This window comes from Haemaphysalis longicornis, unplaced genomic scaffold (assembly GCF_048455015.1).
Source record: "Haemaphysalis longicornis isolate Haplotype H1 unplaced genomic scaffold, Haemaphysalis longicornis Haplotype H1 scaffold_3, whole genome shotgun sequence".
Classification (NCBI taxonomy): Eukaryota; Metazoa; Arthropoda; class Arachnida; order Ixodida; family Ixodidae; genus Haemaphysalis; species Haemaphysalis longicornis.
Window position 1 is genome coordinate 71,919,552 of NW_027526335.1, and position 138,374 is coordinate 72,057,925.

The 138,374-nt window shown below is 48.1% G+C and overlaps 3 protein-coding genes across 6 annotated transcripts; 1 reads left to right on the forward strand and 2 right to left on the reverse strand.

Annotated features, from left to right (window-relative positions):
• Positions 1–36,933: 36,933 nt before the first annotated feature.
• LOC144175265 (choline/ethanolamine transporter flvcr2a-like) lies at positions 36,934–38,712 on the forward strand. Its single transcript, XM_077704359.1, has one exon. It carries the CDS (start codon positions 36,934–36,936, stop codon positions 38,710–38,712), a length of 1,779 nt encoding a protein of 592 aa, XP_077560485.1.
• A 2,795-nt stretch (positions 38,713–41,507) lies between these two features.
• LOC144174608 (prostasin-like) lies at positions 41,508–75,383 on the reverse strand. 3 transcript variants are annotated; one of them, XM_077703383.1, is made up of 10 exons: positions 75,150–75,383; positions 70,666–70,878; positions 58,188–58,400; positions 57,371–57,436; positions 53,390–53,668; positions 51,137–51,240; positions 47,936–48,042; positions 46,801–47,069; positions 45,495–45,667; positions 41,508–43,589 (listed from the first exon to the last, which is right to left on the reverse strand). In XM_077703383.1, the coding sequence occupies exons 1-10, from the start codon at positions 75,247–75,249 to the stop codon at positions 43,377–43,379; spliced, it is 1,737 nt and encodes a 578-aa protein (XP_077559509.1). In that variant the 5' UTR covers positions 75,250–75,383; the 3' UTR covers positions 41,508–43,376. The 3 variants fall into 3 exon arrangements, with proteins under 3 accessions (XP_077559509.1, XP_077559508.1, XP_077559510.1); XM_077703382.1 differs by having other exon boundaries at positions 53,390–53,671; positions 75,150–75,382; XM_077703384.1 differs by lacking the exons at positions 70,666–70,878; positions 75,150–75,383 and adding an exon at positions 65,981–66,114 and having other exon boundaries at positions 53,390–53,671.
• A 2,908-nt stretch (positions 75,384–78,291) lies between these two features.
• LOC144174609 (venom peptide isomerase heavy chain-like) lies at positions 78,292–113,676 on the reverse strand. Of its 2 annotated transcripts, none has more exons than XM_077703385.1 (9): positions 113,433–113,676; positions 109,405–109,638; positions 106,906–106,968; positions 93,918–94,172; positions 90,641–90,735; positions 86,612–86,718; positions 85,161–85,426; positions 83,888–84,060; positions 78,292–78,843 (listed from the first exon to the last, which is right to left on the reverse strand). In XM_077703385.1, the coding sequence occupies exons 1-9, from the start codon at positions 113,497–113,499 to the stop codon at positions 78,646–78,648; spliced, it is 1,458 nt and encodes a 485-aa protein (XP_077559511.1). In that variant the 5' UTR covers positions 113,500–113,676; the 3' UTR covers positions 78,292–78,645. The 2 variants fall into 2 exon arrangements, with proteins under 2 accessions (XP_077559511.1, XP_077559512.1); XM_077703386.1 differs by having other exon boundaries at positions 109,405–109,602; positions 113,433–113,672.
• Between the last annotated feature and the right edge of the window lie 24,698 nt (positions 113,677–138,374).

The window sequence follows — 138,374 nt, forward strand, 5'->3', positions numbered from 1 at the left end:
ATGACATTAAATATTCCCCAACCTCACCGGGAGACTCATCACAATATTAACAGCCCACTTAAACATCTGAAAGACTGCTATGAGCGGAGCATGCAGGATCCCGGGTCGGCCCACCTTTTGATGCCTACAACTTGGGACAGACGCGCATCGCTGCCATAATATTTCCATCCAGATCTCGTGCGCCTCAAATGTCAAAAAAGGAAAATAATGCTGAAACGTTGGGTGGTATACGGTGCCCTCAGTGCCTGCTCTAGCCATTTGTTTAAACAGTGACCCTCGCTTGAGCTGTGGGTGCTTGCGTCGACCTTCGATAATGTCAAATGTGTGGGGCTTCGCGAAACCGAACCATTCTGCATGCATTGACACTTTCGCTGATGGTAGGTACGATGTCCATGCGGACACCCTAATGTGGCGGCACGTTCATTCCTCCATAAGAACAAGCATAATACACTCTCTTCTTCTCTAACCGAGCTTACATTACGTGCCAGTGCCTGCAGCCTGTATGGAGAAGCTAGCAGCACTTGGAAAAATTGGCCTGCCATTACACGGATCTGAGGGAATTACCGAGCATTATGTTCTGCTGCAACTTGTGTTCTCACTAGAGCAAATTGGCGTACATCATGATTGGAATAACTGGAAGTAATTTTTATAATTATCAAGTAAGGCTGTAACAGCTTCCTCAGGTGGTAAGGTAAGCCTAATTTTGGTTCCTCCAGCGCAGCGCAGGTTCGCTAGCTATGGAGCTGCTTCTAAAGGCAGGCGGGTACTGCAATGGCGACGACCATGGTGATAATTATAGTTACTACCAATGCGAAAAAATTCCCCGCATTTCCCCGAGGGGAAGAATGTGAAAGTGCGAATGCACGAGTTGAATTTGCGCGGTTCGGTAATGTTCGCGAAAGAGAGATCACACACACACACACAACTACAAAGAAAGAAAGATGCATTTATTCACAGACACCTATTTGTGTTGTCGTTGTACTTGATTGCTAGAGCGGATCTCAGCTTTGAAATTTCGTGTCAGTACTCCTTTAAGCGGGTGCATTAGCCCTTCTCACGCCCGATTCCTGGCCAATCCCCCACGTGGGTATGTGCCATGCCAGCGGCCAGGCAGCGCGCGCCCATCTCCCCCCGTTGCCAAGGAAGACGAGGAGATTCCTGGCCAATCCCCCACGTGGGTATGTGACATGTCAGCGGCCAGGTAGCGCGCGCCCATCTCCCCCCGTTGCCAAGGAAGACGAGGAGCGCGCGCACCCGCAGCTGTTGCTATGCGGACGGCGGCGGACGCCTCAGGCTCGCTTAAGAAGTGCATTCGCACTTAAAACATCAATCATTGAGCCAAAATTCGGAGTCGGCGGCGTCGGCGTCTATAACGGCAAAAAAGCGTTCTACTGCACGAGGAGTTCCATAGGGTGAGCTGATACTCAGACGTAGCAGTAGGTCCCCGTCCGCACCAGCCCACCGAAGATGAAGGGAGTGGAAGAACGCAGCCGAACCAGCGAACAGACAGGCAGCGATATTTTACATCGCCGTCAACTCTTCCATTACACGGCAGCAAAAAACGAGCAGCGGCATAACGCGTAGGCGACAGATCGAAGCCATTCTGCAACGTTAGGGCGGATCGCAAAGCAAAGCGTCTCAAGCGGCTAGATTACAAGCCTTCGGATAACGCGAGGCAGAAAGGCATTCGACTGTGCATCCACGCTGTCACATTCACAATGCATAAGAAATGCTCAAGTGTCCTCGGAAATTTTATGATGATTATGAAAGTAATTTTCAGCGGAAACTGCGGGGCTTTTCTCGCTGGTAACACGGTTTTGTTACCCTCGACCAAGCCATGTTGTGGCGCGCTGTGATTAATCGCAAGTTTCAGCGTCGACGATGACGATGACGACGATGACGTTGATGATATTGTGAGGCCGTAGGTAGAAGGCGACCAGACCGTGGCTTCGTAGCTCCTTTATTCGAGTCGAGTCGAAGAGAACCCAAGATGGCGATCAAGCCCAAGCGCTGATGATGATCTCCGAAGAAGCGGGATCGTCGATGATGATGAGTATGTACAAGGAATGAAGAAGTGATCACCTCAAGCCGGTGGTGATGATAGTGAGCAATGGCTGCCTACGGTGGCTTTTTTATTTCTTTCTCTAATCTCCTTACTTTTACTTCTCTAGTCATCTACTTCTAATCCATCCTAATATTTAAATATTTTTCTTTCCCTACAAAAATTACCTAATTTCTTTCGGTAAGGCGCCCATTTCCTGGCCAATCCCCCTGAGTTGGTACGCGCCATTTTATTGGAACCCCCACCATACATTAAAAACCGCCGACATCTTCCCTATAACGCGTCAACACTGCAATAAAGCAATGCGCAAACGAAAAAACTGCAGATGCGTAGTGTAGTCAGTCCGAAGATACGGGAAGAAAAACCACTCCTTCGCTTCATCACTCACTCGGTAGGTGCGGCGAACCATTAAAGACTGCGCACAAAGTATGCGATTGAACAACTTTCAAGAAAGGGAGCAACGGATTGGATGGGGTGAAAACCAAAAACAGAAAATGAAGTTCTCGCGGTAATGCAGGTTCGAACGAAAACTCGTAAGTGCAGTAAAACAATAGTGCAAGTTCGATTAAATCCGCCACAATTCAATATCCTCCCATCTGCAATGTTATAGGTTCTCAATTTACTCAGTTTCAACATCCATTAGCCCTGACAACCATTTTTTTCAGCCAACAGTATTAGGAAAAGAAACCGTCTTCCTCAAGTTGCGCACTGGGTTTCATCGTTCCTTAAGCTATCAATCTTCCTTCGGACGTATTTGTAAAAAACTAAAGAGAAGTAGGCACTTGTGAGTTTCAGTTTCCTAGTATTTAAGTGCGGTGATTGCAGAACGCCATTACATTCGTTTCTACAGTGAGCTAGAGCCTGGATAAGAAAAAGTGAGCCTGGATAAGAAAAAAAATCTGTTTGACTAAGATTAATGGCAGAGGTTAATGCCCATCGCTAAAATGGGTGCCCTTTGAGAACAACTATAGAACTTAATAGGCTTATGTGTCCGTTTAAGCTTTCGGTTATTAGTATCCTGCTTTTACCTTACCTACGTCATGGTAAAGGAGGCCATAACAAGGAAACCCCGACAGTTAATAACTGCAGCTACACATGTTTTTTTTTAATTATCGCTGTTTTCGCTCCCAGAAATGGGTCTAAAAACAGGCCTCTGCAAAGTGGTATGATGGCGGATCGTCACCCCCTTTCTTGATATTCTCCTGAACAGCTTATTTTGTGGCTTCCGAACGGCCTCTTATGCATTGCGCCATTGGTGGCTCGCGGATTACTCATTTTAATTTTAAAGTGCTTTCGCCTATTCTGCCAGTGCGTATGTGCTACACCCATGCGTACGCACTCTAGTGAGAAAGAGAAACAGATGAAACTTTATTCTGCAGCTCAAGTCCGAGCCGCGGAGTGAGCGCTCTAAGTGCCGTGAACAAGCTTCATTTTCAACCATCTTTCCCTACCCGTTCTCCCATAAGCGACAACAGGGTCCGTGGGAATCCTTGCTGGGATAAGGTAATTCATTCCATTCTGGGAATACCATGCAAAACCGGGCCGAATCAACGCCAACCTTTTGTGCTGCCGGCCTTCGTAGATGCTGTTATGGGGCGTTTTTCGCTGGGAAAGAAAAAAGAAAGAAAAGAAGCAACTAAGTTTAAGGTGTGCTGTGTGCAAACAGTCAAATTTCAGCCGGCAGATCTGTCACAATTCCTTGAATGCAGGGGGGAAGAAAATTCGATCTTGGAGACACTGCAGCCGTATTCCCTGGCTTTGTTCCGCACTCCCGCTGCCTCCGCGAAAGGCATAGATTCATGTCCTTCCTGCCTTTCTTTGTCTGGAAAACTGGCCAGAAAAGAGTTAACAGAATGGCGCACAGATGCACGGGGAAGATCAATGCGGCTTGCGTGGCGTTGTTTGACGAAGAAACACCGCGCTCCTCTAGTACGTCGGGAATTATTCGTGCAGCTGGGTAAAGCAGTCTTACCTCACCTATTTGTCTTCCGAATAAGGTATACGCGCGAAAATTCGACATTTTCTAGAGTTTCTAGAATTTCAACGCTGACCTTCCTAGAGTTTTGTTGAAAGGTGCCATGATATCTAATAAAGGTAAGGCAAAATTGGGGTGATTTTGCAATTGTTGTGGAAATCAACACGTTCAACGTCCGGAAAAGGGACAGGCTCATTTTTACAAATCCTAGCATTAAATTCATAAGCCCAATTCTAAACCAAGATATAAATATGCGAGTCATGCTCGGGAAGATCGCATTATCCAGCATAAAAGGCGTAGAATATATCATAACGTGAAATTGACATTTTTTCCTCTAAGAATACCGATGATTAATGGTGCGTTTTGGTTACTCAGTTGCTAATTAGGTTATGTAATTGCGCTACTAGTATATTTGCGGATTATTTCTTTCTTTTTTTCTTTTTCTAACAGCGGTCCAGTAAATGTCATCTTTGCTCGACAGTCCGTTTCGGAAAACAAGAAGCACCAAAGCGTAACACTTTTTTTTCGTTGCTCTGGTTATGCAACTTAGCAAATGCGTTAGACTGCTTCAGTAAACGTTTATTCCTCCTCCTCCTCCTCCTCCTCCTCCTCCTCCTCCTCTGATAACGCACTGATAGTGGGTATATGTAACCATATTATGTAAACATTTACAGGACTTCTAGGTTTAAAAATTCCACATTTGAATCTGTGTTATGATTTTTCTGTGTGCGTGTTAAGAGAGACGAGCTTGAGAAACACGCTGTCTCTCTTGAGGCTCCTCCGCCGTCTTCACAAATCGAATAATAAGAGCTTATGCTCAAAATTATTTTGGTTTAATTCTCGTCTGTCTTCGCAGACTATAAACTACCTTCGCGTATAAGATGCGGCAACAATACCGGGCCGGCCGTGGTGCAGCAGTCATGTACAATCATCTTCCATGCACGGGAATATAGGCATGAGACGTCATATAGGTTCAACCAAGAAGCATTAGGTGTCGCTTATCCCAAGCCCCTCTCACTCATCCCGAATGTCACCATAATGCAGGCGCCGTACTCAGAGCAGCCGCCCATCTGATGCGTCACGTTATTTTCGGCATCCATACGCCGCCCGTTGTTTCACGATGCGCATCGTGCTCTTCGTCAATATACCGGATGGGCGGGGCTGTGGATCCTGGCAATGAACAGCGGCTTCGGGAAGGTACCAGTTGAGAGGTAAAACTATCTGGTTTAGAACAAAAAGGGAGTCAGATGAAGAGATAATAGCCGAAAATAGAAGGTGGTGAAAAGCGCGAAGTCTTGCTAAAGTCACAAGAAAAGAAAGTTAAAGTTCTATTTAGGCTGCAGCCACTACAGTACAAAACCAAGTCCCACCCTGATATTGTCATATGAGACACAAAACGCGGGCAGAATTTGCAACACTAATGCTGCCCTGCACTTGTCTTCTGGTCTGTGCAACATAATCAGTTTAATACGCAAATTCTGTCATTGGTAAGCAAATTAGTTCAAAGCTGTCTAAGCAGAAACTAGTCCCTGATTTAGAACCTGAAAATTTACCGTAGCGCAAACGGGAAAGCTTCTGAATCGTGCACAATACCGTAAGCAGCTGAGCGTATTAAAATGTGGAATAACGACATTCCCTTGGGCTCGTCTGACCAACTCCAGTAAACTAAACGACGCAGAAAACACTTTTCACATCGCACACAGAGTTTGCTGGCGGTGTCGTGGGCTCGTTTTATTTTTTTTACGGGGAGCTTGTCGAAAAAATGTTCACGAAGGCAACCAGTTAACAGCTGTACCCTTCTATCTTCTGGTTCTCCCGCAGTTCACGCAACTTACACTAGTGACATCGGAAATCAATGCCCAAATCTGTACAACAACAATTTCGTGTGGGCGCATGCGTTTTATGTTTTCTCTGTAGGCACACAAACTCTTTTTTGCTGTTCTCTAGTTATGAATAACAGGGAGCAAAATTGATTCGATCCACAGGAGCTGTGTTGATAGACGCGCCACGCGAGAAAATGCTTGTTGTTTTGGCGCTGTCAAGCTTTTTTCACCTCTGAAGGCAGGTGACCAGTCAATGCGGGAAGCTGTAGCAGTAGTTACAGCACGTAGTAGCAGTAACAGTAGTAGTTTCAGCCGTAACGATAAAGTTCGCGATCGCTTCGCGGATTGTCGGCGCTTTTAGCTGAGTAATTGATAGGCGCTCATGCTGTGTTTTGGTTTCTCGACGCGCATTTTGTCTCTGCCCGCAGTGGAAAGCACCTCACAGCCACATGTGCAGACAAATAATACCCTCAGAAAATGTTAAAAAAAAATTGAGGTTTGAGATGGTGCTTAATAAGATACCGTCGCTGCGGATCTTGTGCGAAGGCATAAGATTAATAACCGCCGCAGCAACAAACCTCCGAGAACTAAAAGTCACTGCACAGCTTCGAATTAGCTCGTACTGGTTGCTACATTTGTTAGAGATGCCAAAAAAAACTTGCCATGTTGCACGAAAGAATAAAATTTGACATACGAGGAACTGAGTACAATATTTATTGTTGTACACTAAAAAACCCAGTCCGCCTTTTGTTCCCACGTATGCCAATCTTTTATTGTTACTTATTTTAATTAGTGCTTATTTTTCATATATTAAACGACAGGCATATGCCGTTCCGATGTTGTGAGACTCAACTTGTATGGCATTCTTAGCTTAAGTTTCGGAATTTTGAGGAAAATTCCTAATAAGCATTTTTTAAGCGTTAATTTCGTGCGGTGTGGCGAGTGAACTTGTTTCTTGCAGAGTTCAGCCAACTTTCCGAAACGGGTAAGACGGGGGCTCTGCGCAGTGTGTCCGCCGCGATGAGCGGAAATTGGTACGGGCGTGGCCACGCACGTTCATTATACGTTCCTTTTGTAAGTTAATCAGATAAAAACAATAAAGCAGCACCTTCCGGGGAACATACCATTGCGACTAAACTCGATAGGGCCCTCTTTTTTTTAATTCTAGATCACTATTCCGATAGCTAAGGGCCCAAATGTCTGCCTATTTTTTTTTATAACCATGACTTTTGATGACCACCCTGTCATTATAAGAAAACATCTTAGTCCTCTGGGCAGTAAATTGGCATCACTCAATCTGTGACTTGAAAAATTACTGGACCCAATTTCCTGTTCATGGTGTTTCGAAATTGGCTCGTTTGTAAGTACGGCGGTCGAACGCAGCACCGCCCAGAAAGAGAACACTCGTGATTAATGGACAAGCGAAGACGGGCGCTCCCTTCGAAGTTGTTCCGCCCCCTGGTGGCGATGGGTCTCGTGCACCAATACAACGCAAGAAAGAGGACAATTGAAGTGAATACCTCGTTTTCCCAACAGAAGAGAGGCAAGCAAGTTACTCGGGAATCCCCATTGGATGAAAAATGACGCGTTGGGAACTTCCAATTTATCAGCGTAGCAGTCAAGATTAGGAAGTTGTGGGTTCAAGAACCGGGCGAAGAATAAACTTATCTTTCTTCCCAATTCGTTAACACTTTAAACTAGCAGAAGTTGACCTGCATCCACGGCATAAATAACGCAAAGCATCTAGTACGGAACACATATCCCCTTTTGAACACGCGCTTTGGAGCATAAGGCTTTATATCATACCGTCTAAAATGGCATAAAAAAACGTCAGCACAAAAAAACAGCGCTCAGTTTGTTGTGAAAAAATTAAGGTAACTCTTATGAAGAATTCCTTGAGAGTGCGCAAGTATTCAGAATACGTCGTCGCACTTACGCGAAGTCCTCACAGGATTTCTTACAGGACTCAATTACTGTAATAAGACTTCACTGTATTACACGAAAGCAATGTGAGGAACAACTTTACAAAGGACAAGTCACTGTGTAGTGAGCCTGACTGTGAAACACTATTAACATTTAAAATTGGCTCTACTATTACACGTTCATGTATTGATGGGAAGACAATTTTGGAAGGAAAGATAAGCATTCGTAATAAAATGTCAAGGCCTTGGAGAGACAGAGAACAACTTTATTTAGCCACACAAAATTGCGGCGACTACTTGCCGGATGGGGTGGTTCCCTCTTCACGGGACCCATATGCTACCGCGCCTGCCTGGCCCCTGGAGATCAGGACGAGCTGGTCTTCCAAGGCGGGGCTGGTTAGCAAGGTCTCCCATCGCTCGTTAAAGGGTGTGGGAAGGGTGATTAAGGGTTGGGTAAGGGGTGGGGGGATTGCCTCGGTGAAATCGCACTCTCCGATGACGTGCCGGAGCGTGCCCAATTGCCCGCAGAATCTACACTCTTTCTCGTTTATCTCGGGGTACATTCTGCTTTGGAGATAGGGGTGCGGGAAGGATCCTGCTTGTATTTGGCGATAGATCGTTTTCTGTGTTCTGCTGAGCGACTTGTGCGGGTCAGGGTACCGCCGTCTGCCTTCCCTGTAGTGGCTGGTGATCTCCTTGTAAGTCGTTATGGCCTGCGGCTCGTGCTCGTCTAGTTCAGGCTTTCATCATCAGTCGGATCATGTACTCTCTCCCCTACCTTAAGCTTACCACCTCCGACATAGACAAAATTGACTGCCTCATCCGAAAGGCATACAAGGCAGCATTACAAATCCCCCTCTACTCGTCCACTGCCAGACTCGCCTCGTTGGGAGTATACAATACTGCCCACGAGCTACTAGAGGCCCATCGTATTAATCAGTTACGCCGCCTCTCTACCACTTACACAGGGCGGCACATTCTTCACCGCTTACGAATTGGCATCCCGGCAGCGGTGGAGAACGAAGCTTCGTTGCCTCGAGACATCCGAGACTGCCTCTGCATACGTCCACTGCCGCGCAACATGCACCCAGTGCATCACGCGGAGCGCAGGTGCCAGCGCGCCCGTGCCCTTTCAGATAAATACCCCATCTCCCCCACCACCATGTATGTAGACGCCGCGGAGTACCGACACGCGGAAGGATTTGCTCTCGCAGTGGTCACTCACCCCAACTCTCCCCCAGTCACCTCCCTTACCGTACGGACACCTTACCCCGCAACGGCGGAAGAGGCGGCAATAGCCCTGGCCCTTATCACTAGGCCGCAACCACACATTATAATCACTGATTCGAAGACGGCCGTTCAAAACTTCATTCGCGGTAGCATTTCGGCTACGGCACTCAAAATTATCCTCCAAAATCCCCCTCATCAACCAGTCGACATCGTCTGGACTCCGGCCCACACTGGAGTGGGAGGCAACGAGGCGGCCCACAAAGCAGCACGAGAACTCACCAGCCGTGCTGGGCTCGCTCCTGCTCCCTACCATGGTGCTCGGTCGGCCCGCGATCGACTGCTCTCGTACCAAGAGGTCACGGAGCATTACCGCCTCTCCCGCCGCCGCTATCCCCCTGCCCACACATCCCTCACCAACGATCAGGAGCGCCTATGGCGACTCCTTCAGACAAACTCCCTCGCCAGTCGGTCCCTCCTCCACAAGATCTATCCCTCTGAGTTCCCTTCACCCAACTGTCCCCTATGTGACTCCCTGGACACTCTAACCCACGCCATGTGGGCCTGCCCTCTTAACCCACTCCCCCCCATCTCCAGCGTCGAGCAGTGGGAGGACGCGCTGGGCAGCTCGCAACCGGGGGTGCAGCTACTTCTGGTTGACCGAGCTGCCACCGTCGCCGCCAGCCTTCGGCCGGCAGCCACCACGCGTTCCTAGCCAACTTGCTTGGAAATAAAGTGATTTCTCTCTCTCTCTCTCTCGTGCTCGTCTGCCCGGTGTTCAAGTTCTCGGGCAAGCTGGTGGGCGAGTTCGTTGCCCTTTAGCCCTGAGTCAGCCGGTGTCCATATAAGTTCGACTTTATGCTCGGGTATGCGGCGTATTCCTCCCTCTAGTATTCTGAGTGCCGTCAGAGACACCTGCCCTTTTCTATAGCTGGCATACGCTTTTTGCGAGTCTGTGATTATTTTGCTCGCGTTAGGCAACGTGAGCGCCAAGGCTATTGCCGCCTCTTCCGCTTCTGTCAAGGCCTTGGACGTTTTCACTCAAAACATACTCATCAAGGGGCTCAACGCATTGCGCTACAGACGATCGCATGATTTTTCCAGAGACGTAACCCTAGATGCTCACAAATTAAAAATGTCAGGTTTCAACCTTGGAAACATTACGACTGCGCAGCGCTGCAAGCAGTACACAAGCATCGACAGTGGCCGTTCATTTCTCCACTCGCTAAGGTCAAAGCGGGACCGGGAACGGGACTGCACATTCCTCATGCGGGACAGAGACGCAGACACAAGAATACTAAAAGTATCTCCAACGAACAGCCTAGTAAGCCTTTACAGTTAGAAGGAAAAAAATACAATTCTGGTTGTTTCGCCTTTTACCGAAAAGGGCAATGAGATGGGACGCTAGGAGTGCACTCGATGCCGAAATTTCCTCCACTGCTCCGAATGTACGCTGCAAACATTATTATAACTCAGGCAAGCAGTCATCCCACTACACTTGCAGTCAGCGCGCACATTCCTGCTCTGTCCTCCCATCGCCGTACTGAGCTTAAACAAAGGCTCCTTCCTAGTTGCTCCTCCTGTTAGTCGGCCGATGGATGTATGTGAAACAATTTATGTTTATGATTGGCGTAACCATGGTAGATCTAAACTATAGCGAAGAGGCATATCCGGACGTATAGGTAGACATATTTTGAGGAACGTGTAACGCTCACTGTAAAGCAGCCTGTCTTAGGTTAAGTGACTGTGTTCATCAGTGTACGATGGTAGTGCCTGTCGGTTGTATTTCCACTGAGTTTGGAATGAACCAACTTCACAAGATTGACCGCCTACTTTCGTTCGTGCATTAGTGAGCGTACAAGTGAGCTACACTCCAGAGCCGGCATATCAAAGGAACTTCGGCTTTCGCACTAAGAAACCAGGCAACTCACACTTTCACTTCTTCCCGTCATCGAGCAAGTAAGAAAGCTCACCAGCCCCATAGCCCACGGTAAGCAGAATCTACAGCATCCAGCTCCTCAAGCTTCCATTTTTGTGTGCCTGGTGCTTATGAGTAATTTCGTTCAGCGGGAGGGCAATAGGGATTTAAACGTATCATTCCCCGAATACGAGTATTCTTAACCAGAGCAAACACACTTGTGGACACGGAAAACAGCACAACAGCATTTACCGAGTCGGTGTTTCACATAAGCCCTCTAATGTCCTTGGACGAGCATCTAAGTAATACGGGTGATTAAATATTTATACGGACGCACATAATCTTTACATATAAGGTTTAGCAAAAACAGAAAAATATTTACTGCATTGTTCGCGATGTTAAACCAGAGAGAGAGAAACAACATCTTTATTTCCGGCAAGTTGTGACGCGGCCTAAACGTCACGCTGGCGGGCCGCTCGGCTTCAGCTGCCTACTCGCACCGCCCCTTCGCAGGGCTGCGCTTTCGGCCTCTGTCGCTCAAGGGCCACCAACGTCTGCTGGACGGCCTCGCGCTGGGCGTCGTAGTCAACCTTCGCCACCGCCTTTTCCAGGCTCGGTGGCAACGCGTCCGTAGTCCCTTCGCTCACTGTGCAGTTCCACAGTATGTGCGCCATGGTCGCCCGGCCCTTGCCGCACACCGCGGCACACATCACTCGCGCACACCCCAGGGCACACGTGTTTTGCAACCACCGGTGTCCACACCGCTCGGGTCTGTAGTTGACGTAGCGTCGTCGCCTCCTGCATCGTGAGTTTTCGGTGGGGCGGCGGGTACACTCGCCTGCCCTCCCGGTACCACTCCAACACCTCCCGGTAGGAGGGGATCGGCAGCACCCACGGTGTGGCAGCACCTCGTCGCGGTCTTCGTCTTCCGCATGTCGGGGGCTCGGGCACGCGTCGCGACTTGTGAGCGCACGCGCCGCCCGCTCCGCTCCCTCATTGCGGTTCTCTCCGGTGCTCACCGGCCCCATGTGGGCCGGGAACCACTTCACAGTGACCGGCAACGTTCTGTGTCTTAGGGCCCCGCACACCCTGGCCGCGCGCGGGGACACATTGTCCGTTGCAAAGTTCATGATCGCGCTCCTCGAATCACTCAGCACCGTGGTACAGTGTGGGTCCGTCAGGGCCAACGCGATGGCCAGCTCCTCCGCTTGTCCCGGGCTTCGCGCCCGCACGCTGCATGAAGCTCGTAGGGATATTTTCAACCAACTTCTATTCTGTAGTACTGCAATATCCCAGCCCCGAACTATTTTGGAGAGTCCTGCTCTTCCAATAACGACGATTTAAACCATTAAACAGACATCGTGAACTCCCGCTGCTCTCGAATGTCACCCTATTGCCATCCGAAATAGCTTTGGATGTTCCGATAATAGCGTTCGATGTTCAATGCTTATTTTTGCGTCTCCAAATAAAAACAACCGCCAGAAATGAAGCTACCATCCTTACGATACGCTGCGCAAATGCCGTGTTTAGCACTGCTCCAAATGATCGTAATGCATCGGTGAGTTCTGTGAGCGTACGTCAGCGGTGCGACGGGGCATCGGTTCCATGATCGTTAATTTGGGACCACCCTCGGGGTGTGCGAGATATCTTCGCCTCATTGGCGTCCCGCTCTCCTTTTCTGTTGCTCCCGCACTGTGATTGCACAAGTCTGCGCGCAACGTCACGAGTCGTTACGCCTAAAAGAGACTCGCATATCGCAGCACCAGTGACAACGCGAGTTATCAGAGAGCCGATGATACTTCGGCCAAATGTTGAGTGTCTTTTTTTTAATTTAAAATTGGTTGCATGTGGCTCATTGCCCCGCATAACTGTGGCCCATGGTGGCTTTCGGCTGTTTGCGTTGTGTCTCGTTCGCAAAACTGCGATTTTTAGAGAGCATCGTGCCCCTAAAGAAAAGTACTCCAAGAAGCCTGGTTGAATTGAGAAAATGATAAATTAATGCTCTCGTTGAGGTATACACTGATGGTTTCTATATAAAAATGTTTTCAGCAAATTTTGGTGCATGATTTATGTTCCGGTCCAGAGCTTCATTGGTGACGAACCTGCTATCATATAGCTTTCAAGAATGTGTGCGTGCACTACACCTTCTACTCCGCATCGCTCAAACTAAGCCTTAGGTGACAAGGGTTTGGGTTTTTTGCTGGCAGGAATCCTTTCTTGAGAGATGCATGCACTTCACAAGTCATTTAAATACAAGTCCCATGTGTAATAGTTACTCTGGTGTCCTAAAAGATAAAATAACAGCAAGCCACGGATAACTAATGCGTGTGGAAGTAGGTCAGATCTGCCGGAGTCTACGTAAGATTACCATTGCAACGTTTATTTGGTGGTGCACTAAATCAACGAAAACGTTTCTTCCATCACGTATAGCGGTGAATATCAGCAAATTTAGTATAATTAAAGCTTTTTTACTAATAATTCGTTTTTGTATGAATGAGCTGCGGCCCTTCAACACAATCTATTAACGTTAATGACAAAAGACTGTCGATTTTTCGGGTGTTTTCTTGCTTTCTCCCTGAAAACTAATATGGAAGGAACCCTACGCCTTCTTGAACCGCAATCTTTTTATGTTGGGAGAGAGAGAGAGAGAGAGAGAGAGAGAGAGAGAGAGAGAGAGAGAGAGAGAGAGAGAGAGAGAGAGAGAGAGAGAGAGAATGGATTTAATGGTAAAAGCGAGGTTAGCCGAGCCATATCGCTTAGCGTGCTACGCCATATGAAGGAACAAAAACATGAGGGTCTGTGAACATAAATAAATAAATAAATAAATAAATAAATAAATAAATAAATAAATAAATAATGACAAAAACAAGGTGATGCGCCCGAGTGTTCAAGCTCATTTACAGAGTTTGGAAAGCACATACACAGCCCATGAAAGCATATAGAGTCTGGAAGTTAGGTTAGTCCCAACACTTGTTCCAAGCCAGCACTACGCAAGAACACCAACAAAGAGCTTTGGCAGCCCGTACGGCCTGGCGTATGTCCGACCAAGGGTCCAAAACTGCCCTTAGTTCAAGGTCTTCCCTGTGTGGCATACACAAGGATGTCAGGAGAGTCTGCCTTGGCACTGTGAAGTTTGGACGGGTACAGATGACGTGTTTGATGTCTTCTGTTACATGGCATGTTGGACAGAGTGGTGAAGAGTCCTGCGGAATTTTTCGGAGGAAATGCCGTGTGTATGCCACGTTAAGATGAAGGTGGTGCAATACCGCTTCGTCACGCTTGCTGAGCCCAGGAGGCATCTTGAAGCTGCATTTAGGGTCAATGGTATGCAGGGGCGTGTACTGACGATTCTTGTCGGTCCAAATGCACCGCTGTGCTATGCCTGTATCAATTTATTTCGAAATAGGTGAATCACGACCCATTGTGAACTATACAGTGAAGCCGAATAGAGGGAAATCTTGAACCATGGTACTGGCACAAAAACAGTAAACGAAAACAAAAACATAATGCGATGCAAAAGTGTGGTTTGTGTGCCACAAAGAAGAGGAAAAAAGAGAAAAAACGTAGTTACGGGACGGCGGAACTGCTGTGACTTTGATATTTTCAATGTTCCTTATTTCTTCCGCCGTAAGAAAGCATAGTTGCGTAAGAAAGCATACCTTGCAGGAACCAATGTCCCTTACGGGGGACATTGGTTCCCGCAAGGTATGCTTTTATTTCCATTGTATTTCCATTTTTATGGGGAACGCGGGAATCCTCACCCTACACAATCGTTCAAAACTAGCGCGTTTAAAATTATTGTACGAACTCCTTCATAAAAATCTAAACCCTGATACTTCAAAGTATCTTATGACCACAGAAACAAGGCCCACGCGGCATAATCAGACTTTAACTTTTAAAGAATACAATTATCGCACCGATTACCTTAAATACACCTTCTTCCCACTAGGTATAAGAGGGTGGAATGGTATGCACTTGACGATTACTGGTAGCAAATCCATGGAACAGTTTCAAACACTAATTGATTACCACATTCATGAAACAAGTAAACCAAAACAGCTCCAAGCAGATTAAACCTAGTGAAGATAAGTATTTAATTAAGTGCGTCTACGAGGTTTTCCTCCTCTCTCGCTAACTCACTTATGATGTTCACTATCACTGAGTAGTTACTGAGTCTTATGATAAGAATGTTCCGCTAAAAATGCTTGTTTTGGTTTGTTCTTCAAGCGCTGCTGTAAAATATAACCTCCAATTTCTGTCTGTTTTTCATGCTGCATTGAATGTGCTTGTGTTTTGTACCTTTGTTTCCCTGAATTTGGTGACGCGAGACGCCTGCGATTTCAGATTTAATTTTTGATATGTAACCTTCGCTCAAATCCCAAGTTTTTATTTTGCGAATTTCAAGCTACTGTATCGTCCTACTTGCAAGAATCCCAAATGGGACTGGCAGTATCTTAAAATAAATAAATAATAAATAAATAATAAATGTACCGTGACTGGTTGGGCAGAGAACTCTCGCGCTCTTCCAGAAGAGGTTGATACAGCCCCTATACGGTACGGACGTCCCTGCGGATCAGAAACGTTCGCTTCGCTTTCTTTTATTAAAGATGATAGTCTTTCTTGGGCTACTTAAACCCAAAAATTTTGGTCTGTCTGTATGTTTGTATGTCTGTCCGTCTGTCTGTCTGTGACTCGATTCAGCCACCCGGCCAAAGCAAAAAAATGCCTGCGCAATAGTCTTATATAGTTACAGCTAAATCTACCCGTCTTGGTCTGGTGTAATGTTCATACTTGTCAACATTGTTGAAAAAGAACAAGACATTACGCAAATATGAGACAACAAATCAATACAGAAGTGATATTCGCAGTGTTCCTTTATAAAAATTCAAACATGCTTCACTTTTGCGAAATTAAATACTTCATCAACTTCAGAAAAAGAATTCACTCCGCCGTCGCCTGCTGTCGCCCGCGCCACTATAGCTTCTGGCGCCATTTTAAGAAACCAACCGGCAACAGTTACGCAAGGTTCCACTAGATAGTTTCCACGTTCTGCTTGCAACGCACGTGGAGTAGGGAAACGTGGTTCTATAAACGTTGAAGTAGGGTGCCTCGATTAACGCGAGTCTTCGTCGTACGGCAGCGTTCGCATCGAGACACCCGGTTTGGAGCAGTAGAACGCGGGAAATTTAAAATGATTTAAGCAAACATTTGGCGTCTTTACCTTGGGAGGAGCGCGACGCCAGAGGAACAACATGAGAGGTGAGCGGTTATAGCGAAGGGAGGCACTTACTTCGCAAAAGCCGATAAAGACTATCGTCTTTTGACGTCATTTGCAACGAAAGGAGCAGATACGCGGCCAATTTTTTTTTTTTTTTCAGAACCTCAGAGGTGGAAAATAAAGGAAGAAAGAATGAATCGATGGTGTCACTGAATTACCGTTTGTCTTGTTTTTTTTGTTTTGTAAATAAAGAGTACCCGCGTGCTCACTCCGTGATCAGAAAAGTGAAATGCATTTCTCGTACCACGCTGACTTCCAATGGTGTAATACATTTCATATAAGGTTTCATGAAGAACATTATGCGTTATTTCAATATTCTGGCCTGTCCGTATTGCATTGAACAAGTTACATATGGTGGTGTAGTATACCTGGTGTAGAAGACGTCCTTACCCATGTATTTTTTTTTTTTTATTTTTATAAAACTCTCGACACACGGTATATAATTCTTTTTGTTCGTACCATAGGAGTAGCACCCTCCTTTTCCGCGAGGGTCATACGCAGAAATTTGCTTGGGGTAACTGTGATCGGAGGTTATTCACGAAACATGGCCTAAGGCTTAGTTTACAACACATCAAGTTGAAGTTTTTCGCCACCATCGCAGTAAAAGGTGGACTTCATGGAAACAATACTCCTGAGAGAGAGATAGAGAGAGAGAGAGAGAGAGAGAGAGAGAGAGAACTTTAATGATGCAGCGAAATTTTCTTGAGCGAAGCTTTGTCGTAAACTGGTTTATCATCTTAAATAAAATAGTTTCACATCTCCTTTGTACTACTAATAATTAGATTGACTTTGAAATAGATTCTTTGTTCACTTAAAAACTCTTTTTGCAATTCGTACTAGGTGGTAGCGAATACCTCTTCTTCCTTTTTGTTTTGTCTTGTGCAAAGTTACAAAAAAAATTTAGTTCAGCTGTCACAACTTTTTCCATTGTTGAACACAATAAAGAAGTTCTTTTAAAAGTTACAAATGAAGAAAATACAAAAACCCAGTACCCCTGTTATCTCACTGCGAAGTTTTACTCCGTCGGTGTCGCTAAATTGGATGTCTTTCAGACGTTCCTTCCTAGCGGCGAACATAAACAGAACACAAAATTTTGAATCTTTTTTGGCACTTTGCCATGACGGCTCAACAAAAAAGGGGAATAAACATTTCCTTCGACGTCGCCAGCCCTGACTGTTTGAACAGCCTTTGTGGCGGTAAAAAAATACAAGAGGCGTTGTCTCGGCGTTAGCAAAAGAGAGAAAGAGGTTTATCTGAATTCCCACCCTGTACCACCTTTTACGGGTGCGGCTGAAAGGCTGATGATAACGATGTTTCTGAGTAGGGAAAGTATACTCATTTTCGAGAGAGTAACAGCCTCACTACAGCCCGACGCGAATTAGAAAGGTGCAACGAAAGCGGTGTTTTACTTGTATTGCATTCTTAGAGCTTACCAAAAGCAACTTTTTGTGTTCGTTTTCGAGTTGGGTGTTGCTCAGTACAGGGGCCAGTTGATTGCGCCTTAATAAATCTCAACATTGTAACTTCTTTTTTTTTTTATTCAGTGTAGTTCGATGGAAAAACACTGAGCCACTGCAATGAATACTTTGTGTGAATAATGCTAAGTTGACGGTTGCCTTTGTTTCACAAATGATAAACACTTATTTTATGCTGATCTTCAACACAACAGCCCGAGCACTCGCCTCCCGGGCGTGCCCCTCCTCTGTAGCCTCTCACGGAGCCAGATCAGCCCGATATAGCCTATTGAACTACAACGGAATAACTACTCATTACCGCCTCTCTCGCCTCAAGTGCCCACCGGCCTACCACTCACTGACCTTAAACGGAAGAATGACTATGGAGGCTCGCACAGACCGAATCCCTTCCCAATAGGGCCCTCCTCCATCACATTCATCCCTCAGTTTACCCCTCTCCCTTTTGCCCACTAGACAAGGCCACGGTGCAACATCCCATATGGGCCTGTCCATATAATCCCCTACCTCAAATCGATTCCTCGGAGCTCTGGGAGGCAGCGCTGAGCCTCTCTGACCCGGAGAGACAGATCATCTTAGCCAGGGCTACGAAGGTCGCCGCACAGCTCCGGCTGCCGGCCACCTGCCTCACTCAGAGGTCTTCTTTAATCAAGTCTCTCTCTCTCTCTCTCTCTCTCTCTCTCTCTCTCTCTCTCTCTCTCTCTCTCTCTCTCTCTCTCTCTCTCTCTCTCTCTCTCTCTCTCTCTCTCTCTCTCTCTCTCTCTCTCTCTCTCTCTCTCGACACTACGTTCCAGCACGTTCAATGTGTATAGTCATCAGAACGTCTGTGAGCGGTACTTCTGATGTACCATAATCGAATAGACAATGTTATGTCACTGTCATGAGAAACCCCCCGTAAGAGTATGTGCCAAACCCCCGCAAGGAGTATGTGCCAGCAAGAAGGTACGAATTGATCCAGCAGTGAAATTAACAGGAAGAGGAGAAGAGAAAGAGGAAGGAGGCAAGCGTTGGGAGAAGGAGGAGGAGAACACCAGGCTACGCTCCTGGAACCGACCCCAGCGTGATCGGGGCCTGACTACGCCTCAGGCCTACTGACAGGAGTTCCAGGCGACCATCCTGGAGGGAGACCACGAGGCAATGCTTTATCGGTGGCTCCAGGTTACCACCCAAGCTACCAGGCTGGGACGCTAGAACTACGCTGCGACGCATCGTACCTGGGGCTACGCCCCCTTAGCTGTTGGCCGCGACGGCGGGGTCCACGCCGTGCAAGCACTACGAGACACGACGGTCGCCTCGACCCACACATCAAATAGAAAGCCATCGCCGGTAATGTGAGGCGACACGATACTTACTCAAACCGCGAGAACACTTCTTTGACTGTTTACCGTTACTTGACGTGTGCTCCGAAATATCGTCCTCGTCAATTAAGCGTTTATTTCTGTGTGTCCTGCCCACTTGATGAGTTGACCGGACAGTCACTAAGATTTTTTTTTCTTCTTTAGCGTTCATGCATTGGTAGAGGGTGCAAAAGCAGTACCCTCTCTTCCGCACAGATCGCTTCAGCCACGTCATGGCCGACATTTTTGGGCAGTCCACTGTTTTTCCACGACGTGGTGCTCGTAACAATATCGTCTTGCTCGTTTGAATAAGTATTTATTCAATCAATTGTAGGCGGCCAATCACTCAAGTTCTTGAGCATGGGAAGCACTGGAGGTAAATCCTCGCTCGAGCTCATTATCACGCTCAGGGTAACGTTCTACCAGGCTCACCAAAGCTGAATACCATTAGGCGTAGCCGTACTGGCGGAAACCTTCAGCGAGTAGTAAACAAAAGTGGAGATCTCTTCTGGAAAAGTGGATATCCGAAGCAATACTTTATGCGAAGTGTTGACTTCCGAAAACAGTTGTGCTGGGCCTCTGAGAAAAGCGCATTTGGTGTGAATTTCGGAATAATGTTTGATCTGCTTCAGTGCAGTGGGCGTGCGTATTTACCTATAAACGTGCGCGCGCAGGCACGCGCGCAAGCGCGCAAAATCATTCGCGCACAACCTAATACCGAATCCTGCGCAGGCCATGCACACAATGCGTAATTACATTGTCGGCTCCGAATTTAGGCGTCGAGATTATTATTTTGAAATGCGCCAAATAGATGCAAACTACCCAACGCACAAATGAATGAATGTTAGCAGCACACATGGCTGTTAGTAGCAACCTGGCTGGAAACTTGGTTGACCACTCAAAGCGCTGTGGTTGCACGCCATTCCCGGACCGAAGGTCCTTTTGAAAAAAACGGGAAACAAAACGGAAAGGGAGATTATCTAGGTGTGTTCTATCAAAAAAGCAGCTGATGAGTGCGTTAGCACGCCGTCTCTATTACTAAGTGAGAAATTGTGCTTCATTAAAGGTACTGTCTATTCACCCGGTTTAGAACATGAGCTATGCTTCCACGCACATGTATTTCTTTTTGGTGCAATAAACTTGAACCTTGAAACCTACTAGTGCTCATCGTTTCACGCCGGTACCGCCAGTAGTGCGCGTGTATGCATTCTTTGTTAGTTCGATGCACTTGTTTATCTAAGAGCTCTTAGGAAATATTAGCCTTGTCAAAAATCACTGAAATGATCTGTATAAGGGCTCTCTGTATAAATAAGAGTGTTGTTTTATGACTAAACAGTTTGACATTGGCGCCTTTTAATGTCTTTCGTGTCTTCCTTCGTCTTCATCTGTTTAGCGCCCTATTCGCCTATCTACTACAATGAATGAATGAATGAATGAATGAATGAATGAATGAATGAATGAATGAATGAATGAATGAATGAATGAATGAATGAATGAATTTAGACAGAGAGAGTACCAAGGATCGTGCTGCAGATCGGGGATTGGGTTGAGGGGCCCAAAAGCTTGGGACATACTGGCGCTTCGGAGGATACACCTGCTGGGCCCTGGAGGCACAGACCACACTCGTCTCCAGGGCCCAGCAGGTCACGAAACCCCTCTGGGCCCCCGCCATCCCCTCCCCCGGACCCAGCCGTAAATTAGGTGGTTCTCTCTCTCTCTCTCTCGCTCACTCGCTCTCGCTCTCGCTCTCTCTTCCTGCAGCACGCGTATTCCACATACTCTGTAGTTTTTACTCTCGTCCTTTCTGTCCCTCACGCAGATCCCACCGGTCTTGCTATTCAAAGACCCGATGAACTTAGGCCCCACTTCTTTATCTTCGCACTATTGTAGCCGCTCTCAATACTTCCCAGAGTTATGAAAGGACTTGACACGTCATATAAAAGCATCCGTGTTTTCTTCGACAGGGTACTATATTCACTTTTTTTTTTCAGGCGGAAATTCCCCTTACTGCAGTATGCTTGGCCGAGGCTAAAAAGCACAATACATTTTATTTACTCCCGTTTATAAAACAAAGCCGGCACTCCGTGCACGTTTCCATAATAACGTTGCTCTGAAGGTCGAATCTCCCCTCACAAAATAATGCTTTCCCTTGGGGAACACGCCTGAATTTGTTTCGGTCATGGTTCACAAATGTAATAACGGATCAAAAGGCAGAGAGATAGCGGCAGCCGCAGAAGGAGGCGCTTCTCGTATCGACAATAAAGAAGGGAGCTAACCTTGTTGCAGGCGACATGCTGCGTAAAGGCAGGGAACGTGACAGCTTCCGTACGACCTGCTGCCGCCGCATCGAATGGAGACGAGCGACCATGCGTGCGCCGGCGTGATTGCGTACGAAGAGCACGCGTGCGCGGTGTTATCGGGCGCGGTTTGTGAGGGCCTCGTCCCTGGACGCAGCAGAGGAGGAACCGAGGTGGCGCGAACCAGCCGTGGCGCCGATAAAGGACGTACACCGTCGTTGTTATTCCGCGCATACTATGAATGGGGAGCCAGCGTGTTGTAGGTAGGGCTCATTCACTCCAGCCGGATTTTTTATCTTCACTCGGAAAAACTTCTTGGTTCGCTACTGGGCCCCTTTTGTTCCCTGGGATCTGGTTCCCTGCTGCATCAAGTTTATGCGCCAATGAATGAGCAAGATAACTTGGCACTATGGGATCTTAATACTCTCGGCGTTACTTACGTCAGCGAAGAGTGGGGTGTTTACCCCAAGGCTCACTCGTTTTTTTAGCCTGCACTGTCTACATTAACCGTAAGATGCGAACAGATGGGCTAATGCGTATTACAATACACTGGCTACAAAATGGAGGGACGTATTAGGCTCATGGTCGTTCTCTAAATCTTCCTCTCGCACGACAAAAGCGACTATGGCAAAGCTGTGAAACACAAGTCCTGAAAAAACCCTGTGAATAACTAAAACCACTTGGGTCCATCAGCATCATCTTCATCATCCTTGTCGACATCCTCCCCATCATCATCGCCGTCACTATCATCACTGCCCCGGCATTGATCTGGCGCAGCAATCTCATTATCTTCCCTCGGCTAACATGGACAGCCGCATCAAAGATTGTTCTCCTTCTCACTGGATACGATCGTCATTAGGAGACAAAGAGTTCGTCCCTTTTTACGAGCGTAAGCACACGTATCACAAGTTACCGTCATCAACGACGTCAGCATATTCTGTCCACGCTGACGACGATAACCACAATAATGATGGGTGTAAAGACGAAACTTATGTGTGTACGGGGAAAAAAATAATTGCTTCGGAAAGCTGTCGGAAGTGCTGAGCAGTGATTCGCTGTAATGGGCTGTAGCGCCGTTATCCGTTCACTGCTACCACCCAACGCATTTCAAATTTCCCGCCTTCGCAGTGCTCACGCGCCCCCAGCCTGAAATTGCGCCAGAGGGAGTTCTGTTCTTTTTGTGCTTGCTTTTACTCCCGCACATGCCGACGTTGCACTGCCACTTTTTTCGCTTACTATCGTAAAAACCAACCCAACGAGCTTTCGTAACTAAATGAACCCGGGCGCTGCCGGTTAATTACGTATATTTTGCCTCAACTGTGCGTACAGTTTTCTTTTTTTTTTTTTTTGCGCTAACCAACGAGGAGATGTATGACAAGCGCCAGCGGTTCACGAGTTTCGAACACTTTTGAGTATATAAACGGCTTGGCTTTCGAAGCCTCTGGGTTACGCCAGGACTGCGGAACGCCGTGTGGCTCCACTTGGGTCCAGCGAGCGAACTACGATGACAAGGCGAGCTCCTAAAGCGCTCTGCACTTAAAAGAAAAAGAGGAGGCGGGGGAGACATCACCAAACTTTATACACGGCTGCTACCTTTGGTGCGTTTTGTCGCATTGCATTGGAACACTTCGGGAAGCGAAATTCCGGTGAAGCAATAACAACGCCGATTTCAACCCACTACACAAAAATACCCCAAGTTGAAGAAACAAAAAAAAATCTTCTTCATTGCTCTGATCTAACACATCAGACAGCGAAAAAAGAAATCATAGTAATGCATTTTTGCACGGCTGTTGTGCCCTTTCTGCTTATTGCGCCAACTTTTTTAAAAATTCGTAAAAATTCAGAGGTGTTTAATCATAGAACAACAACGACTGGTTATTTACACAGGTGCTTCTTTCCGGAATCAAGGGAATGTGTAAGCGTAATGAATCATCCACCGCAACACAAAACAACACTGAAGTTGTACGCGCAACGAGCAAGTCAGTTTTATTCTTCAACATTAAAACGCCGAAAGAACCGCGCTAGACATAGCTCTAGATTATTTATTGCAAGCGCTATTTTGAGGAGTATAGTCCCATTCTAAGTACATCGTCATAGTGTCAGCGGCAATCAACGAAGATAACAAAATAAAAAGTCTTGCACCCCTCCGTCTAACGACGACGCTAGCTGAACGCGAACCTTTCTCGCAATGGATTCATTGGTTGGCCAATCCCACACTGCGAGTACGCGCTACTCTGGAGGTACGCACCACTTTTCTAGAATACGCACAGCAGCTCTCGGGTGTGCACTCTGTAGGCCTAACGTTTCGGTGTCGGGTGTACGGTGCGACTCGGTGCCGGCTGCTCGGCGTTCGCTTCGGCAGTGTGCATCATCTTGGGTGACTGGTAGCTTAGGCTGTACATAAGTGCAGGTTTCCATGCAGTAAAAAAAAATAGCAGTGGCTTAGCTCGGCTATGCCAGGCTATACGTTGCGTGAGCTAAGATAGCACCACTGGTCGGCGACTTTGGCTAGTTTCGGTTTCCGATTGTGGCGATCCTAGCGGCACGGTGCTGCGGCGTGGCCCTTCCCTTTCCCTCAGTGTTTCTTTCTTTCCACACCGTCAACGCTTCCGCGCCTCCTCACGCATGCGCAACAGCTCACCGGCGCCAATATTTTTTTTTTCTTTCTCTCGGCGCGCACGGCGGGCCAGTTCGGTACGTGTGTGAGCGAGCCGGCGTGCGAAGGGTTGCGCGGGTTGCCTAAACGCTTCCACGGGCGGAAAGTTTCGCTGCATTATAAAATACATTCGAATGTATTCTAAATATTTGGCAGCGGAGGAAGGAGTGTTACCACTCCTGCGCAGCTCTGTGGTGCAGCAACACAGGGCGGTACAGTTCGACCAAGTTTCTCGCCTTCTCCAAAGACGACAGGTAAGCAAATTAGCTCTGTACAAGTTATAGTGAATTCCTTAAAAGCCGGCTGATTGCACTCTTCTGTTTTCAAAATAATTCGCGCATGTAACGTGAAGTTAATGAGACATGTCACTCGTCTCGGAGTGGAAACTAATGTGCAAATATATCCCAGCTGTGCAGGTACGCAAAGTTTTAGTAGAAGTAAACGCGTCTTTGGCACGCACACACTTGCTCGCAAGATCAATTTGTGGTGGCATTGCCGTTTTTTGATGATTGTCTTAGTAACTGCTGGAACGTCGATTCAGTATACTTATCAAGGTATTTTTTGTTGTTTCATGCAGCAGGTATGAGTCTAGGTTTGGGCCCCAAGTCGAGGACGGTTTGCGACTTCATTGGACGTTTCCTCCGGTGACTCTCCTCAATCCATCCAATGTCATCACGACGCACCTGCTCACAAAGAAGGCAAGCTCAACTGTACGCGCTTCTTCCCTTTCATGGCGTACATACTACCACATCGATTGATGGCGTGGAGGTGCTGCGCCCTAAGCATTTTTTCCTCCCCCGTCTTGCTCCAAAACGTATATTTGCGGCGAAACTACTGCCAAGCGTTGCTTCAGAGCTCCGAAAAATCTGACGTAACTCCGCGGTGTTCAATGCAAGTCGATTTTCACATGAAGCAGTGGAAGGCCAAACCGAAATACATGCGTTGTCTGCAGCCGCCATTGCAAGCGTTTCGCTCATTAAAAAAATAAATAAAACCTAGTAGCATTGCCGGCTTTTCTGTTCAATCTAAACTGGGCGCCCGCGCCTTGTCATCTTATCGCGAATGGGTTTGGTGTTCCATAGTTCTGAAGTTAGAATGGTCATGCCGTATCGGACAGGATGAGATAAGAGGCGCTGCCCAGACACGAGTTAGAGGGTAGCTTGTAACAACCTGGCCGATATCTGCGGCTTAAAATACAGGAAAGCTTCTTTTTTTTTTAGTGTCTTCTCCCCCCCGCCTTCCCTCCCACCCCCGGTAAGCAGACTGTTAATTCACGCGCCATTAAAAGAAGAGACGGGTGCGTTCGATTTGTGTTCTGTGTTCTACGACGTGCACATGGTCGGGCATTGTTTTTGTACGTAGATATAATCCAGCAAAGAGTGTCTACAGTGCGGTCATTGCGTTGCAACAGCTTTTTATGGCTGCATTTTGTTGGTGTGAACATGATTTCTCGGAAGTGTATGCAGGTTAATGGGCGGGTCAACGCTTTCTTTCAGAGTTTGCGTTAACTCGCCCGAAAGGCAGGGCTTGAAGCATACGTGTGCGTGCTTTCTTTTAACATATAGATTCCCAATTATTGTGTCTCTGAACTGAAACGAATTTTTTTAATGTATCAGGAACATTCCTGTCTCGAGGTGAGCCCAAGAAATAAGTATACTGAGTGGAACTTTCAAGTTCTTTTCTTCTCCCGCCGAGGTGTGCGCGAAAAAAAAAAATCTGTGTAGGCACTAGAACTTTCGAAGTTCTTCTTTCGTAATCAAGTATTGTGTACCTAAATGTGTATTCATGGCTGTAACTTTTGCGCAACTTTAGACGGAGACCGATACAAAAAGGGACTCAAAGACCTGTACCTGTCACCGTGTAAAGTTGCGCAAAAATTACAGCCATGAATTCAGAATACCAACTAGCCCGCCTAACCGTGTTATTGTAAATGTGTATGTAGCACGTTTTTTCCCTGTTGTACAATATTGTATGCTTAAATTTGCATATGTCATATTTTTGCTTAGTCCAATACTGTGTACATAAAATGTATGTGCAATATATGGGTGTAGTACATGTGTTTTCATGACTTCGAATCAAAGACGTCCTCATATGAATTTTGAATAAATGCAAAGCAAAAATAATGTTTGTGTAACACTCCAATTATTATCGCCACAAAGACAACAATTCGACACCAGAAAACGTACTATTACCTACATGTTTTCTTCGTTCAATCATTAAACACGTTACTGCACACATAACAAACGACGGGCGGCGGCCATTTCGAGTCATCGGCGCCGCTCGTCCAACTTTCGCGCCTGGTTCCATTGCCGAGCGGCCCATGAGGCAGCGACCGGTTTCAGGGGCCGGCGTCGGTTTCAGGGGCCGGCGCGCGGCGGCACGGCCTGGCTGCCGCCGGATAAATGACGTCAGCAGCGTCCGCGACGTCAGCAAACGCCCTTTCCCCCCTCGCCACTCGTTGCCACGGCGATTAATGCAACGTTTCTCAGAGGCCACGTACTACTAGGGGAGGATTTGGCGCTGCTGGCGCGAATTACGTGGGACCACGGTGGATGCGAGAGAGGCCGCCCCGTGATAGCACCCGTACTCCAATTGGATTGGATTTCAATCCAACACAATCCAATTTATTCCAATCCAATCCAAATCAAATGCAATGCCAAGCCAATCAGATCCAATTTAAGCCAATCTGATCCGATCCAAACCAATCCAATGCTTTTCGCGCCTGCGCAGAACGGCCCTTCACGGCACACGCGAAAGCACTCAACCTCGGCCAGTGTAGCTTACGCTACAAAAATGTCGAAATAAAGCAGTTGGATACATGCCGGCCCCATAACGCGAGAGACCCAGGTTCGATTCCGGCCGTTGAAGGCGTTTTCTTTTTTTTTTTTTTTTTTTTTACCCTCGATCATTTATCATCATCGTCAGAGAAAGCTGGCTTTCCTGGGGTGCGTATTGCCGGACAACGGCCTCAGTGAGGATACTGAAGCTTCGCTTTAAAAAGGGTCAGGCAGGATTTTTTTTCCTCTATGGCGCGCGAAAAACCGCATGTCTTAGCAGCCTTCCGTGGCCAATAGCCAATAGCTTTCGCATTATTGCAAAAGAATGCACAGGAGCATTGTGGCGTACGTGATCGCGTGTAGAAATAGTCCTCGTTTGCATTGAATGTCTTCTCAAAGCCTACGTGTTTTCAGAACCATTCAATGTGCGCCGAATACATCTTTACATAACCCACATAATAGCGCTGAAAAAAGAGAGACGGAACAATAAATTTGGGAATGATGAAAAAAAAACGTTTCCGCAAAAGGAGCATTCAAGGAATATACGAGGTTACTTTTCCATCCCAGTCAGATTCATTGACGAAACAGCGCCGAATGAAGCAGTGTGCAAACTTCGTTCACTTTGTCGGTTGAACAACTAACTTCTCGACAGAGCTGTGAGAACTTGGAAGTTTTAGACGAGTGAAGCAAGGATTTTATGTACTTCCTTTCGCTCCATCGCAGACTCGGCTTCGTAGGTTCTTACAGACAATCTACTCTACGGAGGGAACAGGAAGGTACGGACTGGGGACCGACAAGTCCGCGCCCGCAACTTGTTTGCTTGCTCGGCACGTTCGTCCGTAAACGTCAGTGGGCGGCTAAAATGGCTTTGTTTGGCGTAGCGTACGGCAAGAGAAGGCCAGGACTGTATATATATCCGCGTGCGAGAGGAAGCCAGGGTGCAGTGCACTTACACGTTTAACGCCCAGGTATTAGCCCAGCGGCAATAAATAACGCACCATCCGACCGGCGGCCTCACAAACGTGTCAGTCCTGAAGTTGAATTCAATTAGGCGGCTTAATAGAGGAACGTGGCGAAGTTGTAATATATTGTAGGTGAGTGCAGAAGTAGACCGAACATTTTATACATTCTCGAGTTTGGCGGCCGCGCGGCCGCTTTTCTGATGGAGGCGAAAAGCAAAAACGCTCGTGTGTACGAGATTTCGGCGCACGTTAAAGATCCCCAGGTGGTAAAAGTTAATCCGGAGCCCTCCACTACGGCGCGCCTCATCGCCTGCGTTGCGTCGGCGCGTTAAACCCTACAATCAATCAATCAAGTTTGGCGGCTCAATGGGTAATTCACTACACCTACTAAGCACGTTAATTAAAAAGGGAGAATAAAGGGCAACTAAAATGAATGACGATTTCAAATGTGCTTGATTTAGTGCGCAAAGAGTGTTTCTCGCAGTGTCTTAGGGACTGCCGCTTTTCGTGGAAATTCAGCTAAAGGCATGTTTTAGGACCGTGGGCATGTCCCAAACGTGCTTTACGGGCCACAAAAGCTCTGATAGAGTACCTGCAACACACAGGTCTAGACGAGTCTCTGTAAATAACTCACTCAATGTTTCTGTGCGCATCAAGTTCTTGAGCATCTTCATTGCGTCATCAACTGGCGTAGCAAGTTAGGCATTTTAGCTCGGCTAACACCGCCAGACTTCGTTAAAGATCGTTCTCTTTCTCATGACGATTTCATTGAGTCAGACGCCTAATGAGCATGTTATGCGAACCACGTGGATTGCTTGTCCGCTGTCGCTGAAGAAATCCAAATGGCAGCAAGTTTCAATCTCCGAAGGCGGTTCTAAGATACTGGCGCAGTACGGGCAAAGCCCAATGTCCGTGAGTTACATATAGCGTTTGGCTAAAATTTGTCATGCAAATGCTTGAAACCTTACGCGAGAGTTATATGCATGCATGTTGTCACGACGTTCTGGATTACGTAAAAGTGGCAATGAGTGTATATTACGAGGGAATGGTTAGAAGCTAAAGCTCGGCTGGGAATTGGGTCGACTTTTTTTTTTTTTCATCCATCATCAGCAAAGAATTTTAGATTTAAGCATGCGATATGTGGTATTTACTTTATCCCCTATCACATATTAAAGCGAAGGTTTTTTTGGTCATGCTGATGGCGGTATCGTAACGGAAACGCACTGCAGGAATAGCGCTCAGCATTTCCTTTGGTTTGTGGTGCAGGCGTTGGCTTTCGACTTTGGCTGATTTGAAGATAACCTTTGCTTTGCGCTTTGAGAGTTTGAATTTTCGACGACGACGATGGTCTAACGAGTGCGAGGGGGGGAGGGAGAGGGAGTTTAGCTTTTTTGTGTGGGATTCGTTTGCGGGCGTCTGAGTTAGGACTTTGACTCGCAGGCAGTTTCTACTTTGATCGTGGACGCTTGGACTTTGACTCTCAGCTGTTTGCATTTTCATCGTTCACGCTTTGACTCTGATTACAGCGACTTTGGCTTTGGCACTTCGGCGTTTGATCTTATCGCGCCAGAAACCATCGCATTTCAATTATCGTCGTCGTTAGACGAAGGGGCATCTGATTCTTATTATAAGCTTAATCTCAGCGCGTCTACTTTTGTACGGTGCACCTTGTTTCCTGTGGAAGCACACACGTAAAGATTCAGGAAGATAAACAACGTTTCCTCATCTACAAATTTGCTATTAGTTTCAGTTTTTAACCGTTTTTACGCGCTTTCGTTCGAACACAATGATAAATTAAAAAGACGAAAGCTACAAGCATACTAACTTGAATGAAGATATCATGTCTATACAAGAAACCAACGGTATGGATAAATATGAATAGGCAACCACCACAGGGGGCTAAGAATCTCCGTTACGGATAATGGAGACAAAATAAAAACCCACAAGAAATAAAAGCGAAACCCGCTGAAACCTAAACGTAGCTCACAGCTCAACTCAATGCACTGCTCCCCACCCTCGCGTATTTCGCAACGCTTAATACCTGCGTGAATGGCCCGAAGTGAGTCATTAGTGTGCCCGTGATGTTCTAATCTCAATTTCCGTGGATCGACCTCGCCATAAACAAGGATTTCTGTTCTGGAGATTGGGTGAGAAAGCACACCGAAAAAACTACGCCTGGGAAACTACCGGTCAACTAGTTGTGGCTTATGTCCGAATTCCCGCTTTACCCAGTAAGCACGCAGCCGAACACCATTTACATTTGTATAAAGCTACTTTAAAAAGTGTTCAGCCTTACGCAGGCTTGTGCCTGTTGCGTACAAGTAAAAAAAAATCAGCATAAATTCAGAAAATTGTCTACTAATGCGTACCATTCTTATGCCGCTTGTCTTGAGTGTTAGCTATTTAGAGCAAAATATGGCTACGAGTTAAGTTTTGTATTGTTTCGTTTCTCCAATAATGCAAACTTATATATTTATATATTTATATATATTTATATTTATATATTATATATAGTATATATTTTTTTCCCGGAGATACACGGCATACTGCCGAATTGGTCAGTTTACGCCATTTTATTCGTATTTGCAACGTTCTTTTCCGAGTATTTTTTACTTTAGACATCCTTTTTTTAGGAGATGTATACGATGCATATTTTTAATTTTGGCAGTATTTTTTGTAACTTCTTCTTTCAAAGTTTTTTTTTAATATTTTATTTCTATTTACGCTATTTCAACAATTTAATGTGTTACTTCCGGTATGTTTGGATTTTGTGCAATTGCAGGTCGTTAACAGTTTTCCAATTTTCGCTATTTTTTATTCGTATTTGCAACGTTCCTTTCCGGGCTTTTTTGTTCATTATTCGGTTTTTGGAGGAGATGCATAGGATGCATGTTTTGATTTCGTCAGATCATTTTCATAAAATTTTAATTTTTTCTATATTTTTTTATTTTTTGGTTTTTCAAAATTCTGTTCGACCAATATTCTCAATTGTCACTAAACTAAACCCTCTCATTTCGCTGAGCTTTACCCGAACTCAAATGTTTGGTATACGTTATTGTAGATTATTCTTCAGTGTTTATTGGGAGTTACATGGTTTGCCAATTTTCGCTATTTTTATTCGTATTTGCGACGTTCTTTTCCAGGATTTTCGAGTTCATTACTCGTTTTTTAAGAAATGCACGAGATGAATATTTTTGATTTCGTCAGCTCAATCTTGTAAAATTTTTATTCTTTCTTTTTTTTTAGTTTTTCAAAATTCTTATCGACCAATCAACTCCATTTACGCCACTTTAAAGATCAAATCTGTTACTTTCGTCGATACTGCATTTTTGTCCAAATGCAAGGCGTGGCACGGTTTGCCAAATTTCGCTATACTTTTTTTATTTGAGTCGTTCTTTTCCGGGCGTTTTCAGTTTATTCCTCTTTTTTTAGGATATGTACAAGATGCATATTTTTGGTTTGGTCGGTTGATATTTGTAACATTTTTATTTATTTATTTATTTATTTATTTATTTATTTATTTATTTATTTATTTATTTATTTATTTATTTATTTACTTATTTATTTATTTATTTGTTTGTTTATTTATTTATACAGTACTGCCACCCTTGAAACAAGGGCGTAGGCAATTTGTCTATTTGTCTTATTTATACGTTTTTCAGAACTGTGTTCGACCAATGATCTCCATTTACACTATTAAAACGATTAAACGTGTTACTTTCGCCAATCCTGCACTTTTGTGCAAATGCAGGGCGTTACACGGTACTAGCGGGGGAGGGAGAGAGTGCGCCTTAAAAATTATAACGCCTTCTCTACGGTAACAGGGCTTCAGGCAGAGCTTGAACGTTCAATATTGCAACGCCATGACCGCAACACGAAAACCGGAACACTTCTGCCAAAACCAAAACACAATGACCGAAACGAAAACGCTGAACCATCGATCGACCGAAACTAAACCCTTTCATTTCGCTGACCTTTACCAAAGCGAAAATGTTTAGTATACGTTATTGTAGATTCTTCTTCCGTGATTATTGAGGACGTTTACGATCTTCAACGGATCCCGCTATTCCGCGGAGCGAACCACGCGTGGCCTACCCATGCCGCGGTACAAGGTAAACTTTCCGACTAGAGCGCGCGGCTGCGCCCGCGATGTGGCGTAATGCGAGCGACGACACTGACTGTCTTCCATTGTGGCGTGATATAGCGTGACACTTGAGGGGCGCGCCACGCCAGCTGCGGACGATGAGCAAGAGCTGCGCCCACGAAGGGGAATCTCCGGGAGTGTTTCAATCTATAATTCAATCTAAAAGCTTCAACAGGGCACAGTTAAAACTTTTAAGTGCAATGCAGCGACCCTAAACCTGCGTCCACCGGCGATGTCCGCGCACGTGGAGATGGGCGCGCGCAGCCTGGCCGCTGACATGGCACATACCCATGTGGGGGATTGGCCAGGAATCTCGTCTTCCTTGGCAACGGGGGGAGATGGGCGCGCGCTGCCTGGCCGCTGACATGGCACATACCCACGTGGGGGATTGGCCAGGAATCGGGCGTGAGAAGGGCTAATGCACCCGCTTAAAGGAGTACTGACACGAAATTTCAAAGCTGAGATCCGCTCTAGCAATCAAGTACAACGACAACACAAATAGGTGTCTGTGAATAAATGCATCTTTCTTTCTTTGTAGTTGTGTGTGTGTGTGTGTGTGATCTCTCTTTCGCGAACATTACCGAACCGCGCAAATTCAACTCGTGCATTCGCACTTTCACATTCTTCCCCTCGGGGAAAGGCGGGGAATTTTTATTCCCCGCCAATCCCCCCGGATGGGCACTTGCCAAACATTTAAAAGGCATCATCGTCGTGGCCAGCGGAGTCATCGTCGTCGTTAAAGCACGTCGATAAAGTTGGATTTGCCGCAAAGCGTTTTACCGCACGCCACCACCGACGGCGCAAGTCGGCCAATGCAAGCTTCGCTTGAAAAAGTAGTTGAAGTCTACCATTTATCCGGTCAGCACTCGGTCGTTGCTAGTATACGTTTTATCTAGTAATTACGCTTACATGAACGTCTCTGGTGCCCGAGACTTGAGCGCACTTAGTTCGCACGTTCCGATTCCTATCTCCTGCTATTCGCAAGCCATTTTTTTTTATCTCCTGATCACTACTCCCCCATTGCAGGGTAGCAAACCGGTCTCTGCACCTGGTTAACCACGCATCCTTGCCGTTCGCTGTTCTCCTCCTAAAAGTAAATACGTCGAAGCTATAAGCTACTAAAGCCCAACGTTCACCCATTAATGTGCTTCATTCCATATTGCTTCCCCTGGGCCCCTTTTCTCCAACCAGATCCAACTATTTCATTGTTTCTCTCGGACTGCCCCGAGATTACATATTTTGTGTTCCATAGGTTGGCCTGGTGGGAGGCGGTAGAGCCCGTGCAATGGAGAGCCTGATATTCGGGAAGTCTCGCTAAAATATGGATTCAGTTAATCTCAAACTCCAAGACAGGAAGAAGTTAAATGATCCGGATTAATCTAAACCACCTGGTTTGGCGTAGCATGCACCGTAACCCCTAGCACAGACAAATCTGCATGTGGGATACAACAATGTCCCAAGAATGCAACTAATGATTAGAGCTCAGCATTATCGATCCTAAACAAAAGAGGCACCAAAACATGCCTGGTCACCTTGGTGTAGACTTAGAGAATTTTAGCATACGTAATACAGCAATTTACTGCTGCCGAAAAGGTACCTACACCACCTATTATTTATTACTTGTGCCTACTGATGCGCAGGGGGAAAAAAGAGGTACAAACGGGGGCAAATCTGGTTTGGAAACCACTGCCGGAGATTGCAGCCTAATCCATCTACACGCATCAAATCACGACCTCCTTGTGGTGGCGATCGCCGACGCAACTTCCTCCTGGCAGAAGATCATTACCGGTAGAAGCCCCTGTGACGGCCTTCCAGAAGTCTACGTGTTCCGCCGGCATTTACACACACGGCTGCTACCACCCTCCTCGGAGCGCCTCTATTGAGTTAGCGATCACCACACGCATATTGAATATGGTAATTCCCACCGGGAATGCACCACGTCTCAGTGCAGCGCTTCCGGGGAGTCTCATATTATGCGCTTCCCCACTCATTGATGCTTGCTCTGTTCGTCTCTTCTTTTCATTTTACTGACGGGTCTCTCGTCCAAAACTTCCCGAAACTCCTCACATCACGTATTTCTTGCATTCTAGCTTTGTATGAAGGTGGAATACTTTCCACTCAAAAGCCTCTGCCATTTTACGAATTTACTTTAAATCTTTCGGAAAAACATGACATCACGTGCAGCAGCCAATACCTTTACATTATGACGTCGGCGATATTTTCTAATGCCTCTGATTTTCAAAAACGTGGTAGCAGTTGTGCCCCAACAATGCCCACATTAGTAGTTTCTCTGACTAAATAGGTCTATTCTGAACGTTCAAGGTTACGTCTTCGGGCACATGAGCCCAGAATCTTGATTAATGCGCAATATTTCGGGTGGCAGCACTTGACAACTACATTACTACGACTAATTTATCACCGGACGTACTTCTACGTGCGTTTGTGTAAGCTTGATCTATTTGGAAAACAGCGTTAAGTAATTTTGTTATACTTGGTCCAAGGTATTCTCTTTTTAAGCTCTGGTAATGCGTATAAGAAATATCGGTTAGTTCTACAACTGACTTTTGTGTATCAAGCATAGCTTGTACTACATAGCTTGAGCTCGAAGGCTCCCGCTGGGCTTTGTTATGGTCACAGAGCAAATAATCTAGCACTTTACAGCGTCAGCTGCCATTGTCATAGTGTCATTTAGCCTGGAGCTAAAGCAATCGCGATATTTTTCTTTTTCCGCAGACAGGCACCCTATACCACATCGTTTGGGAGTGCTCCCACACGCCGCAACTCACACCAAACCCCAATCCCTCCTTTCAGCAGTGGGTGGAGATGCTGACCAGTTCTGACCTCTCCGACCAACAAACGTTGGTCGAGAGAGCGAAGAAGGCCGGTAGACTCCAAGGGGTCCTGGACTGAGGACTCCTCTCACCGGGCAGGTGCCCCTGACACCAGCACCTTGCTGTTTAATAAAAATTTATTCCTCCTCCTCCTATCTTGTCTCCTCTTGATTTACCCAGGGCTAAATGTATCCTATCTTGACAAACATCGACTCAATTTGTTCGCAACACCGGCTCCCTCTTTAGCGTCATGTTTAAAAGGTAATTTCATTCAAGAAACCTTGTGTTTTTTACGAAGAACTTACTAGATAATAGTGATGAAGTACGCTGTAGGAAAAAAAATTATTTCGTAGATTGCTCGAAGTAAGAATGTTTATAAGTTATCAGGCCATGATAGTGATGAGCTTTCATTTTAATGCAAATTGTTGGAACCTAATGGCTCGTTCACAAGGTGCCGTCGTACCATTTATGAAAGATACAATACTATCCTTGGTCACACTTCGTAAGACTATCGTCTTTCTTGGACGTTCTGGCCATTATGACAAGCCCCTGTTTATTTCATCGCCTCTTATTAATTATAACAAATAGATTTCATTTTGTCTAGTTAACGCCGAGGTTGTCAGTTTGCTTGGGCTTTTAATTGTTGATTTTTTGTGGTTTTCAAGCCGAATATGTGGCTTTTGATATCGACGCCTGTGTTAGTAATAAAAAAACATGAGTATTCTAGAATACTTGCCGAAACTTATGTATTAAGACCGCGCCGGTACGGTCGAGGGCCCCTTAAATTAAACTTGTTTTGATTCACACCTTCTATACAGAAAAGGTACTAAAACAATTAGCACTGTCCGCGAGGCCGTATTGAATGAACCATTTTATTTAGGAAGGTGGCACGTTGGCCTTAAAGACAATACATTCACCGTACCTAGCTAAGCCGCCTTAATGTGGGCAGTATTTTTTCGGTGGCAGTTTGAATGTTTTCATTATTTATTTCACATCTTTCTGTGTTTAACGCCGCATCATTTCTTCTCAATTTTGCCTAGTTTCAATGCATCCGTTCTGGGTTTAGAGCCGCAAACGTTCAAGTCCTAGCCAATCTCACCCGACGTGGCTTGTGTAATTCCTTCTGCAAAGTCATCATCATCATCATCGTCAATTGCACGTTTGACGCCTAATGAGGAAGAAGACGCCCTGCAATCCCTAGAAGTCTGCTCCAGTCGACGAATTACCAGTACATTCGTTCCAATTCACACTTCCTGCATCCTGTAGATCACTGCATCGTCTATTGCTACGCCTTTCGATCTCAAGACGACTTCGGAATGGAACCAACTAATTCTGTGAGCACGCCAAACGCTGAGGACAACTGGTTTCCCCTGCCGGATCTGAATGACAGGAGCAGGGACCTCTCTGGGGGCGCAGTGAGTAGGGCGCCTTGTGAAGACGCTCTGCCCGGTCACTCCGCCAGTAAACAGACTCATCCAGTAGCGGTACCTAAAAGCCGCTCATCGAACCAGGAATTGTCTGATTCTCAGCACCCGGAGGATCGGCATTACAATCTCACTAATTCCTTCCCTGGAGACGATATTCCATCACCAAACAAGGCTCAGTCACCAGCATGCCCTTTCCCCAGATTCCCGGATACTGTGACTGGCAACCCGACGAGCACTGTCTCCTTCCCCACTGGGGAAGCATCCACGCGGAAGCAAGCTTCAGGCCCTGTCTATCCACCGTTAATACTCAAGAAGCCTGCAAACGATTTTAAGAGCTCACCAAACTCGTCTAGTCCACCCAACTCCCCGGCAAGCTTTCCGACCTCACCTATCTCACCAAGGATGGAAGAAAGCTCTCTTACACCACAAACCACAGATGGCGCCGAACACACTGCTCCTCCAATACCCGAAAATAGTGACACGGACGTGTCCACAGAATCCGATGAAGTCACGGCCATTGCCGAAAGAAAAAGAAGTGCAGTCAACGCGGGTGATACAGCCTCTTTTCCTCCCTTACAAGCTCGGCAGTCTTACAGAGAACAACGGACTATCGCAGAGCAACGCTCATTCCCTGATGCTTTGCAGGCGACACTCAAGCCACATCAAGCAGTAGACAAAAAAAGCCAAGTTGCGTCGCTTCTTTCGAATCCATCGAAGCCCTCAATGTTGAAGAAACTGCTTTTGGGAGAGAGCGCTGGGAGCCCTTATTGGCGGACACTGAATACAGACGACACTACTTCTGCCCTTGAGGACCAGCCAGAAAACATGCCTGCAAGAGTCGTTTCCAACGCCAACGCCGGAGAGCAGGCCGCGGAAAACATTGCTAGAGCCGCCAGTACTGACGAAGGGGCCGAAGTCGAGGTTGGAACCGTGAAAAAGGTTTTACTCGTGCCAACTCCGACCACTTCCGTCCTCGACGAAACAGCTGAAGCTCCCCGTGAACTCCGCTCCGGTGTCTTGAGCATTGTGGGAATCGACGATGAGGAGAGCGGTGACCCGGCCCCGGAGACCGATATCTCTCTGCAATCGTCCACGGGGGTTCAGTTTCGACAGATCAAGCCGGAACGCAGATCTAACCTATGGGCGTCTTCTAGAATACATGATGGCGTAACACTTTCGGAAGACAGTTGGGGCAGCACCACGCTGCGGAAGACGTCCATCTTTGCCCGCTTCGTCGCGCCCATGTCGACAGCCTTTCGCTCCGTCATCTTGGTAGCGACCACACGCAGGTTTTTCATGTTGATAATCTTTGGCCTAGCCACCATGATGCCGTCCTTTCAGTGGATCGAGTATTCGATTGTCTCCAGCCTGATGCAGCGACATTACCACGTCAGCGGTAGCACCATCTGCTGGACGTCCATGATTTTTCATGTCGGCTATATCACTTCAGTTTTTCCGTGTGCCTGGATTTTGGACAACTACGGTCTACGCGTAACCGTTGTCTGCAGTTGCTGCCTCACGGTGATCGGCTCTTGCATCAAGTTGCTAAGCGTAGCTACCGATCGCTTCAGTTTGGTGCTCATTGGCCAGGCGTTCCCGGCGTATGCCACGGCTTTCACAGCAACTGTACCCACTCGGCTGGCATCTGCGTGGTTCAAGTACGATGAACTATCCGCTGCAAGCGCAGCGGCAATGCTAGGCCCTCACTTTGGCACAGCTCTGGGATTTTTTGTTCCGCCACATGTCGTCAATACGGACAACGTGGAAAGATCTCTGAGAATGCTTTGCATTTTCGTTGCCGTTATGAGTTGCCTCGCCCTCCTAGTCACCATCGTGGCCTTCGATGAAAAGCCCGAGCACCCACTCAGCTTTTCCGAGATTCTCAACCTTTCCGCCCGTACGAAGCCTTCTTTAAAAGAGGAAATGCATTCGATGCTTGGTGACCGCTACTTTATTCTCCTCCTCGTGTCTTACGGCCTCAACGTCGGCTGTTTATACTCAATTTTGACTCTTCTGAACCCAATAATCCTGACCTATTTTCCAGATGAAGCAAGCTTCGCAGGCCTACTCGGACTTTCGATTGTGTCTTCCGGTGTCCTGGGCTCTTGGGTTGGCGGCATTGTCGTCGACAAAACTTCCATGTTCAAGGAAGTTACGCTCACCGTGTACGTATGCTCAGGCGTAGCGTTGCTCCTGTTCGCCGCTCTCGTGCCGATTAGATCTCACACTGCTACCATGATTGTTTGCCTATTCCTCGGCTTCTTTATGATTGGCTACATACCCCTTGGAATGCAACTAGTGGCCGAAATGACGTATCCGCACTCCGAATGGCTGCCCGCGTGCTTTCTGGGAATATCCGCACAAGGCGTGGGACTTGTACTTATTCCAGTCTGCGCTTTCGTCCAGGATGAGTTTGGAGTCGTTGCAGCAAATGGCTTCATGACCGCAGTGCTTGTCATCGGCTGCTTGATGACAGCTATGCTTCGCGCAGAGCTTAAGAGGCAGCATGCTTTTAACCGTGCGCAGCGGAATCGCCCGAGGATGTTTCCGCCGCCGGCATCTGACCGGATATCTAGCATCGACGATGAACAGCCAGAACTTTGACCTGATGATAATGGCTCACAACAGCTCTTCCTGAGTTATTCTGTGCTCCGCTACCCAGAGCTACTATGTGTTTACATTGTTATAAGAGTATTATTTCGCTTTTACAGGGTACATAGAAAACTTATTTTTCGTTCTGTAAACTTTTGTTGAAGCAACGATATCATAGCAGCTAGTATCCTATCCAGTTTACCTTTTTTTTTAAATTAAACGCAGACAATAAATTTACAACCAAGACAACCCACCGTCTCTTTGTAAGTTCTGCGTGCGTGCCAGTTTTCAATGTACAACCCTTGGGTCAAACGGCATAAAGGGAGGCAAGTTTGAGTGGTTGAAGCCCCTGCTGAACACTTCTGGCTGCTTCCTCTACACCAGGGGTCGACAACCTGCATCCCGCCGGCCTGCATGTGGCCCACGGGGCAGTGTTATGCGGTCCCGGGAAAATGACAGAACCCCCCTTCCCCTCCTTGTCACTTCAAGGACAGCATGTCAGGTTTAATCTCAAACGGGGCTAAACAGGAATACAGAAACATCGCCTGCAGGAGACAATTTTTTCTCTCCCGCCCCCGTCCCCCCTCCCCCCCCCCCCCCCCCCCCCGATTTGCCGTCCGGCCCCCGTCGTCTCCGCTTCATGCGACTGGGCCCTCCACCTCAAAAGGTTCCCCACCCCTGCTCTACACAAATCTCACCACTACCTCCGTCGACGCCGGTGCAGTCAGCAGCATCGAATAAAGGCATGTGGCGTGAAAACTCTTCTCGCCTAAGGAGTGATAAATCCTTGGTTATGAAGCCAACCTTAGAAGAAATATTGCGGCGAAGCCAATGTGACAGTGAAGGCTAACGAGGGGCAACTTGAGGTACGTAATGCAAACCATTCAACTACGCTCTTTGAACGGAAACAAAAAAAAATGGGAGCCCTGCTTCGTTCGAGGGAGGGGAACAGCACACTTTGACGAGACGAGAGACGAAGAAGGCGACAAACGCATGATTTGTTATTGGCTGTTTGATGACAGCTACACTCCAAAGCAGGGCTAAAGGCCGGTTCACACCTGCCACGAAAGCGAGCGAAAGCGACGGGAATTCCATCGTTTCGTCGCGCGGCGACAAAAATTGCTCCCGACCATTCGACAAAAACGATCATCGCGTGACAAAGCGACGGAATTTCTGTCGCTTTCGTCGCAAGTGTGAACGGGCCTTAAGAGGCAGAAGACTGAAAACTCTTTAAATTGCGTTGTTTCCCTCCTTCGCACCAAGAACAAACATGCCCAAGCATCAACCCTCGCCAACTTGGTCCTGCTGACAAAGACCGGGAAGCACAGGATGTGTTAAGGGTTTTATACTGCCGACAGTGTAGAGCTTAGTTGCGTGGTTGGTCGCAGCGGTACTGTAGGTTACTGCACCAGCATGCAGCTGCTTGGCTACTTGGCGGCGCTGGAGAACCGCTTTGTTTTGTTTGGGTGGGTAGGTCAGTTGGACCGCGGTAGCCGTGAGCCGTGTAGTGAGTCGCCTCTCATTGCAGTCTTGGGTTTCCTGTCCAATACGTGTGGGCGACAAGTTAGCGAAAGAAGAACATAAGGCTGGTTACGCTTTAACCCTAATACCTTGTTTACTGACACTACGCTGGACTTTTCTGGTGGCAAATGCTGGGTCCTGCCTAGACTGACGCATGCGCTCGGCGTCTTGGGCAAGAACTGCTCTATTTAGTGACACTACTTCTGCCTAGACTTCAAAGATAATCTGCAAACATAATCTTTATCAGAAACACATGGTGGGGGTCCCATTGTTCACAGGCACCTTATTGTAGCGCAAGCTACACTACGCTACCTCGGGCAGTATTCGCGGGGGAACCAATTTTGTCCTTTACCGCTAGAGGTCAAACCACACCCCCATCCCAGTCGAAAACCACAACAGAAATTTCTGTCGCAGAATAGAAATTTCTGTTGTACAACAGGAATATCTGTCGCAGAATAGAAATTTCTGTTGTACAACAGGAATATCTGTCGTAGGATAGGGATCTCTGTTGTGACTACAGGATGGTCTGTTGTGCGACAGGAATCTCTGTTGTAGAACTGCAGAATGTCTGTCGCACGACAGAGATTTCTGTTGTACGAGCTTCAGAATGTCCCATTCCCTTACAGAATAATCCTGTCGTGTATTCTGTTGTGATTTTTGACTGGGATCCGCAAGCGCCCGGCACGGAGCAGCGGCCCAATAACGCGTAGAGATAGGCGGCAGGGGAGAGATAGTCGAGGAGGGAAAGGGGACGTGCGCAGAACCCGTGCGCGGGACGTGGCGGAGGAAGGCGAGGAGGCCGCCGCCGCAGCGACAAGGGCGCGCCACGAAGGAAGGTCTCGAGGCCACGTGCGGCGCAGAACCGTGTGCGGCAGAGGAAAACAAACATCCAGCTGTGGTCCCTCGTACGGCGGCGAGGCTTAAACAACGTTGTGAGGCGAAAAAGAGAAAAATTCTACTGTTGCGTACAGCTTCTCTACCTTCAAGTCTTACGCATTAGTGTGAGCTTCTTTCCTTTTTATCCATAATGAGGTTTCGATGCTTGTTTTTGGGTTTCCTTAAACGAATTTTCAGCTCTATGCTGTATGCCTGATTAGCCTGAAGCATGCGCTCGCCGTCTTAGGCCTTGGCGCCTTGGTGTTTTTGCCAACGGCGATCATTTTGCCCACGGTGGTAAAACCGTTGGGGGGTAGAGGTATACAGCTTTGCTCTAAAGTCTACAGAGGAATGAGTGAACACTGTCATATTTGAACTATGATGTTATACATAAATAAAGTCAACTCAAGTCAAGTCATGCTTTTATTATTCCGAAAATATATTGGAATGGCATCGTGGAAGCCGGGATTTCTTTTCTTACAGCTTCGCGGTGCCCCAGGAAGCCAATATGAGGCAGGCAGGCAGCCCCAGACAATAGTGAGTCCGGAATATCCTTAAGTGAATGACACCGTAATCGTAGCTGTTGAAACTTTAATTAATCAAAATTTATTTCTAGCTTGTGTATGGCTGGTTTTAGGTGGATGTAAATTGAAGAAACCGTTACGTAAAGCTAGCACCCGTTTTCATATCGGGAAACCATTTTTATGGTCCGAGATAGTGTCACGAACCATGCATTTTGTTGGTATACTTCTGTTTTGTTTTTACCACCCGGCGGCGCCCTGTTGTTTTATCAGAGTTTCAAGAAAAGTGCCTGTATTCTTTCCTTTCTTTTGAATCGCCCGGGCTAACTTATTTTGATAGCGAGAGTGTTTAGCCCTGTCGCCACTAGCCTAGAATAATCTTCTTTGATCTCCAGCGTCCTCGTTGTAATTCGGCGTTTCGAAAAACAACCCCGCCGAAAGATAAGTGCTCCCAGGGCAGCAGCCGCGGTATTTGATTCGCCGACACTCGCCTGCGCACGTCACTTTGCTGACTGCTGTTTCGTCGCCTGTGTATTCTTTGAGTTGTTAGGGGAGCACGAGTTCGCTCCGATAAACATTTTTCCTCCGAGACATCTGCGTCATCTTTGGCTACCTGACAATAGTTTACGTAACTATTTCACCGCTAATGCGCGTACGTTGGTGCTCATATCATAACGTATGCGTTCAGAGCTACTAAAAAACTTGAGCAATCGGATTCCTTAACTCATGAAAGAGCATGGGATGTGAATACCTGAAATTATACAATTCACATGGAAATTCTTATTTCTAAATAACCTGGAAAATGAAGGCTATGATCCTGCCGTCGGTGTTCAATTTACCATGGCGCGAAGTAGATTTTGTTTCTTGCCATATTTTTTTATGACTAGCAATATTGAATTTCGAAGACCATACTTATATAAAAAGAGCCTAAATCATGTTTAAGATGTGACTCGCAATACTGAATTTCGAACACCCTGCATATAGTATATAAAAAGTCTAAAGTTTTATTTTAATTCGAAAGTTTGCCCTGCGGCGTAACAATACAAGAGTTCACAGGTACATGAACAAGTAGATCCCCAGGTGGTTAAAATTAATCCGCAGCCCTCCACTACGACGCGCCTCATCGCCTGAGTAGCGTCCGCGCGTTAAAACCCACAATCAATCAATTAAATAAATTCCCTACATTAAGTCCGAGAGTTGTCCATGAAATGTTCCATGAACCCAGCGCTGTAGATCTGGGGGTTAAGTTATGCTTAAGATTTTCAAGATTTTTCAAATCAACCTCATTACGGAAATTCACATTTTCAGAAGAACCCATTTTTCCTTCCACACTACAGAAATCCCTAAAACCATTCTTCTTTAAACTCGAATAATCTTTTTTACAATAACATTGATACTCATATTATCTTTAGGTTCCAATATCGGCTGCACTTCATCAGATAAGGTATATGCCCACTGCCTTTATTACCAGTGTATCAGTGGACTGTTGTTCCCAACATTTGCCTCTGCGTAGTGAAGTGGCCTTCCACCCATTTTTGCCGAGTGACTGAATAAACAAACACGCTGTTTCTAAGCCATCGCTAGGGAAGGTCGCCTAGCACCACATCGGTTTTGCAACGTTTTCAAACCGCAATGTTTGTCAGCTGCCGTTGGGTCTTCTTTGAACGAGGTAGGTGGTCGCCCGTTCACATCGGCGGCATTCGAGCACGCGCATGCGCAAGCCGTGCAGCTGTCGATGCCACGTGCCGTCCGCAGGAATCAGACAAAGTTTGTCGAGTCGTAGGCGGCGTCGACGGGCGTTACGTGGATGGTGGTGTTGAGTATCCAGGGCAGGAAGTGGGAGACGCTGGTGTACACCCCGGGGTAGGCGGCCGAGCCGCAGCCGACTCCGAAGGACACGATGCCGATCACTTCGTGGTAGGTCTCGCCGTCGCGCTGGACGTCCACAATGAGGGGACCGCCGGAGTCTTGCTGCGAGAGAATGAATGAATGAATTAATGTATGAGTAAAAGAAAGACAGAAAGAAAGGAAGAAAAATGAAAGAGAGAGAGATAACGGAAGAATAGAAAGAGAGAGAGAGAAATGGAGAGAAAGGAAAAAAGAAGGAAATAAAAAATAGAGTAAAAGAAAGAAAGAAAGAAAGAAAGAAAGAAAGAAAGAAAGAAGGAAAGAAAGAAAGAAAGAAAGGATGCAAAAAAGTATGAAGAAAGAGAGAGATAAAAACCAGAATGAAGAAAAAAATAGAGAAATAGAGAGAAAGATAACAGAATGAAGAAAAAAAAAAGAAATAGAGAGAGAGACAACAGAATGAAGAAAGAGAGAGAGAGAGAGAAAGAGAAAGGAAGGAAGAATAAATGACAGAAGGAAAGAAAGAAAAAATAGAGAAAGAAAGACAGAAAAACATGCTAGAGATAAAGAAAAAGGCAGAAAGGGGGCAGGGATAGCGAGAGAAAGAAAGAAAGAAAGAAAGGAATAAAGAAAGAAAGAAAGAAAGAAAGAAAGAAAGAAAGAAAGAAAGAAAGAAAGAAACGGTTTTTTCCACTATCAGTTGCCAGTCGGCACCCGTCCTGTACGCTTCTTTCTCATTCCCTCGCCGCCTGTCTAAGCTCTTCCACACCCAGATGAACAGGAACGAACTCACCGAATTTTATTTATTCTTAAACAACTGGACAAGTTAATCATTGAAACATTACAAAAATCGTCAAAAATGGAATATGCGTTTTCAAGGGAGATTCGCACTCTCGTGCTCTGAACTTCTCTGAACATAAAAGCTATATCGAACCGCTGGGATGAAAACGTGCGTACCCGCACCACTGACATTCTGGAAGTAGATTAATAATGCTTCCACGATCAGGGAACGAAAGAATTCTGGCCTGACTCGAGCCCCATCAGTCATTCCTTCAGACGCCTTCACTCGCAATGAAGCAGCCCTTTTGGGGCGCCTTTGTGCAGAAGCATTCACCCGGCTAATCGAGACTATATCGAATAATAGAAAGTGAATCAAACGCAGTCGACAATTTGTACAAGGCATCGACAGGTATTCAGTACGCTGAGGTTACACCTTGCTCCAATTTTGCTGTCTCTTCAGGTAGTCCGAACCCCCAAATACCGTCGAGAGCGCGCCCTTTAGACAATCGGAAGCCTCCACACAGTGGCTTCGTAGCGCGAATTCATGTTTTTACGAGACGAACATCTGCACAAAATGCGATGATATGTGCCTCGACCAGTGCGGAGCAGTTGGTTTCCCAACCCGCCCATTGACGTTTGATATGCGTGTGTACGTACAGCACGCGAAGTAACAGATAAGCGATGTTTGAGTCTACAGGTTTGGGCATGATTAAGCATAAGCAAGTGCAGCGATCGCGGTATGCGAACGGTGACAGTGTAATACTGCGCGCTAGCGCACACACGCACACGTACACAAACACAGACAGGCATACACGGACACTTTTGCAGGATTTGCTCATTTCGGCGACGAGGCAGTGCGACGTTTGGTTGCAGCTAATGAACAGACGATAATACACTCTGACAGATGCGTATTCATGCGCGTAAAGTGATAAGCAAAGGTCTGCGAACCACGACAGTGTCAATTTCACGACAAAGCTTTTTTTCTGTGGCAGCACGTACAAGTGTTGAATGAGGGCGAGGGGTTCTTAAACCCACCTATCACACCGAATACAATCCCGTTAGCTGCTGCACGAAGAATAAATTTTCTTTAACTGCCACTCTGTTGCTCCGTAACATTTTCTCATAGCTGTGTGTGCACATTGATGGTATTGTTTTATAGCTAAGCAGTTAAACTATACACGCACATGAGCGCAAATTTATATTCAGCTCTGTGTACCTACATAATGGCTAAGAAGATTGCTGCCCTACCTGGCATGCGTCGACACCGCCGGCCGTCGTGTTACCAGCGCAGATGAAGTGTTCGTTGATTCCGTTGGGGAACTCGCGTTCGTAGCTCCCCAGCGAATGGTAGGCTCGGTCGCATGCCGCGTTGTCCACCAACGGCACCTGCGCCTCCTGCAGGATCGCCTGTAGAATGCCACCTGCAAACATTTTGCGTAGCCGCGTTCAGGTACTCCTCCCTTCGGCGGTGTACAAGGCATATTCCCCTGACTTTGAATCATACAATAGGCATTGAGTTGGTGGTGGTTGTTTTCGTTTTTTTATGCACGTATGTACTGTTACGATTCTGCGCACCGCTTCCATGTTCACGCGTGTTGCAGGTTTTGCGGAGTGTTCGGTGTAAGAAAGCCTGCCTCGGACAGGTCACAACGTGCCGGAGAACGGCCGGCATGGCCGCCTCCCTGTCGGTGATTCAAACTTCGGCGGCTGCAACGAATCTACGTGTAGCAACTTGCTTCGAGGGACGCGAACGCCGAAGCCGAGATCTTATCTCCCCGCTCGCTAAAACTCAGCGTGCGCCACTACTGCCGGCCCCTCACGAACTCTGGTAAGAGCGTTGTGTGTGTCTGTGCTATGTTTGCGACGTGTGCAAAAGCACTAGGAGAACTGTTTGACCGTTAGAGCTTCATTCCTTTCGGAACAGAGAATCAATGCTGTCGCTCTGCTCGAGTCCTGTACTGTAACCTCGCCCGGAAGGGTATTGTCTCTCTATCGCTTCGGCTTATCGCTCGCCATGCAGTAAACCAGTTAAGTTTGCCTTCGGCTTCTTGTTGTCGTAACCAAGGCAGCAACCTTTGCTGGCCGCCATTCACCACGCTACCTTACGGTACGGAGTCCGGATGGGGGACGCCTTCCCGTCGATAACAGTATTCGCACCAGATTACTTACTATCATTTCCTTGCATTACGCATACTGTAACTATATCTTGTTTCTCACGCAGAACCACAGGGACCGCATTTAACACAAGGCAAAAGAGGGAACTGCGCATATTTCTTCGGTCACTTATATGTTATCGACATTCGCCGAATCAATTCCGTCTGTCTTTTTCGTAAATCATTCGATGCAACCGAAAACGTTAAACGCATATTTACTATACTAGGAAAGCCAAAAAGCTGCGTTAGCTCAAAGTTTAGTCAGTGAAGCCTACCGAGGCGACCACTATCGCGGGGATTCTCTCCTGGAATCGCAACGGCTAGTTCGCCCAACCCTTCGCTTATTCTACATTTAGCTCGTTTCCTGATTCAGTGCCCGACAGAGGCAATTCCCTACGTACCGAAGGAGTTGTGCCCCCATCCCAGAACGGTGCCGTGTGTTGCGGTGGGAAAGGCCGCGTTGGCATCCGGCAGGCACGCCAGAAGGCGCTCGATGGTCCTATGCCGTGCGGGCAGGTTCAGCACGAGCAGCGCCACGTCGTTGTAGTGGCGCCGGTCGTCATAGTCCGGGTGCAAGTGCACGGACGCCACGGTCCTCTGCAAGTACCTGCCGGAGCTCGTGTCCGAGATGTTGACGCCACCGATGCGAGCATGGTACACCGTGTTGTTCCTGCATGACAACGAGGAGCAGGAGCAAAAATGTTTTTGATATCCGAAATTACAGATCTTCGTCTAAAAAAGTTACAGGAGCCTCCATTCCAGTGCCCTTGTAGCTTTGGCCGCCTCCGGGACCAGTATGCGCTGATCTTCCAAAGCCGAGTTGGACAACAAGGTTTCGCAGTTCGATCGTTGGATTGGAGTTCACGAGTACTGCCTTAGTTTAGAGACAGGCCCTTGTGACATTGTAAAGGTTAGCTTTTTCTCAGCCGCATAGTGGTCATTTATGTGAATGGTGGATAGCAGGGTGTATCGCGTGCAGGAGGCAGAGATGTGTGAGTGTGTGTGTTTGTCTGCCGTAAGCGCCACTGTACTGTGTCTACTTTGGTTAGGTTTTTGTGCGGCGGACAAAAGAGAGGCGCCGTAAGCACTGAGGTTGAATAATGCCATGGTAGATCAGACTGACTGCAGATCATCGATCCTTAGCCCCATTGCCGTCTATAGTTTGGAGTAGAATGTAGCGATATGCCCCGAGGAGCTGCCCTTTGTCACACGCATTGAAGAACTGCACCCGCACCCACAAATATACCCAATGCGGAAACATCATTGGTCATGGTGGCGTGTTCCCAGTAGTGGAGGTCGAGGAGGATGAGAAGGTATATATTTGGTTAGCAGCTACGAGAAATGACGTCAGCGTAGCGAACGTGGGAGGGAGATATGAGGTGGCCATTCTTCGCTACATTGTCTACCAAGCACCTCCACACCATACATTAATTTATATAAAAGGATGGAGCATCAAGAAATCGCGGAGGCCGACGCATAATGTCAGACAATATGTGCGAAGTCCGAAGTACGAACTTTTTTTCCGCAATAACTTACAGCGAGTAGTAGAAGCAATGCGCTGCACTGAGGACGACCCTCGACGTGATGAGTGTTCCCCCACACCAGTAGTTCAGGAGGCTCACTTGGTCTCGAAATATGGCCACCTAAAAATGAACGAATTATATGTTGTGTTCCTACAACTGGTGAAACCCAAATTTATTTATTTAATATATCTTACAGGCCCATTGAAGGGCATTGAGTAAGGGGATTACATTTGTGTAAGAGCATTAAAACATTTGTGTGGAAAAAGAAGAAAAAACAAGTACACAATATAAAGTTTGAGTAACCATCTTACAAAAGTAAATAAAACACGTCATACACGTTTCTATTAAACAACTATTACAAACGCACAGGGATTTGCGGAGTCTAAAGCAACAGAAAACCCTCAAATACAAGGGGACAACATCCATAAACAGTAACAATATTATTCTGGCTATTCATCATTACACAATTACTACGAAAAATGTCGGTGGAGATTTTCGGTTAAGCCTATTATGACTAAGTATGGATGCAATTAGGTCAGGAAGATCATTCCAGATAGAGAGTACACGTTTATTGATTGCAAGAGAGAGGCTTTTACTGAAGCTTCAGGGAGACGTCCTCAGTCGAATATGCCTTCAATGGCAAGAAGGACGCGTACTAAACTGATCAACGCACCAACACTCTGTGTTTGTACTCAATGATCAGCAAGGAGACGCTGGGAAAATTATGAGATGGTATCGATAGTATTGAGGATACTATTCACCATCGATGAACGGTCAAACATGCGTGTAAATCACGAACGGGCAATGCACTTACAACTCTTAACGCTCAGATTAGCGGAACTTGCTGCTGCTATGGGGACTCGTGTTCAAATCTTACACGTACCCAATTTATTGTCGCTTTAGTGTAGCGGCCATTTTGGTGCCATTAGTGTTGACGCCGAAGACGACTACGACTGCAGTACACTTTTCGCGTTCGATGAGGCACCTAAGGTTTTCGTCTTAATCCAGCAGCGTGTATGCGTTTTCTATTCAGCACAGCCAGCCGTCACCTGAGCTTGCAATGTGAGTTGTATCACAGCGGAAATCTACCTAAAACACACAAAACCAGACGAAATGAAATGTGCAACAGCCAAAGCCAACCTAAAATGGATGAAAAACTGCAACTGTAAAAAATAACTTACGTAAATCCTCACCCCAGCTAGCTCAACCAGCCCTTCGCTGATATAAATGCAGATGCAAAAGCAACCAAAAGCGTACATAGTCACCATAATCGAAGAAAAAAAACAGTGAACCGACCCTGCAGAAAACATCTACAGTGCTTAAAAATATTCAACAGGAATAGCCTAAACTGACCTAAAAGAGACGAAACCACAAAAACACACAAAAACAGCAGTTGAAACTGTCCTAAAGGTAATGAAACAACCTTATATCCCATTCATATTGCATGAAGATGGCAAAAATATGCATGATAAAAAAATTAAGATATTCAAGTAGGACAAACCATCAAAAAATTATAAACGAAAAACAGAAACCAGCGGTTACGACATTCGAACCCGGGTTTCGATGTTTGCCATGCCGGAACGTAACCACTGCACTACGAGACCAAACGGTTCTGACGGATTAAACCGAGTGCCACAAGCCCGTGGATATAGCCTCAAACATGCCTCTAGATGGTGCCATGCGTCACTTGGCTGTGCCGACTAGGAAACGCCTATACATGGTATTCACTGAAAAGTTGAGTTGTCAGTTTCTTAGCTTGACAACACTGAAAGCGGCCATGGACATGCCCGAAACGCCGCAGGCATGGCGCGGCTTGTGCCACTTCGCCCGTACGCCGCTGAAAAAAAATACCGGCGTGAGTCGCCTTCTCCATTTCATGCCGATTCTCAACGATTGTGTCAACAGAGGCGTTATTAATCGAGCTCTCGTTGGAGTCGAGGCGTTACTTTGCGTTCGGTGGGGTACAGTTTGGAACGTCCAACAAACACCATGTGCTTAGCACAGGCAAGTACCGCCATCCCGCGGAGCCCCGACGTAACCAGTGACGGCGTACTCACGTGGTTGCCTGTATGCGTGCTTCGCCAGTGAATACAACCTATACACAACCGGGCACCCCGCCATAATGGAACAAGAATTGGCCTAGCGCATGTGCCTTGACAGGTGCACGTGGCGCAGGTGCGTAAACCGGGTACACGTGGAGGAGAGCGCTGACAGTGGCGAACCTGAGGCGTGAATTGCCGCCAGTCTACCTGCTAAAGTAGTTTGCGTCAGGACAAAGAAAAATAAGAAAAGGAAGCAAATACCCGAAAGAATATCATTATTCTTCGGAAATGCGGAGTGTATCTGTGCATATTGCCTCCCTCATACTGGATAGCGAACTTCCGAAATAAAAAAAAAACATGATCTAGCTGCAAAAAAGTACCGATAATCGCTAGTCATTCAGCTTCAAACTACGTAAGCAGGCTTAAGTGCCCGAGTAATTTTTCTTTTGCGCCTAAGTTCTTGGTCGCTGCGTTTGAGAGAGAGATAGATAGATGACTTCATTTAATGCCTGATATGGGATCTTAAAGGCAGATGTCTTGGACGGTTTCCCCCCTCAGCCGTCCGCCAGAATTCCTTGGATCCTAACGGCGGCTTCGGCCATCCGAACTGCTGTGAGTTGTGGCTCAAGAAAGGGGCTCAGCTCAACAGTCTCCCATTGTCCTGTAGTTTTGATATTGCATCTTCTAACAGCATTGATATCTGAATTGCTATAATTTTTGGTTGTATTTTTTGTAGCTCATAGCAGGATAGCTCATATCATGTGTTGTCCGTCTGCTCTTCTGTTGCACAGAGTGCTGCGGTTTGAATAAAGGTTTCTGTAGCAACGGTTGAGCCAAACATGGTTTTGCAAAATCAAAAAAGAAATTCCTATTCTTTTACTTTTGGGTTGATATAAGCTATGATATTTTTGCCCAGGCGTATACGTCCCTCTACCGCATTCTGGCCGAGCTATACGACACGTTGGTATCACCGGCACCGTATATGATCTTGCTTGGCTTGCTTGGTGTATTGCCTAAATTCATTTACAATGACTTTAGACAATACGATGCTAGTGAATCGTCTGTAAGTGTGTGTGCGTGTGTGTAGGTGAGGGCGCTTCATGAGTGCGCGTGGGCGCGTGGAGAGAGAGGAAGGCTGTTGTGCTAAGAGTGTATTCGTGCTTGCCACTTACTGCAAAGGGATACGCTCCGAGGTTCACAGACCGGCCCCCAGTCACGGTGGGGAAGACCCTGGCTCTAGCTCGTCGTGAGTGGGCGCCGGATGTCTTGCCGCAGTCTGCACAGGAAATGAAGCGGTTTTTAAACCATGAATCCGCAACATGCTTTTCAACAGCGTAGCTCTTCGAGCTTGAGCTTGGTCCGGTGACGTCAGCAGAAAAAAAATATCCAGAAAGAAACTGCACGGCCTGTGAAGGGTGCAGCACTGCATATAGGGTATTTTAACAGTGAAGACAGCTATCGCGCCTGCTCTAGTGTGATCATGAGGGGCATCTACGTATGCGTACTCCTTACTATACCATTTCAAATCAAAGCAAATCAAACCGTTTATTTTTCTTTTCTTTGCAAAAGGAGGGCACAACCGCAAAAGCCAAAGGCGATAGTCTCCAAATGGGCTAGTCCTTCTTAGGATACTAATGGTCTCCTCGATTTGGCTACACTTTCTGCACCAGTTCAGGCGGTGCAGCACTCGCGCACTCGATTTACCAGTGCAGCTTGCGCCACCTGCACTTCGGCCCTCGATTTGACGCCGTGCTGCACCAGTTCTTCTACATTTCTGCACTAGCCCCTCTGCGAGTTCTCGTCTCGTGCAAGGTGTAGCGTGCGAAAGAACTGGCGCTGCACTTGCACGGCACTTTTGTGAACTAGTGCAGAAAGTGTAGCCGAATCGAGGAGACCATAAAACGCGAAAAAATTGGCGAAGCTTGCACTAGTGGTGCAACGCTGGAGAAACAGCAGAGCTGGGGGTTGACCTAGCTTCTTCCCCCCTGTGATCCGCTGTCAGTGTGGGGGACCGACAAAAATCAGGCTAAACTTGGCACAACCCCTCAACACTTAACCTAACATAGTAAGAACATCGCAAAACCTACCAAAACATTAGATCAACCGGAAGAAGCTAGGTCGACCACCAGCTCCGCTGTTTCTTCTCCCTTACATCACTAGTGCAAGCTCTGTAAATTCTTTATTTGCGATACGAAATTCAAACTTGAGACAGCAACACTTAATGTGGTGACTCGATAGGCACATGGCTATAGGGGTAATGGCGGTAGTGCAGTAGTGGTAGAGTGATAACAGTAGTAGTAGTAATGGTTGATGAAACAGCAGCAGCAAAAGTAATAGGCGTGGGAAGATATTCCTACTATTCCATTACCACCGTCATTGATACTACTTAGCAGTTGTAATAGCAGTATTACTAGGAGTAGTTATAATAAAGAGATGTGTCGTATTAGAAGGACTTAATGATTGGTAAGTGCAGATACTGGAGGATTCTTATTTGCGCCACACAATGACTTGCGCGATAAATTAGGTTCCCTTCAAGCATTCGCGGTTACACGTGTTCCCCGTCCCACCGAGGAACGTGAGAAAGAAGTAGAGGGGGGTACCAATAACCAGGCAAGAGAGTTCAAACCGGCCGTACGTCGATTTTGTATAGGGGAGGACATGGGACGACCGCTGTAGAGGGGTATAATATTAAAGGGACCCGGCAACACCTTTTTCAACTATTTTGAAATATTAGATGCTTGCAGAACGTAGTCACCCAACGCACCCAGTGCTTAGATTAGGGGGTCGCAAAGTGTCTCAGCCAAAAATTACTGCTCTACGCCCATCAGATAATTTGTAAACTCGCTCAAAATATTTTTGTCCCTTTCCCGGTCTTGTCGTTCTTCGACGGCTCTAATTACGTCACTAAGGCCCATATAGCGGCTGTTGGCCGGTTTTCCTTCAGTTGCAGCAATGAACGCTTTTCGATAGCAACTGCAAAAAAAAAGCCACAAAAACAAATCAGAAATGGAAGGCGTATCTAGTGCGACGAGAAAATCATGCAGTGCTGCTCCGCGCTGGCGAAAACTATAGCTTTCGCAGTGGTTCCAGACGCGAAGGAAAGAATAAAAGCGCTTATCGAGAGTGTTGCAGGGTCCCTTTAATTATACGAATAATAGGCACAAGCATATCGATTCACCATTCATAGTCAGAGCCATTATTACTTATATACGATGAAATAGTCACAGCGCAAAAAAAGATAAGATATATTCTGACCAGTCACACAAGTTCGGTAAAATATTTTTACAGGGTTCACATCCAAGTTGACTCCTTCAATTATGGGGAATATTACATTTCATTTATGCGGAATATTACGGTCGGCATTTTGAGAATGTAAGCCGATTATGTAAGTGAGCGGGTAAGGGATCAGCGCCGACATGACGTACACCTGCTGTTCTCGAACATGAGCTGCGCCATGCGTATGGCTCGGTTGAGCGGAGGGCTCGGCGTGCCGGAAGGCTGCGGGGTCGCCTCCATGGCTGCCCGGGTGCCGGATGCCGGGAACAGGGGCGGCGACGGGCAGCACGCGTACGGCGTGCTCCCGCGCAGGTCGCACAGCGGAGGGAAGTCCTTGCGGCGCACCCGTTCACTGTGTGCCTCGCAGCTGACCAAGGGCACGCAGCTGCCGCGCTGGCCGGAGGGCATCTCGCAGTCGGCCGCAGGCCCTGCTGCACGCATGCGCAACACCGCAGTTTTAAGTGCAGAGCACTTTAGGGGCGCGCCTTGTCGTCGTAGCTCGCTGTAACGGTCGATGTCAAACGACTGCCGGAATCAGGCGGTGCCGTGAGATAACGGACCCAAATAGATCCCACCGGCGTTCCGTCGTAGGGCGTCCCGCAGAGGCTTCGAAAGTCAAGCGGCTTAAATAGCCATAACCATTCTAAACTTGTGAAACGCTGGTGCTTGTCATAAATCTCCCCGTTGTTTAGCGCAAAGAAAACTGTAGGTACATTTGAGCCAAAATATACGTAATTAGCAGGCAGCGCCCCCCCTTCATTTACTTCGAAACGCTCGATGGGTTGGTTTTTGGAATAGTAAACGAAAACAAGTGGCAGTGCAACGCCGGCACGTGCGGGAGGAAAAACAAGCACAAAAAAAAATTGGCCGCGTATCTGCTCCTTTCTTTCGTTGCAAATGCCGTCAAAAGACGATAGTCTTTATCGGCTTTTGCGAAGTAAATGCCTCTTTTCGCTTTCCCGCTCGCCTCTCATGTTGTTCCTCTTGCGTCGCGCTCCTCCCAAGGTAAAGACGGCAAAGGTTTGCTAAATCATTTTAAATTTCCCGCGTTGCACTGCTCCAAACCGGGTGTCTCGATGCGAACGCTGCCGTACGGCGAAGACGCGCGTTAATCGAGGCGCCCTACTTTAGCGTTTATAGAACCACGTTTCCCTACTCCACGTGCGTTGCAAACCAACTCTATGTTGTAAGCAGAACGTGGAACCTATCTAGTGGAACCTTGCGTAAGTGTTTCCGGATGATTTCTTAAAATGGCGCTAGAAGCTATAGTGGCGCGGGCGACAGCAGGCGACGGAGGAGTGAATTCTTTTTCTGCAGTTGATGAAGTATTCAATTTCGCAAATTCAAGCATGTTTGATTTTTTTATAAAGGAACACTGCAAATATCACTTCTGTATTGATTTGTTGTCTCATATTTGCGTGATGTCTGGTTCTTCTTCAATAATGTTGACAAGTATGAACATTACACCGGACATAGACGGGTAGATTTAGCTGTGACTATATAAGACTATTGCGCAGGCATTGTTTTGCTTTGGCCGGGTGGCTGAATCGGGTCACAGACAGAGAGACGGACAGACAGACAGACATACAGACCAAAATTTCTGGTTTTAAGTAGCCCAAGAAAGACTGTCGTCTTTAAAAGAACAGAACCCCCGCTGGCGCTGTTTCAAGCAGGGTGCGCGCGAGCACTAGGGAGGCGGGAAATTTGAATTGCTTTGGGTACGTGGTAGCAGTGAGCGGATAACAGCCCATTATGGCGAATAACTTTCTCTGCACTTCCGTCAGCTTTCACGTTGAGTGGAACGGCTTTAATTCTTTGCCCCCTTGTGTAACAGCACCTCTTATCGGGGCACCAGTGCCGAAGCGGCCGGACACACACAACACTGCGCGGCGCCATTCCGTTCTCTCAGGTAGTCGGGATCAAATTTGAAGGTGATCGCTCGGGTGGCAAAGAAACAAGTAGCAGCGCAATTTTACGGGTTATATCAGGGTCATATCATAAAAGGGACAACGAGGGGAACAAGGCACCCCTCCCTTTGTCTCCAAAGTTCTGAAAACGGCCGCAGTGTAGGTTGAATGACCCGCTGATCGGTGCTCCCGCGATCACCTTCAAATTGATGCCGCCAGCCTTTCCTGTACGCAGTAAACGCCATCTACTGGTTCGCTTGGGACACTTGAATTCCGAGTAAATGCTAGAACTCTGCTATTCGGTCCTAATAGTCTAGGGGTACGTATAACCGCGGTTTCGGGGTCAAAAGACCGGGGTTCAACCCGCATGACCAAATAAAAGCTCTCTCTCTCTCTCTCTCTCTCTCTCTCTCTCTCTCTCTCTCTCTCTCTCTCTCTCTCTCTCTCTCTCTCTCTCTCTCTCTCTCTCTCTCTCTCTCTCTCTAGAATTTTTTTTTGAACCCGGGATTTCTTTTTTTAAAGCGAAGCTTGCTTTACCTCACTGGTGCCGACTGTGCGAGAAAGCGCACTGCAGGAAAGCCAACTTTGCGCAATGGGAGGGCACTTGGTGATGATGGGTTTCCGCAAAAGCACGTCAAGCCCACCAAAAAAAAAAAACTCTTCTTGTGCTCGAAATCGAACCAACGTCCCTCGCATTATGAAGCCGATGTCTATCCAATTGCGCATCTCCGACACGGTCGACGAAGATTAGATTTTGGACTTTGGCTCAGGTTGCATTGGAGAAATGTTCGCGTTTAAACCATCGTTCTCTTAAGAAATGGGCTTTCATTTTGTACTCTAAAATGGTCTGTTAGCTCAATTATGCGCATTCTTTTCGAAAACAGGAGTGAGTTTAGTATCTTTTAGGTGTGTTTCGGGGCGAGGCACGACACGTCAACGCCTTTAATTCACCTTTTTTCATATGCCACCGGGAGTGCCGGGCTTGTACACCTCGAAACAAAATATCATCACTACGTGAATTGGTTATGGCTAAACTTATGGCTAGGCGCTATGGGCCGTGAAAAAGTTCGCATCAGGTGAGCCAGCGGCCTTTAAGTGCCATGAAAAGAGACTCCCGGTTTGACAAGTTTTTACAATCTTTTACAAGTTATACGCAAAGAAAATCTCAATGGCAAACATAACGTCACTAGCAGGAAATACTCTTTGTGGTGCGCCAAAATACATACACCGAAATTGCCAGCAAACTACGGCAGGCAGTCGTTTCTGTTTCAACGCACCGGCATACTCAACAAAGTTGAAGACCACATTGATTTTAAATGCAGTAGAAACATATTCAAAACAGAGGCGAAAGAATGCCTCTTAAATCAGAATATCTGCTTCAGTTGCTAGAACAGTGGATGTTGTTTAGACTTTTTTAATGCGCAGGTTTTGTTGTTGTGTCTATCTTTGAAACGCAATCATATTTCTACCCTGATTGTCCACTTGTACTTTTTTTTACTTTACTCTTTGTACTCTAATGTACTTTACTGTACGTTTCCCATATTTTTCTTTAATGTCTTGTGATCTGCATGTTGCTTGTATTTTATTAACTCAAACATTAGAATTTCCAGCTTGTTTGATTTTGCTTCATCATTGAACTGTACCAAATGGGGCTCTGTCAAGCTTCGTAGCCTTTAGTCCCAGCCTGCCTCCTCGTACTTCTCGGGAAATAAAATCTTTGAAATCTTTGAAATCTCTGAATGTAGCACGAGTCGAATGGTTGGTTGCTAGAGATTGACGAGATGCGCTAGCGCCAAGACACCCCAGAGTAGAAAAAGAAAAAACACGGCACCCTTTAGAAGGTAGAAATTCAAGCTGCCCTAAATTACAACTGAAAACAAATACTAGTTAACTATTCCCCGCCAGTTTTCTCACGACAATGACTGCACACCGGCGCTCTCGATGGCGTTTCGCTCTCGCCATACACCTTGCGCGGACGACGTCTTTGCTCGACAAATGTGAAGGTTTGCAGTTTCTTTTTCTGTTGTTCCTCTCTAACGACAATAATTAGTGCGAAGGCGAGGCGTTTTTAGCGCATTATTAGCACAACGAAAAGAAGTGCACCAAAGTAATGTTTGTGTTTATGGACAAGGGAAAGATGGCTTCGGGAATTTACATGTCTACAGAAATGTAGGTGACCTCTGAAACTCTAGTTCCAGAGGCTGTGTTACACGGCGACCTTACCTTCTGGTGGTCCTTCGTTAGAAACTGGTCTCGGCGGCTGGCTTTGAGGAGTCCGCCCAGGTATTCCTGCAGTTATATCCACAAAATTAAGACGTGTGCATTTTCCGCGTAATGAAGCACGCATATACATATTCCAGGAGACAAAAAAGAGTCGCCTTCACTCCAAGATATATTCAAGTGAAGCTGGCAACAACCTCTCTAGCACACACGTTTACACATAGTTCACATAATTGCCCACAAAGTATAAGGGAGCACAGACCCCGGTAGCCCAAGTCGTACGGAGTCGGAGACGTCATTCGATGGTCGTGGAATCAACCCCCACCAGGGTCACATGGCTTTCTTTCCTAACATTACATCAAAGAAATGGCTATCTTCACTTGAAAAGCAATCAAAACTGTTGCCCGTATGCTTTCCTTAGCGTTCTGCACTGCTAGCTTTCCTTTCAGCATTCATTCAACCAACCCCTCGTTCCAAATTATATTTCCTGCAGGGTCCTTAAGATAGCGTGTTTATTCATGGCACCCCACCCCGAGCGAACTGTTGGCGATTATGATGACGATGATGATGCATCGTGACGTACGTAAGCAAAAAGTTTATCTTGGTGCCAGGCACGCATAACTTTGCTAAACCTAGCGTGTTTCCGAGCACCCTTGGCCCTAACGGATCACTGCTGTCAGTCTCAGAGCAGCCGGATTTCCGTATTTGATCGATGCGTACCTTAATATCATTCACGCTGAATGAGACGACACTCGTGTTTTCAAGCACTTTAACATGTGCTGAGGTTCCCCAGTCGGTGCTGTGACTCCCATGTACTCACCGGGCGAGCGTGCCGGTTCAGGTGACGAGGGGGGCGGCTCCCTCAGAGGGCAGCACACAATGGGCAGCAGGATATCAACGCCACAGAAGGTGGGGAACTTGAGCCGGCCGATGTCCTTGAGCGAGTCGAGGCACTCATGGACGGGCCTGCAGCGGCCGTCGGTGAGAACGTCGTCGCGAGTCGGGTGCCTCGCGCGACACGGCCGCACCTGCTCTGGTGGCGGGGCGTTAATAAGAACGTGGTGGAAATGGGGGACGGGCCAGAGACAACGTCAGATAAACGGTGGTGAACTGTAGTCGACTCTGCCATTAAACAAAGCATCCAAGTCTAAACAAATAATGCATCAATAGGCCACCTTTTGGGCACAAGGACAGATAGGAACAAGACAAGCTATTTGCAAGACTAGTTGCCCTGAATGGGTCTTTAGAGATGGTTGAGTATTGTTATATCCATATCTCAGTATACGTAATATTTTGTCAGTAAAACATATATACAGTACCAATAAATAAAGGACTACGGACGCAAGAAGCACCAACGCTCATGATTTCCTCATTTCTAGTGTTTATGCCTGGCTATTTTTGCTCTATTTTCTCTTAAATATGAGCTATATCTCTATGAACCCCAAGAATTATTAAGCTATTAATTTTCTTCTCTCTCTCTCTTTCTCTTGAATTCTATCTTCATATTTCCCGCCACGGTTTTTTGGCGAAGGAAAACCACAATTACCCATATTTCACTTCAAACAGCCTGCATAGTTCAATCCCTCATATAGGTTTGAGCACAAAGGCGGCAATCAATCGGCTTTGTTGCTCGGCTTGTTGCTCGTGCCCAAAGTTCTCAAAGATGGCCGGGCTGCGCCAATCACCGCGTAGCACACAGAGCCCGGGGCGGCCTCGCTTACAGAAAATCCGTTCCTAGAATATCTGTGACCCAAATGTTGATAAAACCATGGCTACCAGTACATTTGAAGCATATATTTGAGGCTGCGTTTAATCTCACGGCAGCCGTGAGAATTACCTTCGGGAAATTCTCACGAAAATTTCCATAAAAGCTGGCTGGCCTAAAATTTGCTGAGTAATATTACATCCCAACGTAACCTAACGTAACATAACCTCACCGAACCTAGCGTAACTTAACCGAACGCGTCATAGCCTACCCAAATCGAGCCCAACTGCGACAAACCTAATCTAACCCAGCCCAACGACACTGAACACAACCTATATTAAACGCAATTCAACCCACTCTAGAAGTCCTGTGCGTCCATCTCTTGATATGGTAAAAACAGGGTAAAGAAAAGTATTAACAAAATCACTATGACCGAAAAATTCTGAAAGCTAAAAAAAACGCAATGTCTCGAACCTACCCGCCGCGGTGGCTCAGTGGCTAAGGCGTCGCGCTGCTGAGCATGAGGTCACGGGTTCAATTCCCGGCCACGGTGGCCGCTTTTCTGATGGAGGCGAAAAGCAAAAGCGCCCGTGTGTACGAGATTTCGGCGCACGTTAAAGATCCCCCGGTGGTCAAAATTAATCCGGAGCCCTCCACTACGGCGCGCCTCATCGCCTGCGTTGCGTCGGCGCGTTAAACACTGCAATAAAAAAAAAATATGTCTCGAACCTGAGCCTTCTAGATTAAAACCAAGTACCATGAGCAATATAAAAGGGAACACAGGAACGCGTGGCAAACAGCCTCGAAACAGACCCGGAGTGATACGCGGATGGCGCTGTGAAAAAACCAAGGGGGAAAGGAGGGCGCTCTTCCACTAACTATTGGCACTCCCACCACGCTGGCATTTCTACAAAGCAGCAGCTTACGTCATTTCGCCGATAATATGGTATCGTCCGACAGCCGATAAGACGCATGGCGGGATGGGGAACAGCTGTTAGAACAGCGTCCCCCTTTCCACTTTGTTTCCGACGGCGGCCGCTGCGTATCACGCATAGCTGGGTCTGAGGGGTTTTTTTACGGGTTACTGTGTTCCCTTTCGTATTGCTGATAATAGTACTATACGGCAGCGCTGCAGGGGAGGGGCAGCTGTAAACACGACTTTTTTGGGAACATTTATCCCATGGAATCTCCGCATAGCGCGCTTAGCGAATGAGGCGACTGCCGTGAGAAATTTCTGACGATAATTCTCACGGTTGCCGGGGTGATAGACATAACCTATATTTCACCACCGGGCATAAAATGTTTGCTTCACGGATGTACTCCAGAAGCTAACGATGATGGTGCAATTGTGCCCACACCATCTAGAAGGACGCGTGGTCTACGCGAGACCTATCTCCATGTGATGTATCCTCGTCGGAAGCAAGGCGAGGCAGGGCCACAGTAAGTGGCGAAGGTCAGCTTCTACATCGCTGCCATCACAGACTGGACAACCATGGTTCGTAAAAGCACCTCGAAAATGAGGCCATTGGTGGATCACCGCAGGAGTCAGGGCCGCCGCTACCAAATTCTCCAAAGCGCACCTTCATCGGCATAGGTAAGAGCCAGGGGTGGGCTACAGAACACGGGGAAGCAGAGCACGTGTGCGGCGCCAGAGCTATTCATTTCCTGTTAGTACACGAGTGCCACCATCCAGCTCTAGCAGAAAGTTCGGTAACGGCATGGAGGTTACTAGCCGTGCTGCTAAGTTGCCTTACAATGAGGTGGTGGAAGGTCGCATGGAACCCACCTAACTTGGACTTCATGATCAATTTCCACTGCATGACGGTGAATGTTCTGAGGCAGCACAGGGCTACAAGTGACCATGCGAAGTAGGTTAGTTGCTTCCAAGGGCATCGGTAGGAATCGCTCTTGGTGTTCCGGTCAGAAAAGCAATTCCGGGTACAGTGAAAAGTGCCTCTTCCGCACATGTTCCGCATGTTCCGCACATAACGATGACGGGCGCTCCAAGATTTAAAAGCGTTACGCCATGAGGATGTCTGGGTGGCTGGTAGAGTAAACGGCGGGGACAACCACAATATCTAGAGTGATGCCGTCGGCACACCGTGTGCTGGGGCGGGTGGTGGTGGCGATCCATTTCGATAATGCGTTGTTGAAATGCAGATGCCTAACTACTGTTCTGCGGGCGGCGACGAACAGTTGGCTTGTTGTTAGTAACTTACCGTACAAACTGTAGGGGTAGCAGAACTCGCCGCAGACGTGGTGGTGCTGCTTAGGCTATTACCGCCCGCTCGAAATCGCAGAATACATGCAGCCTTGGTGCACGAATTCATACAACTGTTCAATTGGACATGTTCCTGGTGAGACATTCTAAGTGGGAGGGGTAGGAGGGCAGTGATTTCTCTCATTGGCTCCGTATTGATGGCTTCTGGTCAATTGATATATTGTGGGGTTTGACGTGCCGACGCTTCACAGGCGATGAGGCGTGCCGTAGTTGAGGGCTTCGGATTAGTTTTGGCCACCTGGGTATCTTTAACGTGAGCCTATAATCTCGAACACACGGGCGTTTTTGCTTTTCGCCTCCATCAGTACAGCGGCCGCCACGGCCGGGAATCGAACCCGCGTCCTTGCGCTCAGTAACACAATGCCTTAGACACTGAGACACCGCGACGGCTGGCTTCTGGTCAATCCCATTGGGTTCTTGTCAAAAGCTTACACTGGGCTGAGTAAACAAGGCGTGGTTGTAAGGCTGGCCTCAGTAGCTGTCGTGCTGTGTGTGAGATGGCTCCACCTTTCGGAGCGATACGGCATACCAGTAATAGTGTTTAGGAAGCTTGGTGTTTAGCCTGGTGTATTATCAACCCCAAAAACCTTAATCTTCCAGCTCTAATAGAGTTTCTGTCCAGCCAGTTAAAGCTGTATGAGACAAGCAGCAATTTCCGATGGCACCGGTGGTTTGCCACGGGCGTGAACGTGGTAAAACTTGTGGAAAGCACAAAGCTCAGTGAGGAAGCAGAGGCTGCTATGAGGCCATTTGCGGGGCAGTCGATTGAGTTGCGAGGTCATAATGAGTGCTCCACATGGCGATGCAATTAAATTAAACCAAAATTTAACATCAGCTGCATCGTGAAGGAGCCATGCCAGTGAAATTAAAGCGATATTGAACAATATCGGAGCCAATATCGATCCCTGGAGCACACCACGAACATGAACAAATGACCGAGCCTGCTCTCTATAAACGTTTAGGGCAAAACCTCTATCTTGAAAGAACAACTAGACGAACTGCCGCACCCGCATGTACAAGTGTAGCATGACAATTGAGTCTAGTGTGGCTACATGACTGCTGTCATGCGCTTTATGGACGCCCGTTGTTAGGATGGTTCGTATACCATGACCGTGGCTTGATGACAGGGTTTATTCTGCTAAAACGCTATGACCGTCATCTTTACCCAGTGATGGGAGTAAATTAGTTTGAACGGGGTTGTAATATCCATGCTCCCAAGCTACCATGACGTGCGGGTGGCGAATATTTTCTCTGAAAGCTTGGAAGTATCGGCGCATGCGAGATTAGTCGAACGTTTTCTACCGCGATTGCTAGCTTGCCAGGTCTTGAAATAAAGACCACGTTCGCTGCTTTACATCGGGTAGGAACAACGTCAGTAAGGCATGCGTTGTTGGTGGTATCGAGGAGCTCAACGAGCACATCATTGCTAAATTGCTTGAAAGCTTTGTTGGGAATAATGTCCCGGCCAGGCGTAGTATTTATTTTGGCGAATTCAATAACCTCAGCATGGTAAGCGCCGGGTAAACGCATGGTAAACGCATGGTAAACGCCGCATCGATACCTTCGACGCAAGAAAGCATTGGAGCCGTGTCGACATGTGCTAAGAGGAATCGCGGGAAGCGAGAAGATTATGAACATGGTGTTACGTCATACAACCTAGAAAAACATCCTTGACGCTTCCTTAGCGAAATCTTTGGGACAAAAATAGAAGGGGGAGAAAAAATTAAAGCCGTTCCACTCAATGTGAAAGCTGTCGGATGTACAGAGCAGGGATTCGGCATAATGGGCTGTAGTGCCGTTATCCGCTCACTGCTACCACCCAATGCAAATCAAATTTCCCGCCTTCGCAGTGCTCACGGGCCCCCTCCTTGAAACTTCTCCAGCGGGAGTCCTGTTCTTTTTGTGCTTGCTTTTCCTGTCGCACGTTCCGGCATTGCACTGCCACTTTTTTTCACTTACTATCGTAAAAACCAACCCAATGAGCGTTGCTAACTGAATGAACGCGGACGCTTCCGGTTAATGACGTATATCTTGCCTCAAGTGTACCTACAGTTTTCATTGCGCCAAACAACGGGGAGATGTATGACAAGCGCCAGCGGTTCATAAGTTTCGAACGCTTATGGCTATATAAACCGCTTTGTTTTCGAAGCCTCCGGGTTACGCCGCGAGGACAGCCGCTACGACGGAACGCCGTGTGACTCTACTTGGGTCCAGCGAGCGAGCTACGACGACAAAGCGAGCCCCTAAAGTGCTCTGCACTTAAATGCCTCGAGGACGCTTAAGCACTTCTTTTGGGTTGTCAATGCGAATGCAGTAATGTCAAGTTAAAAGCCTGAGACGTCTTGCTTCCACATCGCGTTGTCGATGGGCCTTGTAATCTTGCCGCTTAATACGCTTTACTTTTCCATCCCCCTTAACCCTTTCGAGTGGCTTTGATCTTTCTTTTAAGCGTTGGGAAGCTGCATGTTTCTCCACTGTGTAATACGAGAGTTCAAGCAAAGAGTGAATTTCGCTGCTGGTCTGCGTGCTCGTTTGGCTGCGTCCTTTCACTCCCTTCATGGCGTTTTACTTGCGCGGACGGCCATTTCTCGCTACTGCCGAGTTTATGCCCGTTCTATGGCACGCCTCTTGCTATGAAACGGTTATCAAGGAGCCGTTTTGCTGCCTCAGATGACGACGCCAACTCCGACATCCATGTCGGCTTTTTCGCTAAATGAACTGCTTCTTCCTCTCGCGTTAAAACAAGCATCGGCAGCCGGATGCCGGGGGACTCCGTTCACGTTTCATCGGCTGGAATGTTCACCAGATGGAGGAGCATTGTAAGGTTTCCTTGAAAACTGCTCGCACTATGTGTGCCACTGACGAAGCGATAAACCCCCCTCGTTTCGGTGCGCATTCCCTGTCAGAAACAGTAGGCGCGTGTGTACGCCCTGAGGGCAGCACTTATCACGACAGGCTGCAAGGTCTGCTTGTCGGAGAGCAGCCCACCGATGAAGGAGGCCGATATCCGGCGCTGGACGATTACGGTTTTAGTGGCACATTTGAGCACACTTGGAATTCCGTCCGGAAAGTCCGATGCCGCCTCCACAGACGTGCAGCCAGTGTATACTGGAAGGTGTCCTCACTCACGACAAAACATTCGCGGCGCAGACGGCAGGTTCGCTACGAGTGTAGTCCGGTGATCATGGGATGGTGGTCACTCCCTCCGCAGTTTGACACCAGGGGCCATAAAGGTGTGCTTGAACCCAACCGCCAGGTACTCCGTCTTGTTCTCTTGCTTTCCTACTCAATGCGATGCTCCGCGAAAATGTTGCATCGTACGTGTGGCTGTGCCATGCTGACTGAGCAATACGAAGGAGGCGCAAATTACGCGTCCACACGCCTACCGCGGGTGTGGATATGGGGGGACTGCACTCAGGATGAGGCGTACTGAAGTCGCCCGACCAAAATCGTACATCCCCCGACATTGCTGAAGAACATATAACATCCACCGCACATTAATTCGGGAGATAGAGTCTCCTTCTGGATTCACGTATAGTATCAAACGACACCCACCGTCGCCCTGGTAAACTGGACAGCAATTGCTACCACTTCCAGTATTTTTAAACCACCATTCGAGGAAGAGATATTTTGAACCAGCATTTGTGGAAGAGACGCATTTGAGGATAACACGCGGTCACGTATAGAAGAGAGAGGCGTCCTGGAAGGGAGGCGGCGGCGTGCACGCGATGGTAGACTAAGGACAGAGACACGTGACCACAGAAGTGCGGGACGGAAGGCTGGACGTTTGTTCCCTGAAGCAGAAGTGCTCAACACGTGAAGCTTCTTGTTGTATATACGGATGAGGAAGGGTTGGTGCGGACAACGATAAATGCGTGAAGCACTGACGTGCGTGCACAAGTAAGGGAGATTCATGAGAAAATTCGTTCGGAACAATATCAAAAGCCGTGTCAGGAGCCCATGAAGCAAAAAAATTGGCTGGCGTTTACGATACTCCCTAATGCGATATTTGGGTGCAGCAGCAGTGCGCTGAGGCAGCACTCACTCGTGGGCTCTCTCGACGGCACCAATGATGAGCCTCTGCGTCGGCGTAGCGAAGTGCGTCTCAGGAAGGGACCGCGACCCGCGTCTTAGGCAGTGAAAGCCCACCATCGTCACGCGCACGCCCCCCGCCCCCCCTCACGTTTTCGCCATCGTTTCGCAGACGAGCGTCTCGTGCGGGCACAGCCTACTGCGCCCCCCCTTCTCTCCCACTGCACACTTTCGGAGAGCGCTCGCGCCGCCACGGTGAACCGCCCTCTCCTCACAATTTCGCGACACTGTCCCCCTTTGATTTCTTTCACTATTCGGTCTTGCCATCGTTCACTCGGTTACGACGACGACGCGGCTCAGCCCAGAGACGGCCGCCAACTGAGGGCTGCGCCCTAAAAAGAAACTGCAGACATCCTTTAAAATACCACGCGAAGGATGTCTACATCCAAACTATCCCTCAAAATCGATCTCAAAAATTTCTCCCCCAGTTAATCATATTCACACATGTGCACGGCAGACAACATTGAGATAACATTGTGACAACATTCCATGCCGCAGTGAACACGCTTGGCTCAAGCAGCCGTGGAGCGTTTACCTCCTGCGGCTTCCGTCTCGTCGAGCGCACTTGTTGACAGCACAAGGAGGAAGAAGAGGCGCAGAAGTGGGGAACAGCCTCGTAACCTGAGCGAGTCCATGGTTTCTTTGCTTCCTGCTTGTCTCCTTCGCGGTTCCGGGGACGTTGGCGCGTAACGTTTTCCGCAACGCATCGGTCGCACCGACTGCTGTGTACTGCCGCGTTTCTGGCGGTCTTGAGGCCTATCAGTGCCTGCGTCTGCGTAGTTTCTCGAGCGGCGGCAACGACTGCTCCTTGGCGGGAGCCTTAATCTGCAATCTAATGCCGGGAAAGCCCCTCTCCCAGTCACGATAGAGCCGGCCGCTTGGGAGACGCTTAGTAACACTTTTCCACTGTATACAACACTAGACGGGAACCAGCGGTTTTTCCTTTTGTGCAAGTGTTTTCGCAGCTCTGAAACTCAGTATCGCGCATGCTCATAGAGGTAATATAGGGGTTGGGTTTACACCGAGTTCTCAGAACGTTTATCCTAATGATACTCCCGTGCGTGTGTTGTGTGTGCTTGCCTGCGTGTGTTAGTGTTCGCGTGCGTTTTTGCGTGCTCGTGTGCTTCACCCATTTTCGCCTCTTTTTCGTATTTCCGTAGGGAGAGGCCAACGTAGCTCGCTGCTGGGCCAACCTTTTATTATTACGCGCTATAGCTCATTGCTAGAGTGCGCATTAATTTTATACCTTTCTTTCCGGTGAAGAACCGTATTTTAACGTTACTTTCGACTTTTTCACATTTACATATCCTACGACAAGTGATGCTCCTTGGACCCTTCCTAGTACCATGTAAATAGTTTACCTAATGTTCCTCAGGGCCAAAACGTCGTTCCAGGTCGTTGTGAGATTTATGAAACAGACCAGGAAGGCACCCCTGCCCTTTTTTTCATCCTTTATCTTTGAAGCACCCTTGTATTTATGCAATAAAAACCAATTCAACCAGCGGTACACTTTATTGGTTGTTTACGTATATGGCGTATTGCTCCTTCGAATCGGGAGTGGTTTTCTTTGTGTGGCCATTCCTTTTTACCCCCAAAAAATGTAGCTTACTGCAAACAGGAGCAAACAGCAAAAAAAGAAATTAGTTTTAACTGAGGAGGAAAAAGGTTCACGTCAATTTGTAAGGCTGTGTCAAAGACTATCAGTCACTGCATGTGCTGCGGTTCGTGTCGGGTTAACAAGTGATTTACAAAAAAAATTGGACACCACTTCACATGGTGGGGTCACATGCAGTCCTGCACCAACATAATTTGCCCCCATTTTCTGTGACTGGCCATAAAAGCTGGTTGCTTCAGAATAATAAAGAAATTTCTTAGCCACATTTACATTCAGGCAAAAAGTATTGTGCAGCGATTTCACGTAATTAATCCTTGGTATGAAAAACTGGGCTCAACAGGTTCTTCCGGAAAGTTGGTTTCAAGAACTGAATTGTGCCAGTAGAAAAAAAATTACACAAAATGAAAAACAACCCAACAAAGGTCCTCAGTCCTGCCATGTATATTTCTGTGCTCTTTTCCTGTCATTTATACAAGCAACATAGCCGTATTGCTCATTACACTCCGCCTTTGCTTTTACAGGTCACCCAGAAAGGACAACCTCAGTTGAAGCTATAGGAATGTGGTGTAATAAAAATTTAATTTATATTATAAAACAATAGCAGTGTTGGTGTCTTGTTGAAAAAATAGGAAACATCCGCCTTTCTTGGACCTTTTGCATGCGTACTTATTTCTGAATAACCTGCAAACAATGTAAAATAGTTACCAGTTTCTTCTTGCCTTCTTTTTCTTTTAGGGTGAGAGCGGCTGCCTCTTTTCTTTCAGGTTGTTTTGAGTTGACTGTTTTTCATGGTTGATTCAGTTATTTAAGCATTCATGAGTAGACATATTCTCAGTCCAACTGAGTAGGCGTATTCTGACGTTTATCATGCTAAGCGCCACACGTGCACTTTGCATGTTCACCATGAGCACGGACGAGTGAAGATAGCACGCTTTTTTTTGTCAACATGTAACTGCCTAAGATTCCACATGAGCAAAATTATGGGCATTTTATGTGGCATAGAAATAATAGCAGTTGCCCTGCCAATCGGGGAACATAGTACCACATTTCAAACAATGTAGTTTTCCTGTTGCTTAGAAACGGCCTGCTTCGCATTTTATAGTTTATAAATGTAACTTAATGCTTGTCTGCAGCAGCTCTGATACACTAGAAAATGACAAGAATGAAGAGATGGGAATTGATTCCACAGATAATTTATACAGATAATTTTTCAATGCAGAGCATTTCAGTAACTCACGATGTCACCCGCGTTTACGTCCGTAGTCCGCACCGCACCCCTCCCTGCTATATAAAAAAAAAATACTATCCGGCGCCCGGTTTCGATCCCTCGACCCTGCGGGCGGAACGCAAAGTACATGGTGCTCTACCCACTGCGCCACAAAGCCGACACAGAATGGGACGCTACGAACGCGCCTTATATTGTTGACTCATTCAAATTACTGCTGACGAGCGCTCTCTCGTCACCAGTTGCCAGAAGTGCAACAACATTAACGTGACGCAAACTACTTAACGTCGTGCGCCCCCGGAAATGCTCTGCATTTGATCGTACCCCTCGCGAGGGGGATGTTTCACTGCGTCTTCTCTCGGTCGCGGGACCTGTGGCGCCATCTGGCGGGGGCGCGGCACAACTCGTAGCACTTTCTTTGAAAAAGCGCCTCGAAAGCGCGGCAAATATGAAATAGGGATGACGCGCTTTCGAGGCAATCCGCCGACGCGGCTGCTTTGTGTACAGACTCGGCGGCGAGCGTTCCGGGATTCTGGTGCCGACCGAACCCCATTTTCTTTTTTATGCAGTGTGTGTAGCATTTCATTTCACAAAAACCAAACATCCATGAATTTTTTCTAGAGGAACGCTGCAGATAACGCTCATGTATTGTTTTTTCTGTCTTACGTTTCCGTAATGTCTTGTTATTCTTCAACAACGTTGACAAATAAGAACATTAACACCGGAATTAGACGTTTAGACTTAGCTGTGAGTATATAAGACTATGGCGTGGATTTTGTTTCACTTTGGCCGGCTGGCTGAATCGAGTCCCAGACATACAGAAAGACCGATCAATATTTATGTAGCCCAAGAAAGACTCGTCTTTCAAAGAAATCAGACATTCTGTAATTTTCTAAATTCGGTAAACTCTGTACGACCAGGAAAGTATTGTAAAAGCGGTGGACATTGTTAAATGATTTGGGTCTATCACAGGTAGTGTGGTAAAGTGGGGGAAATGTTTGGGTTTCTGGCATGGGGACTGGTCTTTAACACCGGAATTTTTTTTATCATTCGTGACGTGAAATTGCCTAGGCGAGTCTTTGGAGCTTGGTAAAAAACTGTTTCAATGCACAAGGCAAACCGTGATGTACAAACAGCACTGCATCAGCAGCATAGCCTTTGACATTATGCACGTGAAAGAATGCAGGATAAAAGATCTATACATCTTCCTGCTTCATTTCACTGCGTCTCCATACTGAAAGTGCCTTTATTTACCAAAAGAAAGCTGGTCGGGAGTAGGGGGGTAAAATTTAAAGGTTACACTGCAAAACAATGTGTCTTAAGCGTTTCTTAAACACTATCGATGAGCTGCTTTAGATCGAAATTAAAATGGTTGCAGCGCAGTAACGACGACGGACGAGTAAGGAACAGACGGGACCTCATCCTCAAAGGTTGCCGACCCCTGCATAAGACAGTAGGCTGATGGGTCGGTAATTCTTTAGCTCTTTGGAATTGTCGTTCTTGAGTTTGAATTATGCAGGCATCTTTGCACGGCAGTGGTACCTTCAATGTCCGGAGGCATTCTGAAAATAATTCTGCTAGCTTTTTTAATACAACACCCCACGTGTAGGATAGCAAACTAGGCCACAGCCTGGTTGACATTCCTGCCCTTCCTTTGCGCTTATTCCTTCCTTCCTTCCACCACCATCCTTTAGAAGATCCATGGTTATTCCGTCGTAACCTTAGGATTCGCCTCTTTGGCTTGAGCAACTTTTCTACCTTGTTTTGTGTCACTTTTGGAACGTCGGAGGCCAGATAATCCGGTTAGTGCTGTTTCCTTGTCGAACCTTTCTAGAGTATAAATCGGCATAGAACCTTTCCGCTTCCTTAATTATCTCATCTCTGTTCTTCCTTGCGTTACCCCTTTAGTCTCTCAGCGATCTGTGTCAATAGCCAGCTTCTTCTGTTTCCCTTTAAGCCCCGCCGTAGGTTACCTTTTGTTTGATTCGCTCCACGTTGTAGGCACCTATGTCACTTCTTGCTTCTACAAGTATCAACCAATTTTGACAACTGCAGCAATTCCATCCACACTTTCTTCCTGGGTCTTTAATTTTCCTTTGTTTTTCAACAAGCCTTCTGTCCAGGTTCTGGCCCGTTAACTGCTACTGCTGAATCTGTGATTGCCATAATTCGGTTTTCATGCTGACAGTGATGATGCATCGGAAGGTACTTATAAGAACAAAGTTTTGCTCAGTGCCACGCACATACCACACTGAGTGACCATATACGTCTCCGGGCATCCCTTGGTCTTTTGGGTTCCACTCTGGTGTTTTCAAGACCTAACATGTGCTGGGATTCCCCAGTCTAGCTCCAGTCAGTGTTGTGACTCTCATGGACTCACCGGCAGAGCGTGCCGGTTCGGGTGTTGAGGGGGGCAGCTCCTTCAGAGGGCAGCACACGATGGGCAGCAGGATGTCGACACCGCAGAAGATGGGGAACTTGAGCCGGCCGATGTCCTTAAGAGAGTCGAGGCACTCTTGAATGGGCATGCAGCGGCCGTCGGTCAGTTCGTCGTCACGATCCGGGTCCCTCGCACGACACGGCCTCCCCTGTTCTGGTAACGGGGCGTTGAGGATGCGTTGGAAACGGGGCAGGGGCCACAGACAGCGTCAAATAAACGTTGCTGAGTTATTTATTTATCTAATACATACTGCGGGCCCCACTTCGGTCCAAGCAGGAGGGCACGGTACAATGCAAAGAGCAATGCCATAAAAACATAAACAGCAAACAATGCACAGTTACCCAGTATCGGAAAGACATGATTCAGTTACATGGCTCCATTCTGAAATAGGGCGCGTGAAATACGAGAATTTGAATGTGTTCGTTCTCGCGCAGTACGGAGTTAGAGAATTTGGTTTGTGAAGTCTTGTAGGTTTTGTGTTCAAGGTAAAAAGAAAAGGGGTTGCACCAAGGGCAAGTTTGCGATAAAAGAGACAGAAAATCAAGGCGAGACTTCTTTCTCCGATCCTGAAGGAAAGAAATATTAGCTAGCATTAGGCCTGAAGGGAAGTCCGTTCGCAAAAACTTAGAAGAGACGAACCGAATGGCCTTTCGTTGAATTCTCACGTTTTTTAATGTTTTGTTCAGTATGGGGGTCCCACACGATACTCGTTTATTCGAGGATCGGTGTAATGAAAGAAAGATAACTAAGGAGCTTCACGTTTGGAGGGGAATTTCGTAGCTTGTATCTCAAGAAGCACTATTTCCGGAATGCAGATGAGCAAATATTATCTATGTGCAAGTTCCATGATAAGTTGTTTGTGAGTGTGACGCCTAGGCACTTATAGCTGTGAAACTGCCGAGTGAAGACGATCCTAGTTTATACACATGTTAACTGTGGTTTTATCTTTCTTGTCACACAAAGATATCCACTTTTTTCCCAATTTAGTTCCATTCCCCACTCTACACACCACGTACGCACGTTATCAATGTTTTTGTTGAGTTCGATCTGATCATTAGTACCTGTGAGTTCTCGAAACAATACACAGTCATCAGCGCACAATCGAATTTGAACATTAGGGTCAACAACAATTACTAAATCGTTAGCATAAAACAGAAAAAGCAATGGTCCCAAAACCCTACCTTGCTGTCGGCCTTGGCATTAAACTAAACACACTACATAAAACAAAACAAAAACAGGCTTTAATAGGCCGCTTTTGTGAACAAGAACCGGTGCAAAAAAAATTTCCTCGGGCCGCTTAAGTCTGGCGACGGGGTTTGGAAGCCCGTGCTTATTATCAACTTCTTTACTGCTACATGGTATTTGCATCTCTTCATTTCGCCTTCACTTTTTTTTTGTCTTTTGGCGGGAGAGACTTGGACCTTCCTTCTTTCTGCTGCATAATGCTTGCGTCTCTTTATTCGCTTTCGTTCCTACTTCTTACACTTCATGCAAACCCTATACTACAACTTTTACGTTTCCAAGTCATAGTTTTGTTAATCCAGTTCATAGTTTTGCACGCAGACTGCCCCTTAAAGCTTCCGATTTCCGACCAATCCCGAAGTGAGCATGTAGAAAGGAACAACCGGAACTTTTTTCCCACACTTGCAGGTTGCGCAGATAGCACTGCTGGTAAGCAAAGAAAAAAATAAGATGGCACTCTTGGTGCAGCACTGGGCTTCGACTGTGGAAACCCGAGTTTAAATCCAATGGGATCATACATGTGTTTTTTTTATTATTATTATTATTCATCGTTACAGTGGCGGACATTTTCTTGACCGTACAACTGCAACGACAACCGCCGCGCTTTTTCGCAGTGTGGGGCACTTCGGGATTGTGCCTGAATAAGAAGAAAGGCTGTTTGCCAGGCTAGCTGCACTGAATGGGCCTTCATGGGTCTATCGACGTTATTGCTAAAATGGCTGGAATGTAACCACGCGCCCGTTGAATCGTACCACGAAGGACACGGAGCTGAATGCCACCCCTAGCGCACAATAATTTTTTTCTATAGGCTCCGCGATCTAAATGTTGGAAACAGAAATGATAACCGCAATTGAATTAGGCGCTCTTATGCAGAATTTTAAACACGACCGGCAGTAATGTGTCGAGGACGCCACACAAAAAACATAACTAAGTAATGCACAGTCGCAATCAATCTGAAGGGGATCGCTCGAGTGACGAAGAAACAAGCGGCATCGCCGTATCACGGGTTGTATCATGGTTTCATCATGTCGAACACTATGAGAGGAAAAAGACAGACCCTTTGCAAAATGGCCTGAGTGCTGGCGGAGAAGCAGTAAGCCATTCCGGCAACACTGTGCACCGCCATCATAAAGCTCATAAAAGAAGCGAAAACAGCGAAAATGCAGCAAACGCAGAGCAGCTAACGTCCGCCGCGGCGTAATAATGGCATATGCACTTCTCGTAAAGTTGTTTTTCCCATAACTGGGTGGGCAAATACTCTTGGTGCTCTTCCTTTGTTTGAAGAGCAGCATATTTTGGGCTTTTATTCGACGAGGTAGTCGACTGACGGACCCTACGAGATCCTACAATTTCAGCGTGGAATACCGTCTTCTGGGATGACGAACCGCAGCAAACGAATGCAGGATTCATTTCCAAGACGAATAGCCTTACCGCCGCCTACTATTTAGTCGTCGAGTCCTAATTGTGTTGATTCGATGCGCCCTTGCCCCTTCGTAGTGGCGGCTGGCCGCTATGAACGGACTATGGGGACCCGTTCTTTGCTGAGCGCTCATGTTGAGACCGTTCAAAGTTTACAAACCATTTGCAGAAAAGACGAAAGCATACGTTGTCTCCACATTGTCTCCACTAAATTTTTTCAACGAACTTTCGTTTCCTTGCATACAGTAAAATGTTGTCCCTCATCTCTCTCGATTGATGCGATCCATCTTTTTTCTTCTGCATGTCAGTTGGAAGCACTTGATAGGACACAAGCAAAAAAGCGCCGAAACTTTGCTGCCCAAATGTCCGGCGTTAATAACGGCGGCAGTCGTGACCGGCACGTGAAACGCAGCTCTGAAGATAGTGTACAAAAAAGACGTATTACACTGGAGATTCACAAATTAAAACGGGGGACGCTAAAGGTGCGCGTCGTATGTACCTTTCGCTCAGCATCACTGCACGTAAACAAACCGCTTGCAATGAGGTACGCAGCAGTGCGTGGGCATCGTGCTTTACAATTCTGCAAGAGCACTAGCAGCGTATACAAAACAACCAAAAATATCTATTTATGAGGCTACAAAATGGTGGAGCGATAGGCCAAAACGCGCAACCGCAACGGTGTTCCTGCGCGACGATTCCTTTATCATGGCGTCGTCGCGATAACCACCAGTGTTGTCACCGCTGAATATTCAGTGTGGCCCGCCTTTTTTCAAAGGGTCAACATCTCCAAAGTTCTGAAAACGGCCGCTATGCAGCTTTAAAGGCTCACTGATCGATGCTCCCGCGATCATGTTGGGATGGCAGTCAAAATTGAGGGAAGGTGATCGGAACGTTCCCCGATACATTTCTTCAACGCCCAATTTCAACGTCCAATTCAACGTCCGATTCTTCCACGTCCAATCGCTTCAACTTCAACGTCCAATAGTCGAAATGGCTTACGAATGTCTGTATCGCACATAAAAGTTGTGATGGCACTGTCTTTGATTTCAGCGAAGTTTATCATACTTCCTCGTTCAACATCGCATTATGAGATGACACGTTCAGAATGCCTGCTCAGCCCATTAGATCTGAATTCGTGTCCGTCATTAAAAAACGTCCACTTAACGGCTATCGTCGTTGTCCTTTCTGTTACCTGAACGCGTTCGACGGAATATTAACATTGTAAAAAAAAAAGTGTGATGTGTCCAAATATTCTGTCACCGCACCCTCTGGGAGCAGTTTCACCTTAAAAATTCACCTCAAAATTTCAACTTCGTTATTCGCATTATCAGCTTCACAAGTCTTCATTAGGATGCGCAAGAATTTGGTGCTAAGCCTTTTCAGCTGGCACATGATTATGTTCGCGTTTGTAAACTAATAACAACGAAAAGCAGAAGCGTGTGAGGAAGGATCAGAGCGGAGATTGGTGACTGCGAGAAGCAGAGACGTGCGAAGATTAACAAGGGACGCTCATAAGAACTCTACGCGGGGACAAAAATACGCAACAAAAAGAGAGAGGAACCGTATAGACATTCGTCAAGGTAGCGCCCCTACATTGCAAAGCCCTTCTAAAAAGCAATTTTAACAATTTCTCTGCCAAGTTAATCATGTTAAAATAAGTACACACCGAACCACATTGAAATTAGAGCAACCGCGAACCCTATAATTCAAATGTTTCACGCCGCAGCGAACAGACGCAGCTCGAGCAGCTTTGGCGGGATTACCTCCTGCGGCCTCGGCCTCGTCGAGCGAACTTGTTGACAGTAGAAAGAGGAAGAGGTGGCACAGAAGTGGAAAGGGTGCTCGTAACCTGAATGAGTCCATGATTCCTTCGTTTCCTGCTTGTCGCCTGCGCGGTTCCGGGATTTTTGGCGGGTATTGTTTCCCACAACATTCGCGGTCGCACCGACTGATGTGTGCTGCCTCTTTTCGCGGTCTTGAGGCGTATCGCTGACTGCGCCTGCGTAGTTGCTCAACCGGAGGCAACGACGTCCGACGCGAGACCGGTCATCCGCAATCTAATGCCGGGAAATTCCCTCTCCCAGTCACGATATGGGCCGTCCGCTTGGGAGATGCTTAGTGACACCCCTTGATTGTACAGCACGGGCGACTTTTCCTTCTCTGCGAGTATTTTCGTCGCGGGGAGACATAGTATCGCGTATGCTCATAGAGCGAGCGTGCTGACTGCGCTTTGTACCAGATTCTGCGGACGAATTCGCACCAATCATTCTCCACCAGTGCGCATGTTCCTACGTCTGCTAGTGTTTGTGTCTGTATTTCACTCATCTTTATTCTATTCTACACAGAGTAGCAAGTCAAGTGCGCTGTAAGCTGATATCTCGTCGTCATTAAAGCTCTCGCTCCCTCTCTCTCATTTACGGAGAGCACGCCACTGAGGTCGTGGAACCATGCTGCGCATGATGGCCGCTATCATTCAACTTAAAATGCAACTCAGTATTCTACCTGTCAACGAAGCCATAACGGATAATTTAGATGAAGTAGTGTATGGCTTGGTCAACAAGCCATTCCCACTACCTCCGAACAGCCAGTCTAATAACCCCACAAGGTTTGCGTTAAATAATAATTAGTCACTTCCAAATGCTTGAACAAATTACGGTAAACCAACTGCCAACTTTTCCGGTATCGAAGTCTGGAGAAATTCACCCGTGTTTACAGAATTCGTCGCGAATTGTCAAAACAGCCCATAAAATATAGGGTTACTACCCGCCCCGCGACTCGCGGCACTGCCCCAGATTGGGGGCGGTTGTCCCGCGTCGCGCTAGTGATACGAAGATCTCCAAAAGGTCCCTTGTGTGGTCAGCAAGTGTAATCGAACGTTTTGCGGTTCAACGGGGAGGTACCAACGTTATGCCTTGGGGAGCGCGTATTGTCATAACTGGGCAGCGAGGCATTTGATTGGTCATGGCACGCAGAGATGTATACCCGCAAGTCCAGGAAGAAGCTGAGGGAGGGAATCGCCGCACCATTGTGACCAGCGTCGTGACACGCGATAGAGGAATACGCGGGGGCGTGCTGCGAAGGAGGGCGTATAGCTGAAGCGGAAAACGTGCAGAGAACCGAGCGGACACTCACGGGCCCACTTTTACCATTGACGGCATTGCAGAGAGGAGATATTTACTTACGCGGATGCATACAGCGTCGCAGACCCTCCATATTGCGAAGGAATCTCTCCAAAAGTTCTAAAGTCAATTATTCTAGGTAATGTATCACTGTGCTGTGTCAGTGCACCCTCCTCATCGTGTCCTATACATTTTGCTAGCTGGGAGGGGGTCACCCTGCCATAAACTTGCTTCGAAACAGTGCATGGTCATATCAAAGCGTCAGTGCCCTTTTCAGACAATACTTTCGTACAATTGGTGCTTCTACCACAACATCACGATCACTGGAAAAGCCTTTCATTGTGATACCGGTACCATACGGTGCCCCAACAGTCTGCACCCGCCGAACGAGGATTTCGCAGCTGTCATTGATGCAGTCCACGAAGCCGCTCCGGATGATTTGGCGTTTCATCGAGACAGAGTGCATTATCGCTAGCGTCAATGAGCTCTGCCTAAAAAAAAACACCGCGATTAGTCGCTGCAAAGAAAAACAAAACTAGAGCCGTTCCACTCAATCTAAAAGCTGTCAGAAGTTCAGAGCAATGATTCGCCACAATGTGCTGTAGCAACGTAATCCGCTCACTGCTACCACCCAATGCAAGTGAGGTTTGCCGTACCGGTTAATTCCAACAACATACCTACCAAGTGTCCTGAACGTCAAAATTGCAATCTTTCTCTGTTGCATGATTAAATAGAGCAGCTTCTGAGACAAACTGGTTTTTTTTTTAATTCTATGTTATTATTCATTTTTTGCTTCGCAGATCTATGAAATTCTTAGCAACTGGCAGTTCAAGCCAAGCCAAACATATATCTCTTGATCGGGAGACGGGAAAAAGGTTCGCAACCACATCCACAAAAAATTATCTGAACAGCACGGATTACTCAAATAATTTAGATATGTGCATTAGTTAAGATAATTGGTAACTACCTGAACCTGCACTTGGCCCCTCTGTATTGTGCCTTTTGTTCGAATTCTGATTATGTCGAGCTTCTCTGTATTCGAAAGAATTAGAATCCCACCATCAAGTTCCAATAATGCTACTACTGGCTTCATTAGGCTACTTCACATACAACAGCATTAGCTTTGAAACTTGTAATGCTAGTTTTAGCACTAGAATTTGCAGCGAATTTTAAGTACCCGTGGTTAGTACAGTAGAATTTGATTATTCATAGTAGCAGTATAGCAGAACTAGTATTACCACCATAGCTGCGGCAGAAGTACGGGCAACGGTAAAAATAGTACCAGTGGTCGCGACAGCGAGTGCGGTACAGATAACGATGTTCAAACGTAGACCCTTGAAATGGGATCAATGCAAACGTTCTAAGCGACTCACAGACACGCATTCACAGCACTATGGAAAACATAGAAGCAATGGTTCATATTGCCGCGAACCATGCATTGGGTTTGTTTATTTATGTTTTGTTGTTACCGACCGGCTGCGCCGGGTTGTGTTATCTGTGTTATCCGTGCGCTAAGTGAAGCGCGTGTTCCGTTCTTTCTTTTTTATGCCGCACGTGTTAGCTCCTCTGGTAGGGAGAGTGTTTTGGACTAACGTCACCCCCCTAGAATAATCTTCTTTCTTCTAGAGTGTTCTCGATGAAATCGACCGTTCGAGATGCCGCGGTATTCGATTCACCGACACTCGCCTGCGCACGTCACTTTGTTGAGTGCTGCTTCAGCACCTCTGTATTTTTTGAGTTGTTAGGGGAGCGCAAGTTCACTCCAATAAACTTGTTTTCCCTTCAAGACAAAGGAAGGAAGAAAACTTTATTAAGAAAGGATGGCCCGAAGCCGCAGGGGAAGGGGGAGGGCAGGAAGAACGCTAGTAATGTCCAGCCATCGACGCCGCACAGACAAAGCTCCAGAGTGCTGTCAAGGTGTCCTTGACGCGCCAAGATGGCCGAATCCACTCTTCGTAGGAGTGAACCCACGCCGGGCGGTGTTGGGCGCGAAGCACGGCAAGGCCCGGGCAAGACCAGACGAACCCTTCCAGACGAACCCTTCCGGGCAAGACCAGACGAACCAGTTGAATCCTTCAAGACAACTGCGTCGTCTTTGGCTTCGTGACAATATGACGTTTACGCGCGCAGTTTTATTAAATTAGACGAATATTGTCTCGTCCGGCAAGACGTCAGCCATGACGTTGAGTATCCAGTCCACGTAGTTGGAGACCCTGCTGTATACGCCCGGGTACGAGGCCGACCCGCAGCCCACGCCGAAGGAGACGACGCCGATGGCCTCGAAGAAGTTCCGGCCGTCCCGCGTGGAGTTCGTCAGCAGCGGGCCACCCGAGTCTTGCTGCGCGAACGAAAAACAAAGGTCACGTGAGCACGGTCCGAAAGATAGGTGACAACTTCGGGCAGTATTATTAAACGACTAATATTAAATTCTGAACTAATGTTACAGTAGTATGCATCTCGTACTGCATGGGCCGTCTCTGTTAACTTCTTAGAAGCCGCTCTTCGGACATCATGACGCCGGCGAGAGTAGTCCCCATTTGTCGCACAAGTGGATGACTAACTGCGGTGTGATACTAATGCACAAGACAAAAAAATGGGGAACTAGGGACCCCGCCGATTTAAATGACCTTTGGCTTAAAGGGCCTCGAGGTCGCTCGCCCATACGAGTATAAGGCGCCCTAAGCGTCACTTGCATCAACTACAATTTGGCTCATTTTCAAATACCTGCGGAAATCTTAGGCTTGCAATCACTGCGTCTGTCTGCACGAACACGCATTCGATGAAACAACTAACAAATAAATTAAAATTTTCCTCGCATCTCCTGCCTTTTAGCTACGAGTGCAATCAGTATTACCGAACGCTTATACGTCGTGCCTGATTTATATATACAGTTGAACCTCGATTTAACGAAGCCACCGGGACCCGCGAATTATTTCGTTAAGTCGGGAACTTCGTAAAATCGAGAGAACGACAAATTTATTGCCCTGTAAAAAAAGCTCGTGACTTTCGCCTGCGCGCGCTTCGTGAGCAGCGGGAGCACACACTTCTCGTAGCTGGCCAGCGAAGTAAAAGCGTTCTCAGCACCCTCGTGTGCCGAGAGTGCACGGTGGAACTGACCCAAAGCCTGAAAAGAAATGCGCAGTCTGTCGTTCCGTGAAGTTTCGCTTTGTAGTTTCGTAAGAACCAAAACGAGAATGTCTCCGCTGCGTAGACTGTACCGCTCCTACGCTGGCAGCGCACTGCCAGACATTCTAGACGCCATAAATTTGGAAAAACCTCTTTTTCTATGCAACTTTTTCCCCTAAATGCTTCGTTAAATCGGGTTTGGCGGCGAAGTTTGTTTCTTTATTTCGAGTTCGTAAAAGCATTAAGCCTATGGGCAACTACGGAGGGAATCCGAATTTGTTCGTTAAATCGAGAAATTCGTAAAATCGGGTTTCGTAAAATCTAGTTTCAACTGTAGTACAAACTCGTAACCTAAGGCAATCTTCGTAAAAGCACTGCTATATCATTTGTTTTAATGGTAGAGTAGAACAAGAAATCCAGTAAAACTAAGTGCAGAAGGTAGTTGAAAAAGCGCGCAAAATAAAACAAAGAATGAACAAAGGTCTGACGGCCCGTCTATGCCATGGGCATCGTGTAGGCGCTTTGCCATGCAGACCTTGGTGGCTCATTAAAGCTTTTCCTCCGACGGCCGCTTCGCTCAATCTCTCTCCGTCTCATCTTGCACTGCGGCCAAAAAAGCTTGCCGCTGTTAATGTCCAACGCAGAGTGACGCAGCCAACGCGGTGACGCACGCGAGCCCCTCAGTGCCTTCTCAATAAGAGAACGCCTTGTTCGCGCCGGGATAGCCAACCCATCTATCTCACCGGCTTGAATGTTTTCCCTAGACAACTGCCCAGTCCCAAAACACGAGTGCGTCTGACGTCAGGGGGGAGGGGGGAAGAATCGGACGCTTAGGCACCATCGCTCATGCTTGCCAGCGTTTCGTACCCGGTCAAAAGCAAGCAGCGCTGCTAATCTACTGGAAATTAAAAGAAATAAAAATGTGACAGGTCTCTGGACAGTTTAGTTCTGAGAAGCACCGAAGGAGGTTCGTACCCACATTGCGTACGCCTCCGCATGAATCATCAGCGACGATTATCTTGAGCTCCGAGTCCGTTTGATGCGCGGTATAATGACGAGTAGACCCCTTACATCGCTTACACCAGCCATTAAGCATCCCTTGCTTACGCGGAAAATAATCTCCGCCGCCCTCTCACCCCGATGAGGCACACTTTGACGTGGGCGAAAAGCCTGCAGTGTTCTCCCTTGGTGGCCACAGTTTCACAAAAGAACGAAGCAGCGCGGGGGCGGTTTGAATCTGCTTACTTCCCCGTACTTTTTATTTCAACAAACGCATAAAATACACATACAACAGAAATTATTACGCTTGTTAACTTCTTGTTAACAGCGGAGCTGTTGTTGTTGGCCGTAATGTCTGCGGCGTCATCAGAAAACACCGGGTGATAGTTACTCCTGCCATTTACCGTGCCCGTGAGCACGCGTTTTTACGAGGAGTGCCCGGCGTCGCCCAGGCTTGCGCCTGGCGCTCGCAAAGATACCAAGAAAACAGTTCACATGCGTGAGCACAAGACAGCTCACGCTACAGACGCCCAGTCCGCGAAACCGATTGCCGGCTTTTGTATAGCGCATGTTGACTTATTCCACTTTGCGAGAAATGTGTAAGCCTGCGGACAAAACGATTCGGGCCCGCCAGTCATGCATGAGGAAGACGACGATATAGATGAATATCATGATCACGACACTACTACTACCGCAGTGAAAAGCGATGACGGAACATCTAAATAAACAATTTCAAACCTGATTCAATCCATGGTGATGTGTCCTTCGGTGCTTAGACAGAAAGTGTGGTTCAAGCCTTTCGCGACTTAGTGTAAGCTTCGCCATTTTTTTTAATACTCTTAATTTTCACGTACCTTCACACGTTTTTTTTTTTTATCCTTACCCCAAGGGTCGTCCTTAGTTCGGTTGTGCACTGATTCAGGAACTGTCTTATCATCATCATCATCAGCAGCAGCAGCAGCAGCAGCAGCAGCAGCCTATCTACGCCCACTGCATGGCAAAGGCCTATCCCATGGATCTCCATTTATCCCGGTCCTGTGCTAACTGCGACCAATTTATCCCTGCAAACTTCTTAATCTCATCTTCTCAGCTAACTTCCTGCCGTTCCGTGACACGCTTGCTTCTCTAGGGATCCGATCTCTTACCCTTCATGACCAAAGGTTATCTTGCCTTTGCATTACATTCCCTGCCCACACCCGTTTCTTCTTCCTAATTTCTACTAATATGTATTTTGTCTTTAACACGCGTTTGTTCCCTGGCCCACTCGGCTCTCTTCTTGTCCCTTGTCTGTTCTATTGCTCGCTGAGTCGTCCTCAATTTAAGTCGAACCCTCTTAGTGAGCCTACAGATTTCTGCCCCGTAGGTGAGTGGTGGCGTAGAGGTACAGCCACCACCTCACGTGCAGGACCATGGTTCGAATCCCGGTGCCAAACGATTCCCACCGGATTTTTAAAAATCCGCGTGTTGATGGAATCGCAAAATGAGGCTTGGGGTGCGGCCTGATCCCGACGACCATTACGGGTAACGCACTCGCTCACCAGAGCCGGATTGGCCAACCTGGTGTAGTAATGGTCGAAACCTCCCATGATTACACCAATTAACTGCGTTGGAGCAACTCCAAATGCCGAGCCAGGTAAATGTAATAACATTTCAATTTGAAATTGAGTTTCCAGTAGCATGCCTTGGCCTCCTCCCCAAGGTGATAATCAACCATGACGCGGTGGTGTAGATAACTAGCGAGATGAAGGCCTTCGTGCGGCTACTCCGTTACCAAGCGTCGCTAATACGAAACCAAGCAGTAAGGAATAAAACTGTACAGGCGCACGCGCTAATACGTACAATCAGGCCACCGCACACCTGTGTGCACACCGCACACCGCAGGTGCGTGTGCGCACGCATACAGTCACAGTGCTTATTAGACATAGCCATAGTATCATATATGCCTATCGGCACCACAGTTACTTCGAATTATTGCTTATTGCACAACGCACTTTGAGCATGCTCTAAACGTTTTCCCCTAGTGTGTACTATCAAATAGGAACAATTCAGTTCATGGCTTTCAGTACATGCATGCGCACCCTGGCGACAGGCCGCGTATGAAAATCAGGAATAAATTCTTACTACGCATGCGCAGCCCTCCGCTTAGAATGCGGAGCATTTATTAAAGACTACGCGCATCATTGTTCATATTTCAATGTATCTTGTTAGTATGCAAATATTTTACTGCAAGACATCTACAAACGCCGCCTGCGGAGCGCGGGGCGTTCTGGTCGCCAAGGTCATTGTCACCGGCTGCACGAGGCACGCACAAGGTCACATGCCGCCATCCTCGCATCAAGAATACACCTGCCGTTATGATTGCATTAGTGCGATGGACTGCATTAAGTATACGCAAGTTGTTTTATATATTGTCATTCTATTCTCAAGCGGAGCTTGTATTGGCTGACAATTACGCCGTTGGTGGTGGGGTAGGCCGAAACGCCTTGCGGCAAAGCCAACTTTATCCACGTGTTCTGAAGATGATGATAATGACGTCTATCACGATTTTGATGATGATAAGTATGTCCTTGAAGTGTTCGGCACGGACCCACGCGGGGATTGGCAGCGATGAAGTGTTGCCTGTGCCTCCGCTGGAGCTTGCAGATAGGTTGTTGGAGCTCGCCGTTCGCAACTGGCGCGCCGCGCACACAAGTGTCGCGCTATAGCACGTCACAATGTGACCCAATCAGCGTCGCCGCTCGCATCACGCTCCATAGCAGATGGGGTCGCTCGCTCTCGTCGGGCAGTTCACCTTCTAGCGCGGAATGGGTAGGCCGGGCGTGGTTCGCTTCATGGAAGAACGGGCAGCTATTAAAAGACCTTCCCCATAATCGCAGAAGGATGATCTACAATAACGTATACCAAAAATTCGTATTCGGGTAGAGCTCAGCGAAATGAAAGGGTTTCATTTTGGTCGATTGATGCTTTTGCGTTTTCATTTCAGTCATCGCGCTCTGAATTTGGCAGAAGTGTTCTCGTTTTCCTTTTGCAATCATTGCGTTTCGACTTTCGCTTTCGTTTTCACTGAAGTTAGGCTTCGCGTGCACCCCTGTTTCCACAGCGAAGGGCCTCGTTTTTGTTGCTGTACCTTGGTTCGACTGTATACGTATATCAGACCCCTCCACTTCATTACTCTCACTGTCGGTCAGACGTCATGTCTTCAGGATAACACTAAGTAGACACACTTGGGAACAAAATGGCGGGTATCAAACAGATACCTGACAGGCATCGACGCCGCCGTTCGTGAGGTTTCCGCCGCAGAGGAAGTCGCCGTTGATTCCTCTGGGGAACTTGTCAGCGTAGTTCGACAGGCCCTCGTAGCGCCGCTCGCACAATTGGTTGTCGATCAATGGTATCCGGGCCTGCTGCAGAACCGTCTGTAGACGTCCACCTGTAAGCAGTTCATAGGTTGAACCTCCAATGCCCACTTAAAGTTGGCTTTCCTGCTGTTTGTCTAACTCGGACGAACGCCGCCAGTGAGGCATAGCAAGCTTTGCTTTTAAAATGTGTGTAATTGAGCACAGAGAACGTTTCACAGTTAAAAAAAACACGGGCCTTGCAATATACCGGACCATTTCCAAACCTGCGGCGGGGCGGAGCATGCAGTGTATAAGTGTATTCAAAGATTTTACGTCTCTCTCTCTTGCCACACGACACACGCTGATTGGGCGCTGGAGAAGCGCCGGTGGGAGGAGCAATCGCGCGCTTGCTGAGGCGGTGGCGCCGTCTCTTGCGTTGAAACGGATTTAGGCAATTAAATGAGAGACAGACTGGCCATAAGTTGTCTTCGTGTAACACGCCACAGCATGCTAAGAAGTATGCCAAGAAGCTGCGCGAGGTGTTGGAAAACGAGTGTCCTGGTGTTTTAATACCGAGACTAGATGAGACGATATGTGACGCCGACAGCCCGAACCCCTAAGGTGCTTCGCCCATAAAATTGTGTCACTAGTGGATGTCGAACCACTGATGGCCGCTCCAAAACCCGCGATCCTATACCTAGGCTTCGTTTTGTTTACCACGTGGTATTTGTGGCACTACAGGTCAATGTAGGAAATGATATTTACAGCACATATTTATTATAATTTACACATACAAATGAGTTGAATACAAGATGTGAAACAAGACTAAACAAACGGAGCCATTATGTACGCTTGGTTTAAAACGGAGGAAACAGTGAACAACTGATAAGCAGGGGATGCCAGTCAGGGCGATAATAATTCTGGTGTTACACATCTTTTAGATTAAGGATCATATGGCAGAAGTGTGATCTGTACGAAACCATAGGTTCAGCGTGTCTATCCAGCATTCGCGTTTTCACTCTGCATAGCTTACACCCAGGCTACTGACTCTGAACAGCTGGGCCCATTTAGTAGTTGCTCGAAACACCGGAAGGAGTGTTCGAAGCGAAGCAGTAGATGGCGCTGCGTGCGTGCAGGAAGTTCCGGGCTTGTACGTACAAGGGAACGGATTTTCGCATCCCTGTGCGCTCACCAAACGTGTCGTGTCCCCATCCAAGTACAGTGGCCGCATTGGCGTCAGGCACGGAGCCGGCCTCGGGAAGGCAGGCGAAAGGATGCCGGATGTGCGCAGGCAGCACCGACCGGTTGAGGAAGAGCAGCGCCACGTCGTTGTAGTGCAGCCGCTCGTCGAAGTCCGGGTGCACGTGCACGGACACCACCTCGCGCTCCACGAAACTTCCGCTGCTAACGTCCGATATGTTGACGCCGCCGATGCGGGCTACGTAGTGGTTGTCCAAGCTGTGGAAGCAACCAGAGGAAGAACAACTGTTCGAATATCTCTCCCGTAATGTAAAGCGTGATCACAGCGGTAAAGGAGTGGCACGGACTCACGGAGCATACGAATGCAAACCTGATGATACACGATCTACGGAGGAGCTTGCTATGTCCGGCCAGTTTCCCTCACAGATACAGACTGTCAAAGCACACGAATTAACTGAAAGCCGCAAAACAGTGCTCATAAAATTCGTTTTGGACGCGCCGTGTTTGCGGCGCGCTTTTCGTGCTTATTAGCGCCAAAACGTTGCTGGACTCGAATCAACGGCATAAAAGGCTCATAAGCCGCCGAATTTATCACTTACAGGTTTCATGAAAGAAGCCTCAAGAACAAAAACTAAGGGGAAGGGTGGGGGGGGAGAGGCATTTAAGCCAGTCTTATGACGGTAAACGCGAAAGCATTACTTTTCGGTGAGTTTAGCGTTGTGGGTTAGGGATCAACGTTTCCTTCGCTGCACCAGGCCGCCTTGCCCGTTTTTCAGCCAGGACCTTTGTACCACGAGCACGGTTTTCTGACGACGGCGGGATTATCGCACAATGGACCAAGTAATGTTATCACGCGTTAAACAGCGTAGGACTGTATATGTATATATAAGAAAAGAAAACTTTGAACAAGATAAAAGCACGATTATTGCCAACGTTTCAGCAAAGAGACTTGCTTTCGTCAGGGACTTGCTTTCGCCCTGACGAAAGCAAGTCTCTTTGCTGAAACGTTGGCAACAATCATGCTTTTACCTTGTTCAAAGTTTTCTTTTCTTGTGTTCTCTACCATCTTCAAAAGTTCAACTGCTCCCTATATATATATATATATATATATATATATTATATATATAATATAATGTGTGTATATATAATATATATATATATCTGTGTGTGTGTGTGTGTGTAGTAGAAAGAGATAGAGAGAGGGTCTCGCTTTATCCGCTCCGGTTTCAATTGCAAAACCAAGTAACAAAGCTTCCTTTCAGCTTTCCTGCTTCGCTTGTACAGGCTTTCGAATAACGTTTTGCTATCACTGGAACAGATTACCTTGCAGTTCCACGTTCTTAGTTTGTTTCGTGATGCAATACACACTGTTCCCGAACTTTCGCCGCCCCCGTTTAGGTCGCGGAAGGAAATACCAGAAGACTGTTAAGTTGGCGTACTTACAGGTAGTTATGGAAGCAGTGTGCCGCCGATAAGATCACCCTCCTGGCTATCAAGGTGCCCCCACACCAGAAGTTGAGGACTCTGACGTTGTCTCGGAACACCGCCGCCTGCAGGAGCACAAAGGAAACGTTCGATGTGCTTTTTGAATCTTGAATACCTGTCCATATGGGCGGCGCGCCCCCGAAGTAATTGTGCTTGCCTTATCTGGTTGACCGATAAAAAAAGAGGCGGGATTGAGATTATAGGTTTCTGTTTTTTATTTGTTTTAACTGCTAACTGTTGCAGCCTAACCAATGCCCTCCACGCCATCAATACGCATACCTATCACATGTTGTTTGGTGCTGCGAAGAAAGACCCTGCAAACTCTTGAAAAACACCCCATTTTATTCCAAATTACGAACGAGCAGCATTGTGAGGTCGCGATGCTCAGCACAGACTCTGTGACCCAGGCCTCACTAGCCCAGGTGGCAGAAGACACCGCAGAGAACTATAGGAATCCTGCCGTCGCCGTAAGGGCACTGAAGCCGACCTGAAAAAGGTCCCGCCCCTGGCAACAATGAAGTTTTTTTTCGATCTGATCTTACCTGCCAAACGTTGAATCCCCACCACTAGAGCATCTTCAGCCAATTTTCTTTGGTATGACTTGAACGCAAACATTCTTTTTGACTTAACACAACTTTCGTATATCCACAAAAAACTTGTGCCATATATGATGAAAGTTACAGCGGTATCACATAAACCACAATGACAGGACTTAATTTGCTGAGCTCGCCCGTCCCAACGTCCACTGATCAGCTCCAGTGTCTTGGTAATGGTACGAGATGAATCGGCGATATCTGCACTCGTGTTCGGAGCGTATATCTGACCCCGTGGTGGCCGGTAAACGCAGCTCATTCGAAGTGCGTGCGTCGCAGCCAAAAAGACTCTGTGGAATGGCGAATTTGAATCTGGCTCGCTTTTTCGTCTCTAGTTCTTTCAGGCCTTGCGCTGCTGAGCACGAGGTCGCGGGTTCGATTCCCGGCCGCGGCGGCCGCTTTTCTGATGGAGGCGAAAAGCAAAAACGCCCGTGTGTACGAGATTTCGGCGCACGATAAAGATCCCCAGGTGGTCCAAATTAATCCGGAGCCCTCCACTACGGCGCGCCTCATCGCCTGCGTTGCGTCGGCGCGTTAAACCCCACAATCAATCAATCAATCAATCTCTAGTTCTTTCGCTTCATCTATCTCCCAGGTTAGAGGGAACAAGCAAGATCCATTCCGACCCGCTCAATGACGCAAATGAGCCAAATGAGGCGTGCTTCCGCACCTAAAACCAATCTGCAACACATCTACCCGCCTTATTTTTGCACTATGACAAGTCGCCATGTCTAATTTTGAAGCAGCGGATGTTTTTTTTTAATGTGTCATTTGAACGTGTGTAGGAAACTGTAGGGATTTTTCGGCGCTACTTTATACTAGTTATTGACTGCAACACAGATTGTAGGTGCGAGTTGGTACATAAATGAGTTACAAACGGCGCAGGAACAGGACGATATGAGGATCACACAAACACGGCGCTGTGCACATCAGCGCCGTGACAACAACCTGACACATCAGCGCCGTGTTTGTGTGATCCTCATATCGTCCTGTTCCTGCGCCGTTTGTAACTCGTTTATACTATAGTTGCCGGAGTAACTGATGCCAGCACTGATACCGAGTGGTTAAATTCGTGTTCAGAAGCACGGCTCTCATATCGGCGTAAGTTGGCTTTTAAAGAGAAAAAGTTATCATCCCTTTCTAAAGGAAGCTGTGGGAAGCGCGAAAGCTTCGTCAAATGCAGGGAGCTTGCGTCGAACCGATCGTCAAAACTTCAAAGACCCAAATCGCAAACGAAGAACGAACATATGCGACGATTTTTCGCACACTGAGTAAACGCATCTACGAGCGGTCTAAATGTATACCAATGCATGGTTTATGAGATAAAGGTATGGTATTGTACTCCTTCTTCTTATTAATAGATGCGAGTGTTATCTTATCTGGAACCGTCCCTTTTTCGCGATTTTCAAGTGACCGTCTTGACGCAGTGGAAGCCCGGTTTCATGCGCGCGCTGTTTGTCCAGAGATCTTATCAGAGCTTTTCGGTCGACCAACCGGTCTATGGGGAAATGCATGAGTTATTTGACAGAAAGCCGAAACGCAGAAACGCCCGTGTGTTTGCGATTTAGGCGCACGTTAAAGATCCCCAAATGTGTCGAATTAATCCGGCGCTCTCCACTATACGGCGCGCCTCATCGCCCGTGTAGCGTCGGAGCGTTAAACCTCAAAATCAATCAATTAGTCATTTGAGAGGACGCAATCAGTCCCACTAATAAAGCTTTCGCTTTAAAAATGGGATGGTTTGTAAATGGCGACCTGACACACCAAGCCCGAAGCATGCAATATGCGATCAACGAAAAGTTTTCTTACAGTTGTGTGACGAAGCTTAGTGCGCTGAGATAATGCGTATTAACAAATGAAAAATTGAGGGCTTCAATAAGTTACTCGAGCTTTATCGCAGACAATACCGCGTCAGATATTTGCTCCATATCCTTTCAAACTAATGATCAGAGAAAGAGGGAATTTCGCCACAGGAATTCGGACTGCTGAATTTTGTTGGTGACAACGGCACGAGTAAATTTTATTGTCATAAAAACTATTTTATACGGGTATTGTATTTGACGTCTGACGTCACTTGGGAGTTTTGAAGATTTGAGAAAGTTAACAGCAACTTCGCATCGAACTTTGATAGCGTAAGTACACGATAGGCATGGTGCTGCGAAATTCGCTATGAAGTTATCGACTTAGTAGTAAGCGTTATCATGGCCGTTATAGCAGGAATCGATACCGAGTTGGTCGTTCCGCAGTGACAAAAGAAAACGTTTTGTTAAACGGGAGATGCTGTCAAGATTAATGAATCTATGTAGATAGCGCCACGCATGACTGTGAAGCTACCTTTAGTTCAGCTTCACGAGACGTAACATCGCCTCCTGTATTTCTACAATGCCAAACGCATCGCGCGCTTCCCAATGGGAGTGAGCGGTACGCCTGTAGTGCCCACATGTCGCGAGGTGGGGCCCCGAGCTGAACCGGCAGCACGCAACTGTAACTGGCTTCGAGAGAGGCTTGTGCCTGGTTGCCAAGGCAACCGATGGTTGTGAGTGTCAAAGAAATGGCGCTCGCGCCAGCGCTAGAAAGCTCAGAGCCGCGGCGGAGCATGTTTTGCCAACGTTGCCGCTCTCCACCACGCGTCGCCCCAAGCGGAACTGGTCACATGATTGAAGCACTGGGAAGGCTACCGATTGGGGGAGAGTGGCCAGAGTAGAAGAAGAGGGCTTGGTTGGCCGGTCTGGGCTGATGCGTTTGGCGTTGTAAAAATACAGGAGGCGATGGACGTAAGCATCACTGCTTTGATGGGTACGCGGTGTTAAGACCTTCTATAATTTATTACTCTCAATGCGATCAGGTCAATAGCCATTTAAGGGTGCGACGATGCCAAGGAGAATCTGCGCTAAAAAGGAGGACGTCCTGAGGAACTGTCAGTGTTTCTGCTGAATCATCAACGCCTGGTGAGAATCCAGTAAGCACGAACTCTAAATCTGAGTTTCTTAGGGACGAAGTAAATGTTAATGTAATATTATACACCTCATTCGGTATAAAATACTTCTAACAGGCTAACTAAATGTCTCATATAACTCCATAAAAATGTCGTGAAGGTATGAATGAGATGTCCTTAAAATAATAATGTAATTTAGTAGAAGCAGCTCACTAGACATCATAAAAAAACTAATTACATTACTTATCTTATCTGTGAGCTACATTCGCCTCACCGGTCTTCCTTGTATATGCCAAGAGCGCGGCACAACAATACGTAGAGCTCAGACAGGTACGTGTGTGGGTAATGTTTTTGAAGCGTGAAGAACTTAGCCTAACTTGAGCGGCAGTGCGAAAGACAAAAGCATAAAAGGTGGTCTGTCCCTCTCTTCACCAATGACTCACTTCCCCAATTACTCACCATGAAAGGGTAGGCGCCAAGTTCAGCATCTTTACCACCGTGCACAACTGGTCTGAAATCAATGTGGCCTGGTCTATTTGGCGTCTTGCCGCAGTCTGAAAATAACAACAAAAAATAAATAAATTCACACTTACGGCCACTGGGAAGGTGTTTGTGAACGTCGAGAGGAGCTTAACTCAGCAGGTGTTCCAGAGACAATAAACCATCTGACGAGTTCTTTCTTGGAACAGCGTCTGCCAAATGAACAGCGTGGGAGTTTCCGCCGGGCCACTCAAAGCCCCTTACGCGTAATCATCATCATCACCAGCCGATCTACGCTCACTGCAGGGCAAAGGCATCTCCCATTAATCTCAAATTACCCCGCAGCTGCGACCAATTTATCCCCACAAACTTCTCGATCTCATCTGCCCATCTAACTATCTGTCGCCCTCTGCCACGCTTGCCTTCTCTAGGGACCCACTCTCTTACCCTTAACTACCAACGGTTATCTTGGCTTCGCATTACATGCCCTGCCCACGTCCATTTCTTCTTCTTAATTTCTACTAATATGTCCTTAACACGCGTTTGTTCCCTGACCCACTCCGCTCTCTTCCTGTCCCTTAATGCTACACCTATCATATTCCGTTCAATTGCGCGCTGAGTCGTCTTCAATTTAGGTTGAGCCCTCTTAGTTAGCCTCCAAGTGTCTGCGTAATGGCTATACGCAATTCGAGCACCGCCTGGGAAAAGATCGGGAGCCAATAAACGCCGCGGTTTTCAGAGTCTGCGAATAGAAACTGAGGCGGAAATTATTTTTTTCTTAATTTTATAACTCGTGAAAAGTTGTTCCGTGATTCTCAGTTATTTTCCCGCAAAGCTTGACGTATATTGAGGCACGCCGCAGGGATGAAATGCGAGTTCATTCGAGCAGACATTCGACAGCTTTTGTCAGCTTTCCTAGCTGTGATGTTCCGCAGTCTCTTTTGAGGGCAATGTCATGGTTGTAGCTTTAGAAATCCTGTGTGTTATTACATTCTACAATAATGCATGCGGTTATTCTGTAGTGCCCTGATGTTATAAACCAAATTATCTAAGAGAAAACTGTGGTTGATTCCTCTGTCATATGAATCGGTAAAACATGAAAGTGAAATATGCAGCGAAATCTGCTGCTGAGCATGATTTGCGGGTCGGCGGCTGTCTTGTGGGTGTGCTTGGGGAGCGACGTCCTTCTGGCGGGTCGCTTCGACAAAGGTGTACTGGCGTCATTTTCGTGAGGAATATGACGTCAGTGAAATCTTGGTGTATCCCGGCATAAAACACTTTCGTGTTAAAATATAAAATTCGAAAACGAACAACCCTAAGTATAATGTACTCTTTAGTACTAAAAGTATCTTCCCCGCAAGGAGACCCCGTGTACGGGGGTGCACCCTTTACAGGCCGCTTGCATCGTTGCACTGGCGTCATTTCCGTGACGGATATGACGTCACTGAAATCTTCGTGTCTCCCGGAATAAAACAATTTCGTGTTAAGAAAAGGTAGCGTATTTTGTGCTTGTAGTGTTGGCTCAAATAAGACTTCATTTCAACATTGGCGCCTCATTTGAAACGGATTTCAGCCCCAAAAGTAGTTATCGATAACGACTAAGCTCATTCGAGTGAAGTCGGTTCGATAACAGCAGAAACGTAAAAACATTGTGGCTGAAGTCGCAAAAATTGCGGCTAGTCTCATATCTTTCTTTTTTTGCTTTATATAAGGTATTGGAGAAATCTAAAAAGAATAACGGTCAACTTGAATAACAACATGGCTGAGTCACTCCATAGAAAACCAAAGAGGACGTACGCCATAAGGAGTGTCGTATATAGCACCGAAGTTTTCTAAAAGTGATCTTTGAAGCAGAGACGTAAAGAAAAACAACTTCTAGCACGAAAAAAAATGATTTTTTTTTTTCAGGTTAAGTGCAATGCAAGTCATCTAAGAACTAGTCTCTCAATAATTTTTTTTTTCTATCACTCTCTACACAGCTGCTGTAGTTTTCGCGACGCCAAAAAACCGCAAAAGCATTCAAAGTGTATTGTTTGGTGGTTGTGGTTCGATATTTTTTAGTTGAGTGTCATAATCCGCATTTACCCACCACCACTCCTCTGGTTTTACAATTCAAGCAGTTCCATTCCAGACCACTTAGTGACTGCAGATAAGTGTTTTACGTGAGCTTTCCCGCATGTGTTTTTAGAGAGAGCCATAACAGACGACAGCCTTCTTGTTAAATCACGGGATATGATCAAGACGCAATGATTTCGCTTACACACGACTGTCACGTATTCTATGGACTATATCCCTGCGCGGCATCGGTCAACCACACATGCCCGTTTAGCACGTGCATGGTGTGCGTGTGTTAAATTATTATATCTATCCGGTTCTACCTCTGCAATTCAACGCAAGTTGTGACGTGATTTGGAAGTTTCGGCCGCAGCAACAAATGAACTAGATATTAACGAGACATTTCTTCACCGTGGCTGGAGAAAGCAAAAGCAATCTACGATTTAGAACGGGAAGATGCTCCAAGCGAGCATCCCCCATTTCTGTACGTACGATGGCATCTAAAGTGAGGCTATAACGGAAGGCAGCGCACGACACGACTTCCTTACGAAAGCGAAAACAGGTGCTTTCCTAGCATGCCAATGCGAAGACCAGTTTACTAGGAACTAAGCCTTCTGAATTCACTTTCCATCTTTGAATATACGGCAGTTGATGTGAGTGATAACACGGTAATTTACGCTCATAGGTTCGAGTTGGTAAATAGCAAGGGCATAGCAAAGTCTAGACGTGTACAACGAACATTCTTGTACGAGATGTCGGCGAACGTGGTCTAAACTAACTCGTTGCCGGCTATAAGGCTTTCGGCTAGTTGGTTCATGCGTGTTTGATATAAAGCACCACGAAAAATAAGGACAGAACAGAAAGGGCACACAACCCACAAAAAAGTCCAAAAACACACAACAAAACACAACAGGGTTCGTGTTGTGGGTTCTTTGAGTAGCGTAATTGGCTGGTGTTCCATATTTTCATAGAGTTGAGCGCAAGGGTAGACAGGGTACCGTTGTTGCCCTTCTGTACTCCACTCCACTCTATGTTCATTTACTTCCATCCCTGTCGTTCACATTGTGTTAACTATATATATAATCCGTAACCTAACCACCAATAATCTTCCCTCCAACCACGACACGTCTCGTAGCTTCGGCACAATGCAAGCCGCACATTTTCTAGGCCTGGGCGCGTCACTTCACCTCCATGAGCGTACATTTTCCGTTCTCGTACTTGAGTCCGTCGATCTTGATGGCCCTCTCGAGTGGCGGCCTCGGCGTCGTGACTGGGGACACCGCCGCCACCGCAGGTTCACTGTTGGTAGGGCAGCAGGCGTGCGCAACGCCATCTTTGAGGTCGCACAGGCTGGGGAACTGCTTGCGGCGCACAGCTTCCACCAAGGCTCCGCAGGTGTCCAGTGGCACGCACCGACCGGGCCGTCCCGAACCTTCCACGGTGCACGGTGCAGCGTCTGCGTCCCACCCAAGTGGCAAAAGTCATCTCACAGGCATGCAATAGGAATGAAAATGGGTGAGGCTTGGCACATATAAACCTATAGTTATAACGAGCGAAATGTCTGTTTGACTAGGTTTGCAAAGACTATGCACATATTGTTTCATGAAAGTTAGGTCACACCTGCCACGGCGGTGGTGCGCCATCCACGGCGGGAATGAGGGACCAAGCACAGGCGAAGCAGTCGTTACACCCTCGCCTAGTAGCGTGGTACCGTAGCGGTGACACTCCGAGCCATAGAGTTTCATACTAATATATAATAGAGGGAAATCTGTCGCTTCAGTCTCGGGCTGCCGTGGTCGGCGCCATTGTCGCTAGCGACGCTCCTCGCCTACTTGGCTTAGCTAGTCATATGGCTTCTTTTTTGTCTCGAGCCAAAAGCAGAAAAAAGGGTAACATTTTTTATTGTTCATCGTGCATGAAGCTTCTGCATAATCATTGACGAGTTAATGTTTTTGAAGGTTCAATTTTATAATAACAAAACAAATTTGACGAACCTTCTACAGTAATATTGTTGCTTTTTTGGAGCCAGAGCCAGCTTTTCAGCCTGTTGATGAGCCATGTCAAGGACAAGTGGAACGTGCCTGCCCGGTACATGACGGAATGCTCGCCGAAGCGCGGCTCCCCTAGACAGTGGTGCCCGATTTCCCTCTAGGATACATTAGTATGAAACTCTATGTTCCGAGCGATCGCAGCAGCGACGCCTCTCCACAGCGGATCACGTGGCGTGACGTCACACCTGCCACACTTGCGCCCCGGCAGCTCAAGGTCATTGCGACGCAATAAATGACCTTGCGAGACATAGCGTAGTGCAGCTTTCCCTCTAAAAACTACTTGCGAACGTTTAAGGGCACGCAGCGAACTGCCACGAAGCACGACTTTTTCCGTTACCTACTTTAGCACAGTACGACGTCAAAGATGACAAGATATTTGTGTGGCCGATAAATTTTACAACATAGAGCGAACATGAGTTCCAATAACACAATGACAAACCGGCAGACGGCGAAGACGCCATCGAATAAATTCGCGTGCGCGTTCTCAGCGCGCCCGTCGAATGATGCGACGTTTCGTGAGCGCGTGTTTACCTTGGAGCGCAGTCCTTTATAGAAACATGCAATCGCACCGAGAACATATGGTCCATCGATCCGGAGTAATCTCGGTGAGAAACGAGCTTATTGTGTACTCTTGCCCTGCCAATCAACGTAGCCGGACGTGGCTGGATACAAAGAATAACAAGCGTCGTCTGTGCTTTCAGTGCAGGATACGACAGCCGTGCTCGACACGGCAAAGGCCACAAAACAATTAGCGAAACCAGCCAACCATGCTTCGTAGCAACATGGCGTTCTGTATTAACAATAATTCCCCACGAGTAAGCGTTTCGTTGCTTCGTTACAGAGAGAGTGCATCTGCATGATGAGATTGTCGCTATAGCTTGTATACGGCACAGACTCCGCTGATACTCTCCTGAGCACGTCCATGGGAGGAAGGACTCGGGCGTTCACAGCCACGAAATGGAGTGTCATTTTCAAGCTGCGATTAAGGGTGTGTCTAACGTGCCCAGCTTAATGACATTGTTTTCCCGCGCATCTAGGCTATTTTTAGTGGACCGACGTTACCGATTTGTTTTGAAGCTGGTCATTAGGGTGTGCGTGTGTGTGTTATGGCTCCTTTCCGGAACCACACACGGACGTAAGCCGGTAAGCGGCCAGAAGAGAACGAGAAATGAACGTCGTTAGCGAACTGCGATTGAGGGCGTTTCTCTTAAAGGGGCAGTGAAGACAAAATACAAGTTTATTTTATCACAAAGACTGCTTTGTTCCGATTACAATGACACCAATTCCATCGTAAACTTCAAACAAATAATCGAGAAATCAAAGAAAACATGCGAACCAGTGGCGACTCCCCGGCCACTTTTTCTATGACGTCACTTTTCTATGACGTCACAGAATCTTGTTCGTGCGAATTGCGGCCGCGGAGCTAAGCCACCCCCAAGAAACATGACTGAGCGGCTGTAGTGGAGCCTCTAGTTTTGTCTGATAATATCATTTGAATGCGAACGTGCACTTAAAACATTGATAACTATGCCTTTTTTAACCCAGGCCCATATTCACTTACGCGCGAAGTTTGAAAGTATTTAAGTATATATCGCGTGTTTTCCCGTTAAAAAAAAAAAAAAAAAAGTCTTCCCGTAACGAGAATGAAGCCGACTGAGTTACCAGAAGATCGTTCTTTCAAATTGAACCCATTTTTTTGTCTTTATAGCCTCTTTAATGCGTAAGCATTCTTTGGCGACTACCTATATAAATCCGTCGTTCGTTCGTCCGCCCGCAACATATGATGCGACACTTCCTGTGTGTACATGAATCATGTTGGGCATTTAATAAAACGCCGTTTAATAAAGGGCTCCGAGTCATGTAAGAGTAGGGCCTCCAAGGCATGCAATGTTCGTAGAGGAGTGCACGTGTACGGAAATTATGTATAGAATATATACGCACTCCCTGAAAATTCACACTTCGATGCTCCTACACAACTTCTTTAACCAGGATAGTATAACATTTTATTGTTTGACTTTCCACGTAGCGAATAAACCTGGCGTGATTGGTTGTACCGTATCTGCAACAAAACTTAGAACAGGAGTTACAGCCGCTTCTAAACACCCTACTATCCCAGTTAAAGGGACACTGAAGTGAATTTGTCAAGCTCCCGTTTTTGCTTGGACTGCGTAGACTGGCTCAAATTAGCACACTTTTCATTGTTTATCCGGTTGACAAATCGATAATTATTTTACAAAGCGCGAAAAAAGAAAAACTACCATGCGCGGTTTGCGGCGGCCGCACCAACTAAAGCTGTGACGTTAGGAGGAGCGGGTACCGTGATTGGACGATGCCCAAGGTGAGCAACCAAACAAGTTTCGGTTTCGGTTTCGGTTCTGTAAAACACAACCGGTGGCGTTGTTGGATGGGCATTCTCAATAACTCAGTAATCATCGTACCGCGCTTCTGCCATGTCGTCAGCTGTGAAAATGCATAAAGATAAGCCTCCCAGGACGGCTTCGAATCGTAGCATTCACTAGCCGAGGCCTACGCAGTGCATGGACGCCCTCCGCGTACCCGCAGACGCCAAAATGTCATGCGCTTTTCCCCCATATTTGGAGCTTGCCTCACTCATGCCTGTACCGTAAAAAGCGTGTTCGCACCAGGCCAAGGGTCTGTTCATTCTGGCCTGTGCCCACTGCCCGCAAGCAGTCGGTGCTTATGGCAACAGCACGCCAACGAGAACTCGCTAGCGCGCCAGTGCCAGCCTGCGCGCGTTCTGGAGGAGGAGGAGGAGTGAAACTTTATTTTTGATCAGAATAGAAGAGAGTTAGGGCCTGTGGCGCTCCGCACAGGTGCAGTCCCTATTCCGGGACCCCATTGGTCAAGGCCGCCACTCTCACCGTCGAACTAGAGCCCTTTGAAACTCCAGCCCCGAGCAATTGAGCCATAGGTCGGCGTACTCACTCGTGAGTACACTCATTTGTACTCATTTGTACTCAAACTCACGAGTGAGTACGATGATGAGTGATCACACACCCCGAAAAAAACAGTGAGTACGATGACGAGTGAGTACAGGGGTAAGTCCACTACTCGTGAGTACAGTACTCATGAGTACACTACTCATGAGTATGAGTACTCATGAGTACAGTATTCATGAGTATGAGTACTCATGAGTTTGAGTACTAATGAGTATGAGTACTCATGAGTACACAGTACTCATGAGTACACAGTGCTCATGAATACACAGTACTCATGAGTACACTGTACTCATGAGTATACAGTACTCATGAGTATACAGTACTCATGAGTACACAGCACTCATGAGTACAATACTCATGAATACTGTGTACTCATGAGTACTGTGTATTCATGAGTATATGCACTCCTGAGTACAGTAGTGCAAACAAGTTTTATCACGAGCTCGAGTCCGGACGCGCGTGTACGAGTCGCAAACATTTAGCGGTGCCGCTGTGCAGCTTAACTGTCAAGGATGGTAAAATTAGACAACGAAAACTGCACCTCCCTCCTTTCCCGGTCCCTGTTTGGCGCTGTAAGCGTTTTTTGGCAGTCGCTCGCAAAGGGGTCACGGTGAAGAGGGAAAAAGGAGGGGGTGAAGGCCCGGCGGGAAACGCGGCCGCAGTTGCTCTTCTCTGATGGGACTTGTTGACTGCCGCAGTTATTTTTGTTGACGCGGCCTGTGAACGCGTGGCGGCTTCATTGCGCTTGCTCCCTTCCAATTGTTTTAGGGGAGAGGCGGTGGAGGCTGCTAACAACGCACGAACTAGGCGTACTGAAGTCCCTCTTTTTCGGTCTTCAGAAGTTTCCGTAGACGCATGTCACGCTGTGTAGTCGTTTCGTGAGCCGAACCGCTCATTTCAACAGTCGCAGTTAATTTACGTTACTCGTGTCAAACCGACTGCGTGGTTTGTAACGTTCGCTGTGCTTATTCAAGCGACAGTTTGGCTGATGTACGTGCGCCCATATGGTTTTATTAGGTTCCCGTTTTGAAACATTTTGCTCAGGTTCGCTAGTAATATGGTCTCGTGTAGTGTCATTTACAAGTGAGCATATAGCCCCACCGTGCACTACGGCGTGCAGGCGCGGCGGTGGAATTTGCCCCAGCAATGGAAATAAAATATCCAAGTACACCTAAGCACGTTTGTGAGTTGTGAATCGGACATAATAATACCCAGTTCAACGCGTGCGGCGCCTTGTTTAGCCTCGCATACTTTGTCGAAGAGCTCTATCATCTTGCCCCTGGAGGAGCGTTTTGCTTTCGAATGACTTTACTTTCGAGTGGCAACCCGATTCGCCGCTTCTCGTTTATGCCACCATGTAATGAGGGCGCTGACGATGGTGAATTTCGGTGGTTGTTATTCTCCTACCTTCACTACTGTTTACAGGCGGGGCGACCCCCCCTCGCTAGCAACTATACCGCCGAGTTTAAGCTCGCACTGTGAGAGGCCTCGTGAAGGAATTGTTTTGAATTGATGAACGCCAACGCCAGACGCCGGGATTGTCGCTTAAGCTCGCATCTTGGAACGTCTCGTAAAACATGTGGATTGCACATAACGACGTCACCGCACTTTTTGATCGATCGCTGTCAGCTTCATCCGCGTTGCTCGAGATAGGAGCTGCATATTTCTACTGTGCAACCAACCCACCAACACGGCAATACAGTGACGTCAGTGCAAGCTATCACGCCTCCGAAAAACGCGTCTACAAACTTTGTTCTCGAGTACACAAAGCACGGCAGAGCAGTTCTACGCTGCTGTAACGGCTGCCAAGTACCGGCAGCAACTGGGTGCCCTGCGGCCCTCGACTGCGACCGATACCCTCTCCATGCCCCCCCCCCGAACACACACACACACACTGTTGGGACTGGGCCATTCTAGCTCAGTCACCACTGTTCGATTCACTTCACTTTATTTCCTTAAAGACCCCACAGCGGGGTGTTACATAAGGGGCGCGTTGTACAACATAGATACAAAAGCCACAGGTTAACAATACAGATGCATAGATGTTGCGACGTTGCCCTGCTCAGTCCGCCATCGACGCGGCGCAGAGGATAGCGATGAAGTTGTCGAGCAGACGGTGATTTTAAGCTGCATTCATATACAATATATACAAAGGTAGCAAGAGCGTTCCATGGCTCGCACAAAGGCACTTCTCAACTCAGTGCCTCCGATGAAATGCCATTGCACAGCCGCTGCTTCAGGGCTGGTTTTATACCGCCGGGGTTCCGCCGCAGCCGCGTGCAGTTCGAATCTTTCCAATCAGGACTATCACTGGCCGCAGTGAATCCGGCGAATGCAGGCGAAGTGATTGCGTCAGCCGAGCCACGAATGGGAAAGGGGAGGCGACTCAGCGGCGCCGTCTCCAGAGTCTACTCGTCGCTGCGTGTCTTTTGCGGGCCGGTCGTCCCAAGCATGATTTGGTGCGGTCGTCTCGATGGGAAAAGGAGAGTAGACTCGGCGGCGCCGCGTGCCGCCAGTTGCGGCACGTCTGCCGCGGGCTGGCTGACCGAGGCGCGAATCGTGCCCACCGTCGGCGCGTCGCCAGGTGCAGCAAATTTGTGTCGGGCGCTCTGGTTAACCGCACACACACGCATAGAAAAATTAGTGAGTAAGATCAGACCCGTGTGGGTTTTGGCCTAGCTGTTAACGGAAATAGACACAACGACGCGTAGCGCCCGTCCTGTCCCTTTTTCGCGGCGGGACCTCCCTCTTTGGCTTTTCGCGCGCTAGCCGGTTTTCGTCTTTCTGTTTATCTCTTACTTTGCGGGCGGGCGGCGGTTGCGAGGGATACCGTTGCGCAATGTTCGCAGAATTCGGAACAGCGGCGGCAGCGTCTCTTTCCAGATGGTTTTAAAGACGATAGTCTTTCTTTGGCCACTTGAGCGCGACAATGTTGGCCTGTCAGTCTGTCTTTCTGTGTCCGCCATAAAGATAATTCATTATTGCAACTTAATATCACGCCTCGCTGTACACATGGGAGCTACTGGGGTCGCCGTTAAGTAGCTTCATGTACATAATGCGCCCTCTCTACAACTGGCCAACTGCCCCGCGATTCAGCCCGCGATTCAAAACGCGAGTGTGTACGTCCCGTTTCGCTCTCTCCCGTGTACGTGCCTTCGCGCAGTGGGAAGCCCTACGACAATGCACCGTGTAAGACGTTTTCTTCTCGGGCTTCTCTGTCCTTATGTATATGTAATCTCAGTATTTCTAATTAGTTAAACATTTTATTTTTTTCTGTTTAGCCTTTCATTCGAGCCACGACGTAGCTAAGATGTTGCAGTCGACAGGATCATGATTTAAGGCCGAGCGGAGGACGAACGGACTAACAACCTGGACAGACCGCACCACGACTACGAGAGTGCAGCACGCAGACATGGGGCACCGACGCACTCCACGCCAGCGGTGGTCGACACAGTGCTGCCTTCAACGGAACGCTACGTCCTATGCTCTACGAAGAAACAGCAGTTCGTGAGCGCATTACGATTACGAGGGCTACCCTGCTCTGGCCGTAAGGACGACATCATCTTGCGTCTTCTAGAGGACAACGAAGAACGTCGCCATCTCTCCAAACGAACGAATGTGTCAACGGTACTTCAGGGTGCCTCCGACAACAAACGGCAGAGGACCGTGCAAGCGGCGCTGTTTGAGAGCAGAAGGCTGCGCGATGAACGAGAAAGTTTTATGAGACAACTGGCGAGAGTCGGCCGCACGTTTTCCACGGTGCCTGGACTGCACGAGATCCGGGCACAGGCAGAGTGCACGACGGCACGCACATGAACGAGACGACGCATGCAAAATTGTGATTGCGTGCTCACCGGACCTTTCCCAGGTAATCGCCACGATTACGGAGACGCATAGGTCAGTGCATTTCTGGCGAGATCACGAACACACGTTGCTCTGCTACATCGCCCACGAGCTACATCGCCCACGCGCAGGTCATTCCAGCAACGAGCAACGAGACGCGCAACGTACGCAGCGCGCACGAGCCAGAAGGCACCACGTTCCTGGCACCTGCTCTTCCGGTACAGACGTACACGAACGGAACGCTGAGAGCACGGAACGCAACGGAGCCGGTACGTACATTTTCCGCACGTGCTGTCCCGGCGTGGGTCCACGCAACCAACGACATCGCATCCGGATTGGTGGATATGGCCACGACAAGCGAGCAAGACGCACGGCGCCCGAAATGCACCATACGTGGCGAACGACCGCACCCCAATTATAGGGGAGTTTCCTAGATAAAACGAGACGCACAGCGCACGAAACGCACCAGGAGTGGCGAACGACATCCAACTGAAAACCAGTGGAGCTGACCACGGAGAACGAAATGCACAACGCACGGAACGCCACCAAGCCAACACACACGGAGGAAACTGCTGTTCGCGACATCGTCCGCTCCCACTGCAGGTGCTATCCGGACTTGGCCAGCGAATGTTACAAGCGCAGAAATCACCTGGCCACAAGCAACAAAAGACCCAGCGCACGCGGTTCAACCCTACCGGAAAGTACGAGCTCTCCGACACCCACTGCTCCCTCCCGAGTCCAGCGGACGAACGACATGACACTCGTGCAAGTAGGTCCGTCAACGAGCAACGACACGGCCAGCGCATGCGGCATGTCCGAGCCAGAATTAACAAGATCACCGGCACCCGCGCTCCGATCGAGACTCACACGACAAACACCATTTCGTACAAGAGGACGCAACCGCGAGCAAGCGGACTCGCGATAAACGGAGCCTGCTTGTATGGGAGAGATAGCGATTATAGTATTCTCGAAACAACGGGCAAAAGACAAGGTTTTGAGCGACTACACGGACAGGGCAAGAACGGCAACGAATGAATCCGATCCAGACGAAGCATCGAATGCCCTGACGACGAAGTCACGCTTGCGACGCCGAGGAATGTGGGACCGAACGGACGGCACGAACTACGCCCGCTTCAGCCCCCACCACAACGGTTTCACTTCCGAAACAACCACGGTGACTCCGAGCACGGAGCCGCAACGACTTTGACCGATCAGCCATGCCACCCTACGAAAACGCCCCACTACCACACACTAAACGAAAAGCTAAACGGCTCCCGCACCATACGCAACGCACGCGTCAATTCAAGCAACGTCCTCAACGCGCCGAACTATGCCATCCCTACACAGCGCAGCTCGCCACCGGACAAACCAGACGTCTACGCCCCCACATGCATCAAGCACGCGACGAGCTACACGAACACAATCGCCGACGGAAGCGGCGCAAGCAACGCAACGCCGTAAACACTGTCAAGTTCAGGTCTGACGAAGTGAATCCCATGGCACACACACAATAAAATCAAGCAGATTTGAAATTCACCGAAACTCACCGAGACGAACACCCTCTTAACAAAGTTTCTAGTATCTGGAACAACAAAAAATTGGCCGCGTATCTGCTCCTTTCGTTGCAAATGTCGTCAAAAGACGATAATCTTTATCGGCTATTGCGAAGTAAATGCCTCCCTTCGCTTTCCCGCTCACCTCTCATGTTGTTCCTCATGCGTCGCGCTCCTCCCAAGGTAAAGACGCCAAAGGTTTGCTTAAATCATTTTAAATTTCCCGCGTTCCACTGCTCCAAACCGGGTGTCTCGATGCGAACGCTGCCGTACGGCGGAGACGCGCGTTAATCGAGGCGCCCTACTTCAACGTTTATAGAACCGCGTTTCCCTACTCCACGTGCGTTGCAAGCAGAACGTGGAACCTATCTAGTGGAACCTTTCGTAACTGTTGCCGGTTGATTTCTTAAAATGGCGCAAGAAGCTATAGTGGCGCGGGCGACAGCAGGCGACGGCGGAGTGAATTCTTTTTCTGCAGTTGATGAAGTATCTAAATTCGCAAAAGCAAGCCTGTTTGATTTTTTTATAAAGGAACACTGCAAATATCACTTCTGTGTTGATTTGCTGCCTCATATTTGCGTAATGTCTTGTTCTTCTTCAACAATGTTGACAAGTATGAACCTTACACCGGACATAGACGGGTAGATTTAGCTGTGACTATATAAGACTAATGCGCAGGCATTGTTTTGCTTTGGCCGGGTGGCTGAATCGAGTCACAGACAGACAGACGGACAGACATACAGACATACAGACAGACCAAAATTTCTGGGTTTAAGGAGCCCAAGAAAGACTATCGTCTTTCAAAAACAAACGCCAGCATCGAGCATCTATGAACAAGCGGACAGTGATCTGGATACGAACGGACGTCAATCTACGCGAACGCTTCATTGTGCCTGGGGGCAGGCGCATTTCGGATTCAGAGCATGATTAGGATACGTATCAGCGCGCCCGGAAACGAAAACGGACGACAAAAGCTGCCACCCGAAGACACGCAGAAAAACGCAGTTTACGGCCACGGCCGCACCGACAAGCCCCGAGCTCCCCTGAGCCCGACCCGGCCTGAGAACAAGACGAGATGCCAGGCGCAACGCGAGTGCTTACGTTCCGTTTCGCTTTCTCAACAGTGTACTTGCCTTCGCACAGTAAGTCGCCCAACGACAGTGCACCGCGTCAGACGTTTTCTTCCTCTGTCCTGATTTATATGTAACCTGTGTTTTTCTAATCAATAAAACAATTTATTTTTTCTACTTAGTCTTTCATTCGAGCTACGACCTAGCTAACAGTGCAGATAAGTTGATTATTCGTGAGTAATACAAATTGAGTACTCATGAGTACTGAATGAGTACTCATGATTGCAGAATGAGTAGTACTCATGAGTGCAGAATGAGTAGTACTCGTGAGTGCAGAATGAGTAGTACTCGTGAGTGCAGAATGAGTAGTACTCGTGAGTGCTGAATGAGTAGTACTCATGAGTAGTACTCATGAGTAGAGAGTGAGTACTCATGAGTACAGATTCAGTACTCATGAGTACAGATTGAGTACGAATACTCGTGAGGACAAATGAGTTTGAGTACAAGTGAGTACGATTACAAATGAGTATTTGATGAGTGAGTACGAGTGATTTTGTGAACAGACGAACTTTTTGAGTCTGAGTTTGATTGAGTACAGCGTAAATAAAAAAAAAATGTGATTGAGTTCGAGTGAGTTCTTTCTGTTTTGCCGACCTATGAATTGAGCAGGGCCGCCTCCCATGCCTCTCTGGTAGGGGAAGGGTTGGGGGATAACGCAGGGTTGCGCTGGCATGCCCACACCATGTGGAAGGTGTCGGACACCTCCCCACAGTGCAGACACCGCCCATCTGTTTTAGGATCGAAATGCTTTGCTACTGCAGGGCACATAAATGTGTTCGTCTGCAGGCGCCGCAGTATTCGCTCATCGGCCTTGCTCAGACCCTTTGCATGGGCTGGGTAAAGCCGGCGGTTATCGCAGTAATGTTTTACGATTTCTCTAAACCGCAGCAGAAGTTGCTTGCTAATCTCCGAGCCGGGAGAGCATGGGTGAGGCGCCCGGTGGGTAAGCGCTCGGGCAGCCGCGTGCGCGGCCTCGTTACCTCTCAGACCTTGATGCCCCGGAGACTGAACTAGTTCGTGGAGCCATGAACGTTGCGGCCCAAAAAAAAGGTGAACTCAATGCAGAAAACATCGGCAGAAAACGAAAAAGTTAACTTACAAAAAAAAAAGCATGTACCCGCGGGGACTCGAACTCGTGACTTGCAAAACACTCGCGACAACACACCTAGCGCCCCAAACCACTAGACCACGAGACCGGCTCAGCCGACCTCGGTTATATAAGGTATATATTGTACAACACGTTTACACTTTTATTTAGTTTCGGCATTTCAAGCAGCTTAGGTGACTATTTGTTGTATTGCGCTCGTGCAGTAAGCGTACCCCGAGTTTCCAAAATAGCTCACGTCTAGCAACTGCATTTCGTAGACGGAAAAGCGTTCGCAGATGCGTAGTCGTGCTGCTGACCGCTGTGGTTGTTCGCCCAGCGCAAAAAAGTGCTTCCCGCACCCTAGTTTTACGCTGTACGGTAAAAATATCAGTTGATTTTATTTCCTTAGTACCTATATTGACTTCGCTGACTCTTCTCCCGCCTTCAAGAGGCCTTATATTTTCCTACTGGCGTACCAGTCAGCGAAGCGTCGCATGTGCGCTGGTGCTGCGCTTGTGTGAAGCGACCTTGACTTGGAGCTAGATACAGTGTACAAACTAACCAAGTAAAGAAAGGCACATTCTTCTATTCACAAACTTGTCCTGGCTTCGTTTCAACTGAGCGAAGGAATTGCGACGACCCGTCGGCGGCCGGCGGACGAAACGCTGGGCCGACTTACTCTGTCTGAAGGCCGGGGAGCCGTGCAGTAGCACAGCCAATTGCGAGCTCGGCCCCTCCTGACGTCACACAAAAACGCCACAGAAAATGGGCGAGCGTAAAGAGAGGAGGACAGCATTTTCGAATTCATTTTTCTACTAAATAAAATCGCGTAAACGCGTCCAGAGTGGTCGAAACATGGCCTGGGGACTCCGGGCTACAATTTGCGCTAGTAATCCCGCAATGTTTACATATCACTTCAGTGTCCCTTTAATACTCGGAAAATGTGACTATAGTTCAGGGACACAGTTACGCTTACACAACCAAAAAAAGCGCAGAAAAACACAAAATATCAGTAGCAAACCGCCCATTTGTGTTTACCTGTATTATTGGTCTATGCTTAGTGTTCTACATATGCCTAAATTTTGGTTTTAGATGAGAAAAGTTTAAAATCTTTTTTTTTTTTTTTCAGCGACTCTGCAGGGTAGGACAATTTGGTAGGGCCATTATTTTTTAGCGAAAGATTACGGCTGTGGTTTCGGTGGTTTCCACAAGGTTCATAAATTGAGTTCGTCATACAAGCGATGCCTAAAGGTGACGAGAAAAAAAAAGAAAGCGGTAGGGCTGTAGGTAATGCGTTAACATATGCTTCGTATACATAATAATGAGCGTCACTCGGGGTGACTTTCGTTTTTCTAAACTCCGGCAACTCTTTGTGTATTCTTTTAGCTAAAATCTAGTTCTAATGCTTCGACATCATCATGCTTAGTACTACAATACAATGCTTACAATACAATGCTTAGTACTACAATAATTATGGAATAGTTTCTCTTAGAAGAAAAGAAATGGAGCAAAACCGTCATCCGGACTGGAGCAGTGAAGTCAATGAATATGAAGAGTACAATTACCGGCGGGAGGGTTCCGGATGACTGGAAGGCTCGGGGGAGGAGTTACCACAACTGGGGGTGGTGCTGCACGTAGGGGCAGAAAGCAAAACACGCTCAGACACTTCTTGTCCCATAGCGTATGAACAGTATTATGACTGCATCTTAAAATCTAGTGTGGTTTTTGCAGAATGTCACGATTTTACCTCTTTTCTTGCAATTATTTTGGAGGCAACATTTTTCCTACAGATATTTTCGAGGTAAATTCTTCGCGGTAACAGTCATGGTTGTAAAGGCTGTCACTCGTTCAGCACCAGGATAGACCTAACGTGTTTTCCTCGGTGCTTCAGCTTCTGAAAACGCCCGGTAATTTCTAAAAACGTCCTTAATTCATTGTTCTCTGGAGGTGGACATGAGGCATCTCATTTGCGCTACTGCTCGCAGTATAGTGAACAGCGAGAAACAGCAAAAAGCGACAAGAGCACTTGTGCGACAGCGAAGAGGAAACGCCTTGGAACTGGGTCACATTCTTGCACCGTAGCGTAACCATGCTGACGCAGCACTGCGGGAAAAGACTCTCTTGATTTTTCCAACTGATTCACGGTTGGCTGAGGCTCTTTAACCTTAGAATCCTCGCAACTTTTTCTGCTAATATTGCTTTTTTTTTCTCCGCCCATATTTCACTCAATTATAACCTTATCCTTGTTTATTTCTTTTTACCTCATCCCCCCCTTCTTATCGGTTTTCTCCTTGCTATATTCACCCCATCTGAAGCTCTTAAGTAGCAAGCCCCGCCGATAGTGGGGCCTCTTCCCTATTCATGAAAGCTTTCTCTCTTCCCTCCTTCCCTCCCTCCCTCCCTCTCTCATATGAATAGCTGAACTGCAGGCTTAATAACAGGTACAAGTGGAGGATTAACGACGCCAGCTTATCGTGCTCCGTAGAAGGGTAAAGTAGACAGGCTGATTTGAGCTGAACATGATGAACACCATGATGAACACCTGTTCGTTGAGAAGAGCTGAGCGAAATTTGTCACAAATGATGTGAAGGCGCACTCGAACCATTTGGCAGTGCCGTTTCTCTATCGATGAAGCAAGACATTTTGCAACCGGTTTCTTTCGCGAAAAGCGATGCGTAGCCTGCATTCGCCTCCCCCCCCCCCTCCCCCCTCCCTTTCCCCTGCGTATCCTGAAGAAAGCTCACTCAGTTCAACAACTGCTTCAGCACGATAGCACCGTCGCCTTTCTGTCACCTCTATGAGAGATTGTTTCTATACTCGTGAGGGTCTGTTCGAGCAGTCCGCCGGGGGGTGTCCGCCACACAGACCACAATGCTTCTATTCCGAAAAGCAAGAAGCAGAATTGGCTCGTTACCGCCGCACATGTGGCATCTGGATGTCGATTTGGATGTCCCCATAAAATATTGGCCAAACATTGTTTACACGGCCAGCGGATGCTCGAAACGGTGATGGTTGTTAACTCGGTGGCAATCCGAGAAGTACCTTACTGGGGCGACTGCAGCCAGCCGCAGAAAATTCCTGAAGGACCTTAGCCGCGGACAATGAACAGGCCACACCTCTCACTAACCCCTTCACACAGGCTAGGTGCGCAGGAACGAATTCCTTAACCCGTACTGAACCGAACGACGTACATGTGAGCAGGTCTGCCAAGCATGAACTGTTTGCCTGGCGGCACACAACACCATTTTTTTTTCGTGGTGCCTCACGCCCGTATAAATTTGATACCATTCAGAAGACACCCCCAAGTTCTCTTGCATCAACTAGATTTCGCTCGATCGGATCCCACCTCCACCGTTGCACACTGAATCTACAGCGATTTAATTCAGTCCATTCTTCAAATACGCATCGGCAGACAAACCTGCGGTCGAGAGGAGCGCTCCCCAGACCTGCACCCCCGCCCCGGGTACGGACGTCTTCCGACGGGAGTTCTTCCAGCACCTCCTCAACTTTCTGGTTGTGGCAGCACTAGTGCAGCGTTTGTAGTCGTGGAGCCTTGGACGAGACTAACGCGACATCGACTGTCCCCCACTCACCTCCTTCTTCCCTCTCCTTCTCTCTTCCTATCCTTTGAAACCCCCACTCCCCTTCCCTGGACCGGGTTGTATGAGGGTGAACTCCCCGTTAAGTTCAACCATATCCCCAGTTTTTTTTTTCCTTCCCTGATTTCGTAATAAATCACCACCACCACCACCACCACCACCACCACCCCGCCGAGTAGGTGATCGGCACGGTACTCTCATTGCAGGAGCTATGCCCCATAGCAATTAAATTTGGCAGAAACAAAAGAAGGGATAAAGCATTTCACCGCAAACGGAGCTCAGGCCGTGACGAAAACCCCACTCATGTCCGTGAAGAAGTCCCGGTAGTACCAGCAGCGTACCAGGTTCTAACCACGTCACCTGTGGGTGGTACCACCCACTACCAGACTCCAACGCTTCCTCGTCATCTTCAAACAAGTAATGAGAGCGGGAAGGTGAAAAGCGTGAGCAATAGGTAGGACTCACGGGGCGCCGCGGTGGGCGGGGGATCCATGTTGGGGCAGCACACGATGGGCAGCAGACCGCGCAGGCCGCAGAACATGGGCAGCTTGAGCTTTCGCACGGTCTGCAGGGACTCGAGACACTCTTGCAGGGGCATGCAGCGGCCGTCCGTCAGCTCGTTTTCCCGCCGGAGGTGCCTCGCGCGGCACGACTCCCGTCTCGCTGGAGGTAAGGATGACGATGATAATAATGCGAGCCCTGTCCGGGAATCGGCCAACCATAGGGCCAAGACTTAGTTAGGGGGTTGGTCCACGAAGTGAACAAATAATTGTCGTAAGCGTTCTGTTTCTCTTCCTGCCGTCATTGTTACCTTGATAGACTAATTAATTACGTTATTATTTGTCCAATCATTCCTCTTATTTTTAGCCCACTTAAGGCAGTCAATTCACGGATATTTTTCAGCCGCCGAAGCTGCGCCACTCACCACACTGTTGGGCTGGCGCTGCGTTAACTTTTATCGCCGAGCTTCATACATGCGTGACGCGAACCGTCGAGGGTAAAATTGAAAGTCGTTTTATTAAAGTGAATGCGAGTGATAGCGCTCTAACGTGTGGAGGGTAGGGGGAACGTCGCTTTTATGCATGGTAGCAGACGACGCGCTTGGAACGCTCCCGCCTGCAGGGCCACATGCCGGCTGTCACTGGGGTTGCCGAGAAACGTATTTTCTTGCTCGCGCGGCATTCTTTCCTTTTATGGCCTTGATTGAGAGGCTTCGCACTCCGACAGACTGCCTCTGCGTATAGCAACGTTCTTTCTTCGCTGGCGCAGACGCATGGCGGTGACTTGAAACACGGTTACACCGGCATATTAATTTACGGAAGACCCGTGTAATTGATTGGCATGCTTCATTGATACCCCCGTGACGTGAATCTTTCCCCCCCCCCCCCCCCCGCGGTGGCTCAGAGGCGTTGTCTGCTGAGCTAAAGGACGGGGGTTCGATTCCGACCGACCGCGGTCGCTCCTTTTCTGGTGAAGGCGAAAAGCAAAAACGCCGATATTTCGGTGAGAGTTAAAGACCCCCAGGTGGTCCGCGTTAATCCGGAGCCATCCACTACGACGCACCTCATTGTCGAGGCGTAGCTTCGATGCGTTAAAGGGCCATGCAATAGATTGCCTCGTTCGAATTATACTGACACCACTTTTAACGCGCACTTCGCTAAAATAAGCTATAAAGTTAGGAAAAAATGAAACGGCCATGCCACCCACTAGCTCATTTCCCGCAACACAACCTATGATGTCATATGTGCCCAGCTGTGCGATTGTCTGAGGCCGGCAAAAGCAAACGCAAATTAGGCAGGGCTTATAGGCTTGCCGAAGGAGCTGTTTGCGCTTACATGTAATGCATATCCATTTTACAGCAGTAAGAATGGTGCGGTAAACAATGGAAGTTACGAAAATACACGTAAACACAGAAGTACCGTTGCGCACTGCTGTTGGTACTGCAGGCGCACTATGCTTTCTAGCTGCACAGCAGCCCGCCGCTTTGGAGTTGTCTTACACGACACTGGCCGATTGGCGTAAGCGACGTCGTCTTACGTGACCCTGCATGTCGATCATAACCCATGTTTCACGAAAGGATTATTTGCTACCGTAACAAAAACAAATACGGTGAAAAGCAAAACAACGGCGGAAAAAGGTCCGCGGCTGACTGTAGCTATAGTAGCCCCATCTGAGAGGACTGAGCTAGGCTGCAGAGCCTAATGATGCACTGGAAGTTCATTTGAATACCCGCCCTCATACATTACTTCGTGGCAGACATCACTAAAACACACGGTTTAGCGGAAGAATGAAAATTTTAACCTCAATTGATTGATTTCTCAGTGAATACGGCATCGCTTGCTGCCGGGCAAGCATTTTGGGCACTATAAAACATGAAATCTTTCGAATAAAACAAACTTGTATTGTGTCTGCATGGCCCCTTTAAACCCCATAACCAATCAATCATCAAGCGACGCAAATCTTCAAAGCGTGAGCGTAGACGCCCACGAGTAAAAGTACTGTTTTGGGCACCGCCTTCACCATACTGGCTTGTAAACTTTTGGCGCACTGCAGAATTAAATTACATTACGCCATACTTTGAAGACCGTGCCATTGCAAGCCGTTGAAAAGACCAGCATCCAAGAACGCATTACGTCGTCGATTGTCCTCTAAGCAGTATGCTAAGCGATCAATTTCCGAGGAGCAGGGTTTTCCCGCTCCCAACAAGTCTCCGTCTGTGCCTCCAATGGCGTTTGCATAACGCCACTTTAAATTAAATTTCCAGCGAATGTTCAGGATTAAAGATATTGAGTTTTTTTACTATAATGGTACAAATCACCCTTTTAAGTACAAAATACAATGAGGAGTAATGGTTGGAATTCTTCCACCTGCATACTTGGAAATATTGTCCCCACTGATTTCAAGACATTCGTGTGCAACGACATACGGAGCATGCATGACCAGCTTTACGCCTGGCTTTGTTTGACGGACGTAACTTTCTAACCCACCACCATTCGGTATCAACGAATTTGCTTAAATCTGAATATTGAATACAGTAAGGTGAATTTATAACAATGCTTTGACTTGAGCAACTTCTGCGACGGCGAGGTCTAGATTTTGTAAATTTACTGCAAAAGCTGCTCAAGACAAAATGTGTAATGAATTCAGCAGAGCTCGGTTTAATAAACATCATTTCTATTTCGATGTTAATAACGCGACAGTAGTCCTACATTAAAAGGGACCCGGCAATACTTTTTGAGACTTCTTTAATATCCTAAATGCCTAAAGAACGTAGTCGACAAACACACTCAGTACTTAGAATGCGGGGCCACAAATTACCCCAGCCAAAAATTACCGCTCTATGCCTATCGGATAACTTAGAAACTTGCTCAAAAGAAGTTTCTCTCTTTCCCTGTCTTGGCGTTCTTCGACCGCTGGATTCACGTCATTTCAGCGGTGTAGCGACTATTGGTCAGCCTTCGTTCAGTTGCAGCAATAAACGCATTCGATAGCCACTTTAAAAAGAAAGCCACAAGAGCAAGGCAGAAACTGGAGGCGCATCTGCTGCGGCGAGCTAATCACGCTGTGCTGCTCCGGACTGGCGATAGCTAATACTTCCAGACGCGAAGGAGAGAGTTAAAGCGTTTATCTGCAGTGTCGCAGAGTCTCTTTAACAGTCAGCAGTATTAACTCTATGTCTTTAACGCTGTGGAGCAAGGTTTAAAAATATTCGGACGTCCAATCAGCTCCAATAAAAGTGTTTTCCTCCTCCCCCTAATCCGGTTGGCGATGCGCAAGTACAAAAATGCAATAAACCTACCTTACAAACATAGTAATTGCGCGTAAACATTTAACTGCACATCCCGATGGGAAGAAAGGGTGGGGGTAGGGGGGGGGGAGTTGTGGCTCGAAATCCAGAAAATACAATGCATACGCATTGAGAGCACGACACTTGGCTTTGAACAAGATAGTGCTTACAACGTGTGCAAGTCAAATATATTGTACTCCAAGACTTGGAAAATGGCTGTTACTGTCAGCAATGTTTGCAAATAACGTATGCTCCATTCGCAACATTTTCTCCGCTTGTCGCCGGTATTCGTCCGCCTAATTGCTTATAGTTGAAGTAGACCGAAGCTACCCTAGGGTGAAACCGTCAAATCACTCGCTTAAGACTACCCCCCCCCCTCCCCCGCACACACACACTTACACGCACACCGTTACGGCACGGGACTAATTAAGCAAAACAGAGCCCCCTAGATTGCGGCGGTAGTCAGCGTCGCTCTTCTAGCGGTATACTCTTCCGGAGAACCATGAAATCATTGCGCTGAGCATAATATACCATTTCCTTAGCTCAACTCTGAGCCTGCCGACACATGTCATCGAAGAAAAGCAGCAGCGGGCCACATTTCATGCCCAACTTTCCGGGCAAAACTCGCTTCGCCAGTGGCAGCGCAATAAATATGAGATCACCTTGCGGAATTGGCGCGAAAAAGACGCCCCAGTTTCTCACTCACCCCTGCCGCCGGCGTCGACCGCTGAAATCGTAAGAAGGATCATCATGACAACTGTCGCTGCTCCCATCGTCTTGCTTGTATCAGAAGTCGAGTTGAGTTACCACCACCCGATCCTCCCAAAGCGTCACAAAAGGCTGGGCGAACGCGCGCGCTCGATTGCCGGCTTGAGTATAAAGTTAGACAAACCGGTCGGTCGTCAGCGGGGGCGCCCCTTTCACCCGGCAGTTGCACCACGCGGAGAAACCGACGAAGCCGCCTCGCGCAGCCAGTAGTCGTCCGCGACGTAAACATACCGCTACGGTTCACGCTAACGATAGCCAGCAGCGTTTCCGCGATGTCTACGTAACGCTGGCAAGTCGAAATGCAAGCGCGACTCGGCGATAGCGGCGGGACGATAGGAGTGACCCCCCGTGACCCTGTATTCCCCGACTTCTTGACCGGTGTGTGCGCTGCAGATTTACGCCCCGTGCATGAGTGAGGCGTTGTTCATTACGTAGAATCAAGCTTGGGAGGAGCTGCCCTAGCGTGAGCAATGTATGGTAGCGGCGTTGCGAGAAGCTTACGGTGATCGCACGCTATAGCGATCAATGAAGTTGAACTATTTTTCGAGGACCTTGGATGTGGTAGTTGATCAGCCATGAACTTTTGCATCCAGGTAAGCTCACCGGACTGCGTTCAGAGCGAGCAATACTATAGCGAGAATAGGATCCTTCGAAGGGGGAAATAAATGTATAATCAGAAAGCATGACAGAAGGTCGAGCCCTTTGCTCCCGTGGGTGATGTCCTCAGTCCAGGAAGTCCTGGGTGCGTGCAGCCAGCTGCGTCCGCGAGATCAGCTCGAGCTAATCCTTCGGGTGTGAGCTGGCCAGTTGGCCATCCCACTTGTCATGGGAAAGGTTTAGGAGAGGAGGCAAATTTCGGGTGTGGGAGTATACCCCATACCATGCACTGTAGGGGACGGGGAGGTGGGCCAGATATGTTTGTTTGAGACAGATGGGAAGGATGGATCTCGTGCAGTCGAGTTCTGTGTGAAGTATTTCTTTGAATTTTGCCCGGTATTGCTTCTTCTGCGTTGCTTCAGATGAGAGAGGGATGAAGTACAGTCGGCAAAAGGCTTGTCTATAACGCGCGAGCGGCGTTCTCCGAACTACGCGGGAGACATCTAGCGATAACGCCTGGTTTGAGACCTGTAGAATGTGAGCATGCGCGGCCCTTATCAGCGCGATGGCTGTGACGCTCCTCGCTGTGCCTGTCCTGTCACCTTGGATTCCGTACCTCCTTTCGCCGTGAGAAGCGTTGCCTGCGCTGCCAGGTCGGGAAACAAAAGCGGAGATTACCCGCTTTAGCGCGCGCTGTAAGAGTTTTTCGTCTGCATTAGCCTTGGTGCACAGCTGTTCATTGCGTTATCGTTCCGCCAATAGCTGCATGAGTCGCGTGAGCACCACTATCCGGTTTCTGGGCCCGGCTTTGCATGTCACTGCTGACGGGCCCACGCCACAATACTTAATGCACTGTGCAAGCGATCATAGACCGACATTTAGTCGCTATAAAACACCGGTAGCGATGCGTTTTCGGCGATTGTCGTTCTTAGTCTCGCCTACAGGAAAAAATTCCTGTCTAAATTGTGTAGAGGCGTTAAGCGTTGCACGTAGTTAAACGCAGCCAACGCTGCACTACCAATCGCTCATTTCCGCTATTGTTTCCCGGCCCGGCAGTGCAGGCAGCGCTTCTCGCGGCGAAAGGAGGTACTGAATCCAAGGCGACGGGCACAGCAAAAGGGACACAGCCACCGCGCTGATGCGCATGCTCACATTCTACCGGTCTCAAACCAGGCGTTATCACTAGGTGTCTCGCACGAAGTCCAGAGCACTCCGCTCGCGCGTTATAGACAAGCCTTTTGCCGACTGTACGTCGTTGAAGCCGATGATGAGCTAGGATGTGGCTGTACCGATATGGTAATGAGAGATGACGATGTGTGTGGTCGTTCGGGTCAGCAGCTTCCAAGGGGTTTGAGCATGGGGGCAGAGTCATGAGGCCTCATTGCCTGGGGAGCAAAAAAGCATTTTCTTTTCGCTTTACAGAATGCTCTATATTAATTAGGGGTGGGCTACTCATCGATTAACCTTCAGATTAATCGACGAATGCTTCATCATCATCATCATCATCATCACCAGCCCATCTACGCCCACTGCAGGGCAAAGGCCTCTCCCAGTCTTCTCCAATTACCTCGGTCCTGTGCCAACCGTGACCAATTTATCCCCGCAAACTTCTTGATCTCATCTGCCCATCTAATTTTCTGCCGCCCCCTGCAGCGCTTGCCTTCTCTAGGGATCCACTCTGTTACCCTTAACGACCAGCGGTTATCTTGCCTTCGCATTACATGCCCTGCCCACGTCCATTTCCTCTTCTTAATTTCTACCAATATGTCTTTAACACCAGTTTGCTCCCTGACCCACTCCGCTCTCTTCTTGTCCCTTAATGTTACACCTAGCATTTTCCGCTCCATTGCCCGCTGAGTCGTTCTCAATTTAAGTTGAACCCTCTTAGTTAGCCTCCAAGTTTCTGCCCCGTAGGTGAGTACCGGCAATATGCAGCTGTCATACACTTTCTTCTTCAGCGACAATGGTAGGCTGCTATTCATTATCTGGGAATGTCTGCCATATGCACCCCACCCCATTCTGATTCTTCTAATTATCTCTGCCTCATGGTTCGGATCTGGGGTCACAACTTGGCCTAAGTAGATATATTCGCTTACCACTTCCACTGCCTCGCCACCTATCTCAAACTGCTGTGCTGTCCCGAGGTTATTGATCATTACTTTAGTTTTCTGCATATTAATTTTCAGGCCCACGGTTCTACTCTGTTCGCCCAGTGCAGAAAGCATGCTTTGCAATTCGTCCCCCGAGTTACTTAGCAACGCAACGTCGTCAGCAAATCTGAGGTTACTGAGGTATTCTCCATTAACCCTTACTCCCACCTGTTCCCAATCCAGCGTTCTGAATATTTCTTGTAAGCATGCTGTGAATAACATTGGAGAGATTGCGTCTCCTTGTCTGACACCCTTCCTTATAGGTATTTTACTGCTCTCCCTATGGAGGATGATGGTAGCTGTAGACCCATTGTAGATATCCTCTAGTATTCTTACGTACTGCTCATCTACCCCCTGGTTCCGTAATGCCTGAATGACTGCTAGGGTTTCGACCGAGTCAAATGCTTTCTGATAATCTATGAAGGCTAAATATAGGGGTTCATTATACTCAGCGCACTTCTCTATCACCTGATTGATCGTGTGAATATGGTCCATTGTTGAGTAACCTTTGCGGAACCCTGCTTGTTCTTTAGGTTGACTGAAATCTAAGGTTGCAGAGATTCGGTTAGCGATTACCTTGGTAAATACCTTGTAGACGACTGACAGTAAGCTGATCGGCCTGTAATTTTTCAAGTCCATCATGTCGCCTTTCTTATGGATTAGGATGATGTTCGCGTTCTTCCAAGAGTCCGGTACCATTGCGGTCATTAGGCATTGCGTATACAGGTTTGCCAGTTTTTCAAGTACAATTTCTCCGCCATCCTTCAAGAGGTCTGCTGTTATCTGATCCTCACCAGGTGCTTTGCCCCCTTTCATTTCTTTCAAAGCCTTCTTTACTTCTTCGGTCGTTACTGGTGGGATGTCTATCTCCTCTGAACTACTGTCTCGTTCGGCATAATCCTGTATGTCCCGACTACTGTACAGATCTCTATAGAACTCCTCGGCCACTGTGACTATTTTATCCCTATTTGTGATGACATTGCCTTGCTTATCCTTAAGTGCATATAGCTGATTTTTCCCCACGCCGAGACGTCTCTTCGCTGCTTTCAGGCTACCTCCGTTTTTTACAACGTGTTCGATCCTCTCCATATTATACTTCCGTATGTCAGCTGTCTTCCGCTTATTGATTAACTTCGAGAGCTCGGCTAGTTCTATTCTGTCAGCTGCGGTAGAGATTCTCATGGTTTGCCGTTTCCTGATTAGATCTTTCGTCTCCTGTGAAAGTTTACCAGTATCCTGTCTAGCCATAGTGCCCCCGACTTCTACTGCACATTCCGTGATAATGTGTGTAAGGTTGTCGCTGGCTTCCTGTGTCGTAAGCTCGGCTTCCATGTTAAGGGCGGAATATCGGTTCTGCAGCGCGATCCTGAATTCTTCTACTTTATGTCTTACTGTTAGCTCATTTATTGGCTTCTTTCGTACTAGCTTGTTGCGGTCCCTCCTCAAATCTAGCCTAACTCGAGATCTTACCATACGGTGGTCACTACACCTTACCCTTCCGAGCACTTCCACATCCTGCACAACGCCAGGGTAATCGCATAATATGAAGTCTATTTCATTTTTGTGCTCCCCATTCGGGCTCCTCCAGGTCCACTTCCGACTCTCCCGTTTACAGAAGAAGGTATTCATTATCCGTAGGTTATTCCGTTCTGCAAACTCAACTAGGAGGTCCCCCCTGCTATTTCTACAGCCCAGACCATAGTTGCCAACTGCCTTGTCTCCAGCCTGATTCTTGCCTACTTTAGCATTGAAGTCCCCCATAACTACGGTATACTGCGTTTTTACTTGAGCCATTGCCGATTCCACATCTTCATAGAAGCGTTCCACTACTTGGTCGTCGTGGCTGGATGTGGGCGCGTAGCCCTGCGCCACCTTGAGCAATTGTACCTCTTATTGAGCCTAATTACAAGACCTGCGGCCCTTTCGTTAATGCTATAGTATTCGTCTATGTTGCCAGCTATGCTTTTATTGACTAGAAATCCCACTCCCAGTTCTCTTCTGTCCTCTAGACCACGGTAACATAGGACGTGTCCATTTTTCAGCACAGTAATGGCTTCACCCGTCCTCCTAACCTCGCTAAGCCCTATTACATCCCATTTAATGCCCTCTAGTTCCTCAAACAACACCTCGAGACTTGCTTCGCTCGATAAGGTTCGCGCGTTAAACGTTGCCAGGTTCAGATTCCATTGGCGGCCTGTCCGGGTCCAGGGATTCTTAGCACCCTCTGCTACGTCACAGGTCTGACCGCCGCCGTGGTCAGTTGCTTCGCAGCCGCTGGGGACTGAGGGCCGAGGGTCAATTGGCGTATTCATGGGAGGTTGTGGCCGTTACTACACCAGGGTGGCCAATTCTGCTCTGGTGAGGGAGTGCGTTGCCGGCAATGGTCGCCGGGATCAGGCCGCACCCCAAGCCCCAATGTGCAATTCCAATTTTTTTTTTTTTTTTAACGCGACTGACTTATTCCGTTTGCGGAGCTAGCTTTTAACCCCTGTGCGCGGGCCATCGTGGTTCTGCGTGCTTCGCAGTTAACATTTCGACACGGCGGGGTCATCACTCTCGCAAAAGAAAGTGGAAAAGAAAATAGAAAACAACGCGAGCTACATACCGCCGCCCTTTTCTTCCAGTACGTAGCATCGGCAGGGGGAAGCCTTGAGAAACGCAACTGACTTATTCCGTTTGCGGAGCTAGCTTTTAACCCCTGTGCGCGGGCCATCGTGGTTCTGCGTGCTTCGCAGTTAACATTTCGACACGGCGGGGTCATCACTCTCGCAAAAGAAAGTGCAAAAGAATGCTTCAGTCGCCATTAATTTTTTGAAATGGGTTAATCGGTTGAAGTCACGTGAGCGAAATGAAACAAGCGTTTTATGTTTAAGCTGAGAGCAAGAATGATGAGGATTATATTCATGTTCCAATAACCCGCCATACGGCACAACAAAATACAATGCAACTATGCTCAGAGACAATAATGACTAAAACCACAAGCTGATATCCAAGACAGACGGGAAAATGGCTACTCTAAATACAAATATACATAGTACAAAAAACGGCGAGTGGGCACTTCCACCGTTTTACCGTTATATAAACCTATAAACCAACTGTGACGTAAGTGAACCACGATTAATCGACGCCCCCCCCCCCCCCCTTCCCCGCAATTACGGCGCGTGCCAATTTTCCTGATAGTGCGAGTGACGAAAACGGTGATAAGCGTCCCGCCCCCTTAAACGCCATGATGGTGATCTGCTCACCTCATTTGGGATGTCTGAGATGTGCCAGACTGACTTGGACTTATTTCTTATTCATCTCTCTTTCTGTTCTATCCTTTCACTCCCCCTCTGCGTTTCTTCCCCTCCGCTGGGTTGCATGCAGGTGGGCTCCCTGCCGGGCTCAATATAATCCCCAGAGCGCTTCCTTTCATTTCCTCCTCCTTCAAACCACTACAGAAAGCTGTGAACAGGCCTGGGAGAATATTGATCATATTGCCGCGAACCATACATTGGGTTTGTTTATTTGTGTTTTGCTTTTACCGCCGGCTGCGCCGGTCTGTGTTATCTCTGCGCCAAGGGAAGCGCGTGTTCCATTCTTTCTTTCTGTGCCGGATGTGTTATCTGTTGTGATAGGGAGAGCATTCCGATCTAACGTGAACAGCCCAGAATAATCTTCTTGGATCTACTATGTTCTCGATGCGAATCGACGTTTCGAGAACCACGCGCGCCAAAAGATAAAAAAATTCCCCCGCATTTCCCCGAGGGGGAGAATGTGAAAGTGCGAATGCACGGTTGTCGGCCCGCTTGCGGCGCTTGCGCTCGGCCCCCGCAGCCCACCGCCTCGCCGCCTTCTCTTCCATCTCTTCCATCGGGTTTGTAGTATCACGTGTACACCACGCAGTTATCAAGCCGCTATAACGCCGCTGAGTCGCCAACGCACGCCGCTGACGACGTAGTTTGAATGCGTTAAAGATATAAGGCGCGTCACTATCACTGATATCACCATCGCGTCCGTGGCTTGGTCGGTAGAGCGTCGCGCTGCGGCCGCAAAGTCCTCGGATCGAAACCTGGCGCCGGATGCTGTTTCTTTTTTAAATATAGAGGAGCACTGCGGACGCCGACGCCGCCGACGCCGCCGACGCCGGCGGTGGATGGTTTGGGGTCGCTTATAAAGTGCATTCGCACTTAAAAGCCTGCAGTGCGGACGCCGGGGCATTCCATTCTGCGACGCTCGCCGACGCACGTACGTCACTTTGTTGACCACTGCTTCGCCGCCTCTGTATTCTTTTCAGTTGTTAGGGGAGCACAAGTTCGCTCCAATAAACTTGTTTCTTTTCCAAACAACTGCTTCGTCCTTGGCTACGTGACATCTGGTGGAGGTGCTGGGTACGCACCCTTCATGCCCACTACAACCTCTGGAAGCCGCCAAGCCAGTCCAACAAGAGCCAGCCTCCGCGTGCAAGATTTACCACCCGAGTTCGGTCTACTACCGGAGAAGACGAAGAAGAAAAACGTCGCAACCAGCACCATGCTCAACCAAGCCAATCCTCCAGTCGTTCTGCAGCAGCCACGGGAACCGCCATCATTCCGAGGAGCCCCCGCAGAAGACCCAGAAGAATGGTTGGAGAAACTGGAGCGCGTCCGGAAATTCAACAGGTGGGACGACGCAGAAACGTTCCGGCACGTTTTCTTTTACTTGGAAGATTCTGCTCGCACTTGGTTCGAGAACCACGAGAGCTCCTTGACAAACTGGGCTCAGTTCAAAAGCGAGTTCACTAAGACCTTCACTACCGTCGTGCGGAAAGAAAGAGCCGCCCTTTTGTTGGAAACGCGCACGCAACACCCCAACGAAGGTGTCGTGATCTTCGTTGAGGAGATGAAGCAGCTATTTCGCCGCGCGGACCCCGAAATGACGGAAGAAAAGAAGTTGCGCTTCTTAATGCGCGGAGTGAAGGAGGAACTGTTTGCTGGACTTGTCCGAAATCCGCCCAAAACCGTCGCCGAATTCGTGACCGAAGCCAGCACCATTGAAAAAGCCCTCGAAATGCGTGCTAAGCAGTATGACCGCAACTTTGTTGGCGCGGCCAATGAGAACGACTTTGGCAGCACGCGGATCCCGGCCGACAGCCTACGCGAGACTATCCGCGCAATAGTGAGAGAGGAGCTGCGGAAACTTCTCCCAACGCCACCGCATCCCCAAGTCGCTTCCCTCACCGACGTGATTAGAGAAGAAGTGCAACAAGCGTTGGGAACTTCTACGCCATCCGAGGTACCCCGAGAGCCACAAGCTATGACATACTCCGCGGCTGTTCGTCGACCCCGCCCTGCTCCAACACGCCGTCGAGAGGCCCCGCCGTACCGCCGCCCACTGTCACCCGCCCGACCCCCGGTAGCCCGAAACCAGACGCCGAGGAAGACGGACGTATGGCGAACTCCCGATAACCGTCCTCTGTGCTACCACTGCGGAGAGGCCGACCACATTTACCGGCGCTGCCCATACAAGAGACTCGGACTGCGTGGTTTCTCCGTCGACGCACCTCGCCCTCTCCCTGGCCAACGACCACGTGAGATCGACGAGTATCTATCTGAAACCAGCCGTGGCCCAGCGCGTTTCAACCGTTCGCCGTCGCCCTACCCATACCAATCGCCGAACCGCCGTAGCAACGCTGACTTCGCCCGTGGAAGGTCCCCCAGCCCACGCGGGGGAAACTAAAAGCAGCAACTTCTGGAGGTGAAGTTGCTCTATGGCGAAAAACCGGAAACCCTCCAACGACGCAAGGACTCGCCGAAGACAGTGATTCACGACATGCCCTCATCTCGACGACCCGACCTAACCCTGACGAGACTCCCGAACACGACGACAGCTATACGCCGCGACGCTTACCCGACCTGACCGAGACGTCCGCTGAGAAGACGTGGACAACGACGACGCGCAGTGCCCGACCGTCAACACGCACAAGCCGAGATGCGACGCCCCGACGCACCCGGAACTCGAGGAAGGCGGCATCCGACGTCAAGGTGTCCATCGACGGTTTTGATGTAGTCGCCCTCGTAGACACGGGAGCCGACTACTCCGTAATGAGCGGACCATTTGCGTCTAAGCTGAAGAAAGTTATGACCAGATGGGACGGTCCGCACATACGCACAGCAGGAGGCCACCTCGTGACGCCAAGTGGAACGTGCACATCGCGCGTCACCATAGACGGCACAACGTACCCTGCGGCGTTCGTCGTTCTGCCTAACTGCTCCCGCGACGTGATTCTCGGAATGGACTTTTTGACGGACAACGGCGCAATAATTGACCTGCAGACCAAGTCGATAACATTTTCCTCCGATCACTCCACGACGCCGCAGCCGAACCCCGATCACCGTGCTGCTGTCAGGATCGCCGACGATCACATCACCCTGCCACCCCGCGCAAGCTTGATGATCGCCGTCTACTGTGAGGATGCTGCTTCTGACATCGACGCTATCGTAGAGAGTGATTGAAGGTTGCTTCTCGACCGCGGTGTCTCCGTCGCAAGAGGCATTGCGCACTTTAAGCAACGCTAATCTCACGTTTTGGTCACTAATTTCACCGAAGAGTACCAGCATTTAAACAAGGGAGCTGCAATTGCGTTCCTCGAAGAAACGCAAGAAGCAAGTGATGTGATCGCGGTCGCCGACTTTGAACGCACACCCGTAGAAACCTTCAAGCTCCCGCAGCCATTCGACGTCAATCCGGCGCTACCGCAAGAACAACGGAAAAAATTATTGGCTTTGCTGCGTCGCTATAACGAATGTTTTTCGTCGAGCGCAAAACTACGTCAGACCCCTCTAGCGAAGCACCGAATAATAATCGAAGACGGAGCCCGACCTACCCGACAGTCACCGTACCGCGTCTCTTCACACGAACGGGAGGCCATCCGGACTCAAGTCGACGACATGCTCAGCGACGACATTATACAGCCATCGAAAAGCCCCTGGGCTGCGCCCGTCGTACTCGTAAAGAAAAAAGACGGCACATTAAGGTTTTGCGTTGACTACCGGCGACTGAACAAAATCACGAAAAAGGACGTGTACCCCCTCCCCCGAATCGACGACGCCCTCGACCACCTCTGCCACGCGAAGTACTTCTCATCGATGGACCTGAAGACCGGCTACTGGCAAATTGAAGTGGACGAGAGAGACCGAGAGAAGACTGCATTTATAACCCCAGACGGCCTATACGAGTTCAAGGTGATGCCGTTTGGGCTGTGCACAGCACCAGCGACGTTTCAAAGAGTCATGGACACTGTGCTAGCTGGCCTTAAATGGCACACCTGCCTCGTATACCTCGACGACGTAGTGGTATTCGCCCGGACTTTCGACGAACACCTTGCAAGGTTGGAGTCTGTACTCGAGGCCATTCGTACGTCGGGGTTGACGCTGAAGCCTGAAAAGTGCCGTTTCGCATACGGGGAACTCAAGTTCTTGGGCCACGTCGTCAACGCCGCGGGAGTCCTACCTGACCCGGCAAAAACATCAGCCATTGCGAACTTCCCAAGGCCGAAAGACAAGAAGGGCGTGCGAAGATTTCTCGGGCTGTGCGCATACTACCGGCGCTTCGTCGCAAACTTCGCACGAATTGCAGAGCCACTCACGCTTGACGAAAGATAGCACCCCTTTCAGCTGGGAAAACGACCAAGAAAAAGCATTCGGCGAGCTGCAAAAACGCCTGCAAAGCCCGCCCGTGCTCGCTCATTTCGACGAAAATGCCGAAACGGAAATGCACACGGACGCCAGTGATATAGGCTTGGGTGCCGTCCTTGTCCAAAAGCAAAGCGGCTGCGAAAGGGTAATCGCCTATGCCAGCCGTGGTCTGTCGAAGGAGGAGAAAAACTATTCTGCCTCTGAGAAAGAGTGCCTGGCTATTATATGGGCGATTTCAAAATTTCGCCCATACGTGTATGGAAGGCCATTCAAGGTTGTAACAGACCACCATGCGCTGTGTTGGCTCGCCAATTTGAAGGACCCCTCTGGCCGTCTTGGGCGGTGGAGCTTGCGCCTGCAGGAGTTCGACGTTACAGTCGTTTATAAATCCGGCAGGAAACACTCCGACGCCGACTGCCTGTCCCGCGCCCCCGTCGACCCACCACCACAAGACTCTGATGAAGACAGCGCGTTCTTCGGGATCGTGACGGAGAGCGACCTAGCCGCCCAGCAGCGTGCCGACCCCGACTTACGCGTCATAATCGAGTACCTCGAGGGATGCAACGTTGCCGTTCCTAGGACCTTCAAACGCAGCTTACCAGCATTCAGCCTGAGAAACTCCGTCCTTGTGAAGAAGAATTTCAGCCCCGGAACAAGAGCGAATTACCTTCTCGTTATCCCCGCGGACCTTCGTGACGAAATTTTGGAAGCGTGCCACGACGACCCGTCTTCCGGACATCTGGGCACAGCCCGCACTATTGGAAAAATCAAGGCGAGGTACTACTGGCCCGGCCTTACCTCTGACGTTAGCCACTACGTCCGGAGCTGCCGTGACTGCCAGCGACGAAAAACGCCGCCGACAAGACCCGCCGGACTTCTGCAACCGATCGCCGTCCCATCGAGACCATTTCAACAGATTGGAATGGACCTTTTAGGCCCGTTCCCTACGTCACGATCACAGAACAAGTGGATTGTCGTAGCGACAGACTACATGACGCGCTACGCAGAGACCGCCGCTCTTCCGAGGGGGACTGCACAAGAAGTGGCGAAGTTCTCTGTAAGCCAAGTTGTGCTGCGACATGGAGCCCCGGAAGTCCTAATCACAGACCGTGGAACGGCATTTACTGCGGAGCTGATGCAAGGAGTATTACGCTACAGCAACACGGATCACCGAAGAACGACGGCGTACCACCCCCAAACGAACGGACTAACAGAACGTCTGAACAAGACAATCGCAGATATGCTGTCAATGTACGTTGACGTTGAACATAAGACTTGGGACGAAGTGCTCCCGTATGTCACGTTTGCGTACAACACGGCTATCCAGGAGACGACGCAGCTGACGCCGTTCGAGCTTGTCTACGGTAGAAGGCCGACTACGATGCTCGACGCCATGCTTCCGCACGTAGAAGACGACGACCTCAACGCCGAAGTCCACGAATATCTTCAACGTGCGGAGGAGGCCCGCCAGCTCGCTCGAGTTCGTATAACGGACCAGCAGCTGGTGGATGCGGGCCGCTACAACCTCCGACGCCGAGACGCCGAGTACCAACCAGGGGATCGTGTGTGGGTTTGGACTCCCATCCGACGACGCGGACTCAGTGAGAAGCTCCTGCGACGGTATTTCGGACCCTACCAGATTCTACGACGTGTTGGCCAACTTACCTACGAAGTGATCCCCGATGGTGACCCCGGCACATCACGACAACGCAGGCGGCCTGAAGTCGTCCACGTGGTTCGCTTAAAACCTTTCTACGGACGATGACGAACTTTTATTTTCATTTGTTCGGACTGTCGCTTATGTTAGCATCGGGTCGATGCACTCTTAGAGGGGGGGTAATGCCGCGAACCATACATTGGGTTTGTTTATTTGTGTTTTGCTTTTACCGCCGGCTGCGCCGGTCTGTGTTATCTCTGCGCCAAGGGAAGCGCGTGTTCCATTCTTTCTTTCTGTGCCGGATGTGTTATCTGTTGTGATAGGGAGAGCATTCCGATCTAACGTGAACAGCCCAGAATAATCTTCTTGGATCTACTATGTTCTCGATGCGAATCGACGTTTCGAGAACCACGCGCGCCAAAAGATAAAAAGCCTGCAGTGCGGACGCCGGGGCATTCCATTCTGCGACGCTCGCCGACGCACGTACGTCACTTTGTTGACCACTGCTTCGCCGCCTCTGTATTCTTTTCAGTTGTTAGGGGAGCACAAGTTCGCTCCAATAAACTTGTTTCTTTTCCAAACAACTGCTTCGTCCTTGGCTACGTGACAATATTTATTATAATATTTTGTAATTGTTATACTATACTATATTATATTTTATCATTTTTCTTCTTAAACCAACGCAACTGATTAACCGATCAATTAAACGATTAAAGACTACCGATTAATCGGACTAAAATTTTTAACCTACGCCCAACCCTATATTTAATGTGAGCCAGGCAGAGCGAGAGCGCCGGCGAGGGCTCTGTAAAACGTTCGTTATATCATGTGTCTCTTTTTTTTCTTTTAGGGGGGGTAGAACAGTGTTGCGGAGAGTTTTCAGGATGCAGGATGGGCCGTTAGTGCCTTGCAAATGCACGTGCAAGCTAGAATTGTTTCTCGTCGCGTATGCAACAGCGTAAGAAATATTGTAAATGCTCAGCCCCACCGACGGCGTTTTCGAAGATATGAATCTATAGTTTCGCTTCCTGCCATGGATGTATCAGAAGGATGTAAACGAACCGCTGCGGATCTGAATTCGAAAGAATTGTGACATCCTCGAGTGTACTTCTGGAGAAGCAATATACGTGCAATATCCGTCATTTTGAGCGCTCGGAAGTTCCTCGAGCACGCAGAAGTTAAGGCAGGCGAATGCTTGGCAACGTTCTGTACTGCTTTATTTCGCTTCTTTGTTTACAAGTTTTACTTTCCTCCGCAAACCATGCCTCCTTCACAACGCACAACCCCGGATGGAGTCCAATGCCAATCCAAGTTCAATCCAAGTCTGGTAAGAAAACTCGAGATTTGCTCTGCGGGCTCCTCACGACCATGCTTTTAAAAGAGGCAATAAAAGAGGGGGGATAATGCAGATTAACGCTGTTCTAAGAAAGACCCATTCCACGCAGGCGTACCCTCTTGTGTACTGTTGTTATTTGCGGTGCATGGGCAAGGACTCGCTTGCTGCCGAGTCGGGGCAAACATTGGGTCCAAGATAAACGAAGAAACTTTAGATTATTTGGATATCTGTGTGAACGGGCCCGGCTTCACGCCTAGGTGCGCAGGATTAAATAAGCGTGTCACGGGATTCAATAAATAAAATTTGTGTATGCATGCATGTATGTGTGTATGACCAGTTATGAACAAATGAAATGCGAACACGAAAATATGAACCACAACGGGCAAAATTGGGAAATACTGTTCATGAAGGACAAAAAACGGCGCACTATTTCTATATTTGGAAAGACCCATTCCCCAACTTTGTCGCTGTAATTAAGCCACGCGTAAAGTTTACCATGCATGGAAAGAAATCGCGCTATTTATGTGTTCTGGTTCGTGTTTTCATGATCGCTTTTCATTTGTTCATGTTTATACGTATGTATGTATGTATGTATGTATGTATGTATGTATGTATGTATGTATGTATGCGCACGTATGTATCTATGTATGTATGTATGTATGTATGTATGTATGTATGTATGTATGTATGTATGTATGTATGTATGTATGCGCATGTATGTATGTATGTAGGTAGGTAGGTAGGCAGGTAGGTACAGGGTGGTGCGACGGTAATGTGAAAACTTTAAAAAAAATTCCTGAGTGAACTGCCGCTCTGTTCGCGCTCAAACTTACCGCGAAGGTCGCATTTTGCGGTCTATTTTGTTTGACACCGGGAACAACGACGGTACTTTCCTGTTTATTTTGAAAATAAATAAAAACGATTTTCGCCTACGGGAAAATGGCGGCCGATTTGGACGTTCGAGCCAGCGCAAGCTGATCTTGGAATGACGGCGCCACCTGTGGTATGCAGAGCGCGACGGACGATGGGGATTCACGGTAGGAAGGAGCCAAATGGCGTAACAGACGATCAGGAAATATCTTTAGTCGCTAGTTTACGATGATCACAAATACTGGCATAACGGCTAATACCAATCATAATAAAATATCCCCACGGTTCATCGTCGCCAATAATTTGTTTCCTCACCTGCTTTCACATTTTCTGCAGAGCTATTCGAAGTAACTCCGATTTTTTATCGTCTGCTACCCCATTTGGCTCCTTCATGCCGTGAAAGGAGCGTGAATCCCCATCGTCCGTTTCGCTCTGCATACCCCAGGTGGCGCCGTCGTTCCAAGATCATGCTTGCACTGGCTCGCACGTCAAAATTGGTCACCATTTTCCCATAGACGAAAATAGTTTTTATTTTTTTTTTCAGAATAAATAGGTAAGTATTTTCATTGTTACCGGTGCCAAACAAAATAAACCACAAAATGCCACCTTCATGTAAAGTTTGAGCGCGAACACAGCGGCGGTTCACTAATGAAAAAAGTTTAGTGTTACAATTATCGTCGCACCACCCTGTATGTATGTATGTATGTATGTATGTATGTATGTATGTATGTATGTATGTATGTATGTATGTATGCATGTATGTATGTATGTATGTATGTATGCGAGCGCGTGTGTATCCTTTTTTTTTTTCTTTCCGCGCTGTGGCCATGACAGCACCAAGCAGAAAGATCCTGGCAGAGCTATAAGAGACTTACATCCACGCCCATCGATAGAGCTTTTTTTCCGTCCCACACAGGAGAATTCCCCGTCGATTTCGCTGACGCAGTCCTCCGGGGTCAAAGGGCCGTCAGGTCCACCGATGTTTGTCGCCAAGGAGGCGGGTAAACACGTGTGAATGCTTCTCATGGTGACGCGTCCGTTGGCCCCCGGATCAACGCGCACAAGTGTCGTCGGAGCACCCGTACATGGCAGCTGACACCGTCGGTGCGGCGCGTGCGACGGCGTCTGTCAATCTGTCAGACAATCGCGGCGTCCGTTTAGATAATTGACGGCGGCGTCCGGACAACACATGGGTTGGGCGGCCGAAACACGTACCAAAAGGTCAACCGCCGCGTCGTGCGCCCATCGGCGGTCATACGTCCAGCGGTCTGGTCAATCATTTTTTTTTTTGATAATTTGAACAGTACGGTTTGGCCTAGCCAAGCTCCATAGAAGTCTATGTATAAAAAATCCCGTTGGTTCGAACGCGAGTAGGTGCCGCAACGAATAATTCCAACTACGCGCCACCGCACCGGCGGCTAGGAGCCTGTAGTACCAGAGAAACGCTCCCGCTACCTACACACGAGACTGCGTCACCCCAAATCAAAATATGAAAGTAGAGGGAAGATAAGAATGGGTAAAATCAGTCTAAGACCCCTACGGCGGACGTTTTGGAGCGCGTATTCTTTGCGGACTACGTCGGTGAGGACACGAAGACAGTGCGTGTGGAGCACTGACACATGAAAGCTTCATATATCAGGCTAGAAACGCACGACGACGACAAGGATGACGAAACGCCAGTGCGGCCGTCAGCTCGAAAGTCATGACCGTACGGAACTATGTGTGTGGTGTCAGGTCCCGGAAAGAATAGAACATTTTTTTCTCGCCTGTCTCCGCTTCTCGGCAGCTAGACAGCTGCTTGTGAAGGCGCCAGTTGAGCGTATGGGGGTGACCTTGGTTCCAGTTGTACTATCTATTAGGGCAACAAAATTTGGGGTATGCAAAAAGAGAAATATATAATTGTAGTATTCAAGCTTATCTTTCTGCTGCAGGTCACTTGAATTGCCAAAGGGTACATAATTAATGGGTAATCGTGGTTTTAATCATACCAAACTTTTATTTCACAGCATTCTTTTTTTAGGAAATAGTATTTTCAAGTCCTGTGAAATAAAATAAGTGATTTAACCTTGGCCAATCCCCCCCTTGTAGGTACGTCCAAAACATTGAGGGCCCAATCATCATCATCATCGTAATCACCAGGTTGAATATCGCCCGTCTTTCTGTTTTGAAGAAGGCGCAGAGGAGGCCTTCCACTACATTCGCTGTTGGAGCGAACAGTGCTGGCTGTCGCTTTCGAGGGCAAAAAGACGAAATTTTTCAAGCGCCTAATTGTTAACATGCCCCACTGCTTCCCAATCGCAGTGTACTGTTGCTTTTCTTCACTTCTATTAGTTCTAACTTTCATTAATTTGAACAGAGATAGCTCCCTTTTGAAATTCGAATCAACGAGCTTTTGGCGTATACAGCGTCGCTTCACCCACCAGGCACCCGATCTAATGGCAAGCCGTATACCGCACTGCCGCCACAAACTTGGTAGACTTAGCTCTCCTCCTATCTCCTTAGGTATCTTTGGTACTCCTCAGGGGTCGGTTCTCTCCCCTTTCCTTTTTAACTTGGTCATGCTTACTGTAGGGGACTAGCGTGACGCTATTCCCGATATTCAGTACTCCGTCTATGCGGACGAGATGACCCTCTGGATGATAGGGGGTTCTGACGGCCACAAAGAGGAGACACTCCAACGCCCTACCGACCTCGTTTCCAGCAGGGCGGCGACTACGAATCTTCGCTGTGCCCCGCCTAAACGGGCACGCTCATCTCCACCAAGTGTTGTGCTGCTGAGCACGACGATGCGGGTTCGATTCCCGGCCGCGGCGGCCGCTGTTCTGATGGAGGCGAAAAGCAAAAACGCCCGTGTGTGCGAGATTTCGGCGCACGTTAAAGGTGTGGGTGGTCACAATTAATCCGGAGCCCTCCACTGCGGCGCGCCTTATCGCCTGCGTTGCGTCGGTGCCTTAAACCCTATGTGTAGCAAGGACATCCCACAGGTACCCTACATACGGTTTCTGGGGAAGTATGTTCAGGCTAAGCACTGTAACACCACCACCTTAACTAAACTCCGCACTACGGTAGACCACACACTGCGCCTTATCAACCGTATCTCCAACAGGCATTGGGGCCTAAAAGAAGTTCATTGCCTACGCCTCATACAGGCCTTCATCCTCAGCCGCATTACGTACACACTTCTTTACTTGTCCCTGTCCCAGGCAGATGTAGACACTGTCAACACCCTTCTTCGGACTTCCACTCAACACCTGTATACACGGCGCCTTTTTCAAAGCGGCATACTCAACACCTCAAACGAGCTGTGCGAGGCGCACCTGCTCTCCACGTACAATCGCTTCGCTCGCACCGTAACGGGCCACCATATTTTGCGTTGTCTTCCTGAAAGCTTCGGCTATGCTCTCTAGCACGAGCGGACAATCCCTACGCAAATACAAAAGCACTTTCGCATTCTCCCGCTCCCCCGAAACATATATACCCTACGCACCACACCGCTCGCCGTTCACAACGCGCTAAGGTTACAGGTTACTCAGGTTACTCAGCTCTACTCAGCTCTAGGAAGAATGTACTCTATGTAGACGCCGCTGTCTGCCCGTCTGACCCTTCCTATGCCCTCGCAGCCGTTACGTTAGACGTCCAAGTTACTACGGCAGCCTCAATTTCTGCCACCTCTCCCGAGGAAGCAGAGGACGCCGCCATCGCGCTTGCTATGACCCACTTCCCTGCTCTCACGATTGTGATTGACTCAAATATCGCCAGTGCTAGTGCTCAAATATTTGAGCATTAGCAGGATCTCCCGCTCTTCCCGTCCTCTCCACCCGACCCCTGTCGCATGTCATAACTATCATCTGGACACCTGCCCATGCTGGTCACCCCGGAAATGAGGCAGCCAACACCAGTGCCCGAGCACTTAATTACCAAGCTCTGTCCATTCACTCAGCAGCTACAATCGCCGAGGCCACCTGCCAGCTCCCGCAACCACCCCCTCACCTTTCATGACATTACGTCACTCTACCGCCTCGAACGACTACTCTAGCCCCTAGTTACATCGCGACACCGAAAGGCCTTGTGGCGGCAGACCCGCACATTTCCCACGCCAGTCTTGCACTCTTAATAAAAAAGGTCGTAAAAAGGTAGTAACGGCCGTATTTACTAACTCCTTACGAGCCTTACTAGGCACTGCCACTAGCAACTGCATGGTTAGGAAATTAACTGAGTGTAGGAAGTAGTATGCACTAGATTAAAGGGGCACTGACACAAAATTTTGCAGGCGAGATAACTTCGGAGATAGATTGGTGGGAATACATATACATCATCTGCAAAATATCAGCGGCGAATACAGCCTAGAAGATATTTAAAATCAATTTTAAAGTGTGCGAAACGCAACCGAGCAGCCAGCAGAGGACCACGCGCAATCGACATCCCGAGGATATTGTGTATATAAACAACATCCAAACACGTCACGAGTTTGTGTTTGCCGCTTCCGCACTGCCGGCGTTTTTCGCCGGCTCGCCCGGGTCACCGCTCCAATCGGAGGGCCGGAGGGCGGAGCTTCTGCTCTCGAGAACGAACGACCCGATCGTTGGCGGCGGAGGCGCCGTGATTTCGTCAGCTAATCGGGCAGCTGGCCGCGACCAAAGTTCTACAGCGATTCCAGGCACTCTGTTTCTATAACTGTTTATTACCATTGGATGCGAAAACGCGCCGGAGGCACGAAAAGCCCACTGAGCTAGCCGCACGGTCGCTGTGCAGGCGGCGGCCACGGCCGCGAAGTGGTCCAGGCCTGCGCAGGTAGCTCGAGTGATAGCTTGTTACCGCTGCACGAAATTGCCCCAAGTCCCGACCATGGTGGCTTACATGAGAAAGGAGTTAATGATGCGATGGCGGGTTGCATTAAAAATTGTCATCTGCACCGCTTACGAGAGCGGCAATCGAATATCCGCCGCAGTGCTAAGCCGAACACATCTGTAGGCGGACCTGTAGGCAGACCGGCCGGCTGCTACCAGCGCGCGTCTTGCCACCCACCGTCTCGAGCGTCGCGCGTCGTTCTTTAGCCGCGGCAGCATTTGCACTCGCAGCGCCTGCGTCACATCCACGGTCGCTTTTTAATTAAGCGCCTCACGAGATCAGTACGTGGAGGCATTCGCAGAAACTGCCGTCGATGCGGATTCGACAGTGCTATGGCGGCTCTGCTCTGTGATATCCTTCCGACGGTCACGTGGTCAGCTTTGTTCACACAAAATCCACAAAATCCATCGTTTCGCGGCACTCGCTGAAACCGAAACTGCGACTGGCCGCATTGAAAATGCCTCTAATTAAACAACCGTCGCACGCCGAAGCAAATGAGGTTTCTACAGGTTATAAGTAGGTCACTAGCTACTTATCGCAACAAAAAAAAAAAAAACAAGATGCAAAATTTTGGTGTCAGTGCCCTTTTAAGGTTGTGCTTATGACTAGGTTATGCATGGCCAGTTAGTAAACGCATGTAGCTAAGAAGAGTGTTATCGCTAGGACTTTACTTGTGGAGGTAGTGGTGCTTACTGCCTCCTTCAGGTAGTAACCCTGACGTGCTGAATTTACTACCTCCAGTTACTAAGTACCTTAGTGTATACTGGGACAAGTAACTTGTTAGTATTCCATTAGTGAATGCCCCTACCTTTTTTTAAGAGAGTGAGGCACCTCGTCCACCCTGCCCTCTACTCTCCCTCCTGTCTCTTCTGCCCTGAAAGGGCTAACCTGAGCAGGCGGCCCCCTTCAAAATCCCTCAAAATAACTACGTTCTAGCAGTGGGAGGCTGCCGGCGCGCAGCTCAACACAACCCGGGACGAGGCATTCACTTGGCGGAGGAGGTGGCAAAGGCATACGATGTATAGGTTGTTTCCAGCCGTCCTCGACTGCTTTTTGTCTACCTGACAATAAAAATGTTCTGAACACCACCACCACCTCGCAGACGCGTGGAAGACCAGAGCAATCGCGGAGCATTCGAACCCAGCGTCTGGGCGACGGCGCTTGTATCGTGTGCTGTGCGCTCCGTTTGTAGTTCTTTACCAATTCTTTGTATCCCTTTGTGTTCTAATATTCCCCCCCGATTGGCACGAACGAAGGCACATAGCAATTGGGCGTATACCAATCTCTTCAAGGGCGGAGGAGCGTACTGATCATGATTTCTGCATGCATGCAGAAATCATGCATCCGTATGCATGCTTCCGCCATCATGCATCATGCATCATGTCAGCATGCATCATGCATGCTTCTGTATTGCAGCCCCACCCATAGAACTTCCGCGCTAATTTTGATCACTTGTTCAAGCTAGACAGTGGGGCTCTTTGATTTGCAGTCTCGGACTCACCGCGGACTCCCCGAGAAGCAGTCCAGCGTACGATTTTCCCTTGTATCGCTATGGCTTCGGGGAATCCTCGGACTACCCGCGGACTATCCGCGGTGAGTCCGAGACGGTAAATCGAAGAACCCCAGTATTCACAGAAATGCGGGCCGCTGGTATCCGAAGCGACTGCAGTTAAAATAAAAAATCTCGCATAAAATATTAAGCGCTAGCGTCATAACAAACGAGGCAAAACAAAGGTATACCTGAACAACAACATGTGGAGGGAGCCTAACCGAAGTGCAGGCGATTCATTAAAGTTGTTCTCTCTCTCTCTCTCTCTCTCTCTCTCTCTCTCTCTCTCTCTCTCTCTCTCTCTCTCTCTCTCTCTCTCTCTCTCTCTCTCTCAACAACAATCACGCCATGCGATAGCAAACGACACTTTAAAAAGGGGCCATGAAGACAAAATATAAGTTCGGTTCGTTAACAAGACTACTTTATCCTGAATACAATGATACCAATTTTATCGCAGACTTTAAACAGATAATGCAGGTACTAGTGAAAACACATAACGTGGCGCCTCCCGGCAACTTTCTGACAATTTCCCTATGACGTCACAGACTCTTGTTCGTACGATTGGTGGCCACCAACTAAAGTCACCACCAAGAAACATGACTGGGTGACTGTTGTGGGGACGCTATCGCTCCGTTTGCTCGTATCACATAAATGCTAACGTGTAGTTAACACTACTATAACTATGTTTTAGTGCTGGCCCATATGACGTCACTGTAGCGCGAATTTTGAAAGTTTTTCTATATCTCTTTCGTTTCTAGGTAGAAAAAACGTATTCCGTGGCCGCAACGAAGCTATGTGATGTACCAAGAGTTAGTTCTTTCAAAGTGAAGAAAGTTGTGTCTTGTCTTCTCCGCGTATGGCCATATCGGTGGTTGATCAGCAGGGCATTTCAATCACCTCTAACCCGCCATCGACCGGAGGTCGGGGAGGAGGAGGCGGCCATGGCACTGGCAGTGACCTCGTCCTTCCGAACCAAATTTATTGTAAGCTGCTCCAAGCCGGCATTTATAAATTACACGAAGAGCCTCATATAGTCAGCTGGCGACCCCAAAATCCTGCGGACCGGTTTCCGCGGAGGTCGAGTTCGAGGACTCCTTCAAATCATATGAGCGCCAGCACAATCTGGTCTCCCGGGGAACGAGAGAGCGCACGACGCGGCTCGAGGCTTGACCGACCGGGCCGGCGCCTCCAATATCCCCTTCCGGTCGCCTACCGCGACCTCATGACCTACAGACAGGGAACGTTAAATACCGTGCTGCATCTATCGTCGCCCCAAGTTCGCACTCTGTTCAAAATTGTCTGTCACGTAACCTTCACTGCAATCATCCACCTTCACAAAGTGTACTGACGGGCTAATGATTTTTTTTTTTACGTGTGATACCGTAGCAATGCTCTGCCGTGCCTCATAAAACACATTTCTACGTATCATGCTAGAACTAAAGGAGTGTGCGTTCATTCTGATGCCTATTATGTGCTCCTGTTCTAAATTTAAAGTACTGATAATATGGAGTTATGAACGTCCCCCGTAAATATAGTCCAACCAATGTGGCGGCAGCAGGGCCATGTTTATCGACCTCAATTGTAGCGATTTCAGCCCTGTGCCTGATATTGCCAATTGTGCGGTAATCTCTAGAAGCACACGCCAAACACGAGAAATAAGTAGCAGCATTTTCAGGTGCCACTGGCAACTGAAGCGTCGATGTCATTCTCTTCGAAAGAGATGACACATTTGTGAGCACGCGGTAAGCGAAGGGGGGGGGGGGGGTAAAAAATACGCTTTTATCGCGACGTGCGCCTCGTGAGGAGCGCCCGGAGTCGTTGAGGCTTGCGCGTGGACTTGCGTCACCTGAGGAGCTCGCAAAAAACACAAAGAAAAATACCGAGCGTACGTGAGCGTGCGCCTGGTGAGGGGCGAGCGGTGCCGACTAGGTCGACCTTTCTTGAACACTCCACCCAGCGTTTGTGGCGGGATCTTTCACGTGCTCTTCTCTTCGCCAGTTCACGTGCGTTCGCGCATGAAGTGGGAAGTGCGGGTGCCGAGCTCGCGAAGCCCGTTGTCGCGGGTTCCAGCGCCTGCTAACGCGGTCCACTTTGGGAGGGATGTGAAAGGCTGCGGACAAAACGATCCGGGCCTGCCAGTCATGGAGAACTTTCAGCGGCAAGTTGGGAAATCCATGTTCGGTGCACCAGCCGGGTCTCCGACGAAGGGAGGCCACTGGTGCGAGCTGCGCTAGTTTGTTTGTTTGTTTGTTTGTTTGTTTGTTTGTTTGTTTGTTTGTTTGTTTGTTTGTTTGTTTGTTTGTTTGTTTGTTTGTTTGTTTGTTTGTTTGTTTGTTGATGTTTTTGCGCGCTTGGGATTTAAGTAGTTGTGTTTGCCAATAAATGAGCAGTAGAGAGAATCTCACCGTCCGCGTTTCTCCAAGGCAGCACAGAATGTGTAGAAAACGGCGTATTGACGGATTTCAATTTTCAAACCACCGCCGCTCCCGTCTTGCCGTCCTCCGAGAGACGGGTGCCTATCTGTATCTGCAAATATGTTATTGTTATGCCGATTGGCATATTTTCGCAAGAAATCTTTTTTTTTTTTTTCAATTTTATTTCAAGATAAGTTACATTTAGGGGCACGGACAAAAATAAGAGCCCTTCCCATAAGAAAAAGATGGTTTAAACGCGAAGCTTCCTCCCATGCAACCTGAGTTTATTTCTAAAATCAAAACTGGTTCGACAGTGTCGAAATGGCGCAATCACATAGACGACGGCTTCGTGGCGCGAGGGGCAAGGTTCAATTCCAACCGCAAGAAACATTTTTATTGCGCAGTGTCTAGAGTGCCGTCCGACGGCACTCTAGCTGACCGTTGCAGGCATGGCTAGAGTGCCGTCCGACGACATTCGAATATTTAACACTAGGCTAGCACCGTCCTAATTTCGCCTCGGTGCTAGCCGAGTGTTCAATATTCTAGAGTGCCGTCGGACGGCACTCTAGACACTGCGCAATAAAAATGTTTCTTGCGGTTGGAATTGAACCTTGCCCCTCGCGCCACGAAGCCGTCGTCTATGTGATTGCGCCATTTCGACACTGTCGAACCAGTTTTGATTTTAGAAATAAACTCAGGTGCATGGGAGGAAGCTCGGCGTTTAAACCATCATTTTCTTATGGGAAGGGCTCGGATGAACTTGAGGTTTTTGGAGGCGGCCTCGGAGCACCCGCTCCTCCGTGACTGCGTCCACGTCATAGGTCTCCACTCGCTATGGAGGGCGAGAGTCGACGTGGTTGAATGCGCCGAAAGCCCGCGGCCGGCGTGGAGGCACTTTGTACAGAAGGCGCAGTGGGCAGTGGCCGCCCTTGACGGGCCCGATTCAGACACTGAGCTTCGCGACTCACTGGCGCGGGGCTCACGAGCCCTCATGGAGTTTAAGGTAGAGCAGCAAAGGAGATGGGACTTGATCTGAGGGCCGGAAGCGGGACAGCACCATGGGCCACTTCTGCCCACTAACGACTTTTCTCCATAACTTCTACGCCCAACCCCTTGCCCCTACTTCATTACCGTATACTGTAAACAAATGACACCATCGCCCATTTGTAAGTGCTTCTAACAGGAATCTCGCCAGCACTACGTGGCTTTGCTGGCACTGCCTTCGAATGGTCTCCACTTCCCTTGCGAAACACGCTAAATCTTGTCTTGGCTTGTACAGTTCCCGAACGCGATTATTTGTCTGTGTGAGCAAAGCATGTTGCACTGTTCTCTGAAACCTCAGTAACCACTCCATCTGGCCCTGTATGTATATTTGTAAATAAAGTTACTGTTACAAAAAAAAAAAAAAAAAAAAACTAGGCTAGCACCGTCGGTCGTTATAGTGTAGAGGATCCGCCTTAGCTTATTGTTTCCCGAGTCGGTGGTTCGACACCGGCTCCTGCATCGGTTCTTTTTTTTTTTTTCATTATTTATTTGAAGTGTAATTTTTGTGCCTTAGGTCAGTTTTGGTGTTTTAAATGATTTCTTTGTGTGCGCTAGGTTAGCTTATGTTATGTTTAGGTTAGGTTGCCTAGCTTTATGTTATCTAGAGCGATGTACTGCCAGACGCGGCAATTTTGTCATAAAACGCCGGTGGACGTCGATATAGCGGAGTGCTTATAAAACCGTCGGACGGCACTCTAGACAAAGCCTTTTTATTGAGACGCTTCATCATCATCAGCAGCAGCAGCAGCTGCTGCATCAT

What these genes read in the sequence shown, in the direction of transcription:
- LOC144174609 (XM_077703385.1), bottom strand. Translation starts at nt 113,499, where the DNA reads ATGGGAGCAGCGACAGTTGTCATGATGATCCTTCTTACGATTTCAGCG. An exon ending in CATCCGGAACCCTCCCGCCG is followed by an intron (nt 94,173 to 106,905) that starts GTAATTGTACTC and finishes GGTGGGACGCAG; the next exon opens with ACGCTGCACCGTGCACCGTG. An exon ending in CAAGTACGAGAACGGAAAAT is followed by an intron (nt 90,736 to 93,917) that starts GTACGCTCATGG and finishes TGTTATTTTCAG; the next exon opens with ACTGCGGCAAGACGCCAAAT.
- LOC144174608 (XM_077703382.1), bottom strand. Translation starts at nt 75,249, where the DNA reads ATGGACTCATTCAGGTTACGAGCACCCTTTCCACTTCTGTGCCACCTC. An exon ending in CGAACCGGCACGCTCTGCCG is followed by an intron (nt 58,401 to 70,665) that starts GTGAGTCCATGA and finishes CCCCGCCACCAG; the next exon opens with AGCAGGTGCGGCCGTGTCGC. An exon ending in TAACGAAGGACCACCAGAAG is followed by an intron (nt 53,672 to 57,370) that starts GTAAGGTCGCCG and finishes GCATGCGTGCAG; the next exon opens with CAGGGCCTGCGGCCGACTGC.
- LOC144175265 (XM_077704359.1), top strand. Translation starts at nt 36,934, where the DNA reads ATGCCTGCAAGAGTCGTTTCCAACGCCAACGCCGGAGAGCAGGCCGCG.